This window comes from Nomascus leucogenys, chromosome 11, assembly GCF_006542625.1.
Source record: "Nomascus leucogenys isolate Asia chromosome 11, Asia_NLE_v1, whole genome shotgun sequence".
Taxonomy (NCBI): Eukaryota; Metazoa; Chordata; class Mammalia; order Primates; family Hylobatidae; genus Nomascus; species Nomascus leucogenys.
Genome location: NC_044391.1, coordinates 107,130,735 through 107,274,913, shown reverse-complemented (window position 1 = coordinate 107,274,913; position 144,179 = coordinate 107,130,735). Strand labels below are relative to the sequence as shown.

The following is a 144,179-nucleotide window of genomic DNA, read 5'->3' as shown; positions in this document are numbered from 1 at the left end:
AGAAGCCACTTGCTAAGGGGTTCCTGATGGATGATTTTCTCTCTCTGTAGAAAACAAGTAAGAACCTTCTATCTTGGGGAAGTCTGGCAAATGCTCCATAGAGGCTGCTGTGGAAGGGAATCATTCCACATCCCATGATAGGATAAGGCATGAAATCCTGCCTGGGAAAACAAGAGCGGCACAGGGAATGGGCTTCAGTCCTGTCTCATTCACATGGTCTTGGACACATCCTATATGCTTCTGGGACATGCTTTTCTCTATCTGTCAAACAACGGGGTGCTCTAAAGACCTTGCTGCTGTAGCGATCTTGCTTCACCTTGGGTAAATGCGGCCGTCATAGGAGAGGAAGTAGGGTCTTTGTCCTCATGGGTCTCCCACCAGGCCCAAGGTTTCTCCAAGCCCTGCTGACCCAGGAGGGCCACTCCTAGCCCCTCTGCCAAGAATCTACTTTCCTTCCCTCATTGACTGATCATGCTCAGAAATCAGCTAATTTGGGGATGGGGGGAGTCCAACATGAAAGAAACACTACAAAGAAACTCTTAGGTAAGCTCTCCACCTCTACACACACCCATACACATACACTGACACAGACACATACAGGAGCCCTGAAATATAAGTATATTCCCTTCCGTGTATCAAACCTCTTTTGCCCTCCTGAATTGCCAGTGTGCTGGGAGAGACTTCAGTCCCACAGCAGAAAAGCACTGCTTCCACTTACGGAACTCAGCTAAACCTCAGTGTTTGGGGATGACCCTGGGCACAGGTTGAAGCTAAAGGTCCTAACACACCTCAATTGCAGTGCAGAAATGCAGACTTTACCAGCCATGATTGGGGCAGTAGCTAACTAAAAGCACAGGACCAGGATCCAGATCCTTCCTTCCTTGCTCTTCCACTTCCACTGCCTCCCCCACCCTAAATGTGTTATTCTGTAACAGTGGTCGCCTGCTTGAGCCTGCTTATCTGCCTGCATAGAGTGCTGTCGACTTGCTCTGTAATGCACTGTATATGTGTATGTCCTGACTCTGTGGTTTACTGCAAATAAAAATGACAGCAGGTGGCTGACCTCTGACATCCTGGTCATTTCTTTTCATGCCATTGCTTGTGAAATCAGGATTGGCTGTCCAGGCACAGAGCACTGGGGATATGCATGCTCCTCCAGTCACTTCTGTGACCATTCCACAGGTGCACACTGCTAGAAAGGTACCACTGATGGGTTAGGTTTAGGAGGGGCTGAAATTCTCTGTTGCCAATTTCCTGGTGTTGAAGGAGGGGGAGAGAGAGAGCCAAAAGCCCTATTTAATAAGCCCCAGCGAGTTGAACAGTGAGAACACGTGGACACAGGGAGGGGAATATCACACAGTGGGGCCTGTTGAGTGGTGGGGGGCAAGGAGAGGGAGAGCATTAGGACAAATACCTATGCCTGTGGGGCTTAAAACCTACATGACGGGTTGATAGGTGCAGCCAACCATCACGGCACATATATACCTGTGTAACAAACCTGCACATTCTGCACATGTATCCCAGAACTTAAAGTAAAATAAAATGTTTTAAAAGCCCCAGCTAAACACTTTATATACATCTTCACACCAACATCTCCCCTGAGACATGGTCAGCATTTTATAGATGATGAAACAAGAGGCTCAATTAAAATGGTGATTAACTTGCTCAACACATAACACAATAAGTAACCCAGTTCTGTGTCTCTCAGACCCCAAAATTCATGTTCTTTCCTCTAATGTTTCTCTAACCATGGCCCAGGGACTGCTTGCATCAGAAACACCTGGGCTGCAGATTTCCGGGGGCCCACCCGGATCTCCCTCATCATGATCTCTAAGAATGGGCCTCTGACATCTGCTATTGTAAAAGCTGGGGCTGTCTCATGCCCACAGAAGTTTGAGAACCATTGCATCACTCCATGCAGGGACAGCAGGACTACTTTGGAAGAACAGAGACAAGTCAGGGTTTTCAAACGACTCGATAAGAAGTCCCTTCCATTCCCAGACTCCATTTTCCAGACTTCTATACACTCAGAAACCAGAGCTTATAGAAGAGAACCCCTAGACATAAAAGACTGGTGAGGAAGCGGGTCTGGAATAAAAGAATGAGTGGGGGCTGGGCGTGGTGGCTCGCGCCTATAATCCCAGCATTTTGGGAGGCCGAGGCGGGTGGATCGACTGAGGTCAGGAGTTTGACACCAGCCTGGCAAACATGACGAAACTCCATCTCTACTCAAAATACAAAAAATAGCCAGGCGTGATGGTGGGCGCCTGTAATCCCAGCTACTCAGGAGGCTGAGGCAAGAGAATCGCTTGAACCCTGGAGGCGGAGGTTGCAGTGAGCCAAGATCGTGCCACTGCACTCCAGCGTGGGCGACAGAGCAAGACTCTGTCTCAAAAAAAAAAGAATGAGTGGGGAGTAAGGCTGTGGGCTGGGCTTCAATCAGAGTTGGCTGGTCCCTCTCTCCAGGATGTAGGTCCAAGAGCAAATCCACCTGCTGGTCTCCAGGCTGAGGCTGTCCTGAGCCCAGGGTTCAAGGGCACACCGAGGTGGAGCTGAGGCAACAGGATATGGGTTCAACACAGCAGCCTCAGAGACTGGGTCTGCAATAGGGCAGCAGTCTCGGAGGATGACCATGGACGCTGCAGCTCCTACAGATTGCTGCTGCCCCTTCAGCACCCCACCACCCTGCCCAGCCTGGCCCAACTGGCCAGTCCCCCGGATTTGAAGAACCATTACTGTTGTCTCTCCAGGCTCTTCCTGCCACAGTGGACCAACAAGGCTCCCAAAGCATTGGAACTCACGCCCCGATCCACAGTTTTCTCCACGTCTCTGCTGTCATTCTCGGAGCTGGGCGAGGACTCTGACCTCAGGGAACCTGACCAAAATGTTACTCATTCCTACCCATTCCCTCCTCCTTCCACCTGGATCTGCTGAGTTCTATTTTGTGCCTTTGAGTCTAGGTGGAGGTTTCTGAAATAATGGTTGGGATGCCTGAGGTGGAGCACTGTGAGACAGATGCATAATTGCTACTTGGGGGCAGAACAAAATCCTGGAAATAGCTCAGCTGCCCACTCAACTGCAGAGATTCAGCTAGCCTCTTACTCTCCCAGCTGCAACACTAACTATGCGTGAAAAATATTTTCCTCAAGAAAATGGCTTTTCTGAAGTCGAGAAATCATGAAAACACCTCCTGTACAGAATTTGATATAACCAAATCAGCAAAGCGCTTAAATTATGAGTCTGGAAGGCAGTTTATGATCTAGAATTCTTATAGTGAGAATTTTCTTGAATCTCTGTAGCTAACAAAAGAACTGTATAAACAAGGAAAATGCTGGTCCATTCAACAACAAAGGCCTTTAGCAGTTGTGTTTGCATTTTAAACAATAGCTAAGAATAAGAGATGCCTATTCGTTTGCTCTAGTATTTACAAGACTCCCTAACACACACCACCATGTTTCTGCTTCTACCCCCACTTAACAGGTTACTGTGTGTCCATCAAAGTAACAACACTGCCTTTGTTCTTAAATGTTCCTCCTTCCTACTTTCCGTTACACTGGACTATCAATGATTACAGAAATATTTCTGAATCTAAAACCCTAAAGCATTCTCAGAAGGAGCAGACAGTCAACAAAGGCATCAAAAACAGTGAGGGAAGCAGATCAGCAAGAAAGATCAGAGAGAGCAGAAGGAGATAATCGTGGTCTCAGAATTGGAGGGATCACAGAGAACACTTGGTTCAACCTCTCAGCCAGAGCAGGACTTCTCTTCACAGCACCCTGTCCCCATAAACAGCCCCCTTTGCTTGAAGACTTCCACTTATGGACAGCTCACTACTTTCCCAGGAAGTCCATCTGGGAACAACTTTCTGAGTTTTAGATAGGCTCCGATGGCACTCAAATCTGCCTCCTATTAACTCCCATCATTGGGCCCTGGCTTGGCCACTAGCAACACAGAATGAATCTTTCCTCTCTTCCGCAGGACAACTTTCAGATATTTGGAAAGAGCTACCTCATTCTAGCTAAGTCTTTATTTTTTTTTCCTCCAGACTAAACATCCTCCAAATCCTTAAATCATCCCTTATATGTCATAACTCTCAAACCCTAAGCTATTCTTGTGATTTTCTCTGGAACAACAACAGTTTGCCAAAGTTCCTTTTAAAAGGCAATTCCCGGAACTGAACACAGCATAGTGCCCCAGAAACGGATGGTCAAGTGGAGAGTCGCATCCCTTGCTGTCGATACCACATTAGCTTTCTTTGGCAACCATATCACTCTGCTATTTCATCCTGCTCTCATAGCCAACAAAATCTCCTAGCCTCGTATGAATGATAATAACCACCACTGGGATGGTGTCTCAGAGATGACAAAACCGTTTCAGAAACATGCTCCTATTTGCCCCTCACAACAACCCAGTGAAGTTGACTAAAGAGGAGGAAACTATGGTTTTCCAAGGCCTCATGGCCAGCCCTCAAGCCCTGAGCCTGTGATTCCAAATCCATGCTCCTCCAAACACACCCAGGCTGCCTTTTCACCTGAACCATGGTCATTTATTTATTTATTGAGACTTTTGTTCTTGTTGTCCAGGCTGGAGTGCAATGACATGCTCTCAGCTCACTGAAACGTCCACCTTGCGGGTTCAAGTGATTCTCCTGCTTCAGCCTCCCTAGTAGCTTGTATTACAGGCACCAGCCTCCATGCCCGGCTAATTTTTTGTATTTTTAGTAGAGAGGGGGTTTCTCCATGTTGGCCAGGCTGGTCTCGAACTCCTGACTCCAGGTTATCCACCCATCTCAGCCTCCCAAAGTGCTGGGATTACAGGTATGAGCCACCACACCCAGCCCTGAACCATTATTAAGGCCCACGAAAATCTCCCTGGCTTCATTTGTTTGTATCTATTCAAAATCAGAGTTTTTTTTTCTTTTCCATTTTGTCTTGTTAACTTCTGCCTATCCTTTAACTTGCCTATGTCTTTTTTTCTTTTTTTTTTTTTGTGAGATGGAGTCTTGCTCTGTTGCCAGGCTGGAGTGCAGTGGTGTGATTTTGGCTCACTGCAACCTCCAACTCCCTGGTTCAAGCTATTCTCTTGCCTTAGCCTCCCAAGTAGCTGGGACTACAGGCATGTGCCACCATGCCCAGCTAATTTTTGTATTTTTAGTAGAGACAGGTTTCACCATGGCCAGGATGGTCTTGATCTCCTGACCTCATGATTCACCTGCCTCGGCCTCCCAAAGTGCTGGGATTACAGGCGTAAGCCACCGTGCCCGGTGCCTATCTCTTTTTGACACCTGTTTCTGTTGTCTGTTGTATGAAAGAAAAGACACTGGGTCAGAGAGAGAGAAGGCAGCGGAAGAGGATGGGGCACAAAACAGGAGGAGACTTTGGGAGGGAGGAGCAGAAAAGGGAGCATCTCAGAAAAGAACGGGCAGTGAGGAATGATGGCTGCATGTGAAAGCGGGGTATGGAAAGACTGGGTTCCAGTCGCTGAGCACCTTGGTTGGCTCTGTTACCCTAGGCAAGCCCCTTAGCCTCTCTGAGCTTCACTTTCTGAGGAGGACGGTCAGAAGTGGGACTAGTCAATTCCCAAGACCCTTCGCAGTTCTATGAATCCAATGGGCAGATAAGGCCTTATCATTAACCCAATGTGCCTTGTCTTTTTCAATCCAATGAAGATATTGAAAATCAGACTCTCCTGAAATATTTAACATGACTTCCTTTTGCTAAAATAAATAAAAGCAAAGATACCTAGGGGCCATGGCAACAAGCAACATTTATTTCATCTGGCAGCCATGGGTTTTTCGGGGGGCATGGGGAGATGGGTTACGACAGCTACTTCTCAAGATATAGACCCAAAGGAATCCTCGAGGGGGTTGAACGAGCTCTGCAGCCATGTCACCTGATACCTTCTCCACAGTACCAGAGGACTGAGGGTTCCACAGTAAACAACAGCCTCTTAAACCACGTGTGGAGGGAGAGAGGCTCCTACTTGTTAAGCATCTCTTGTGTGCCTTCCTGGGGAGGTCATAGGATAAATGTTCTTTGATTGTTGCATTAAGATAGGAAATATCTGCATGCTTTTATTCTTCCACAGCAGCGCTGTCCCTTAGAAATACAATGTGAGCCACATATGTAAGTTTAAATTTTGTTTTTTCTTTTTTTTTTTTTTTTTTTTGAGATGGTGTCTCGCTCTGTCACTCAGGCTGGAGGGCAGTGGCGTCATCTCGGCTTATTGCAACCTCCACCTCCCGTGTTCAAGCAATTCTCCTGCCTCAGCCTCCTCAGCATCTGGGACTACAGGCATGCGCTACCACGCCTGGCTGATGTGTTTGTATTTTTAGTAGAGACAGGGTTTCTCCACGTTGGTCAGGCTGGTCTCAAACTCCAGACCTCAAATGATCCACCCGCCTCAGCCTGCCAAAGTGCTGAGATTATAGGCATGAGCCACCGTGCCTGGCCTAAGTTTAAATTTTCTAATAACCACATAAAAGGAATAAAAAGGAACAGGTGAAATTAATTTGAATGAAGTAGTTTTAAACTCAACATACCCCATAAATAATCATTTCAACATGTAATCAATATAAGACATTATTAATGAAGAGCTTAACATTTTTCTACACTAGGTCTTCAAAATCCTGCAGGCATTTTACACTGATAGCACTGGGCTGTGGTTAGTAGCTATTTTATTGGACAGAGAGCACCTGAGGCTTCCCATCATCACACTTCTCAAACTACATTGTACTTGCCTATTTCGTAGTCTGAATTATTCATCCGGCTGGAGGCCCTGGATGGGCAAGGACTGTGAAGTTAGCTGGTATGTTCCCAGACCCCAGCAGAGTGCTTGACACGGATATAATAGGCCTCAATTAACACTTCACAAGGGAGCAAGGAAGGAAAGAATGCAAGGTCACGTACCTAACCAGCACGGAGGAGAACTTGGGTTTAAACCCATTCCTATGTAATGATAAAACCCACCATCGGCCGGGCATGGTGGCTCACACCTGTAATCCCAGAACTTTGGGAGGCCAAGGCGGGTGGACTGCCTGAGGTCGAGAGTTTGAGACCAGCCTGACCAACAGGGAGAAACTCTGTGTCTACTAAAAATACACAATTAGCTGGGCGTGGTGGCCCATGCCTGTAATTACAGCTTTTCAGGAGGCTGAGGCACGAGAATCGCTTGCACCTGGGAGGCGGAGATTGCAGTGAGCTGAGATGGTGCCATTGCACTCCGGCCTGGGCAACAAGAGCAAAACTCCATCTCAAAAAAAAAAAGAAAAAAAAAAAAAAGAACCACCATCATTTAGCCAAAACACACTGCCTCATAAACTTCAGGAAGCATTATGAAAAAAACATGGTCTTTGGTGCCAAAAAGACTTAGGTTCAAATTTCAGTTAGACAGTCAGTGATGAGGAACTCACGGAAGAGCTTGAGTGGTTTTGTGCTAGTGACTTTACCTCTTTTAGCCCTAATTTCCCCGTTTGTAAAATGGGGATGATACCAGAAAACCTTTACCTCACAGTTAACCACGAAAATGACCTGAGACAATATGACCAGTATCTTGCAATCTTTAGCCTTTCTGTGTTTCCAGTCCCTGTCTAGTAAAATGGAAGTAAATCATTCTGATCTGGCCAACACTTAATCATGAGGTAGCTTTGACCCTATCCAGTAAGGGGAAAGTAACTAAAAGCAAACCAAAACTTGATGAAGAAAGCCAACTCCTGCCATCTGCCTCCTTATTCATTTGTTGTTGTTGTTTTCTTTTTTGAGACGGAGTCTCGCTGTTATCACCCAGGCTGGAGTGCAGTGGCATGATCTTGGCTCACTGTAACCTCCGCCTCCCGGGTTCAAGCAATTCCCCTGCCTCAGCCTCCCGAGTAGCTGGGATTACAGGCATGCGCCACCACGCCCAGCTAATTTCTGTATTTTTAGTAGAGACGGGGTTTTACCACATTGGCCAGATCGGTCTCCAAGTCCTGACCTCGGGTGATCCTTCCTGCCTTGGCCTCCCAAAGTGCTGGGATTACAGGCATGAGCCACCGTGCCTGGCCCCTTGTTCGTTTTTTAAACAGCTCCACACAGTGCAGATCTAGCCAGGGCAGCCATGCATTGTGAGAGAGCTGGAGATCCCCTGCCCGGCCGCACTGCCCTTTTTTCTAACATTTGCCTCAGGGATTCTCACATTTAAACCTCCTCTGCCCCAAGTCCAGTAGAACCCACCTTTGCCATTCTGCGAGCTCAGGAGGCTGGAAACTCTAAGAACTGTTCTGGGTGCAGCAGCCCAGGTAGAGAAGGAGCCCAGTAAATGCTCAGACATTCACCCACAGGGCCCTTCCGAGAGTGGAGGCCCCAGCGCTAGTGAGCTTCCACCTGCGGAGAAGAACACAGCGATTCTAACCCCAAATCCTCACGTGCGCTGAGGAAGAGGAACAGCTGCAAAACTGTCTGTCTTGATTAGAAAGTATGGGTCAACATTAAAAATGCCTTCCTAGCTCACCTCCCACCACTCACCTCCCCTTGCACATACCATCTGGAGTTATCTCATCTCCATGCCTTCGCTGGCTCAGCCCTCTGCCTGCGGTCCCTCCTCACGCCCTGTGACCACCCCTCCTCCCCGTCACCGCTGTCAGGAAGATCTAGAACCTCATTTCTGCCTCCGTCTGGACCAACGTATACGTGTACACACACACACCACCCTCCCCCATCACTACCACACATACATTCACCACCACCACTCACTACACACATACTCCCATATACACACTCTCCTCCACCACACACACACCCCACACACCATACAAACACCACCTCACCACTACACACACACACACACACACACACACCCTACACCACACAAACACCACCACCACTACACACACACATTCACCACCACCACTCACCACACACACACATTCACCACCACACAAACACCACCACTCACCACACACACACATTCACCACCACCACCACTCGCCACACACACACACCCCCACCACACAAACATACCATCATCACCACTACACACACACATTCACCACCACCACTCACCACTCACACACACCCCACACCACACATACCATCACCACTCACCACACACCACACATTCACCACCACTCACCACACACACCCCACACACACACACCACACAAACACCACCACCACTACAAACACACACTTCACCACCACCACTCACCACACACACACGCACACACACACACTCTCCCATACACATACTCTCCTCCACCAAACACACGCACACCCCACACCACACAAACACACCACCATCGCCACTACACACACATTCACCACCACCACTCACCACACACACACTCTCATACACACACTCTCCCCACCACACACACACCCCACACCACACAAACACCACCATCACCACTACATACACACACATCCCTATACCCACACACACTTCTCACACGATACACACTAAACACCACCTACGACCATCACTACCACACCCACACACATATTCACCACTGTCACCACATATACACACAAACTCCCCACACCACACACACGCCACATACACATAACCTACACACACAGAGGCCCACGCCCACCATATCCACACCACCCCACACACCTCACCCTTGTCCACACACCCCACAACACACAGACAGAATAATGACCCACCTCAAACACTTTGTCTCCTGGGTTCTGAAGCCTTATCTTTGTCACTTTGATTTGATTCCTTAATATACAGACATTGCTTCTCTCCCCTACTTGATTAGGAGCCCCTTGAGGACAGAATGTGTTTCTCTCTTTATTTCTGTAACCAGCATAGTGTTTGGTACATTGTTGAGGCTCGACAAATATTCCTGAATCAATAAATGACTCAACTAATCAGCCCATATGTGTCTATAGGGCCTAAATGAGGTGAGTGCGGAGAAGCAATTATGTGCAACCAATTGTGCAGGCGTTGAGCAGGCCCAGCGTGGGGCCTGGGGGCCGTCTTTGGTGGCTGGTCCTGCCTGGTCCTGCTCCACTGCCTCGGTCTCATTCCAAGGGAAATATTTGTTCTGTGAGCAAATAAAATGTGAATATGTTCTAATCTGTTGCAAAGATACACAGAGCTGCCTTCAGCCTGGTGCTTAGATCTCTGAGGGCACTTCAAAGAACTGCAAAAATCAAATGTCCTCTGTGGAGCGGGAAAAATGGAGCTCTTTCCTGCCCAGAAAGAAGGGCGAATGAAGACTGGATGACAAGTTTCCCGCTTGAAGATACGTAAATCAAACCTGCTCTGGGCCCGTCAGGACCCCAGACATGAGAGGTGATCACAGACTTCTCTTCCTATCGTGATATGTACTTAGAAGTGTTGAACCTGCCGTTTAAAAACACACAGACACACACACCAGAAATCTTTACTTCATGCCCATGTTTAACTAATGAGGGAGAAGTCCCAGCCCCCAGCAATGCGTGTGTTGAACCACATCTTGTCTGCCTTGCTGGCCAGCTGAACTAGCTTTTGCCCACCCAAATATCACACACCGTGGACCCTGCGTGCCTACATTTTAACAAACATGCAGAATGGATGGGAGAAGTGAGGAAGAAAAAAAACAAAAATTCCCAGTCGCCGAAAATTAGGAGGATATCTTTGTATTTTGTTTGTTTCCTACTAAGGAATTCTTAGAAGTTCAGAACCTTCCATAATAAGCTGTCATCGGATACACTTGTTTCCAAACAGGGCCTCGGGTTTGATTGCAGGGTTTTTAAGCTTCTGGAAGAGGAATGCAATGTTTCAACGTTGCCTTAGCCCAACCCCATCCCTTTTCACAGGCTGGGGCAAAAAAAAGAAAAAAAAAATAGTGTTGAACTGTCCAGTGTGCAAATTAAATCATTTATTAAAGGCTGAAGAGAGAAGGTTTAAGATTCCCACAATGGATTCTGAAACTATAACCCAGGACTCCATCTTTACATCCATGTTCTGTACGTGCGAGTCTCCTGTGTTGCGCTGACCTGAGGTCAGGCAGGTCTATTTTGAATTCTGGGTTAAGAACCCTCAGCCATCCCTTAGGGCACAGCCTTAGCTGCCATTTACTGATCCTTCCTTGGTGTTTAAATCCTCTCAACAACAAACTGCAGGTGAGAAATATTAGTGTCATTATCCACCTCATTTTGTTAGTGGGGAATCTGAGGCTCAGAGACATCAAGCAACTTGCCCAATATGGCCCAGCTAGTATCAGAATTCTGCTTTGCCAACTCCAACACTCGTTCTGTTACCCCAGTGAACTCACCAAGGAAGTCAGCCTGCCTGGAACTTCACGAATACTATTCCTACTAGTTTATCATTCAAAGTAACTTCTATTCTCTATTTCATTAGATCGCCCATTTTTAACATGTGTAATTTAATTTAAAAATCACACAATACTAGCCCAGTCCATTCAAAAGGCTTTTTGAAAACCTCTGTTTCCTTTGAAAATGGATTGTTATCTATGGCCATACCACCCTGAACAAACCCGACCTCATCTGAAAATGGATTGTAGTTTAGGTTCCTCCATTTCAAAGTGGAATTGCAAGACCTCCCTAATGTGTTTACAACATTCCTGTGCTGATTGTTATCCCTTCTCCCAGGAGCCAGATTGACAGTCTCTAGTGCAGCCCTCTCTTTGGCTGACAGCTGTCATTCATAATGGCAAGGCGGCAGTCCTATCCCCATCTAAAATAGGCAACAGAATGTAGCCAGATCGCCTACTGTCCTACCTATACTAAAACACACACACACACACACACACACACACACACACACACACACACACAAAGATATTCATGGTAGTGTTGTTTTTTAACCTAAAAAAATTGGAAACAGCCTAATACTCAAGATTAGGGAAACAAGCAAATCATATTATAGCTATAAGAAGACATATTAAGCAAACTTTAAAAATTGAGTGTTTGAAGAATGTTTAATAACCTAGAGCCACTCTTATGACATAATACTAGGAAAAAATACAAAGCGCGTTTTATCTTTTAAAATCTCCATTATGTAAAACAGCAAGGAAAAAAGACAGGGAGCAAATATGCTTAAATGTTAACCGTATTCATTTCTAGAATGATGGATGTTTAGTTTATTTTTAATTATTTTTTATATTTCCCTAGTTGTATACAATGGATATAGAATGATTTTACAATTTAAAGTGTCTTTATAACTCCCAATTTGGGTGAATTGAGAAGACTGATTTTAAAACTTAACAAATGCTTCTGGAGAAACTGTAACAAATGAGATTATTAAATATCTGAAACCTCTCTGATTGGAATTAGGCCATAAGTTTAATTTTTTTTAAGTATCATGACAGGCATGCCTGCCAGCTGAAAGAACTATTTTACTTCCCATCGCACTCCCTTACAAATAATGTACCAAGTCTTTTTAAAACAACAAAGGTAACAGCCTACAGGATTCTGTTACTTGTTTACCCTAGACCTGGGCTCAAAATGGCTTGAATCTATCTCCACCATTCAAGATCAGCCCTGATGAACAAATCCCTGTTGTGCCTAGGGGGAGGGAGTGTGGGGAAGAAGTCAGGGGAGGAGCAAATATGAGCCTCCCCACCCCCCCACTCACACCTGGTGTGGAGCTTAGTCAATTACTCACTGAAGGAATGTAAAACTCTCTTCTTCCTACCGGATCCAAGCTAGCAGAGGCAGAAAGCAGCAGCAGCAGGACGTGCTGGGTTGATTCCAAGACACTCAGAGTGTTGATGGCCCAGACAGCCTTCCCTGTTCTTCCTTGTGAACCCAGTCCTGTTCCTCTGAGATTTGGGGTGTTCTGAGCCGGGACAAGAAGGCATCTGAAGAATGCTTTTTCTGATCCCCCATCTCTTCAGCCAGGTCTGTGCTCTCTTTCTCTCACCTCTCTGCTATGATGCACTTCAACCTACCCTTCACCCTCATCAGGTTTGTCGTTCCCAAATTTCCCCCTTCCATTTGTCACTCCTTTACTCTACAACTTACCATGGCTTGAAGAATCAGACCCAAATTCCTCAGATCCCCAATACACAGCGCCTACCCAGCTTCCTCCAAACTCACTTCCCTCACCCCCACCCCATCCCACCTACTCCCACCCCACCTCCAGCACCCACCCCAGCTCTCCCTGCAGACTGAACTTCAGTGGCACTCCAAAGTTGGAAAGAAATGTTCCTTCACTAAAATAGAATAGTGGAAGCTTGTCCAAATTATGCTCAAAGATACAATTTTCTCAATGTTAAGTTTTTCCCATCAATTTTTGTTAAACCTTTGGCACTCACAGCTCTGCCTATCTCTAGTGAGAGCCCACAGATGGCAAGGCGAAGGAACAAGTCCTGTGTGAATAATCATGGAAAAGCCTCAGGAGCAGCCCATCACGTGTCCTTCAACAGCTTGTTTATTTCACAGACACGTGCTCATGGTTGTGATTTTATATGTACACATAAAATAAATTCCCATTTTCTACTAATAAAATTGTTTTGGTTCATACAATAGAATTATATACCACATGCTTTTCTGATAGTCTTTTTTTTTTTTTTTTTTTTTTTAAGAAAAAAAAAAGAAAGTCAGCCTGGGCGCAGTGGCTCACACCTGTAATCCCAGCACTTTGGGAGGCCGAGGCGGGTGGATCACGAGGTCAGGAGACCGAGACCATCCTGGCTAACACGGTGAAACCCCGTCTCTACTAAAAAAAATAAAATAAAATAAAACAACAACAACAAAAAAAAAATTAGCCAGGTGTGGTGGCGGACGCCTGTAGTCCCAGCTACTCGGGAGGCTGAGGCAGGAGAATGGCGTGAACCTGGGAGGCAGTGAGCTGAGATCGCAGCACTGCACTCCAGCCTGGGCAACAGTGCAAGACTCTGTCTCAAAAAAAAAAAAGTCATAATGTTCTACTAAGAAAATTGTGGTTGCTAAGAGCCAGGACATCTCAGTGACTTTACAAAGTATTGCCTCAGACACACTCTTCTTCTTCCAACATACCAGACTCATACACACTTATGCCTTCATCATACCATTCATCTTATGATCTCCATGGCCTCTTTTCTGCCAAAGAATACTTGGGCATTCTGCAAGTTCCCATCCTCCATGAAGGCTTTCTGAACTCTGTCCTAAGATCCAACAGAATCCCTTTCGTTTCTTCGGAAATCAGTGAGGAAGAGAGAAACACTAGACATCAGAGAAAAGTAGTAAAGAAGAAAACACGAAGTGAAATCTACAAAGGAGGCAATATCACATTGAGAAGGAAGATGTGGGAACTATTTAATTTACCCCAGAGAATAGCATTGTGGATCTTACTGAAAAGATCACTGGTGGTCATGAAAGGTGAGCTCCCAGCAACAAGATTCATACAGAAAAGTCGGGAGAGAGCACAATGTATTACATTTCTACTCTACTCCAGATACTCTGCTAGATGCTTTTCAAATATTCTATTTATTCCTTTTGGAAACTTTAAGGTTTGCATTATTATCCCTGTTTTACAAATGATAAAACTGAGGCTCAGAGAGATGAAATTATTTGCTCAAATTCATCCACTTTGCAAGATGGAAACCCATTTCCACTGCCCACATCTACCTAGCACTGGACGTCCTCACATACATTATCTCATTGAACAAACAGCCCTATAAGACAGGAGTTATTATTCCCATTTTTCAGATAGAAGACTGATATGCAGAGAAATAAAACAGCCTGAACCAACAGTCCCCTAGTCAGTGATGACAGAGTTGAGATAGGATATGGGGGTTTGGCTCCAAGTTAAGGCTCTTTTCAACATACCCCAGCTGCCACGAGGAAGCACAGGTATAATTTAGTAGCTTTGAGAGAAAATATTACATCTGGGAAGCAGGGGGAGGTGGTTTAAGCCACTGAAGATCTTTGGATAAATAAAGAGCTTCTTTCAGACAAGAGTCTATAGAGCTATTACCATATGGATTACCTAGTTACCATTTACATTTACAAGGTGTACACATAGTTGTAAATGAATGCTACTCACATTCCAGTCAGGAATGTGTGGGCTGGAGTGGGTAAAACATGGATCAAAATTGCATCTTGTCATCGAAAGCAGTTTAACTAATAGGGAGGAAGGGGAAGTCCATATTTAGCTGGTATATTCCCCTGTGACAGAGACAGACTCTGTTGGAGCAGGCCCTAAGGTCAGCTCACAGGTTCAAGACGAACATTCCTAGGTGGGAAGATCTAGATGAAACCCAGATAAACACACAAAGCAATTAGGTTATGGAGCAAGGGGCAAGAAGAGTGAGGAAAGATTTCAAAGGTAGTTCAAGTCAAAGGTATACAAAATTCTCCCAACCAGGATGCTACTTGATGAAGAAAATTCCTTGATGGTCAGGCAGAAAGGAAAGCCTTGGAATGTTGATTTTTCTTGGCTGCCTAAAGACCCTCCAGATGAATGGGATTGTATCCCAGGGAAACTGGCAACAATGGTGAGGACCAGGAACACCAGGGGTAAGTGAGACACTCTTTTTTAGGGGGGACGCTGAAGCCTCCCGATCTTCCCAGACCAGAGGAGAAGTGGAAAGTTGTTCTTCCAACCTGATCACTATTGCCCAGCCCCAGGGGCACCTGTCAGGGAGGGAAAGGGACCTAGGTGGAATGAGTCAATGAGGAGGTAGAAGTCCTCCTTCTGAACAAGACTTAAATAAGGACATGCAAATGGGAGACTTGGGAATTTGGGTGCAATATGAACTCCTTCTGGGTTGCTAAATGCTAAGATGAGGCCCTAGGGTCCCACTGAGCTTCATGCCATTCCTGATCTGACCAAAATGAAATTCGGTGTCCCAGGGTCCAGGTACTGCTGCTAAGGAAATGCGGTGCTTCCCTCCGCACACACTCTGAGCTATTATAGAGGCCAGGTTACCAGTTCCTCATTCCTCTCCCACCATGTGAGCAAGGCAGAAGCTGCGCACTTGTAAAACTTAAGTCCACAAAGAGAAGGTAACCCAGCCGCCCCCTTTCTCAGGCACAGTGTTTTGCTGTGCGGTAGAAATCACTTGTTCATTCACATTTTCATTCATCCTTTGGTGACCACCTCCTAAGTGCCAGGTGCTGTGTTTGGGACTGAAGGATTCAGACAAGAGTCTGAGAGGTTCCATGTAAGAGGAATTTGTGTCACAGGAAATACAGATGCACAAATAATGTGATCTGTGCTTTAATTGAAGACATCACAAATGCTATGATGTTTGAAGAGGTTTTTATCTTTTGGTTGATTGAGTTTTTGTTTTGTTTTGGTTTTTGTTTGGTTGGTTGGTTGGGTATTTGTTTGTTTGTTTTTTGAGTCAGGGTCTTGCTCTGTTGTCCAGGGTGGAGTGCAGTGGTGCACAATCTCAGCTCACTGTAGCCACCACTTCCTTAGATCAAGTGATCCCCCCACCTCAGCCCCCCTAAGTAGCTGGGACTACAGGCGCGCACCACCATACCTGGCTAAGTTTTGCATTTTTTTGTAGAGATGAGGTGTCGCCATGTTGCTCAGGCTGGTCTTGAACTCCTGGGCTCAAGGTCTTCCAGAGTGCTGGGATTACAGGTGTAAGACACCATGCTCAGCCTGGTTGATTGTTTTTAAGTACCTAAGAGATGTATTCGATGATTCCAAAATGTGAATTGTCACCCCTCTAATGATTATCTAAGACCCTTGATGTCCTGTCCCTAAAATATCCATTCTAGCCCTTTCTCAGTCATATCTCCCCCCTGACCTAACATTCTACAGTTTAGACACACATGAGGAATCGACAGTCCCTAGATGTGCCAGCTATTGCCAAGCCCCCATATGTTTGTGTGTGCTGTTCCCTCTGCCTGGAAAGCTACTTGCTCTGCAAAGCAAAGTTGAGTAATTAATCATTCAAGGGCTGTCCCAAACCTCTCTAAAGCCTTCCTTGACCCTCACAGGAAGTACTCACTGCTCCTTCATTTGTACTCCCAGAACCCATTTACAGGGCTCTATTACGACACCTGTAAACATTGTACAATAGCTATTTGTTCCTGTGCCCTTCTTCCACCTCCCACTAGACTGTGACCTTTTCTCAGACAAGTCCTAAGCTGAGGACACCAGCAACTCAACAAATACCTCTAGAAGTGAAAATGAAATTTACTGCTGTGCAAACTCCTATGTGTCTTACCTTAATAAGAACCCATTAAAGGTGATTGCCCAGGCCAGGCGCAGTGGCTCATGCCTGTAATCCCAGCACTTTGGGATGCCAAGGCAGGTGGATCACCTGAGATCAGTAGTTCAAGACCAGCCTGGCCAACATGGTGAAACCCTGTCTCCACTAAAGATACAAAAATGAGCACAGTGTGGTGGCAGGCACCTGTAATCCCAGCTACTTGGGAGGCTGAGGCAGGAGAATTGCTTGAATCCGGGAGACAGAGGTTGCAGTGAGCCATGATTGTGCCATTGCACCCCAGCCCGGATGACAATGTGAGACTCCATCTCAAAAAAAAAAAAAAAGTGATTGCCCAGCCTTATCTGGTAGAAGGAAGGACCAGTCACTTTCTGTGGTCAGATATGCTCACCCACTTATTGCTGGGACTCTATAGTGTTACGCGGTGGGGTGGAGGGGACCTAAGGGCAGAAATACAGTATAATAAAATTTAATTTATATTTTTAAAAGGCTGTAACACATAGATATAGTTGTTTAGGCAATAGAAAACAGAATGATACACAAGAAACTGTTAATCACGCATGAAAATGGATACAGGCTAGGCGGTTATGTACAGACTTTGATTTTTCATTCTACACGTTTCTGTGATGTTGGAATTTTTGTCATAGATCTCTGTCACTTTTCGAAGAAATAAGAGATTAAAACAATTCCTGTGACTGCATCTTAAGTGAACGAACTAAAATTAGGTTGATGTTTACCAAAAGATGTGCTAGAGTCTCACTACAATGTTCATAGCAGCATCATTAAAAATAGCTAAAACTGGAAACTGCCCAAATATTCAGTAAGATGGGTAAATGAGTTGTAATATACTCATACAATGGAATACTATACAGCAATGAGAACGAATGAAATGTAACTACATACTACAAAATGAACGAATATCCCAAACATAATGTTGAAGAAAAGAAGCCAGATACCACATTATACAGGGTATGATTCCATGTATATAAAGTACAAAAACAGGCAAAACTGAGCAGTGATGTCAGAAGCCAAGATGGTGGCTACCCTCGTGGGGAAGGGGATTTAACAATTGGTAAGGGCTATGAAGGCGGCTTTTGGTGGGATGAGGAAGGGAGCTGGGAGTGTTCTGTTTCTTAATATTGGTATTGAATGCACAGAGGTGCTTACTTTGTGAAAACTCATAGTTATATATTTATGATTTGTGTATTTTCCTGTATGTATGTTATACTTCAATTAAAAAGTAAACAAACACTCAAAACAGGCCCAAATTGAGACACCTGAACATTCCCTTACATCAAGCTGATAATCCCTCTTGAGAGTTGGATGCCGATCTTCCAGACTCCTAGAAATAAATACAGGTCAGCATGGAGATGGGAGTAAAACTGTGCCCCCGATCATTTCATGAGCACTAGTGTCTTGTACCCAAGTAGAGCCTTAGGGCAGGAAGGAACAGACAGAGAACCTGGGTGCCTTCAGGGCTCTCCTGGGATGGGATGCCGTTCTCATATTTTACATCTTTAGGCATATAGCTTGGCCTCTTGATAGGAGAGAAGGCAGAGAAGGGAGAGGAGTGGGGATGAGAAGAGGTTTTCAGATGGGTCTGGTTTAAATTGAGGCTGCCTCCTGCCCCAGAGCCAAGAGGCAGGCAAGATAGACTATTAGCAAGAAACATGATGGGGAGAGGAGGGAAGAGGATGTATACTTCTTTTTAAACACTCACAGTGGTTATTTGGTTTGACATGGCCATGAGTGGGAAGATGCCTCAGGCTGAAAGGGCAGACTGGACCCCCCATTTGAAGCCAAGCGAGCAAATCCACTGAAAGGACATTTGTTCTGGGGGCTCAATTGTCAGTTGGCCATGGTTGATCTTCCCTTTGTCCAACTCAAAATAAATACAGCCCACTCCACGGGCCCAGCAGAGCCTCAGCGGAGGTGGGCGTCTACAGACCAAGCCAAGAGCTGAAAGAACCGCCCGCCTTACCACCCGCTCTCCAGCTGCCACGTTGAAGCAGGCCTATAAAGAAGCCCCGCTCCAGCCCTGCCAGCCCCTTAGTCTCTTCCAGTGGAGCTGCGGGAGAGGCTGAAGCAAGGCCTTTTGTAGCTTGAGGCGGGCAAGTTCTGAGTCAGCCTGCTCCTGCTGTAGGAGCTGAAGTCCAAGGAGGGCACAGAAGGGGTTAACCCCTGGTCACATAAAACTCACCACCAAGGGCATAAAAGGAAGCAAAAAGAGGACTCTGAGCGGTCAAAATAGATTTTGCCAAGTCTACGCATCCAAGTTGGTCCACTTCCTCATTAGAGGGGATGCTTTTGCTGCCACTCAGAACCTCTGGGCTCTTTCTCTATGACCATTGCAAACACACTTGGTTTGCTGGTTTCCATGCCTATGGCAGATCAGAGGCAGAAAATTACAACAGATGTGAGGGGCTAGAGAAGCATGTGCTGAATGCATTGTGATGTTCTGATTAACAACCTGACATTGAAAAGGGGGCAGGAAAACTCGGAAGATCCAACACAGGATCCACCAAAAGTCCAGTAGCCCGAGGCTCTTTCATGGGGGACAGGCAGTCCCCCAGATTTCTCGGGGGTAGGGAAGGATGCAGGTGTGTGACTGGCTCTAGGAGCTCTTCCCTTCATGGTGAGACCAAAGGACTCAGGAGGCTTGGGAGAGATTGCAGGGTCGCATGGCTGCTGTGCAGATTCTGCTGCAGAGCTAGACTCAGTTATGAAGTCAAGGAGAAGCCATGGGAAGTTTCCTAAGATTTCCACCCACTTCTTTCTTTCTTTTTTTCTTTTTTTTTTTTTTTTTTTGAGATGGAGTCTCTCTCTGTCTCCCAGGCTGAAGTGCAGTGGCGTGATATTGGCTCACTGCAACCTCCACCTCCCAGGTTCAAGTGATTCTCCTGCCTCAGCCTCCTGAGTAGCTGGGATTACAGGCACACGCCATCACGCCTGGCCAATTTTTGTATTTTTAGTAGAGACGGGGTTTCACCATGTTGGCCAGGCTGGTCTCAAACTCCTGACCTCAAGTGATCGGCCTGCCTCAGCCTTCCAAAGTGCTGGGATTACAGGCATGAGCCAACACGCCAGGCTAGTTGTTTCTTTTTAAAGTTGTGGGCTTGAGAAATAAACCTGTCAGCCATCAGAAATCTAAATAGGACATGCTCTTCCAGGTTTTCTTGATAGTGGCTGTTTCATAAGAATTGAAAGTCAGAAGGAGACAGGAGAAAGGATGTCTTCGAGCTCAGTCAGGAACCAGGAGAGGAATAAGGTCCCCCAGACTGGCTGGATCAGAGGGTCAAGAACATGCATTCTGTGTTCTGTCAGAGACCTGACTTGCTCCTTTCTAACTGAGAAAACTCAGACATGGTTTTAAACCTCTCACTTTGAAACTCAGTTTTCATATTAGCAAATTGGGTATTATTACCACCTCTAAGAGAGACTGGGCATATTAAATGAAACACTGTAGTAAGTAAAGTGTCTAGCACAGAGCCTGGCATATTGGAGATGCTCAGTAAACATCGTTTCCATTCTCTTTCTAAAGTGGCTTTCATGAAGACAAATCCTTACCAGCCCAGGACAATAATTCAGAAGTCTGGCTGGAGTTGCTGAAGCAGGTTCCTAAGGAAGCACAGCAGCTCTCATTGGCATGGCAAGCAAGCAGCCAAAGCCCTGAGGACAAGGTGAGGGGCAAGACGACAAAGTGAGAGATTGCAGGAACTAAGGCAACAGAGCAGAGTGAATAAGAGCAACAACTCTGTTCAAGATCTACATTCGGTGCCTGACTCCAACTCTTACTGGCTGTGTGACCTTGGGCAAGTTACCTAACCTCTCTGTGCCTCACTTTCCTCATCTATAAAATGGGGAGAATAATGACATCTGTATCACAGGGTTATTAGGATGATCAAGTGGGTTAATATAAGCAAGGCCCCTAAACAGAGTCTGGCACAGGGAAGTGTTCTTGCAGTGCTGGCTGCTGTCATTAAGCACACACAGCTTCCACAGGGCAGCAGAGTGGCTCCTGGGCAGGCCCTAGGGGAGCAGGCTCTGTTGCTTGGGCACACTCCCTTTTTTACTATGTGCTAGCTATGTGGCCTGGAACAATTGATTGAACCTTTCTGTACCTAAGCTTTCTCATCTATGAAAAGTGGAGGTAATGATAATAGTACCTCCCTCAGAGGGCTGTTGTTGGGACTAACTGTGCCAAGTCATGTGGAGTGTTTAGCAAAGTGTCTGGCTCATATTAAGTACTCAGTAAATGTCAGCTATTACTATTCCCCGGCTAGAAGGAACCCTAAACACATTATGCCCCATATTTTTTAAAGAGACATTGAAGCTAACAGATGTCCTTTTCTCCCTTAAGTTTTTAGGGCCTTTATTTCTGAATTTTAGAAAGGAAGATAGGATTCTTTATCTCTCCCTTAAATAAAAACACATTTCAGTACCTTTTTTTTTTTTTTTTTTTTTCAAATGAAATCTCACTCTGTCTTCCAGGCTGGAGTGCAGTGGCACGATCTCAGCTCACTGCAACCTCCATCTCCCAAGTTCAAGCGATTCTTCTGCCTCAGTCTTCCAAGTAGCTGGGATTACAGACAGGCACCACCACACCTGGCCAATTTTTGTATTTTTAGTAGAGACAGGGTTTCACCATGTTGGCCAGGCTGGTCTCGAAATCCTGACCTCAGGTGATCCACCTACCTGGGCCTCCCAAAGTGCTGGGATTACAGGTGTGAGCCACCACGCGTGGCCAACATTTCAGTGCCTTTTTGACCCTTTCCTCAAATCCCTTCCTTCCCCCCATACAAGAATAGGAAAGGACTCCAGGAGCATTGTAGCCCACACCCCAACCTCTAGGCAGGCCTACACCCACCCTGGCATTTCTAACAGAGAAAGAGGAGGCATTTTCCCAGTATGAGAGACCAGGATCATGATGCGTCCATATTTCCCACCATCATTTTGGTGATCAGCTCAAGACAGGGTTGCCTGCCTTATACGGTAACTTGCTTTTGGCATTTTAGGGGAAAAATCTAAAAGCAGTTCTCCAAAGGGTAACAGTTCTCAGGCTTGGGGCAAGGTACTTTCTTTTCTATTCTGCACTGTTTTCCTCTAGACACACTGCAAATTGAGTTTAAAGAACAAGGGCCTAGTTATCATGCTGTGATTGAGTTTTGCTACTGCCAGAGGACAAAGGCTAGATTGACATTAGATGAATGTGCCAGAGGACTGGTCTCTCTTTTTGTTTTCTTTTCCAATCCTGTTTCTCTCCTGGAGGAGAGGGAATGATAATTAGAACACATGCTTGTTCGACAAAACCTCCCATGTAAGTAATGTTCCTAGGAGGGAAGACTCAATGTAATAGACAAAGAACTTCTAAATACTACTCTTAACTCTTATAAAGGCAAAGATAACAAAAGAAGAAGAGGAGCCAGGGAGGTAAATCATAAAGAGAAGAAGGAAGAAGAGTGGAGAGAAGATATCAGTAAATATTTAACAATGAGGAGCCCACCCTGGACCCAGGAGCTGGCTCAGGTCATCGCAGGCTGTACTCTGACTTTTAATGCTGCAGCCAAGATGGCTGTGCCAAGAGCTGTACCCCTTGTCCAGCACAAACCTCCAAATTCCCAGAATCAGAGACTCTGAGAGATGGGACAACCCTCAGAGTTCTTCTATCCTGGAAAATGCATTAGTCCCTCTACCCTATCCCTAAATCTTTCTGCATAAATGCCTCCTGTGGTGGGAGACTCATGGCCAGATACAATCTTCCTTTGTTGGACCACTCCAAACATCCCAGAGTCCTTCCTAACCCTATTCGGAGCTAAAATCTGCCTCCTTTGACTTTGGCTAGCTCTGTCCTTTACCACTCTGGGTTGAAATGATGTTTCCTGGTGGTTGCTGAACAAGAGAGGCACATGCTAGGTCTCCCACATATGGGCTCTGGGATGTGACCACCTTGGTTCCTATCCAAGTTCAGCAACTGACTTGCAAGCTCTGTGACCACTGGCAAACTACTTAATCTCTGTGCCTCAGTTTCTCAACTATATATTATAGAATGGAGATATTAATAGTCTGACCACTTTGGTACTATTATTATGAGGATTAAATAAGATAATCTGTGAAGAACTATATATGGCATGAACAAGTCATATATAAAGCGCTGAGTAAACTTCAGATACTGAAGTCACACAGTAGACTGTGGGCTCCTCCAGCGCAAAGACTGGGTCTTATTCATCTCTGCAACTTTTTTCCCTAGCATGAAGTCTGGCTGAATATTTGGTACAAAATACATTTTACTGGATAACTAAATAATCTCAATAATTAATTGGCAATTATTCTGGTGTAAATCCCTGCACATGATCACGTGTTCAAGACAAGATTTTTTTGAAAAAAAATGTATCACCCAATCCTCCCCTGCCCCGAACTGAGCCACTATTTGTTACTCCTCAACCCAGAACTATCCCACTTCTGTTTCCAAAGTGGAATGGAGAGACTTGGCTTGAGGCAAAGGTCACAAGAGCCAAACTCCAGGCATCAGGTCCAACCCTGTGAGGAAGTTGCTGTGAAGCGTGCTGCACTGTTTTCCTGCGGCCAAAGTTATAAAGTGTGATTGATGTGCTACGGTTTAGATGGTGAGGATATGTGGCTCTGTGGGCTGTAAGCCTTCCGGACGGCTGGGGCCTGAGAGACTTAAGGGAAGAGGAGTAAGAAAGCCCCTTTGGAAAAATGAGTTTAGAGAGCAGGATGTCATGGGATGGGATAGGGGAGGAGCGGGAGTGGGGGTAGACAAAATTGGGGAGGAGGAGGATCTGGGAGCTTACCTGGGCCCTTCATCTAGCTAGAGAGATAGAGTTCTCAGGAATGTCAGCAATAAGCTGGGAGCACAACTGTACTAGTGTAAAATCTCCAGCCACCAAAGAGAAACGGTACTACCTGGAGAAAGAAAAAGGGCACTAAGGGAAAACTGGAGTCGGAAGCAAAATGTTCTACCAGGAAACTAGATCTCAAGGAACTGCTTGTTACGTGTTCAGAGCACTTTCCATCCATCAACTCATGCCCATTTCAGTCTTTCAAAGTCAACAGCTCCAGCGCGCCTGGTCAGTGCTGAGCCCAGGACTCAACACGGTGCTGCAGGTTGCTTAGGTGCACGCCAACATTTCAAGGGCTATAAACGACAGACCAAGTAAGTGTCCGCTCTGTTTAAGAGACACAAGTGGAGTTAGGAAAGAAGGTAGGCAACCTTTGACTTAAGTGTGGGGGTGGCAGGGGCAGGAACTGCTCCAGAGTTGGCCACCCTGGGACCCCCATTGCTAGGGGCTCTCTCCTATCACTTAGCATCTTTCCTCCCCACCGCTGGCACGCGGCGTGAATGGCAGGGCACTCCAGCAGGACGAGAACAGAGCTCCGTCACAGGCCCCCAGCATCCCCAGGGAGAAGATAGAGCCGCCCCACGGCCTTCACAGGAGGGGTAAGGGGGCGGAGAGGGGAGAGGATTGTTTGTTTATTTGTTTCCTGGAACACCCTGTTAAGAATCTCAGCAATTGCAGTTAGTGCCCTATCGTTTGGCAAGCAGAGCCGCTTCTCGTCGTTCCCAGCTGCACGGGATCTAATTCGCAAATACACCATCTTGCATTCAATACTTAAATGGAAAACAAGCAGCCCGGGGAGGGAGGCAAAAAGTCTGAGTCTGCATGCCCGTTTCGGAGGGATTTAGGTTTCCAGGTCGGTGGACTGGCTGCTGCTGTCCCCGGAGAGGATTTCTTTGAGCCCGAACCCTGTCTCACCTCAACTGCAGAACCCACTCTGGCAGAGGTTACGAGCCGCAGTTAAAGAGAAAACGGGATTTGGTTGGGCCTTAGGCCTTGCCAGTACAAAATAGTAACTAAAATCTGTCTGAGAGCTGAGATTTTAAAAGGAGATGCTGCTTATTCTTCCCACTGGAAACCTGGTTAAAAGAAATTAAGGCCTCTCTTAAAGGTAACTAAGATTAGAGGGCTCGGTTTCCGTTTTCTGCGTTTCTGTGGGCTAAACGCCCAGGTCGGTCAGCGAGTTTGTGTGGAATGACGAATTCCTCTCCCCTGAATTCTAAAATGATAACTTTGCTTGGTGCTGCAGCTGCGAACGTCTGGCGCCAAGCGACCCAATTCTGGTCGGGGCTTTGCTGGATGGAGAAGTGGGGGTGAGTGGGTAAGGGGGAAGAGTCGTGCCTCGGTGAAAAGTCGGGAGAGCGGCGAGAAGGGAAGTAACGGCGGCTCCTCCTGGCCTCGGCCCCTTTAAGTGCTTCACTGACTCAGCTAAGCTTCCCCCTCAGGTCGCGTTTTTTATGAATGAAAAACGTCCTTACATTCATTATATAAACAAGCCTGTGCTGATTGGCCAATGGCCCCCGGTGCATAAATTATGTAAAACAGACCCCTGAGGGGGTGGAGAGAGATGTACCGCTGGCCAATGGGGGCCGGAGTTGATGGGGCGGCTTGGTTGGATTTGCCCGCAGACAGGGTAAACAAGAGGTGATGGACAGCCGCGGGAACGGCCTCTGGCCAATGGGAACAAGGCTGGGCTGAGGCCGCGGGCCAATGGTGGCGGGCGGAGCAGCGAACCGCGGGGGGCCGGGCCAGCGCTCCAGCCTGGTTGGCAGCTGCGGCGCAGAGTCCAGCCGCTGGTGCGCGGAGCGGTTCACCGTCTTCGGAGCGGTTCGGCCCAGCCTTTCGCCCAGGCGCCCAGGCCCGGTGCGCGCGTGCGTGAGCGCGCCTGCGCCGCCGGGGCCGCTGCAAGGGGAGGAGAGCGGCCGCCTCAGGTGAGGGGGCTTTGCGGGGGCAGGGGGGAGATCGGAAGGGGCGTCCGGCCACTGGTCCGAGAGGCCCAGCCGGCTAGAGTTCACGGGCTGATTCAGAATCTTCAAAGTCGGGGTGCAGTACCTGGGGTGACCCCCCCCGGGTTGACCACCCCCTTCCCCCGCGGCCCGGTCCGGTTTGGTTCCTGGGAGGCGTCGGGCGGGTGCGGCTAACGGTTCCGGAGCGCGGGGAGAGCGGCTTTCCACACGTCGTGGGGGAGGCGCGCCGGAGCGCGTGTGCGGGGGCTCCCGAGTGGATGGGGCATCGCGGAGTTGCGAGGCTTTCACAGTCTCTGGAGATTCGAGAGCCCCGAGGGGACTTGGAGGCTCGCGAGAAGAGACGCTTGGCGGAGCTCCGCAGTTGGGAGGAGGGGGCGGGAAGCAGTTTGAGGGGAATGTCTGAGAGGCGCTCCCCCTCAGAGCACCGGGAGGGGGTAAATGACACAGGCAAGTGCAGCCTGCGGGGGCGGGGGTCGACCAGGAACTTACGCAGGCCTTGCAAGTTTCAGGTGGTGGAAAGTGGACATCCAGTCGCCCTGCTCCCACCCAGCAGGCTGAGGGCGTCGGGCTGTGCGGCGACTCGAGAAAAATCGGGGCGCACCGCAACAGCGGCCTGGGGATGGTGGGGATAACACGGGTGTGGAGGGGACAGCACCGAAAGATGCTGGAGCCTCGCGGCGGATTAGGATTCCGGCCGCATTTTCAGAGGGTGGAGAAAACTCGGGGGGGAACCGAACTCCTGGTCGAGGAGGGGGTGCCAGGGAGAGATGTTGGGGGTGGGGGGATTGGAAGCGGTTGGTAGCGCCGGGCGCCGCACCTCGTTTTTATGAATGTGGGTGACTTTATGAATGAAGCGGGTTTCTTTCGTTGGCTCGCTGCTCCCTGCGCCTTTTTTTTTTTCTTCCCTTTTTGTGAATGAAGCATTGAGCTTTCTTCCTAAAACGCTGGGGTGAGGGGCCTGCGTCGGAGGCTGGGCGTGCGTTGGAAATGGGGGCGGGGGCGCAGCTGAAGGAGTTTTCATGAATGGGGAAGGCTGGGAATTGGGTGGAAGTGTGTCTTGTTTTGTGAATGGGGCCCAGCGCTAGAGATCCAGTTACAGCCTCTACCTGATGTGGCGGCCGCGGCTCGCTCTCCCATTCATAAAACCGGGCCCGCTGCGCGCCACAGGGGAGGGGCCTGGATCGCGCCGTTGCGCTGTGCTAAAGTTTTCCTGGGGGCGCCCGGGGCGCGGGTGTTGGGGGGGCAAAGGAAGTGGTTTAAACTCCTGGATGAACTCGAGCCTTTCCTTCAGGCTTTTAAAAAAATTATACTTGGAATACAATTTTTCTAACCCTGGAATGCCTCTTTTCGGTTCGTTTATGGCAGTTTATTTCTTTTAATTTTTTAGAATTTTTTTGCTCTTCCGGGTGAAGTATTTCATCATGAGACTGAAAAATATCTCCCCCTCCTGTCTCCTACTGGTTGTCCCCTTCCTCCTAACACATTCACAAAATGTCTAAGGCCACGATTTAATCTGACAGATTTTCCTAAGCGACAGAGCACTCTCTTTCATGCCCCTCAACTCACTGCTGAGGTTTCTCAGATTTTGTATACGGTTTGGTGGCATTTGAGAGAGGCATTATTCTGAACGTTTCTTGTGGTGTTTGGACGGGGCACGCAGGCAGGTTGGCGCGAGTGTTTTTCTAGGAAGTTATGAACTGTATGCTATTTTGCTCCTCTCTTTCCTTTGACTTTGGAAAATATCTGATTCCTTGGGCCAAAGTGCTGAGGAGGATGCTGGCTGTGAAGGGTTTCCTTGTATCCTGCTCACTTATGAAAAATTTGATATGCTACACACAGTGTGAAAAACAAATTGGATGGAATTGCTCACCGAGGGAAAAGTTTCCTGTTTAAAATTGGGTATATGTTAAACAAAAGAAGTTGACCTTTAAGCATTTTGAATTGCTTAGAGCTGGAGTGAGTGAAATTAATGTTTTTCCACCTTTTGTTGACTTCGAACGGTGTTTTTATTTGGAGAATAAAAATGTTTAGGAAGATGGTACCTCCCTAAAATTGTTACTTTATTCCACTCACATTAGGAGACGTTTTCTCCCTTCTAACCCCACCCTTTTCCCCAGACTCAACACTTACCAGTCCTGAAATGAGTTTCATTTGGGGGTGGGGGATATGTCTAGAAAAAAATGACTCCGCTCCAAGAAACAGCCTAAGTTTTAAAAGACCTTTGGTAGAGATGCATTGTACCACATGCAGTGGAATTAGTTTTTTTAATCTATTACTTTTCATAGACATTTTATTCTTTTAGAAGTTGGAGATGTCACAAATATCTTTGTAAGTAACCAGGGAGATATTTGTGACATTACAGATGCTACATCTATTTAGACCTCTTTTAAATAAAGAGTTGTGTGTGAAGATAAGTATACCTCTGATCAATGTATTCCAGGAACTATATATAGTGTTTTAACAGTGACCTACAAAATGCTTTTAGAAACACCATGTATGTCAGATCTTTAATTGCCAATAATTTGGAATACTTAAACCCAGTTTCTCTGCTTCCTGACACTGTAGTGTCAAAAATCAAATTATCTCTTTTTAAAAAACCCTACTACAAATGCCCTGGAGTATATGAGAGAATCTTGAAATCACCCTTTTATTTATTTTTTTATTTTTTTGGTAGAGGACAGACAGTAGCAAATCTGTAATTTTAATGATTTAAAAAAGAAAGAAAAAATGATGACTGGGTAAATGGATTTGGCACGGAGTACATCGTGTACCTCTGATACCATTAATCAAGCCCGGCATTGGTCTGTAAAGCTTGCACCTTGAGTAGGTTTTAAGTACTTCACAGAAGGGTAATAATTTTGCACAGGCCCTAAAAAAAAGGCAGTCTAAAATTGTTTCATTTCTTTTTTTCCCCCCTTAGTTAAAATCTCCCAAATTCATATTACAGGAGGATCCCTTTTCCCCCAGAAATTACTCAATGCTGAAACCTCTCAAAGTGGTATTAGAGACGCTGAAAGCACCATGGATGGGTTTTATGATCAGCAAGTCCCTTTTATGGTCCCAGGGGTAAGTTTATGTGGCTTTTGGTTTGTTTTGTCCTCCCTCTCCAATATGAATCTTTCCCCTGTTGGTTTAGTGAGTCGACCCCCTTTGGACCTCTTTACTACACTTGAGCCTTCACTTTCTGTTGGCCTCTTTCAGAAATCTCGATCTGAGGAATGTAGAGGGCGGCCTGTGATTGACAGAAAGAGGAAGTTTTTGGACACAGATCTGGCTCACGATTCTGAAGGTAGTAAAGCTTTCCCTGCCTATGTTGTGGCTTCCCTGCTCCCAGTGACAGTAGCGTGTAGATTCTTCCCTGTCTTCTCCCTAGCAAAAGAAACATCCTCATTCTGGGGTCTTCTGTTTTCAATTTCAGAGCTGTTTCAGGATCTCAGTCAACTTCAAGAGGCTTGGTTAGCTGAAGGCAAGTTTCATGGATGTCCTATTTTCCATATAAAACATTTTACTGTGCTTTTTAATAAAACTTAAAGGTCTAAAATAAAAATCTATTTTCCAGCACAAGTTCCTGATGATGAACAGTTTGTCCCAGATTTTCAGTCTGATAACTGTAAGTACCTTTCTGGTGATGGCACATTTGTTCTGAAATTGTTTGGTCTTGGATCATCCATGTCTAGAATATGCTTTTTTCAGCTATGGCCAGATTTAGACAGTAGTATGCATTTAGTTTCTTCTAATAATTCAGAATTAACCCTGAAAACTTTTATTTCTTAATAAAATTATTTCTAAAGTATTTCTACTGTATTGCAGGTAAGACTTACTGAACATAATTTTATCCTAAATTTCTTTTTACCTTAAGAATATTGTAAAGCTGACTGGGCGCCGTGGCTCATGCCTATAATCCCAGGACTTTGGGAGGCTGAGGCGGGCAGATCACTTGAGGTCAGGCATTCAAGACCAGCCTGGCCAACATGGTGAAACCCCGTCTCCACTAAAAATATAAAAATTAGCCAGGCGTGGTGGTGGGTGCCTGTAATCCAAGCTACTCAGGAGGCTGAGGCAAGAGAATCACTTAAATCCAGAAGGTGGAGGTTGCAGTGAGCTGAGATGGCGTCACTGCACTCCAGCCTGGGCAACAGAGAAAGGTTGCATCTCAAAAAAAAAAAAAAAAAAAAAAAAAAAAAAGAATATTGCAAAGCTTTAAGCTCAAAATTATAAATTAACTGACATAGTATATTTGGTGTTGGGCCAAGCACCTATTAATCACACATTATTTTATGGCTTTTTGGGGGTTTGTTTTATATATTAAGTCCTTGATGTGAATCATGAACCTGATATTTCTCTTTTTCTTAAAGGTGCAGACAATAGTTAATGGAAAACTCCAGTTAACTTTGGCTTCATCCAACATGTTGTCAATTTTGTCTCTACTCCCAAGCTGACAAGGGATGGTCACAGAGTGGCCTGATTTACTCTTACTTTTCGTGTAGTTGCTGTGGCTTTTCTCTTCAGAGAAGAGAAACTTTTTCTTAAAATGGCCACTAAGTGCTCGTTACTAGAGAGAAAATGCAGTGGGAAGCTCGAAAGATGGCTTTCAACACTGGCGGGGGCATGGTTACTCTGCACTGATCTTTTGGGGCTGTCCTCAACAGGTTTGGGAGCTTTTATGGTCTAGGCGGAGTTATCAAGGACAAAGCTGGCTGATGAAATTTGAGCAGCACAGGGCTGCTCTAGAGAGCATTAGTCACTGGCGAATGAGCAGGTTTAAGAGAGGCCTGGAGAAAATGCTGCCTCTCTTGAGAGTTGCATCATAGAGAAATTCATGTCTCTTAGTCATAGTTTATAATAGCAAGCACCTGAGCCATGCAAGGACTCCATTTCTCATTTTGGACCCACAGATTCTTCCCAGCTTTGTTTTATCTCTGGGTAGGTGGGTGTATGTGTGTAAAAATGCCACCGGAGAGAGAGTATCTCAGGTCTCTAAGTAAAAAGTTGGGTATTCCAAATCTTTTAAATGTAAGAACAGAGGTAGCAGCTAAACATTCCTTAATGATAGGCCTCATGTCCAAGGCACAATGCCACGAAACTGTAAAAGGGAATAAACTGTAACACACACATGCATGGTTACCTTAGCTTTGTCACAGCTTGCTGTGGATGTGTTCTATGGGAGAGTAAATGCATGTTAATTATTGCCCTTTGATTGCTTTCAAGTGATTGGGAAGCTTGCCACTGAAAGACTAAATAAAGATAACCCAAATTTGTGTGTGTGTGTGTGTGTGTCTGTGTGTGTTTGCAAGATGAAAGACAGGGTTTGTAATCCAACTTTGTTCTGTGTTGACAATTTGGCCCAGCCTTTCCAGTTCTTGCTCAGAGCAGCATAAACTGCAGTCTGTTTGGGAGGTGGCTTTCTTGGCAGAGGTTCTTTGAAATGCTTTTATGACACTTTTGTTTGTTTCTGTGTAACCCAAAAGAGTTAAAAGGGAGGTGAGATGGCTGCATTCAAATTGATTGCATGTGCTGAAGCAAGGGTATGTTCTTTGTCAGCAAGCAGGATTTATATTTGGAGAGATATTTATCTGTGGGAATAGGCTAAAGTGAAGAAATCAATAAATGTGTTTTGGCTCTTTAGAAATAATTTCTGCTCAGCAAATAGAATGTGCTAAGTTCTTTAATTAAAATTCCATACCTCAAGTGGAGGTAATTTGGGAGATGTTTCTGCTTACCAAGTATGATTTTTTTTTTACTTTGCTTACTTTTTGTTTTAACTGCTAAGGTTGAGCCTTTCTGTCTTTTAAGGATAAAAGAGATGGTTGACTAGCCTAGAAAAGGTCTTCTAATGATTCTTTCCCTCTGACTTTATTTCTTGAGGTAGAGCTTCAAGAAGGGATAGATTCAAATAGAATAACTTGCCTAAGAAGCGAGGCAAGAACACAAATGTGGGTGGTGCATCTTTGAGCCATTCATTCTTGCTTTTATGTTTGCCTGCAGTTCAGACTGACAGCCAGAAGCATGAGGAGGAGCTGGCAGAGCCCACAGCCGGCTGCATGCACTTACTTTTCCATGAGCACTTTCCACAGCCTCAAGTTCAGGACCAGCTTCACCCCAGTCATTTTCTGGAAGAGCCTGTCATTTTTTTCAGGGGAGGGAAAAAAACTCATTCAAATTTAATGAAACCTTATGAGTTGGTTTGACTCACTTAACCAATGAATATAAGCCAAACTTAGATTTGCCAGGGGAAAGCAAACCTTTTTTTTTTTTTTTTTTTTTGAGAGAGAGAGTTTTGCTCTTGTCGCCCAGGCTAGAGTGCAATGGCGCAATCTTGGCTCACTCACTGGGATGCCCGCCTCCTGGGTTCGAGCAATTCTCCTGCCTCAGCCTCCCGAGTAGCTGGGATTACAGGCACCTGCCACCACGCCTGGCTAATTTTTGTATTTTCAGTAGAGACGGGGCTTCACCATGTTTGTCAGGCTGGTCTTGAACTCCTGACCTCAGGTGATCCGCCCACCTCAGCCTCCCAGAGTGCTGGAATTACAGGCGTGAGCCACTGTGCCCGGCCTGTAACAAATATTCTTACCAGTGGCCACTGGTAATACACTTTCCTATTAATAATGATTTGATAATTTTCCATTGTATATGTGTAAACTTATTGTATACATGAAAGAAAGAGAAATACTAAGAAATGTAGGTAATATTTTTATTTTGGAATGTCAGTTTTAAAGATTATGGCTTTTTTTTTTCTCTAAACACTAAAAGTTCAACTTCTAAAGAGATTATATTTTGTAAGTTTCTTAGAATTGGGTTTCCTGCCCATAGGGATACATCCTTAAGTCTGATTTGAGTGAATGAAACCATTGCTTTTCTATCTTATAGAAATGCCGCGCTTACTTCTAGCTGTACAGATTTCACCTCTACCTCACGCATACAGATAACAGTAAAGCATGGAGACTTTGAAAGGTCAGATTCAAGGGAATAGAAATCTATAGATCATAAGGATTCTACCAGTGGGCCTCATTGTCCCTTGGTCCTAAGAAGTAACCCTGAAGATCTCAGATTGCTTGAGTTGGATGTCCCTTGTAGAGACAGGCTTGCCCAGCCCCCTCCTTTCACAGCTATTCCCAAATAACTGGAGAGACTGACCAGTAGTGGGGGCAAATGGGAAGGGTTAGGTGAAGTAAGAGGAAGATGTATAAAATAATATTCTTAAAGAAGCTCTCACAAAGCTGCAGAGCCAGGGAGTAATGGCATATTCAGGTGTATTCAGGGCTCTCCGTTATTTCAGATACCTAGAGATGGCGTTCAGGAAAGCATCGGGCAGACCTCTGGCTGTCCAATTCAGCACTCACTTCTCTTCCTTCTATGATCCTGAGAAAGTTACTCAATACCTTGATGCTTTGAGTTTTTCCATCTAGGATTTGGAAGAGAGAGAGTAATTATAAAAGAAAAAAATTATAAAAAACTGACATATTTAGGCTCACACCTGTAACCTCAGTGCTTTAGGAGGCCAAGTCCGGAGGATCACTTGAGCCTAGGAGTTCGAGGTTACAGTTGCAGCGAGTAGTGATCACACCACTGTACCGCAGCCTAGGAACCAGAGCAAGACCCTATCTCTAAAAAACAAAAACAAAAAAAACTGCCATGTTTCCTAGAAGACACCTTTCGTGTGTATACAGATAAAACTGTGTACATATGTCGTATATATGAAGAAGTTTTTGTGCATGTGTATATATCTATATAAGTGTGTATGTAGCTAAATGTGTACCTTAACACATAGAGCTACTAAACCAGGGAATCTGGGTCAGTGCATAGATGTATGTACATCTTTACTACACATTTTCATAGAACTAACTATGCCATGGCTAAGATTGGAACTCGAGTGTTTCAAAGTCGGGGTAAGGTGATTTTTTCTGAACTGACTGTTTGGGTACTTAAAGAGTATGTTACTAGATTTTAGCATATATAAATAGTTTTTTAAATATACATTTTGGGTCTGATTTTTAATTTCACTTATTAATTTCAGTTATGATATTGTAAATATATACCTGTTAGCATCTTGAATAACTAAGATATTTTATGCTGAGTAGAGAGCATGATAAAAATCTTATTTCAAAATCATGGCCTCCATACCAAATACAGCCTAGAGAATTGTTTTAAGATCCAAATGACCCCATTTTCCCCTTGAAGTGTTCTTTTTAGATCTGTGTTTCAAAAAGAATGGAACAACTGGAGGAAGTACAAGTAATTTCCTAAGGACCAGCTAATTAACTGATAAAATCGACTTTTCATAAATACATTGCAATAGACGGCTGGGGAAATAGGATTAACTGTTATGACAGCCCTTGAGCCTAAAACACATTGATTTTAATCCTGTTTCACGATGAGATTATTCAGCTGGATTTCTTTATTAATGTGTGAGGTTAGTACAGTAGAGGCAGTGCCTTTCCTTTGGAGAGGGTACGCCATTTTGGTCTTTGGTCCTAGGTGTAGCAAAACACCACGTTTTCTTGCTTGGGCCCCCTCTATTCGAAAGGATCATCCTAAAGTCTTTTTGTTTGGCAAGGTAAGAAAGAAAACAGCGGGCACTTTAAAAATAAGAGGTTTGAGGGAAAACAAGGCCATTGGTTTATGCTTTTCAGGAGTCAGTAGTTCTGAAGGTAGAAAAGAATGCTGACGAAAGCGTGAGGAAAACATGGAGGAGAGATTCTTTGACTCCAGGTTTTACAGTGTTACTTTCTAAGTGTTGGTTAGTTAGCCCAGTACTTACTGCTGGGAGGGTGCTAAATGATTTGAAATCCTTCCTGTTTTGATAGCCTCAAAGATTCTTAGACTCAGTATTCTCAAGTACCCAAGACCTACAGTACCCATTTACTTAAAGGAGCCATCTGTTTTACAAAATCTGCTTTCGTTTACCTTTAATTCAGTTAGGCTTATTTAAAACTGAATTTTTCTCTTACCCTTCTGTGTCTCTGTGCTGTTAGTCGTCTAACAAAACGCAGTAGGCTTACCAGTCCTTTGTATTTGGTGAGAAAGACTTGGGATGGGGAGTTACATCTGTGTCAAGATCACTTGTGTAGGTGCCAGAAGTAACAAAATCCTGGCATCCATGAAGAAATTACCATTTATCCCCTCCTCTTTCAGCAGTCTTCAGTTTTACAAGAGTAAGACATGGGTAGCAGAATGAAGCCGAAAATTTGTACTGTCTCCCATTTCTACCATCTAGTAGTATCATTGTTTTAATTTCAGCCCTACAAAAAAAATGTTTCTTGGTGGTGGGGTGGGGTGTGTGATTCTCTGCCGAGAAACTGTTCCCTCCACACATTTCTTGGGTTTTAGTAGTGGTAAAGTACATCCAGCCTCAGAGGCTGACAGCCCCCTCTCGGGCATACGGCTGCCCTTGAGACAGCTTGGGCCCCATCTGTGCCCTGGCACACAGTGCTTCTCCACTTGGAATCCAAGGAGCTCAGAGGCTTGTCATGTTGCAGCTCCCAGCTCTTGGACAAGTGCCAGGCATGCTGATGCCATTACCGGATTAGGTTGCTTTTTTAAAAATTCATTTTGTGAACTCATCAAGCTCATTTAACAGAGGCTTTGGTCGTCAGTTTCTATCATTGTCCTATCCCTCTAGGCTTGGCTTAAAGGAGTGGCAAGATACCAGGCCCCTAGTATGTGCCCACAGTAGTTAGAGTGTGTATGTATAAATTGTAACCATAATGTAAGTACACCTTTGGGCCTGGCAGGCAAATGACAGTGGGTTAGCAACTCAGATGTTAAAGGGAAAAGAATTCCCCGTAAGAGGACTCTGCATAGAAAATAAAGAGGGCTACCTTGTTTAAAAAGAAAGAAGCATCTAGGGGAAAATTGAAGCAGAGAGTGCAAGATTCCAGGGAGCAGGATAAGATCTAGTTATTAAAAGGCCAGGAGTTTGAGGCTGATCTGAACAGCCGAGGCATGGAATGGGGATTCTGCGGTCAGAAGGACTTCAGAGAAATGCTTCCAGTGGCACTGAGTTCACTGGAGGGGACATGAGGGCAGGCAGTGAGAAGAAGTATACATAAGACATTTGAAAAAAGCCAAATATGTGATAAAAAAAGGAAACCATGAGCTAAAATTTATCTCCTGGATTTGCCTTTCATAAAGAAGTATGCTTTTCCTTGAAATAAAGTCTGGTTGTCAGACCGGCTCCATCCGCTTTCCCTCAGGGTGACTATTGAAGGTTTGGAAAAAATGTCTAAGAAACGAAACCAGTCCCTCAGGGTGATTATTGAAGGTTTGGAAAAAATATCTAAGAAACGAAACCAGTTTTTTTGCCTTGTACTTTGCAAAGTCTCGGCGTAGATTTCACCCTCCAACCTTAGATCTCCACATTCTTCCCTTTTGATGTCTCATGAGCATTCAGGAGGGTATTCCGAACTCTTGAGGCTGGACCCAAAGCCAAAAAAGGAACTGTGAAATTGTCTTAATAGGTAGCTTGTCCCCTCCTCTGCAGCCAGAAAATCTGGTAGTGTCTCCAGAGCCCTCCTCCCCTGGGGAGGAAGCCGGGTGGCTCCCGGTGTAGCTACCAGCAGTGAATGGGAAGGAAAGTCTGGAGAGGCAGGCTTCCAGAGAGAGCTGCCCCCTAATGCAAACCAGCTCACCCTGGGGCAGGAGAAATACCACTCAAGTCTGTTTCTCGCAGCTGGTAGCTACAGCCAGATTCTGAACCGAGGGGCACATGATAATTTTTCTTTTGCCTTTCCCCTTTTGCCAGAGGGCACTTTCTGACCTTACTTCTAGCGGACTTTTGCACACCCTGGCAGATTTCCACAAGGGTCTTGGCCATTTTAATCCTAGGAAGGGTGCACAGCAGGCAAGATCCCCTGCTGTGTCTGAATTTCTTACATAAACACAGCGTACTGGGCGAGCAAGCGTCCCTGCGGCGACAGCTGGGCGCTGAACACTATTAGGTCTGCCCCAGCTAGCAGAGCTGCAGATTCCCCCTCTTGCCTGAATGGAGCATTCCAAATTGGTTGTGAATGGAGGGCGGGGCTCACTTGCAGACTTTTTCAATGAATAACCAGACCCCATTGTGCAGCCCGTGGAAAAACAACCAACTCAAACAACACTGGGACTGTTAGAAATATGCTTGTGATTGGCAGCTTGGAGAGCCTCCAAAATTAGTTTCCTTTGGCTTCCCTGCTGCTCCCTGTTCTCCAAGCCTGGGCTTAATGGGGTTTGAGTTTTCTTTTAAGTGCTCACTTTTAACCCTTAAACTGCCAGGCTGATGGCCTGGGATTCTGGGGAAGAGCTGCTGCTGACCCACAAAGCCAGTGAAGCCCACTCCCCTTTCTTTGTCTCTCATTTTAGACTGTAGCTGTCTAAAGGGAGTGATAATAGAGGAGAGGGTGGTTTAGCTTCCTCTGGAGGGGGAGGTGTTGAGACTTGATCTGAGACTGTTACCCTTTTATCTCCTTCCCGTGAGGTTGTAGCTTTAGCTCCCCATTGAGGATTCCTGCCTGCTCTTCTCTGACCTCCCCTCTACTCCAGGCCTGAATAGCCCAGGTGTTTGCCTGCCACGACACAGACACTTCTTGCTTAGGCTTACAATTTTAACACGGGGGGAGACAAAGTTATAGTTTCTCTACTCCTTTGCCTTCACTCCTGTTTAATTTTCCACTGTGGTCAGATAAGTATTTTTTAAACGACCGTACTCAAACTCTGGTACTGAGCAATGGGGGAACCTCACTATGGCTGTAAACCCTTCCACTGGACACTAATCAAATGCGTTGCCTCCCAAAATGAACATCCTTGGAAGTACCAGAAAAACCCAGCCTCTGAGCAACCCCCAAACCAAAGTAGCCTCATCATGCCAAAACTAGGCCAGGTTTTAAGGGTGCACGTGCCTCAAAATAGCATCCACCCTCGATTGATTGATTGATTGATTGGCCAAGGGGGTGGGATGGGGGTGGTCTTGCTGTGTTGCCCAGGCTGGTCTAGAACTCCTGTGGTCTGGAACTCCTGGCCTCAAGCAGTCCTCCCACATAGCTGGGATTACAGGTTTGAGCCACCACACCCAGCTGCTTCCACACTTAAACATCCTCCAACATCTTACCCAGTAGCTCACCGGCAGCTCACAGACACACATCCAATGTGCTCTGTGGGATAGCCCAGGGATGTATGATGAGCATAAAAAGGACAATCAGTTAAAAGGCAAAACAAAACTTAATAGTAATGATCCAGAGCAACTTCCTCAGGATTTTAAAGAGCTCTTCTTAGTTCCTACTCTTCATCCTCACAACCTTAACAAGGCAGTTTGCACTTGTGTTTTGCCTCAGGGATTTTTTTCCCTTGCTGTAAATTGGCCTTGCAAGCATGCCTTCCCTTCCCTATTAAAAAAAGAACAGGCCTGGGCAGATTGTCCTTTTGTGAGAGAGTTTGAAACCTCTCAGTAGGTAACCCTAGATATCAGCTGTGTAGGAGGTTGCTGATATGTGTGTTTCTCCAGAGGGGCTGAGAAGGACTTCGCTTACATAAACACTTTCAGCTGAGTGCCTGGAAATGCTTTGTAATGGCCTGCAAGAGCACTTAATGAGGGTCTTTTATACTTTTCCCATAGAAAAGGTAGAATAGAAGAGGGAGGGATGTCTCTTTCACATGGTCACCCACAGTAAAGGCCAGATCCTGGAGCCTACCCCTAGTTTCCTCATCTGAATTTTAATAGAGAATAATTGAGGGGGGATAACTTTGCTGTGCTGAGGGGTATCTTGACTCAGAAAATTTCTGCTTCTCCTCAACTCCCTCTTCATTTTTTTTCTTCCCCAGCAGCCATGGAATTTTATTTCTTGCGAAAGAAGGTGGAAACAGCATAGGGTTTTGGGAGGTATTTAGTATTTTGACAACTAATAATCATAGTCCCTGCTTCCCCATTTTTATTCCTATTGAAACAGGAAACAAATCACGTTTCTTAGGTTCCAAGTGTCTGCAGAAGCAGAGGAGCCCTGTCACGTGTTTATGTCCCGCCTCGGCCACAGCGCCTGCTCTGCACACTGTGGACACCTGGCGCATACAGCCGCACACCACCGCATTCCCTACCACATGCCCTTCCCATCCCAGCTGCCCCAGCCTCCAGCTGGTGGGGAAGTAACACCGTAAAGGGTCTCAAACCCAGAGTTCTGAGTCCTTGGGATGACCTTCTAGATAAACAGAACAAAAGCTAGTTAGGGCTATTTCTCATTTTCTGTTTCCTCTTTTAAACACATACACTAGCCAAGTGTTGCTAGGCTGCATTTAGACTTTGAGCAGCTAATGCTATGTTTCCCAGTAAGACTGCATGTGCTAGAGAGCAAGTCACAGTTTAGGCACCCTTGACGTACTTGCTGAGTTTCTGCTTTTAGGAGAAGTGGGGCTATAGATAGAAGGGAATGGTTCTGGGGGAAGAAACTCATTTCCCTAGGGTTTGGATTTTCTCCTGTCAGATTTTAAGGATGAATTTTCAATTTGAAATTAAAGATAAGATTTTCCACAGTGCTTAAATCCTATTTCAAGTACTGTTAACATTTCACTTTAGTGCCAGTGTAGATGAGAATTATGTAAGTTGGGAGTAAATTATAGAAGGGATGTTAAAGCTTAAGGTTTAGTTTTGCAATTTTTTTTCCTTTCAGGAAAAATGTCCTGTTTCCCCTTATCCTGATTGCGTGATCCACTGTGAGCAGCCCTTCATGATAAAATCCACTGTGGTTGATGTAAGGTCACAGTAGAGGAAGCCTCCCTGTCATCTCTAATGAGTTGGGAGAACAAGGGTTTCCTTAGACCTCTTTCTCAATCTTGAAAATAAAACTAATAGTTGTCTATCATATTTCTACAGGTTGAGTATTAAAATTCTTTGAACAGCTAAGCTGCCCAAGGAAAGTAGTAAAACACTGGTTCAGATAATGCTCAATCCTCCTTTGGTGTAATCCGGCCAGTCCCTCACATTTGTGTGCTGCTGGTCTCTTAAGCATGATAGTAACCAACATGCCAGCTCTGTGGCTCTAGGTCTAAAAGAACCCAGCCTATGGTAGTCGAAAGGGGGCAGTGCATTAGAAGTCAGAAGAACCTCTTGTTTTTATCTTGACTCTCCTGGAGTCAATTCTGTACTCACAAGCATGTTACTTGACTGTTAAATGCTTTGGTTTCTCCACATCCCACAAGTTCTGAGATGCGACACTCTTACGCAATTAGAAATATTCATCCTGTACAAAATGTTTTTAATGGAAGAGCCCTGTATATGCTAACACTTGAGCCCTGCCTCAATCAAAGTTGGTCTAATTCTTTTCTCGTCTCCTAACCTTTAATTTCTAACACTTAAATTCAAGGCATCTAGGTTTCCATTTTTGGAGTTCTAAAGTAACAATCTTAAATTGTTAGGCTAAATGAGTCCTTTGAAGAAAGGGAACTGTACAAATCCAAGCTGTTTCAAGAAAAATGCTGAAGTGTAGAAAGAATATGAACTTGAAGTAAATCTGAAACTAGTTCATCTGGGTCAAAAAAAAAATCACTCTATTACCATTGGCATTCAGTTTTCTTCCTTATTTGATAACAGAGGTTTTCTGTTTGGAAATGACTGTCTGAAAGAGGCAATTTTGTCCCGAGAATAAGATGCAGCTATTCAGTGATAGATAATCATTCTTACCCACAGGTCACCATCTATGAATCAGGACATTGCTGATTTAGTACTCTACACCCATGGATGGAAGGCTCTCCTCCCATCCATGACCACTTCTTTTGGGAGGAGGAGCAGTGACGAAGCATTAATACAAAGAATTTCTTTCCTTGTATTTTAGCCAGAGTTAGAATAGAAACCTTTACAAATCACCCATGTCATTCACTGATAGAAGTGAAGAAAGGACAAGACCAGTATCCCAAAAGCCAGCCCTCCTAGTTGATGACCAAAGGCATGCCTTGCCAACTTCTCTACCCTTGCAAACTTGCGTCACCTTTGATGACTCTTTGACTCCAGAGGCCTGCAACAGGTCCATTGCCTTGAGCTCTTCCCTGGGCCTTCTCAGACTTTGGAGAGTGGGAGCAGCTTTCAGCCTCATGCAGCAGAAAAGGTAGACAGTGTTCAGGACCACATTTGCTCTTCCTAGCCAAAGCTATTGCCCCACCCCATCTTTCCCCCTGTCTGTCCTTGAGGACCTGGGTGTCATCTTAGACTCGATCACATTTCTTCTCTCTGGAAGGAGTAAAGAGGTAGGGCAAGTCTTGAGCTCCCCCTGGAGTTTGGAGTGCCCCCCACACTTTGGCCGGTCAGCCTGAGTTGTACCGTCCAACCTGTGGGTTACAATTATATGTTAGACAGTAACCTCCCAAGCTGACTTCCATGGGCAGAATTTAGTTTTTGTCTTCTAACCAATTGTATTTCAGTTGGGGATTTGATTGCCAGATACCCTGTGCTGGTTCTGCTCTCTAGCTGCTACCATTGCTGTAAGCGGCCATGGAAAACGGGGGGATGGGAGGGAGGCAATTGTTTGCTGAATGTTGCAATCATTGAGCCAGGCTTAGCAGAAGCAAACCTTTAAACCACCTCCCCTTCCCCCAGGTTATATGAAGCCACTAGATAATACAAACCTTACAGTTCAAATAATGAGATTTTTAACAGTGTGAGAATGCTCGCAACTAAAGCCCTTTTCTGTAAAGTGTAACCTCCTTGTCAAGTCATTCCCCCTTCCCACAAAGAAATTAAAGTTCCTTTGTAAGTATAAAATCACCATTTTCATCTTTCTCTGCTTTTACCCCTAGCCAGACGGGCTTTGTTCTGGGGGGTCTACTAGAAGCTGCAACCTGGGGGTCCCCTAAGCTGGAATTGCTGATATGCTGGATTTCTCCATGGTTGAATCTATCCTGTATCTCATATAGCCCACATTCCCGGGAGCAGTAAGGGCATAAAATATCATAACACTGGTCTTATACAAACACTTGACTCTCCAGAACTCTGCAAGATCTTGTCTTCAAAGCACCAATTCTATATACAGCCAGCATTTCCCCCAGAGAAAGCAATGTTCTATAAGCCCAGTACATGATACGTGTCACAACCTAGACCCATGTTGCTATCGTCAGCTCAAGTGCATAGCAGAGACTTAGGGTTATCTGAGGTAAACAAGCAATGGAGGAGAGACTTACAGAGAATGGCCTCATGGTCTTAACTGCTTCTCAGTACCAGTTCTCTCATCTATTTTAAAACCCAGGTTTGAGGCTGGGTGCAGCGGCTCAAGTCTATAATCCCAACACTTTGAGGGGCTGAGACTGGAGGATCACATGAGGCCAGGAGATTGAGACCAGCCTGGGCAACATACTGAGACCCCGTCTCTTAAAAAAAAAAAAAAAATTTAGCTGGATGTGGTGGCAGGCGCCTGTGGTCCCACCTACTCAGGAGGCTGAGGCAAAAAGCTTGCTTGAGCCCGGAAGTTGAGACTACAGTGAGCTATGATTGCGCCATTGCTCTCTAGCCTGGGTCACAGAGCAAGACCCTATCTCTAAAACAAACAAACAAACAAAAAGGGGTAAAATGAAACCCAGGTGGGGAAAATTTTATCAATAACTCTTAATTCCTGTATTCTGGGAGAAATTCCACTGTCTTTGCAGGCAACCTCTTAGAGATATTTCAGATACTATTGTCTACTAATGCTATTTATACATTTTCAAAGTTGGTTCAGTTCTTTTCTAAGCTCCTTTTCTTCCCTTTAGTTTCTAATTGTTATACTCAAGGCCTTTGGATTTCCATTTTCAGAATTCTAGAGTAATCTTCCAGTGTCCTTAATATTTGTGTTTCTGCCACCACACTTAGTTCCTAAGTGAGAGTGGGCTTTCTGGAGATAGTCTCTATGCTGTCTTTCAAGCAAGGTGCCTAGCATTTTTCAACATGGCACTCACCAACAAAATTCCTCGGCTTGCATTTCAAAAATCTTCCCCAAAAGGTCTTGGCTCTTGAATTTCCAGACTTGATACAACCTCATCTACTCTCATGAGCAAGAAAGGTGTCTCCTTCCCTCACTTCCTTTCCCACTGTGGCAAGACTTGGCTCTAATTTCATTGGCTACTATTACATCCTGGTATTTCTAGCCATTTTCATGCAAGGCCATCAAAACTTCAAAAACTTGAATCTGGATCTTAGGTTGGTCTTATTCCTATACCAATGTAACCTTAACCCTATTTTTTGGATATGTCTTTCCCATAGTCCATGTCATGATAATACATTCAAAGCCTTTTATTTTGAGCTGATTGTATTACCCCAAGTTTCTAGGTCTAAATCAGGAAGAATTGAGTGTTTTTTGTTTTGTTTTGTTTTTTGTCCACACACCAGTTCCTGAAGCGTCTCTTCTGCTGACTGTAGTTTTTTTTCCCACTGCATGGGAGAAATCTGATTCCTGAAGCCAAGTGTTCCAGGAACTAGCTTTACCACTCCCTAATTTGGCTCTTGCGTTATTTATTGTACAGAAGATGATAATTGGCCTTATAGGAAGGGATTCTATTCTATAACTGTTCATTGATTAATTCTGCTGTCTCATGGTTGATCTGAGACCCTGGAGCCCTGAAATATACCACCAGGGTGACAGTCAGTCCTTTGATTCTTGCTGAGAAATAGGACAAATAGCAAAAATACCCCAGAGTCATCAACATCATAACTCCCTTCCACCACCATGATTAATTGCTGATCTAAAGTCCTGAATACTATACAGCTGTGCCAGTTCTGAAGCTTCTTTCCCCGTACCTGCTAATAGCAAACCCTATCCCAAAGCACAAGCACAAAGCACAAGCCTTACTTTCTTCATGTGGGACTTTGCCCAGGACAAATGCAGCCGTTCTTGCAGAATGAGCCTGCCCTGAAATCTCAGCCCTGGCATGTGGTATGGCCAGCCAGTTGTTGGCTTACCAGGTGTTTGTCACGTCCCCCATGAGTCGTTTGGAGGGCCTTGATTCCACACTAAGGTCCAGCTGCCATTCTTGGTTCCTAAGACATAAATGCACAGGGGATTTTCCAAGCCAGCGTACTGACTTTAACACAGTTTAGGTCTTCAGCCCCGTGTTCCTTTTTATCTAGCCTGGTAAACTAGGATGAACAGTTGGAGCCCCCAGGCTCAGAGCAGCGAAAGCCTAGGCCACCTATTTCCCGCTTCCTCTCGTCCTGATCCCAGCCCTGCTCAGCGTTTAGGGGTAAAAAGGCTAACCCAAGCTGCTTATGAGGGAAGAAAATGAAGGAGAACCATAAGAAAGAGAACTTTAATTCTGCCAACCTTCCCAGGTTGGTGATAGCTGCCTTGCGCTCTCTGGAGGACCCTGGGGATGAAATCGAATGAGTTGTCCAGCTGTTCTGGACAACCTATTGTCCTAAACCTGTTTTACATATAAATTCACAAGGAGTGGAAATTCTCCATTTTTTCTCAAGAATGGTTTGTGGTTGACTTGGGCATATATTTTAGTTCCTGTTATATATGCATTAATATGAATATAGAGTTACTGATAGGTGTTATTTTTGTTGATTTTTTTTTTTTTTTTTTTGAGACAGAGTCTCACTCTGTCACCCAGGCTGGAGTGCAGTGGTGCCATCTCGGCTCACTGCAAGCTCCGCCTCCCAGGTTCACGCCATTCTCCTGCCTCAGCCTCTCCGAGTAGCTGGGACTACAGGCGCCCGCCACCACGCCCGGCTAATTTTTTGTGTTTTTAGTAGAGACGGGGTTTCACCGTGGTCTCGATCTCCTGACCTCATGATCCGCCCGCCTCGGCCTCCCAAAGTGCTGGGATTACAAGCGTGAGCCACCAGGCCCGGCCTTTTGTTGATCATTTTGCATTTGTGTAACTGCTGTCTTTTTACCCAGGCAGTTTGGTGGAAGTATTAGCAGCAGGCAGTAATCACAGTGACAGCAGTGGCTGTTTTTATTTTGCCATCTCTGGAGTGTTCCCTTGTCCTTTCTAAGTGGGCCAAAGCCAACAAAATGTGTTTGAGAACCACTAGTGTAGACATTAGGTGTGACCAGCATTTATCCTTGTGTAAGGCTAGATTCCCAGGGCTGTATTATCCTTCCAATTCAGTAACAGGCCAAGGGTGGCTTTCTTCATTTGTCGATGTATGGTTTTGAAGTTCCTAGCATGTCTACTTTTGACATGTTAGTCAACCATAAGATAAAGGATTTTTTTCCTCCAAATATCTCAGAGGAAATGGGACATAATAGCTGTTTTATTGATTTATTTTTAAAACATATTGCTACATTTGCTTCATCTCTGTGTATATATAGTTTTTTCTTAACCATTTGAAAGCAAGTTTCAGGCATTATAACATGTCACCCCAAATACTCTGGTGTGCATGTCTACAGATTGACATTCTCCTACATAGCCTAAGAAAATTAACTTTTATTCGGTAATATTTAGAATTCCCCAGTTGTCTCCAGATATCTTTCTAGCAATGTTGATAATGGTTTTGATCTAGGAATTCAATTTAAAATCACACATTGCATTTATGTTTATGCTTCATTTATCTTCTTTAATATGCAACAGTCTCCCTAGCTTTTTTATTTTCCCTGTAACAGTGACTTTTTTGAAGTCTTGGCCAGTCATTGACTTTTTTAGGGTCCATTTTTGAAGAATATATAGAAATGCAAACAGTATCCAGAAATGCTGCCCTTAGGCTTAGAAATCTCTAATATTGTTGATTCTCTCACTTCTCACATTCATGTATTTGTGTTGACCTTAAAACAGTGGTGAAAGAACAGAGTGACACAGATGGAGATAATTGGGTCAGAGATCGTTTGTACATGTTTGAGGAGAGGGCTTTTGGGGGGCTCATTAAACAGTTTTTAGCACAGCTTGCTCGATAGTTGATTTTACTATTTGTGGATGATTTTTCACCTATTAAATTCGACAACTTATCCTTACACAGGTTAGCTGTGTGAGATATTAAAGAAAAACAGCACATTCTTCCATACCTACACCAATTCTGCTTTTAGAACTTGTGTCCCCTAACTAAATTTGATAACATTGTCGATTTTTATTTTTGGAAACTGTTGCCAGGCAGGATCAATGTTAAACAAGTTTGAGCATGCCTCTTATTTGGTTTGGAAATCCAGACATCTCCTTTTCCAGATATTCTTTTTTAAGTGCCAGAACCTGTCCACTTAACCTTATCTCCTTGTGAACCTTCTTGTTTCCTAGAACAGAGTATTATCTACTATTAGAGTCATTCACTAGTGCTGTTAGAGCATTTACAAAGAATATTGAGGTATAATAGCTTTTATGTGTGAAATGAGTTTTTAATCTGCTCAGTCCTAAAATAAATATTTCTGACCCTCTCTGGTAATATAGTAGAACTTAAAAAATAAGTCTTACCCTATCTACATCTTTTTTCCTGCTAACTAGGTATTTGAGCTTTGTCTCAAAATCCATCAAAAAAGGCAAGAGCTAAGAGCAGGCAGCACTATGTTGGAAGCGCAAGGTACACTCCCTTCCGTGACTTAAAGCCCTCTGGTCTTTGCCAGTGGAGTACTCAGATAAGTTAAGGGTAAATCAGGGAAAAAGAGGTCACACTTGCTCTTCCCTGGTGGATTTTTCGGTTCTGTTTTGCCAGTGTCTTTGTTACATTTCCAGGTCCCTCTTCTTGATCATCTTTTCCTCTGCCTTCTTTCCCTGTGTTCTATTCACTCCCACAACCATAGAATATTAATAGTATGGGCAGGTGTCTCAGACTTCTCTCCCCTCCCACCCCCATTCTTGGACTATGCAGTATGTAATTCTTCCTCTGGAAGGAAAGGAAGTGAGATGGCAGTGGTCACAGAGGGGAGCAGTGACCCAAAGCTGGTGGCCAGGAGACTTAGGAGAAGGCCTTCATTTCAGGATGATGGCTCTGGAACCCTGAGCAGTATATAGCCATTACTATTTGTGTACATTCCACATCATATTTGTTCAAGTGTAATGGGAGGCTCTGGAGACCTAGGCCAGCCCCCTGAGCTGCAGCCTCATGGACACGCCATTCGGAAGCACGTGTCGGTGCTCTGGTCAGCTTCTGTCGTGAGACGCAACTTTCCATGTGAAGTAAGAGGATAATGACTATTGAGTGTGACCAAATAAGGTCTTCCCTGGAGGTCAGGCCTGCACAGCTGATTTGGGAAGGATGAGTCTGGCCCAGATGAAGGTAAACGAAACTAAACAAGGGAGAAGGAAAACCCCAAAACAGAACCTGAAGGGTGGCAACTGGTGGAAGGCGGTCAAAGCCTGTGTGTGAAGTAGGAGAAATCCAGATGGGCTTAGTCCTTCTCCCCTCAGACCGCAGGGTAACTAATTGGCAATTTCTTTAACACTCAGCAGCTACATAAATGTTTTATGTATTCACAACAAAGTCTGTGGCAAATTGAAACTTTGATGATTATGAAACACCAAAGAAAGCCTTATTAGACAAGATGGGTTTTGTCTTTCTAAAAAAAAAAAAAAAATCTTTTTGAATGGAACTGTCGCTAATCATAACATTCAACAAAAGTGTTTTCCTATGTCTTGATCCTTGGGGCTGTAATAGTGAAGTTTACCATTAGCACGGGCATGGGGTGGCCGCCTTGAACAGTCCACAGGCCTGTACTTGTGGGCAGGAAACAGATTTTGTCAGCAGAGGGAATTATTATTTCTCTTGAATGGACCAGCTTATTTTTTCTATTTTAAAACAACTGAGTTGTTTCTTTGGAAGACTGTTTCAAGACCATCACAGAAGAAAGATTTTCTAAAATTTGATAAATCTTAGTATTAACTCTGTGGTGCTATTTGATGAGGACCAGGCTGCTTTTTAAAAAAGTAGAAATTTAATTGAAGTAACATACAGAAATCACAAGAGTACAGCTGCGTGATGAATTCTCACAAACAGTATAAGCATTTAGATCAGAAAACGGAACTTATCAGACTATAAGAAGACTCCTATGCCCCCTTAACAGGCACCACCCCCTCAAGAGTAACCTCCCTCCTGACTTTCAAACCCCATAGATTAGTTTTGTCTTTTTTTGAACTTTATATAAATGGACTTACATAGCATGTACCCTTTTGTGTCTGGCTTCTTTTAGCTCAGCATATTTGTGAGATTCATCCATGTTGTTAAGCATAATTGCAATTTCTTCATTCTCCCTTCTGTGTAATGCTAAGATTTTGTTGGGGGTTACATTGAACCTATAGATAAATTTGGGAAGAACTGATATCTTTATAATGTTAAGCTTTCCAATCCACGAGCATGATCTATCCTTCCATTTATTGAGAGTTCTTTAATTTTTCTTAGTGTTTTGTGGTTTTCAGTGTAGGCGTCTTTTTTCTTTGTTTTTTCTTGAGACAGGGTCTCACTCTGTTGCCCAGTCTGGAGTGCAGTGGGATGATCACGGCTCACAGTAGCCTCAGCCTCCTGGACTCAGGTGACCCTCCCAACTCACCCTACCGCATAGCTGGGACCACAGGTGCATATCACAGTCCTGGCTAATTTTTTTTTTTTTTTTTTTTTTTTTGTATTTTTTTTGTAGACACCGGATTTTGTTATGTTGCCCAGGCTGGGCTCAAACTCCTGGGCTCACGCGATCTGCCCTGCCTTAGCCTCCCAAAGGGCTGGGATTACAGGCATAAGCCACCATGCCTGGCCCAGTATAGACACCTTATATGTCTTTCATTAGACGTTTTCCTAGGTATTTGATGATTTTGTTGATATTGTATATGCTTTTAATTTCACATTGTTTTAGTTACTGTATATTGAAAGTTTTTTTACGTGTTGACCTCATAGCCAATGACCTTGCCTACTGATTCTTATACTTTGTGGATATTTTTATATTTTCTATGTAGCCAACCAGGCCATCTGCTAATAATGACAGCTTTCTTTCCTTCTTTCTAATTTGCCTTGTGTTTATTCTTCTTGCCTTATTGCATTGGCTAGGACCAGGCTTGGAGTTTGATCTCTGTGTCAGATAGAAAAATCTAAGGAGTTCCCTAGTCTAATAAGAAAAGCAACTATGAAATTGGTTGACTTGTGAGCATCACATCTAAATTTAAAATGGTGTTATGGTTGTCTGCAAGGCAATACATGTACTTGATTGTGCATACCCACAGATGCAGACCTAATTACATCTTATCAGCTAGCTGCCCTTCTTTTTCCTACCCCTGACGAGCTAAGACTGTCATATATATTTGTGCATAAATCCTTAGCAGAGTTCTTATAGTCAAATAGGAGTCCAGGCAGCTCACACAAGGTCTTCTTGCCTCAGTGGTGGTAGTAAGACAATTGTCCAAAAGCAATTTCAGGGGTACAGGGCTTCTGGGGAGAGAGATGGCATCCATGGCTGCAGTGCAGAGTCTGGGTAGTAGTGACTGGCTATAGAAGATACCAGGTCTTCTGAAGTGCTGGCAGCTGTCTGAATGAGCAGAAGGTTTTGATCAGCTCAACTATAGAAGGGAAAGTGAGATCTTTTAGATGGAATGCTAGAATGGGAGGCAAGAATTACAAAAAGTGAAGGTTGCCAGGCACAGTGGCTCACACCTGTAATCCCAGCACTTTGGGAGGCCAAGGTCAGGAGTTCGAGACCAGCCTGACCAACATGGTGAAACTCCATCTCTACTAAAAATACAAAAAATTAGCCGGGTGTGGTGGTGCATGCCTGTAATCCCAGCTACTTGGGAGGCTGAGACAGGAGAATCGCTTGAACCCGGGAGGCGGAGGTTGCAGTGAGCCGAGATTGTGCCATTGCACTCCAGCCTGGGCAACAAGGGCAAAACTCTGTCTCAAAAAAAAAAAAAAAAAAAAGAAGACTACTGGCGTCAGAGATGGCATTGCTTGTGACAGTGGAGGTGAAATAGAGATCCTAGTTAATTTTGATATCCTAGAGCCAGACAAAGGCGTTAAGTCCTTGAGTGGATTTAGGGGTATGAGGTGTGGCTCGCTCTGGGGAGTATAGGGTAAACATGAGGATACAGCCCTGAGAGCTGGAAAAAAGTATCCTTCTGTTGTCTTCTCCTGTATTGTCTTCCTTTTCTCTTTCTCTTTCTCTTTTATTCCCTCTTTGATTGGTCTTTTTTCTCTCAGATTCCTTCTGGGAGCCAATATAATGAAAAGACTAAGAACTGCATAGGTAGGAATCCTGGCCATTGACCAGCTGTGAGACCGTGGCGAGTGACTTTGAGCCTTGTTTTCATGTTTGTAAAATGAAGACAATGGAAGCATTAATAGCTTTCTGATTGAATTGGGAAGACTGAATGAAATGAGGTATGTAAGAGCAACCAGGCATAAAGGAATGGCAAGGGGTCTGGCTGGCTGCCTCTTTCTTGGTCGGCCTTCTTTGTTCTTTTCCAGAGATATTAGTTCTTCTCATCCATTTTTCCTTTGTTCTAGAGCATTTTCTCTTAAACAGGTGTAAGTGGTATTTTTGTTTAGTTGAAAAAAAGGTTTATGCCTTCTATTTTTAATGTACAAAGTGAGCGAGTGGAGTATCTCCCATTTCTGTTAATGTGGTAGAAGATGACTAAAATGACAGTGCGGGGGCCCTTGCCTCTTCTCCCCTCGAATAGCAGCAGCCCTAAGACCTTTAGTTCCTTTGGGCCTCAGGATCCTTATCTATAAATGTAAGGGCTTGAATTCAGCATACTGAGGCCCTAATCTCTCTAATTGCATCGTTGAGAAGATGCTAAAAGTCAGATGCCTCACTAAATTATGCAGGCCAACCATGTCTGTTTTGCTTAGCATCATACACCCCCAACATCCAGAATACCTGGCCCATCAAAGATACTCTGTGAATGAATGAATGAATGAATGAAGGAAAGAAAGATCTTTATGACAAAGAAGGTAGTCCACATTCAGCAGGAATTATTGTCAGGGCACCATTGACTTTGTGGGCCCCTCTTCTACAATTCTGAGTTTAAACTCAAAGTTTCTAATTGCAGAAGATGTTTATTAGCTCAAATGTCAACTTTTTTTTTTTTTTTAGCATTTCTTTTCAAACTTCCTCAAGAGTTCATGATCCCTTTTCAATTCCAATTTGTTGCCATCCTTTATAGTCCTGGGTCTCTGTCATCATTTAGCAAGTCAGCTGTGCAAAGGTAAATACTATTTTTGAAAGCACAGGGTATAATTACACAACATCATAGCACCATCTGCAAGGTGCTGTGCCTTTTTCTTTATTTCTCAAGGCTGTATCACATACCTCATTTTACAAATGAAGAAACAGACTGAAAGCAAAGAGCATTCCTTGGGCTTCTGAGTTCCTGCTTTAAATACACCACTATCTCTGACTAACATGCCAGAATTAGGCTCCTTCACACATCCTCTAGTCCCACAGACCTTTGAGGAGCTGAGCCTTGTTCCTCACCACTCACAGGGCCCCTCGTGGCTTTCCTGTCAGTGTAGATCTGTGAAACTTTCCATTCTCGTTCCTGCCATGTTTTATCCTGAGGGTAAAGTATATGTAACTAACATTGTACCCAGCCTTGTAGGGTAGATGTGGTCCCTGCCTTCAAGGTTAAGAACAAATTGGAAATATAATCCATTTGTTCATGCAAATACTTTTTGAACTCCCCCTTTGTATAAAGAATATACTGTTCCACATATAAGACGTTTGGGGTAGAAGGTACTATATGATTTAGAGCCAAAGTGATGTGGTACACACTAAGTACTGTCTGGATTTGAAGAAATCAAGGCATCAGAATTCGCTGGCAGTTTAGATCCTTTTAGATACGTGCAGTTCCTGAAACAAATACAAAGTGTTTCTTTGTGGGCAACTTTGGCTTACCCTCTGGTGTTAGACTTGTCAGCAGAATTGGTAACTGTTATAATAATATTGTGACAATGTCAAGACACTTCTAAAACCTGAAATCAGACCATTGAATAATACCCTAATTGCTTTCTTTCCAAACTTAGGTAAAGTGGTGATTGCAAATGATTATCTTTAGATAAAGCAAGAAAAGTAGATGTTTCAAGGACATGTAGCTTTTGTTTAAATTGGGTCATCATTACCTTTCCTCATTATTTTGCCAAAACTTTTATAGCAGAAGACTGGTGGGAGGAAGGGCGGTGACCACAGGGCAGTGCTGAGAACTGCCAGACTATCTATTGTGTTGGAGGAAGGGATTTCTGTGTCAAATTCTCATTTACTAGCAACATTCAAACAAGCTTCGCTATTTTCTGTGTCTGAATATCTGAAACAGTTGATAACAATTGAGTGTTGGCTGCCATGATGTCACCATCAAAAAATCACGAGAGAAACTCTAATGACTTCTAAATATAATCTGCTAGTTCTCAACTTATTTTATGTATTCAGGAAAAGCAGTTGGCATTATATAAGAAAGAAATTATGAAAACCTGTCCTTTCCAGTCAGTCACTGGCAAGACTTTGCGGCAACATTGCTTTATAACCTTGTCATCTGTGATAGAGTCATCTGTCTCGTATTTACTCCTGAGTTCAGAATTTGGGATTAGAGAGGCACCTGAGAGGCCAGTTGGCTGGAAGATTGTTCGGTCTTATCAGATATTAATAGAAAAGAGATGATTGTTTAGGCTGGGCGCAGTGGCTCATGCCTGTAATCCCAGCACTTTGGGAGGCCGAGGTGGGCGGATCACAAGGTCAGTAGTTCGAGACCAGCCTGGCCAACATGGTGAAACCCTGTCTCTACTAAAAATACAAAAATTAGCTGGGCGTGGTGGCAGGCGCCTGTAATCCTAGCTACTCAGGAGGCTGAGGCAGGAGAATCACTTGAACCTGGGAGGCGGAGGTTGCAGTGATTGCACCATTGCGCTCCAGCCTGGGTGACAGAGTGAGACTCTGTCTCAAAAAAAAAAAAAAAAAGAGAAAGAGAGAAAAGTGATGATTTGTTTAGCTAGTTCTACCTAGTATAATTGCTAAGAATTAACTCCTAAAGATGTTTTAGGAGTAAACATTGAGTCAAACTGAAAATGTTGGGTCACCAGACCACTAACTGTAGTTAGCTATTTAATGAGACCTTTGATACAGTGGCCAGTGGCCAGCACAGAAGCTTAACTTGCTCTCCTTCCCCACCTTCCAAGGTAGCTAGACAAGGAAGGAGTAACCATTCTAACTCAACTAGAAGGCAGCCCTTATAACGCAAAATGCATCTTTCCACTTTGGGTAAAATGCCGTCTCTGCAACAATGTAGCTCCTAGAGAAGACAGAAAAGGCAAACTCGGTTTTTTGTTCTTTGGGTTTATTTTGGCCACTACATGTAAATCACCTTGATTTGAAAAATTCTTGTTACTCTGCCCTCTCAGAATCCTATGTGGTATATGTAGTTGGCTTCCAAGCCAAAAGCAGTAGCTCCATGTATTTATTCCATGAATTCAGCAAAATTCACTGCACCATCTATGACAGGACTGGTTACGCAAACCCACCCTTGCTGGTCAGTCACTGAGACAGGCCTGGAGCAGATGTTGTAAGCACAAAGGTAGCCAGGCTTTCTGCTTTCTGTGTTCATTAGTCTTTCCTAGGTAGTGGATTGGTCTGTTGTTTTATTCCTTTGCTTTTAAAATTTTTGGAATGCCTCTAAAGTTGAATATTTCTTGCTGAGAGCTGATATTTAAAGTTACTTGAGAAAGGACTTTTTAAAAATTCTATATTTAATTTGTAAATATGCATCTGAATAAGAAATATATTTGCCACAGCGATTTTAAGCCTTTGATAAGCTTAAATGTGTTGGTAATGTCTACCAACACATTTTTGGTCGTTTTGTCCTTCTTGGAAAGAAAATTCTTCATCTCTGCAGCCACTTGCATTTTTGGTGGAGACCCGTTACCTGCAAGGTTTTTAAGGATTTTGCAGCTTCTGGAAAGCAAGACCCATGACCAAAGAAATTTGGGAAAAAAGACTTGGCTAATTAAAAGTATCAGATGATGATACTTAGTTTCTGACTTTGAAGAATTTAATTGGCTTTAGATGGGAGGTTGTGTGTTTAAGCGTTTTGCTTTTTCTGACATGTGACTTGACATGAGTTCCAAGAACAATCAGCTAGTTAGAAGGTTTGCAGAAGGCAGCATTGTGCTTCCTGTTAATCAGCTGTTCACTCTCTATTCCCCCCTCATCCCTCTTCTGATTTCAGTGGTGCTTCATGCCCCACCGCCAACCAAGATCAAACGGGAGCTGCACAGCCCTGCCTCTGAGCTGTCGTCTTGTAGCCATGAGCAGGCTCTTGGTGCTAACTATGGAGAAAAGTGCCTCTACAACTATTGGTAAGTGGGCAAGAGGAGTCGAAGAAAGGCTGCCCAGAAAGGCTCTGGAAGTAGCCATCAAGCTGAATGTTCCTTCCCAGTGTTACTTACCCAGCAGACCCTGGGGTAGAACACGTCCTTCTTTCATGGCAGTGTCATCCTCTGGGTGTAGCCTAGTCCCCTTGGGATCATTGTACTGCACACGAAAAAACCATTAAAGCCTTGTGGCTCCACAGAGCACTAAGTTCATAGGGTACCCAGCCCTTCTAGGGAAAGAGTCTCAATCCTGGGATATTTGGTCTGTGGCTTTGAGGCAGGTAATATATACTTCTTCATGTCTATCATATGTTAATGTGAACTTTAAGCACCAAAGAGGTAATCTCCAAATCAGAATATATGAAAAAGTCTTGAAGCTTGTGCCCTTTACTTAAGAATATCCAGGCCCCAGGAATGAAGCTTTAATTTTAAATCATTCTTTGCTCTAGAAGATAAACATAGATTTGCCTGAAAGGGGGAGGAGAAGAGTTGTTAATTCAAATGATGTCACAGCACAAACGGACCTTCAACACATATTCTGACTAATTCCTGGGAACCCTGGAAATAGTTGGGAGAGGGGACCAGAGAACACCTGGCAAAGCGTAAATTCTCCCCTCACCCACCCACCCTACACAGGCATACACGGAGAATTCTTTTAGAAGGAGGGAAAAAGGAAACCGGAAGCAGAGGCTAAAATTATCCTTGAGAAAAATCACTAGAAGTGTTAAACAAGTCCCTGTGACGCAGTGTGTTTGTCACTTTTCAGAGGTACAAATATCCCCTCGGGGCTACGAGCGATTTAACTATGTTAATGCTGTTATTTCCTGGCAACAATGGGCTGCAAACGAGCTTTCTGCTGGACCTGGTAACCATGCTAATGGCTTCATTTCAGCTTAATGGTTCCTTCTCTTTTTCTGTTTACAGTGCCTATGATAGGAAGCCTCCCTCTGGGTTCAAGCCATTAACCCCTCCTACAACCCCCCTCTCACCCACCCATCAGAATCCCCTATTTCCCCCACCTCAGGCAACTCTGCCCACCTCAGCGCACGCCCCTGCAGCTGGCCCCGTTCAAGGTGTGGGCCCCGCCCCCGCCCCCCATTCGCTTCCAGAGCCTGGACCACAGCAGCAAACATTTGCGGTCCCCCGACCACCACATCAGCCCCTGCAGATGCCAAAGATGATGCCTGAAAACCAGTATCCATCAGAACAGAGGTGGGTGTTGATCTGGGCTTCTTCCTTGATTGCCTCCCTCGCCCCTATCCTTTCTCACTGGGAGAGGGGAAGCAGTTTGTCTTATTTACCAGGTTCCTAAAAAGTTATCATTACACTGAAGCAGCTTGTGAGGCAAGACTAATAATAATACGAATATGACTGTTTATATACCACCCTGTTCCCAAGGTACTCCAGATGGTTGATGAACTACGACATCCTTATGAAGTAGGTAAGGGAGAGGTAACTGGTATTCTCCTCTCTCACAGAACTAGAGGAAGAATGACTTGCCAGGATAGTCTTGTCCCTCACTGAGGGCAGGTTCCTGACTCCTCATTGGATGCTGCCTACTATTAATAGAATTGAACTTTGGTTATTACCATTTCACTTACATATAAGGGACAATTGCTGATTTATACAAGGTAATATTACTTATCTGATTTTCATGTGTTTTAACAGTAGGAGATTAGCTAAGGACCTTATTTACACATCTGCTTTTGAGATCGAAATCTCCTGGTTACACTGCAGGTGGTTTTTACTTTCTACAGACATTGAGGCATCAGGAGTAACTTGTCCAGAGTCAGTCACTTATCAAAAAAGTGTTTGAAGGGAACCTTCTCTGCACACTCCAAACCTGACCTTTTTATTTGTGGTATTCTAGAATCTCAGATGCTTGTGGCCTTCTTTTTTAGAAGATGTGCTGGGGGCCTGTCTTTTTTATTTCAAGTTTCTCTGGGATAAGGAGATAACCACAGGGGCTGGTTGTCAACAGTATTACCAAAGGATGCAAGATGGTGGCCATGGTATTTCTTATCTGTCTATCTTGCGTTAGGTGGATCGGTGTCGGGGCCGCAATGGGGCAGGAGTAGGAAGAATACATGAGTATACCTTTCCCAGGCCTGGTCCATTCCAGATGCCTACCAGTATTTACTTGGAGGTCACTTTATTTCTAGATGAAATACAGGGGTAAAAATAAGGTCCCTTTGTCTGGTTCTGATCCCCTTCCCGTTTTGCTCTGAAAGTCACCATTAAGAACGGCAAAATATGGCTGGTTGCTGTTTATTCCTTGGTTAGGCCAAGGGACATGAACGCCTGTGTTATGCGGGGCTCAAGGGCTGAGCACTGATGGGGTTGGCGGGGGCTGGCTCGGGAGTGGGCCTCTATTGCCACCAGGGGCTTATCTGGAGGACACAGCTGCCACTGAGCTTTTGGTAATTGTTACCTTGTACTAACAACCTGTACGTGTGCAGAAGAATTTGGTTACTTGGTTTTTTATGTAAAAATTGTAGATTTTTTTTTTAAGTTGGCAACTGATTCAAATTAAAAACAACACCACTCTGCAGACTAAACAAAACTTCTCTGGGCAAAATCACCCTGCAGGCCTGCCAATTTGTGAACTCTGGCCTAGATATCATTTTTATTTCAATGATTTTTTTGGTGTTTTTAAACAGCATCTTGCTGATTTTCTGCAAGGGTTATGGGGAAACTGGGGAGGAAGGGTGGGGTCGAGTATATATTCAGTATTTGAAATTCTTAGCAAACTTCTATTTGTTATACCATGATGTGTAAAAGAAAATTCCTTTATCTAATATTTCCCCCTCAATCCTTGTTTTTTATCCAAGGGGCTTATGTAACATACTGTATTAAGAGTTAACTGAGTTGGGAGACAAATATCCTAGTTCTCCTGGAGAATTGGGAGACGGTAGCCCCAGTCTCAGCTGTGAAATAAGCCTGTCTCCGGTCCACCCAGCCTCCTGAGAAGGAAGGAGGTTTGGATTCCTGGGATTGATGAGTTATTTGCCCTTGGGTGTTGAAGAGAGGAGGGAACCAGAATGCAGGTATTTCTTTTCTTGGGTGATTCCTCTTTGAAGTCTGCCTGTGCATTTTGGACTGACTTCTTATACTCTGCCTTTAGGACTGATGGGTCTAAAATTCAAAGCTGTCACACACACACTGGGGTGATACAGAGATCCTTGAGGTAATTGCGGTGAAGGGGGAGGTATTCTGTAGGCGACCAAATCGATTACAAACAACACTGGGCACGTGGGTTTCCACTCAAGAGTGCTGTCCTCTCAAAGTTGAAAGTGCACAGGAGTCCCCACGGGAGTGTGGAGGGGGGATTTTCAGTGCAGAGTCCTTGTTAACATTCAGAGATAGAGTCTGTGGGCCTGGGGTGGGTCCTGGATATAGTGTCACACTTTAAGAAATTGTGATCCACCTCTCTCTACCCTCATCCTTATTCCACCCCACCTTTATTTAAAGCATATATTACCAAATTCTGTTCCTACTGCCTTTGTCTATTAATATGGTCATTCACGTGGTATCTGTGTGACATAAAACGCATCAAAAACATGACAGTGATTTTGCGTCTAGATACTGGATAGTACACAGAAAATGAGACAGACCAAAATCCCTGGTTTGATTTTTGTAAAAGTAATAGAAATTACAGATGTGGATAATATCAAGCTTAATAATCATACATTTAATAACTTTTTTGCCTGCCCAAAAGTGGGGCAGATTACTTTTATGGTGACTATAGGTTGTCTCTCGGCTTAGAACTTTTTATTAAAATTAGAGGGAAAATTACTTCAAAACGAAATCCCTAATATAAATATATGGTATTTTGCATGATAGAAGTAAATAGAGTCTCATTTGAAACTTTTAACAGCCCCGTGACATAGAGTAAAAAAAACCCATTTTACAGGTTAGAAATCAAGCCTCAGCACAGTTAAAGGACTTTCTAAAGCTCACATAGCCAAATACAGGGTCCTACATTCAGCAACCAAAAACTTTCATGACGTGTAATTACGCCATTTGTTTCAGTTATGATTTTATTTGGGCTGCTAACATCCACTAATGTCTACTATAAAAACTGCGTAATTGACCTTGATAAATAATGTTTTGACCTTGAACATTATCTGTTTTTTTATTATGCTTTTAAGTTCTATCTATCTCTTCAACTACAAAATCTTAATAAATTCCTACATCATTTAATCCAAACCCACGTGCTTAACATGTGTCTTTTTTGTTTTGCTGGGTGTGCCGTATCTGTTCAGTTGAACAGAGTAAGCTCTTTGAGGATAAAAACCTGTGATTTAGACTCCTTTCTTTAGGCCACATTTAGCCCTGTATCTTATTTGTCCTCGGTATATGTTTATTGATAGTGATAAGAGTTTGCTAAAATTATACTGTAAATAACTAAAATGTAATCTAGTCAAAAGCACACCCTTGCCACACATGGCGGCACACACCTGTAGTCCCAGTTACTTGAGAGGCTGAGGCGGGAGGATCACTTGACCTCGGGAGTCCTGGGCTCTGTAGTAAACTATGCCGATCTATCAGGTGTCCGCAGTAAGTTTGGCATCAATATGGTGACCTCCTGGGAGTGGGGACCACCAAATTGCCTAAGCAGTGGTGAACTGGCCCAGGGGTCAGAAACAGAGCAGGTCAAAACTCCCATGATCTCATTGTGTGCCACTGCTCTCCAGCCTGGGCAACATAGTGAGACCCCCATCTCTAAGAAAATAATGAAGAAAGAAAAAAGTTCATTCTTAATGTTTTACATAGTCTTAGCATGTAATTCTTCACAACTCAATTTATTTTTAGAAGATAAATACTGTGTTTGAAAGCCATGATTTATACCGCTGATTTCCTCCCCACAAGGAGAGGGGAAAAGACATGTAATTTGACATGTTCAGACATGTGCCACTTATCCTGAAAGACCAGCTGCTCCTGGAAGAGGAGAAACGTTTTTTCCTTCAGCCTTCTCAATCTTGTGAGTTTTCTCATTGTGTTATTTATGATGTTTACATGTGCTGGGTGGAGGAACTTAGAAAAATATTCCTATGTTACGCCTATAGTACTGGCCGTATATATTTTTGGCTTTTATTAAACCATATCTCATTATATCTTGAGTTGAGGAAAGCCCTACAATTCAGCTGAAGAAGCTCCACTAAGAAAAATGTATCCCTAAGAATTTTGGAATACACTGCTTTCTCACTTGACATCAACCAAAGAGGTTAAAACCCAAGCAGCAGCAACATTTAAGAAAATGCTCCTGTACTAGAAGAATCCTCTGCTTCTGGATAGCCCCTAAGGGCATCAGTATTGTGGTAGGCTAGCATGCTGTAATTGACAGAACATAATGTGTCGTGCTGGACTCATCAGGAAAAGGTCAACTGGGTAGTGTCTTCTGAAGGAGGAAACAGCCTAAGCTGTTTGAGAATGTCAAGAACGTCTCCTTCAGTGCTTATTGTTGAGGATTCAAAGCTTAAAGGGATGGGCTAAGTTTTCTGGAATTTCGATTTAACAAAAACTACCAATTCCTTAAGGATGCTAGATAAATTAAGAGATTTAATACACTCGTTTTTCCTCTTGTTTTTCTTCCTCTCTTAAAGTTCATTTCCCTTAAAGTAAATTGCTATTCATTTTTTGTCCTTCAGATTTTGTAGTACAATAATTTTTAGAGAGGAATGAATTTGACTGTAAGTCACATTTGTAGCCTGGCCTGGAATAAAGTGAATGTGTCAGATGCATATCTTCTCCAAGCGCCTGTTAATAACATGTTGTGTATGGCAGCACAGATTCACTTTGGGATCCAAAACTGAGTTTCATGGATGCTTAATGGAACCTTCTTTGACAGACTGACTGATGTTTTTGTAGTGGTTAGAGTGCAGAGGTTTTTTTAGTTCTGAGTCTTAAGAGGGTTTGTTTTTAACATTTCATCCTGTTTACCTTAGGCTTCTTGTTACCTTTTAACAAGCTAAAGGACATTTCCTTTTATCCTCAGTTTACTGAAAGTTTTTAACATGAATAGAGGTTGAAATTAATTAAACATTTGTACTGCCTCTATTGGGATGATCAAATAATTTTCTCCTTTAATTTCTTAATATGGTGAGTTACACTGATTTCTGTGAAACCAGCCTTGCATTCTTGTGACAAACCTAACTTGTTTATTAGTTTTTTTGTTTGTTTTTTTTGTTTGTTTGTTTGTTTGTTTGAGACAGTCTAACTGTCGCCCAGGCTGGAGTGCAGTGGCGCCATCTGGGCTCATAGCTGGGATTATAGGCGGGCGCCACCACGCCCAGCTAATTTTTGTATTTTTAGTAGAGACAGGGTTTCGCCATATTGACCAGGCTGCTCTCAAACTCCTGACCTCAGTGATCCACCCATCTTGTCCTCCCAAAGTGCTGGGAATACAGGCATGAGCCACTACACCTGGCCCTAACTTGTTTATTCTGTATGATATTTTGTACATTGCTGAATTTGGGTTTTCTAATATAAATATGTAAGACTTCCACACCTGTCTTCATGATTGAGAAAGTACATAATTTTTCTTTCTTATATTGTCCTTGCTAGGTTTTAGCATTAAGGCTATACTCATCAAATGAGTAGAGGGTGTCTTCCCTTTTCTATATTTTAGAATATCTCATGTGAAATTGGAAGTCTTTATTCCTTGAACTTTTTGAAGAATTTACTGGTAACACCATTTGGGCCTGGCATTTTCTTTGTAGGAAGATTTTTAATTACTGGCTCAGTGTCTTCACATTTTACAGTTTTGCCCTGGATTTCTGTTTAGTTGAATAAATTTAATAAATTTTTCTAAGAAGTTGTCCATTTTGTGTGAGTTTTAAAATTAATTGACATAAAGTTATTCATGGTGCCCTTTCTAAAATCTCTATAGCATCTGTAGTTGTCTTTTTCATTTTTGATATTATTTATATAGACCTTTTTTTTTCCTTAGTCTTGGCAGACAATATTGTCTTTTCAACAAATCTACTTTTGGCCTTACTTATTCTCTCTTGGGTGTTTTCTGTTTCATTGATTTCTGCTCTCACTAAAATACTTTATTCTTTGTTTTCTTTGGGTTTATTCTGTTTTTCCAACTTCTTTGGTTGTATGATTAGCTCACTAATTTTTAGCCCTTTTTCTTTATAATATGTAAGCACAAAACCATATAAAATTTCTCTTAAGGCTGGGGTGACCGTACATGGAAGTTTGCCAGGTCACTTATGGTCTGTCTATGCCTTGTTTAGAAGTGATTGCTAATAGCTTCTTATCGCACTCTCCAAAGGATCCTGGTTTGGAGCATCAGTTATTTGATCTCCCTATCCAAGTTCTGCTTTAGATATATCATACAAGTTCTAATTTGCAGTATTTTAAAAATTCAGCTCCAAGTATTTTCTATTATTTCTTTCAACCTTGGAGTTCTTTATAGATATGTTTCTTAATTTCTAAACGTACGGGATTTTTCTGGTTGCCTGGACTACATGATTTTTATTTAACTCTCATCCAGAGAGTATTTTAAAACGATTGTAGAAACAGTATAGGCCAGTGGCTCTGGACTTGGACAGACTGACAGATCTGGGGTTGAATCGCTGCTCTGCTGCTATGTGACCTCAGGCAGGCACTCAACTTCTCCAAACTTTGGTTTCTTCATCTCAAAATAGGATAATAGATACCACGTAGAAGCATTGGGTAGATTAAATAAAATCACACTTGGACAGAGAAGGTGTTCAGTAAATGTTAACTTCTATGACAATTTTACTTTTTAAAAATCACTTTTATTTTACACAAACTACTTACTAAAGGACACTTCCTTAAATGATGTAGGTACTGCAAACTGAGAAACTTCATTGTTTAATGTTGTTTTTAAAATATAACGCTGCCTTTATCCCTAATCTTTTCATCATCACACTAATATTTTTTGTTTTGTTTTGTTTTGAGACAGAGTCTCACTCCATAGCACAGGCTGGAGTGCAGTGGTGCAGTCTCAGCTTACTAAACCCCCCCCCGCCCAGGTTCAAATGATTCTCCTGCCTTAGCCTCCCTAGTAGCTGAGATTACAGGAGCACACCACCACGCCCAGCTAATTTTTGTGTTTTCAGTAGAGGTGGGGTATCACCATGTTGGCCAGGCTGGTCTTGAACTCCTGACAGGTGATCTGCCTGCCTCGGCCTCCCAAAGTGCTGGGATTACAGGTGTGCGCCACCACACCCAGCCAAAGTTATTAATGTTATATCTACAACTAATACTTTCACCATCTGATATCCTGGGGACATGTCTTAGTTTCATCACCATCCCTCTCCCATATTTGATCTTGAGAAGTCAGACAAACAGGTAGGCCTAGAAAGGACATGCTTTTTGTTCCTTATTTCTCAGTGTCTTCTCAACAGTTTAAATGGGCCCATTTGAGTCTCAGCAATGTTGGCAGGTCTTATGGACTTGTTTCAGAGTTCTTTGGTGTACGTTTAGGGACAGGGTCTGGCTCTTCGTTATATCGCAGGAAAATAAACATCATTGTGAAGTTGGCACATTGCCACCTCCAATAGAAATCAGCATTCTCTTTCTGAAAAAGGAGAATGGATATTGAAAAGGCAACCAGTGGGCTCCTTTGATTTGTGCGTGGCTTGTGTGTGTCATAGTCTCCCACTTCCTTAAGATCTTCTCTTTTATTTGCGTATCTTTTTTTTTTTTTGAGATGGAGTCTGGCTCTGTCACCCAGGCTGGAGTGCAGTGGCGTGATCTCGGCTTCCGCCTCTTGGGTTCAAGCAGTTCTCCTGTCTCAGCCTCCCGAGTTCCTGGGTTTACAGGCATTCGACACTGCACCTGGCTAATTTTTTTGTGTTTTTAGTAGAGACAGGGTTTCACCATGTTGGCCAGGCTGGTCTCAAACTCGTGACCTCATGTAGGGAACTCACATGGTGATCTGCCCGCCTCAGCCTCCCAAAGTGCTGGGATTACACGCCTGAGCCACTGCTACAGGCTCACGCCTGTAATCCTAGCACTTTGGGAGGCCGAGGTGTGTGGATCACTTGAGGTCAGGAGTTCGAAACCAGCCTGGCCAACGTGGTGAAACCCTGTCTCTACTAAAAATACAAAAAAATTAGCCATGTGTGATGGCAGGCGCCTGTAATCCCAGCTACTTGGGAGGCTGAGTCAGTAGAATTGCTTGAACCTGAGAGGCGGAGGTTGCAGTGAGCCGAGATCATGCCACTGAACTCCAGCCTGGATGACAGAGCGAGACTCCATGTCAACGGTGAAACGGTTACAGGTTTCACCGTGTTGGTCAGGCTGGTCTCAAACTCCCGACCTCATGTAAGGAACTCACAAGGTGATCTGCATGCCTCGACCTCCCAAAATGCTGGGATTACAGGCCTGAGCCACCGTGCTCGGCCATATTTGCATATCTTCTGATTTTAGCTTGGGAGTTGTGGGGAGAATGTGGGGCAGTTGAAGATAATGTTTATTGAGAACTTACCAGTGTTATAACAGGGCTGGGCCTTATAACGTACATTATCTTACATCATCTTTACAAGGTATCCTGGCTGTCCTTATTTTTTTTGGAGAGGAAACTGAGGCTTCAGAGCAGTTAGATAACTCATCCAAGGTCACACAGCTACTAAGTGGTAAAGGTTGGATTTCAGCCCAGGATGTTCTGACTTCACAGCCACAGCCTCTTACCCAGCTATGCTGCTTCTCGATTTTCCATCTTCTTCCCTGAGCTTTAACAGAAGTATTAAGTGCATGATGTTGATTTCTTGGCAGATTTTATGTATCATCTCTCAGCTGGCCTTTAAACGGTCCCTGCTTCACCTGGCACCCATAATCACCATATAGCCTCCGTCAGACCCTTTTCTCCTTTTATTTTTCCTGTAAGCGTTGTGTTTACTCTGTGTGCTGGCAGCAGAAACCAGAAAGGAAATGCAGAAAAAGCATCTAACGGTTTTCATAACGTAAACCAAATGTTGGGAGTGTGGGTGAGCTCGTGGGAGGAAAGGCGCTATATAAATCTGACAAATAAATAAATAACTAGTTCTTTAAATAAACTGGCACCGAAAAAGCCTTAAATTGTGACCTATTGAATTTAGGCTTGTTCAGAGTCAGAAGTCTCCCTTTGTTCACCAAATGTGAGTTCCTTACACGTGCGCTCTGTTGGGCTAATGGTGGGAGTGGAGGGAAGGGAGGAAGTTAAGGGGAGGAAGAAGAGGTTTGGTAGGAACCAGGCTGTGCCTTCACCGAAAGTGATCGCCTGCCTTGGTAAATTAGAGGCATCTTTGTTGTAGCTGTATTATATATACAACACATTCTTAGATACTTCAAAAGGACTGGAGAAGGGAGGGTGGTTCAAGTGAAGGTCAGTGAGTAAAGTTCACAGGATGTATTTTGAGGACAAGGACTGAATGACTTTACTAACCTCTGCACATAAAAGACATTATCAGCAGCAAGCTCTGAGAATCTTTCTTCCAGATATGTTGGCTTTGTGACCTACCCCTGAGATCCCCCTTGGCCACTCCCGCTCTCTCAAAACAAACCAGTACGGAACAATCCCAATTACAGAATCTGTTCTGCAGATCACAGGCCTGTAAGCTTTGCGCATCCTTAAAGTTATGCCGCGGGGAGGGGATGAGGTTGCTGGCTAGTGCCCATGTGGAAGTACCTTTTCCTGAGGAGGCCATACCAGGCCAACTCTAGAGTTTCATTCTGGAAGGTGAGAAGATGAGCACTAAGCGGAAGTGAGGCCACCGGCCTGCCAGCTGCAGAGGCTCTGGTTACAGAACTGAGCAGCCCATGCCATCTCAGAGCTATCAAAGGAACTGATTTCTGGAGGTCACCTTCGAAGGTGCTGGGATGGTGGCAGAGGGGAAAGGGAGAGAAAATGGAAGGCGTTATTACCATTCCTTTCAAGTAGCACAAGACGTGGGCACTTTACAAAAATAAGGCCTTAAGAATATATTCGGCTGGGCGCCGTGGCTCACACCTGTAATCCTAGCACTTTGGGAGGCCAAGGCGAGCAGATCACTTGAGGTCAGGAGTTCGAAACCAGCCTGGCCAATGTGGTGAAACCCCATCTCTACTAAAAATACAAAAAAAAATTAGCCAGGCATGATGGCAGGCACCTGTAATCCTAGCTACTTGAGAGGCTGAGACAGGAGAATTGCTTGAACCCGAGAGCTGGAGGTTGCAGTGAGCTGAGATTGTGCCACTGCACTCCAGTCTGGACAAGAGTGAGACTCCATCTCAACAAAAAATAAAAAGAATATCTTCATCAGCCGGGTACTGTGGCTTTCGCCTGTAAGCCCAGCAAACTTTTGAGAGGCTGAAACAGGCAGAGCACTGAGTCCTGGAGTTCAAGACCAGCCTGGCCAAGATGGTGAAACCCCGTTTCTACTAAAAATCCCAGCTACTTGGGAGGCTGCGTCAGGAGAACCACTTGATCCCGGGAGGCGGAGGTTGCAGTGAGCTGAGATCGAGTCACTCAAGTCACTGCACTCCAGCCTGGGTGACAGAGCAAGACGGTTTTTGTTTTGTTTTGTGTTGTTTTTTTAAAAAACAACTTCATCTCTCTTTTCTGAAAGAATTCCCTTTAGGTTTGCGGCATGCTGCTGGTGCCTATGTTCTAAATGTCAAGTGTAAACCTGAGATGGGAATTTACACTTCTTCAAAGACCATTGAAAGGTTTCTTGAAGAAGTTCTGCCGTAAGGCATTCAGTGCCCCGTGAAAGGCTATCAGCCCACTGAACCTTCAATAGTTGGTACAACTTGTTTAAGACATTGGCCAGGTAGATTCTGAGGCTTTTGATGTCTGGGATAAATTGCCCAGTAGTTTTCATATTATAAAATGATCTTACCGTGCTGCTTTAGTTAGGGTAGTAAAGACAGTATGTTGTGCTGTGCTATACCCTGATGTAAACAGTGTTCTATCTGCACACCGATCTCTTCAGTTTAAGATTGTAAATCTTGATGTTCTAGAAATCTGCTGGCCACCTGTTCCCACAGATTGATTCAAATCAAATTCAAACTATTTTATTAAAGCTATTCAAGAATTCTTTGAATTAATAGAATTCGAGCTAAACGTAGAGAATAAGGCCTTAATATTACAGGATTGTATTGTTTTTCCTTGAACCTTGGCTCCTACTTTCTACCTGAGGGTATATATTCACAAATGCTTTTCTTTATACACATAGATTAGTGCTTCCTGTCTGTTTCATGGACTGAGGGTCACACATCTCCAACCTTCCACAACCACCCTCCTAAACTCTATAGTCTGTCAATTATGGCTGTGGCAGAAACCATACTTTACAGACATGATTGTATTTCATCATTTCAGAAGCATTTGGAGGATAATATATCCCCATGTCACAGATAAGCAAACAAAGCCAAGAAACTTTGCCTTTGGTCACTTCCCTACTAAGGGATGGCAGGCTTTCCCTTCTACACTGCACACCCAACAGGGAAAGGGCAGCTGGCACACAGCTGGATTTAGCTGACAGCTGAAAAGTGTTAAGGAAACTCGACTAATAGCAACAGGTTTTTATTCTATCTTGTTATAAAAACAGTGCATATTTATTATCAAACTATAGATGAGCAAAAAAAAAGAAAATCACCTAAAATTATAACCACCCCACAGATAGGCAGTGTTAATATCTAAATGTCAATCTTTCTGTGGTTTTATATGACACCATACTACTACTTTTATTTTTGCTAAGCTTTGATACTCTACGTACTGTTTAGCAACCTTCCTTAATATGTCAAAAATACCTTTCCAAGCCCTTATATATTTACATATTATGTAATTTCTAATGGTTGCTTTCAACCAAATGACTGTTATCACAATATATATAGCCAGTTTCCTTGTTACACAGCTGCATTGGTGACCATCTTTGTAGTTATACCTGATCATCTGTGACTGAAGTGTTGTTCAGGTACCTGGCACAGAATTATTAACTGCCTGCTCATCTTCCAAGCTAAAAGGAAAAATACTTCTCTTTTGACTTTGTTACTTTTTTAATTACTAATGAGTTAAACTTTTTGTTTATGACCATTCCTATTCTGTAAGGATATTCCTGTTTATGTCCTTTGCCCATTTTTTTCTCTTGAGATATTCATCTTTTGTTAATTTCTAAAAGCTCTTTATGCCAACAATGAGATTGCTGTATCTGTGGAGACTTTTCCTCAGTTTTACTTTTGGTTTTGTTTCTGATGTTTTCTGACTACTACAGATTCTTTCCCCCTGGTTTGATGTGTTTTGGTTTTGTTTCTGATGTCTTTTTAAGTTATAGAAATTTATACAGCGAGGTATATCCAGGTTTATCTTGATGATTTCTGCTGTTGGTATGATACTTAGGTTTTCCCTCACTCCTAAGTTTTGTAAGTTTTCATATATATTTACTTTCATATTATGGTTTCACTTTTTTTTTTTTTTTTTTTGAGACAGTCTTGCTCTGTCGCCCAGGCTAGAGTACAGTGGCGCAATCTCGGCTCACTGCAACCTTCACCTCCCGGGTTCAAGTGATTCTGATGCCGCAGCCTCCTGAGTAGCTGGGATTACAGGTGCACAAAACCATGCCTGGCTAATTTTTTTAGGTTTTTTTGTTGTTGTTTATTTTGAGACAGAGTCTCGCTCTGTCACAAGGCTGGTGTGCAGTGGCGCTATCTCAGCTCACAGCAAACCACCTCCCGGGTTCAAGTGATTCTCTTGCCTCAGCCTCCAGAGTAGCTGGGACTACAGGTGCACACAACCACACCCAGCTAATTTTTGTATTTTTAGTAGAGACGGGTTTCACCATGTTGGCCAGGATGGTCTCAATCTCTTGACCTCGTGATCCCCCCGCCTTGGCCTCCCAAAGTGCTGGGATTACAGGCATGAGCCACTACCGTGCCGGGCCAATTTTTTTGTATTTTTAGTAGAGATGGGGTTTTGGCATGTTGGCCAGGTTGGTCTTGAACTCCTGACCTCAAGCGATCTACCCGCCTCAGCCTCCCAAAGTGCTGGGATTACTGGCATGAGCCACAATGCCTGGCCTGGTTTCACTTTTTATATTGGAACCTTTAATCCATATGAAATTTATTTTGGTATCTGTATAAAATGGGTTCTAACTTTTTTCCCCAACTAATTTGAAATGCTAACCTTAACAAGTAGTAAATTTTGGAATATACTTGACAGTTTTTGGCTTGCCATTAAATTCCTTTGATCTGCCAGTCTCTCAATTTGTTGTATTACTGTTTGAATTATTGTAGTTTTATGACATACGTCAATAGCTAGTGGGTCCTTATGTCTTTTCAAAAGAAAGTTTAGAATCATTTTGTCAAGTTAGTTGGGAAGGCATTTGCTTTTATAGATTAATTTTCAGTGGATCAATAGCTTCAAAGTCCTAAATATATTCTCTTAAATCTTTTTTCTTTCTTTTCCTCAGAAAAGAATTTTAAGATTTTATTCTTATATGGCCTATAGGTTTCCTGATTATTCCTAGGAATGTTATGTTTTTTATTGCTACTATGAATGGGCTTCACTCTCTTTTTTCTTTTTAACTACATTTTCTAACTGGTTAGTTTGTATTCAGTCTTTAAAGATTCCTCCTATCTATAGGTGAGAGAATGGATGAACTAGTGAACAAACATGTATATGTTAGTGCTATTTGCAAATAATTGGTCTCATATATTCAGATACATAATCTGGCCCATCTATACAGATAGACTGTGCATAAAATATACACATGGAAGATAAGAGGCTACCACATCATTGCTTTGATTTTTTTTTTTTTTTTTTTTTTTTGCCACTTCCTGACTCAAGAGCTTCGAAATACACAATGTAATTTTGGGAAGAGGGTAAAATGTCCAGAAATAAGCATTATTAAGTACTTTGCAAATAATTTCATTAATTGGAACTTCTAGTCCCCAGTGCTCGATCATAGTAGGTATTCATCAAGTCTTTGTTCAACATGAAAACCTCTTTCTTCTTACAGATTTCAGAGACAACTGTCTGAACCCTGCCACCCCTTCCCTCCTCAGCCAGGAGTTCCCGGAGATAATCGCCCCAGTTACCATCGGCAAATGTCAGAACCTATTGTCCCTGCAGCCCCCCCGCCCCCTCAGGGATTCAAACAAGAATACCATGACCCACTCTATGAACATGGGGTCCCGGGCATGCCAGGGCCCCCAGCACACGGGTTCCAGTCACCAATGGGAATCAAGCAGGAGCCTCGGGATTACTGCGTCGATTCAGGTCAGCATCAAATTGTGCTATTCATTGCTTCATTCTTGCACTCTTCTGTCTCGTTATTCAGTGTCTTATACTTGCAGGGCCTTGGGGACAGGAATTTTTATAAGAATTTTTTTATAATTTTTATAAGAATTGCCCTCAGATAACTTAGGAGCTAGTAGAGCTGACATGTTTATGCACAATGGAATACAAAACAAAACAGAAAAGCTATGTAAGTGGTAGGAAGTGCAGTAGGCATTCAGAAGTGGTATGAAGTACATCTCTGAGTCCAAGCCTGGAGAGTGTTGGGGTTCAGTTTTGGATGGAATTTGCTCTTGACCTTCTCTGAGATAATACATAGATTGATCTATTCAGGCACCAATTGGTTATGGGAAATGCTGAGGAAATAGGCAGAAGGGAGAGACCTGTTGCTTTATGACAGAAAAATTACCAAGTGTGAGGTAGTGATTGTGTGTAAACATTTCCATCAGCATTCCTCTGGAAAGCTTTGATGTATTTTTCTCAGGAGTAGCATGAACAGCAACATTTTTTCCTTTAAGACTGACATTTTGATCTGTCCTGATGGGTTTTGCACCCCACTCCACTCCCTTAAAGCAAGACACTCAACAGATGTTACCATATCTGTAATTCTTTGATCTGAGTTGTATTGCCAGGGTGATGGCTCATCCCACATGGACACAACACAAATTACTCTTTCCTCCCGATGGACACTAATAACATGATGGCTGAAGAAGAGATCACTTGAGTGTGGTTTGGTTTCAGTGTGACAGCCCCAGCATGGCAAAAATGGACCAAACTGCAATCCTCTACCCCTTCCAATGCTGGTCCTGGCGTCCTAACTTCAGGTCCCCTAATCCCTTTGGCCTAAAAATACTCCCACCTCTTGGAGCAGAATTGGATGTGACCACCAGCAGTAAAGGGGAGCAAATTAGAAAAGATCTAAAGCAGTCCTCTTCCCCTTCCCACCCTAACACCCAGGAGTCAGCATGGGCAAGAGGCCAGGCTTGGCCTTTTGAAAGCCAATATTTTTTCCCCTGCCATTGGCTCTTTCACCAGATTTAATGTTAACTCGTTTCTAAAATGAGTGAACAATGAGAGTGAAACATCTTTTTTTTTCCTCCCGTGACTTGATTAGGAGAGCCTGCCTTTCAGATGGTGGGTTATGGTGTTTGCCATCTTGCTTATTGGTGTGGCACCTCTTTCCCAGGACAAAGGCAAAAAGACATGACCCCAGAGCAGAAGGTTTAGGGGCTTTACCACAGAGCTGCAGCTGACCGATGTGCTGCTTCTGCTGCAGAAACTATTGACGGGATTGTGTCCACCTGTTTTCCTTTCAGAAGTGCCTAACTGCCAGTCATCCTACATGAGAGGGGGTTATTTCTCTAGCAGCCATGAAGGTAAGGAGCCTGCTTTTCTTTCCTCTCCTCTCCTCTCTCCTCTCCTTTCTTCCTTTCTTTCTCTCTCTCTTTCTTTCTCCTACCTTCTTTCCTTCCTCTTTCTTTTCTTGAATAATACCCAAGCTTAAAATTGCTCAATTTCCAGGCTAAGATTTGAGATCATAGATTAAATCTTGCTTAGCTCATGAATATGAGAGCTAATTGATTGTAATTTTCAATTATTTTGCACGCAGGGTTTAAGGCATGCCCCTAAGCCCGGTGAGGGCTGCCATTTTCATTAGCAATGACCCCAACTTTTTAAGAGTATAGGACAATTTGGAGAAAAAACAAACCCACCTTATTTCCACATTTCCAGAAATGGAGGTTATGTTTATATAACACTGTCAGCTGGAACTGGAATATAGGAGTTATGTCAGTGAGGGTGGTTTTTATATGTTTTATAGTTATGTCAGTGAGGGTCCAAGGATATCTTAGAGTTTTAAAAATATGTCTCTAGGTTTTTTACTTAGTTTGAGTGCTTGGGTGGGTAACTCTTCATTGTAGTTATTGTTATATGATAAATGGTTGCCACTTTGAACATGGGAGGGAAATTTAAGGTATTCACCAACCTTGAGGGGGCTGGTGGGGAAGTGAGCTAGCAGTGGGTAGGGAGTATTGGGGATGGGAGTGGAGAGGTATATTATGTACAAAATGCATTATTGAAGGACATAAAAGGAATATTTTCTAATTGGATTTTTAAAAAATACCTCAAAGGAGAAATATGGGCGCAGATATAAAGCAGTTTATCCACAGCCAGGGTTATCACATATCCTAACATTTATTTTTATGTGAAGAAGATCATTTTATATCAATATATCAAGGGTGTATGCTGTCTGCTCAAGTTCTTTTTTTTTTTTTTTTTTTTTTTTGAGACGGAGTCTCGCTCTGTCGCCCAGGCTGGAGTGCAGTGGCGCAATCTCGGCTCACTGCAAGCTCCACCTCCCGGGTTCACGCCATTCTCCTGCCTCAGCCTCTCCGAGTAGCTGGGACTACAGGTGCCCGCCACCACGCCCGGCTAATTTTTTGTATTTTTTAGTAGAGTCGGGGTTTCACTGTGGTCTCGATCTCCTGACCTCGTGATCCGCCCGCCTCGGCCTCCCAAAGTGCTGGGATTACAGGCGTGAGCCACCGCGCCCAGCCTGCTCAAGTTCTTGTGCCCAATTCCTTTGGGACCAACTCAATTCAGTAAGTCTCTGAGATCATCTCACTCTAATTAGGAGCAGGAGCAATAGGCAAGGTTGAGCCTGTGACTTTGCCTTTATTAGTACTGACCTACTAATTAGGGTGAAAGTAATTGGGAACAAATAAGATGCATAAGTGTTCCATAGCATATGGCTTCAAGGAAGTGGTCAGAATGGAGCTAGAATGTCAGTTTCTTGGAGGAGCTTGCATTTGAACTAGTTTTCTTTTTTTTTTTTTTTTTGAGATGGAGTCTCACTCTGTTGCCCAGGCTGGAGTGCAGTGGCGTGATCTCCACTCACTGCAAGCTCCGCCTCCCGGGTTCATGCCATTCTCCTGCCTCAGCCTCCCAAGTAGCTGGGACTACAGGTGCCCACCACCATGCCTGGCTAATTTTTTGTGTTTTTAGTAGAGACGGGGTTTCACTGTGTTAGCCAGGATGGTCTCGATCTCCTGACCTCGTGATCCACCTGCCTCGGCCTCCCAAAGTGCTGGGATTACAGGTGTGTGCCACCACGCCCAGCCTAGTTTTCTTTAAAATATAAACTTGTAGCTTATTCTTAGCACAAGCAATAAATACTGATTACACAAAATTCAGAAAATATAAACAGGCAAAAAGATGAAAATTAAATCTCACTGCCCAGAGATAACCATCAACTTGCTACATAGTCTTTCAATCTTTGCTGTGCATATGTAAATATAGGATTATACAGATCATACAGGACTCATTGTTTTATAGTCTTTTTTTTAACCATAGTCACTAACTCAAATTGAACACTTACTGTGTTTCAGACACTGCTTTGTGTTCTTCAGATGCATAAATTCAATTGTTTAATTCTCATAGCAGCCCTATAGGATAGATATTTCTTTTTTGTTTTGTTTTGTTTTTTTGAGATGGATTCTTGCTCTGTCACCAGGCTGGAGTGCAGTGGCGCGATCTCAACTCATTGTAACCTCTGCCTCCCAGGTTCAAGCGATTCTCCTGCCTCAGCCTCCTCAGTAGCTGGAATTACAGGCGCGCGCCACCACGCCCAGCTAATTTTTTGTATTTTTAGTAGAGACGGGGTTTCACCATGTTGGCCAGGTTGGTCTCAATCTCTCGACCTCGTGATCCACCCGCCTCGGCCTCCCAAGGGATAGATATTTCTATTTGCCCCATAGGGTAATGCAACCGAGGCTCAGAGAGGAGAAAAGATGTGCCCAAGGGCACGTGGCTGTAAGAGTAGAGCCAGAACTCTAAGCCAAGCCCTGTGGCTCCAGAGCCCATACTCTTCATCTCCTTCCATACTCCACAGCCAATGTCATCTCTATAGCACCCAACATTACACTGGGATTTCCTCATTAATAGCTGCACAGTACTCATTTCATGGGTATGCATTTAGCTAGTCACCTGTTGCTGAAAAGTGGGTACTTCCAGATTATTCTCAAATTCCGTGAACATTCATCTAGCTGTAAATGTTTTCTTGTTCTCTTGATTCTTGAAGCTAAGTTTCTGAAATTTCTGGGTAAAGGGGATTATGACATTTTTTAAGGCATCTGCTGCCAGTTTTTATGAGGGTCTGTTTTGTTGTTGTTTTTAGTGCATTGTCACAGATTTTTAAATTTTACGATTTATCTAAAGAAGTAATTAGATGTGAATCAAAAGGAAGAAGGGAGCCTTTTGTTGGGGGAGGATAATTGGGCTTTTAAGCTCCTGCATAAATGAATGACAGTAGCAAATCAATGGGCTCATTTGATGGAAAGGAGCCCTGGTAGGGACTGAGATCATGCTTGGGGGGCATGAAAGGCCTGGAGAGGTGGCCTCAGAGCTTAAAGTTACCCTTCTGGGCAAAGGCTAACTTGGGATGGTGGATTGAGGAGTTCCCTTCTTTTTTTTTTTGAGATGGAGTCTCGCTCTGTCGCCGAGGCTGGAGTGCAGTGGCGCAATCTCGGCTCACTGCAAGCTCCGCCTCCCAGGTTCACGCCATTCTCCTGCCTCAGCCTCTCCGAGTAGCTGGGACTACAGGCGCCCGCCACCATGCCCGGCTAATATTTTTTTGGTATTTTTAGTAGAGACGGGGTTTCACTGTGGTCTCGAACTCCTGACCTCGTGATCCGCCCTCCTCGGCCTCCCAAAGTGCTGGGATTACAAGCATGAGCCACCGCGCCCGGCCGAGGAGTTCCCTTCTAAACATTGAAATGGGGAAGTTTTTTTAGAACACCTTCCCCAGATGTATGTCTTCTTTTTCTTAAATGTATTTTTCCCTAAAGATTTAAAGCAGTGTGATTCCCAAAATCTGTGGCAACAGCTTCACCTGGGACTTTTTAGAAATGTACATTCTCAGGACCCATCCCAGGCCTACTGAATCAGAACCCCCAGCGGTGGGGCCTAGCAGTCTGTGTTTTAACAAGTCCTGCAGGAGATTCTGATGCACCTTCAAGTTTGAAAACTACTGAGTAGTAACGGTTCTCAAGTTTGGTCAAGCATTGGAATTACCTGAGGAGCTTCTAAAAATGTTGATTTCCAGGTTTCCTCCAGAGCAATTAAATCAGAAATTCTGGGGTGGGACCCAGGCTTTAGTAATGTGTAAAGCTCCCCAGGTGATTCCAGTGTGCATCCAAGGTTGTGAACCACCGGTCTCTGTCATTTTAAATGAAAGTCAAAAGAGCTGATACTCATGAAGCATTGGGTGGCTTTTATAAGTGATTAGTGCATACGAGCGGTTTTTATGGGTAGCTGCTTAGCACTCACTTGGTTAGATGGGAGACCAAGTGTTGTTTCACTGGGTACCCTGTGATGTTCTGAGTGAGTGTCCAGCCCTGGAAAGGAAGGGCTGCCTCCCGGACACTGGCTGTGATGGGCACAGCTGCATGGGGCTCTTTGAGGTTCCTGAATGTTTCTACAGAAGCAGTTGATGTCTGCAGCAGGCAAACTAGGAGGGAGTGGGGGAAGAGAGGGAGGAAAACATTTTGCATAATTACAACATTTAGGAAAGAGCATGCTCTTAAGGGAAATATTTTTAGCAAGGCATTGGGTTGCTTACTACACACAGACTATCTGGTGCATTTGTGTGTGTTTTCCCTCCACCCTTTCCCATTCCTTTCCCTGACTTCACACACATAAAGAAGTTAGTTTCAAAGAATCCAGCATTTTTAACTGTTCTAAATTACCCTGACATGCTTTTCCTATCCTTATACAGGCTTGACCACAGATGCCTGTGAAACAGTTAAGGAAACAAGTGTTTCTGATTGGCATCTGTGATTGCTAAGATAGCCATCCTGCCTTAAGTGTTCACCTGGAGTCCTTGCATAATGTTTTGAGTCTTTCATTTCTAGTTTGCCCCTCAAATGGGTCTTCCTTCCTGCCACCTTTATTTGAGTGATTAGATGATTGTGGCCACAACTGATATAACTGCTGGCTCAAATTCAACTGACTTAAATTTCACTTAAACCAATAGTATCTTCCAGATGGTGTAGAGGACCACATGTGGTGATGACTAGAAACCACAAGATCCAACAAAGTGATACTTCTTCTAGGCAGACCTTCATCTGATTAGTTTTGAAAACCAAACTGAAAATTTCTTCTAGATGTAGGTGGTTGTGTTTTTTTCTATGTACTGTGAATATATTTTTCTTACCTTAGAGGAGAAGAACTCTAAAAATAACATGGCAAGTTTGACAGATACGTACGTAAACTTTGAAGTAGTTCACTTGTAATGACTTTATAATAAGACCATTAAAACATCACCAGAATATCAAAGTACCTATGGAAGGTTGGGAAATATGTAGCTTCCTGGCAGGCAAGGCAAAATGTTTGAAGCATAGTGGATTATGAAAGTCTTGTTGGTAATACAGAGTATACCAGTTTGTCATAAAAGTCAGTTTAGTGCCAAATTGGAAAATAAATTTATCAGGAGTCATTGCATCCCTGACTTAAAAGTTAGCATTATATTCTTAAATATTTTTTAATGAAGACTATAAAACATCTCATTTATTCAAATATTTATTTAGTACTTATGTGTAAGGTGCCATGAGGGCACCAAGATACCAAGATACGATCCTTATCCTCAAGGAATTTAGAATCTTTGGTGGAGGATATAAGATCAAGCTCTGACATTATTCAGTTAATTTCTTAATAGCACTTACCACAATGTACAATGACTGTTTATTTTTTTAACTACCATTTATTACACATTTACGTACCAGGAGCTACTCTTGGCACAATGGTATAAAGATAGAGAAATAGATCAGTTGAATGATACTAAATTAAACTCTCATAACAACACCATAAGGTAGGAATTATTATCTGCTGCAGTGAGGACACTGGAGCACAGAGATTAATTTATTCAAGATCGCACAGCTGACTGGAGTCCATCAGTACTATGCCACCTCTCGTTTCTTTCTCTCCCTTATTGTCTGTCTCCCCCAGTCGAGATGCAGGCTCCATGAGAACAAGGACCAAGTCTACATTCACCTGGCTACCTATTCCCTTCTAGCACGATGCCTGGCATAAATACTTAGTGGATTAAATAATATATAAATGTCAATAAAATAGACTTCCTTTGATGTCATTAAGCAACAGAGAACTAATGCTTAGGGCTGAGAAAACAAAAATGAATAATACAAACCTCAAAACAGTCTCAGTTGTGCAGAGTTTCTTCAGTCCCAGGCCTGGTGCTGGTCCTGCCAAGAAGCTACTTGATCTGGGTTGACTGAAGAAACAAAGAATGGCAAAATTATATCTTGGCACCTTTCCTCATGGATTTTTCCTTCCTTTTTTTTTTGAGACAGAGCCTCTCTCTGTTGCCCAGGTGGGAGTACAATAGTGTGATCTCCACCCACTGTAACCTCCGCCTCCCATATTCAAGCAATTCTCCTGCCTCAGCCTCCCAGGTAGCTGAGATTATAGGCGCCCACCACTATGCCTGGCTAATTTTTTGTATTTTTAGTAGAGACGGGGGTTTCACCATGTTGGCCAGGCTGGTCTCGAACTCCTGACGTCAGGTGATTCACCCACCTTGGCCTCCCAAAGTACTGGGATTACAGGCTATTTGTCTTCAACAAACCGATCTAAAATCACTTATTGCCTGCTCCTTCATAAGCCACATAGCACTTGTTATTATGGTTATCCTCATTCAGAACCCTTGAAGCTTTACAGGTGCAGTCACCCGTATAATTGCTCATGGAATTATAAATTGCTCACCACCGTGCCCGGCCTCGTGGATTTTTCAAGTCGCAGTGAATCCTTCTCAGACTCTTAACGAAAGTCCTTCGTTGCAGAGCCTTTTCACCTGCCTGCCCCCACTGCATATCCAACACACATAGACCTGTGCTATGCGCCAGGTGAACTAACAGGAAAACGGAGCACAGGGAAGCACCACTTATCAGACAGGAGCCCTGGGGCATTCTCCTAAGACGTGTGCTGGTAAAGGAATATGCACTGGAGACCTTACACCTTGAGACAGGCTGAACTACAAGGAGGGATGTGACCCCCATCAAAGTTATCTGTTACCTGGCTTTGATTTGAACCACCAATCTTGACAAGGTGCCTAGTGACATGGTAGTTAGCACTGAACGTATATTAGGGGTTTGTGGATGAAGACTGTCAGGCCATCCTTCCTTCTTGAGCCCTTTAATTTTTTGCCTTGCCTTCTTTTATTTCCTTTGCATGTGTTGTTGGGCCAGTTCCTCCTTGACCTCGGTTTTGTCATCTATACAATGAATTTGTTTGATTGCTAGAAAGTCTTTTCAGATCCTCTCCACTGTTTGGTAATAATACCACCAATACTGCTTTCAAAATCCTCTACAGGCCTAAGTCTTCATTCATTCTGGCAACATTCTTTACCCTTCAAGCTCTTTCGTAATTGAAGAGGTATGTGAGTAGCTTGGATGAGTTTATAGGAAAGGTTGAAATTAATTTTAGCTAAAAGGAAAATGGCAGGTCTATGTACAGATCAACCAAATCCATCCAGCTAGGCCAACTGAAATAGAGATGTGTTTTCAGATGTAAAGGCTTAGTCAGAGCAACATTGATCCATGCAGACCTCAGAAGCAAAATACGAAGGAACGTACTGGTGACTCAGCACTTCCCTGCAGTCTTAGCTGTAAAAGCAGGAATTGATGCTGCTCTGACTGAGGCGCAGGTGATTACATCAGAATTGGAATGCCTAAGCCCTCTTGAAGTCCCTGAAAATTCAGTCTGTCATAGATACAGCAGTAGGACTTAGGATCTGAAATGATAGGATCCCACTCTAGTCCTTAAATCCATAGTTTCAGTACAACACAGAATTTGTTAAGCAATGTAGTCTTTCTTTTTAAATTCTCTTTCAGGTTTTTCATATGAAAAAGATCCCCGATTATACTTTGACGACACTTGTGTTGTGCCTGAGAGACTGGAAGGTAAGTAGCCCCATCCAAGGTTTGTTGCCAGGTAGAGGTTTGGAGATGTCAGAACACCTCAGCCATGAGACTCTTTCCCAAGTCCAGTAATTAAATCAGCATGAACAACTCCTTTTTGTCCCAACCACCTGAGAAACTTAGGACTAAGCTATTGTGTGATGTGTCCTTGTCCCAAACAGGCAAAGTCAAACAGGAGCCTACCATGTATCGAGAGGGGCCCCCTTACCAGAGGCGAGGTTCCCTTCAGCTGTGGCAGTTCCTGGTCACCCTTCTTGATGACCCAGCCAATGCCCACTTCATTGCCTGGACAGGCCGAGGCATGGAGTTCAAGCTGATAGAACCGGAAGAGGTATGCACTGGATGCTGGACTCAGACGGGTTTTGATTTGTTGTTGTTGATGATGATGTTTTTTGTTTAGATTTCCGTTGAGGCTTTTTGTGTCAAGTCTTCTCTTCCTTCTCATTCATCTTCTGGCCTGGCCAGTGGGCTTGGCTGTATCCCTCCTATTAATGGGACAGTTTCTAATACATGGACAGGCAGAGTTCTCCACTGTAGAATACATTAAAAGTATTTGTAACACTTCTGCAAAATCTAGGGAGCAAGATCATGAAGACTTATATTCAAATAGGATATGCTCTCCCTCTTGGAAAGTCTTTTTCAGGTGTTGTTTCAATGATACAGACTTGTTTTGGTCTTAGCCCCTGTAGGCCATAGTCTATCTCTGAGGCTACATGAACATACTGTATGACATTTTGACAATATATTACAGGATACAACTACCCACTGTGTATTTCAAATGGCTGTAGCCTGGAGAAATAAAATTATCACAGGCGGCTCAATCTTAATGAGCTTAGATTTTTTTTTTTTAAAGGTGTGTTATGGCCGGGCACAGTGGCTCACACCTGTAATCCCAGCATTTTGGGAGGCTGAAGCAGGTGTATTGCTTGAGCCCAGGATTTTGAGACCAGCCTGGGTAACATGGCAAAACATTATCTCTACAAAAAAATAAAAATAAATAAAAATAATAAAAAATTAGCTAAGCATGGTGGTGTGTGCCTATAGTCCCAACTACTTGGGAGACTGAGGCCGGGAGGATCAATTGAGCCTGGGTGACAGAGCGAGACCCTGTGTCCAAAAAAATAAGTGTGTTATGTGACATCACAATAGAGTAGTTGAGAGATGATACAAACCTGTTATTTTAATAGGAAAAAAACATTGTTACTGTTTTTGTGCCCAGAACAGAAATACACTGTTGACAGAACCAGTACCGTTTCTTCAGTAGAGAAGACACACCCTAGAATCCCTTTCCTGAATATCACATAACAAAGCAAATTAAATCAGGCTCTCAGCATCGCATATTCTAAAGGGGTTGATTTTTAATTTCTGTTTGATGTAGAATCTAGAGAGATTATAAATGGAACAGAAATAACTGCCCAAAAAAACTGACATATGCTTCTTTTAGTAGCATGTTCTTAGGCATATAAATTAAACCAGCAGATCAAAAGGCATCTTTGGGTTGGGTATAATTAAATTGGGAACAACACTCTTAGACACTCTTAGAAAGCATTTGAACGAGAATTGCTGTTTTCAGTGTTCAGTTAACTCTAGGGCTCGCTTTAGCACACCAAAGAAATACGCTGGCATGGGGTTAATAGGAGGAGGTAGCAACCGGGGACTTGGTTTGGAAGAAGAAAGTGGTCTAAAGATTCAAGTGGGAAAAGGAGGAGAATGTATGGATTGGAAATTTATGAAGAATCCTGATTGATAGGAGAAGAAGGCAGACTTCATTAAAGGCAATTAGAAAACAAGATATGCATATGTGTTCCCAGTTTTATATTCACTCACGAGAATGGAAATGTGTCAGCTTCTCTAGATGGACTAATTAAACAGCTTCTATTCGGTTCAGTCTACCTTCAGAGTTGGAGTTGAGTGCCACTGTGTTAGTTTAGTGCCTACGTGGTTTTTTTCTGGCTATGTAGAAATAGAGCCATGTTTTAGGCTTCTAGCATCCCTACAGAGCCATCCACCCCACGCGGACTGATGCCTCTCCTCATTGCTTTCTGAATAACATGGCCTGGTTTATGTGAAGTTTGAGAAAAGCATGTCACCTAGGTTCACTGAGGCTCTCTGAAAGTAGTTCTGTCATGTGGGCAGCCCTTATTGATTTATCTCGTTTCACAAACAGGAGCTTTTATTATTTTATTGCCACTGCCTCGGGCCTAAGCACAGGCTGTCCAGCTGCAGGTAAACCTGGTTATGATCCTTCGTAAAGCTGTTATTGAATCTTCTGCACTCCTACCAGTGGCATAGAGAATGATGAACAGATGGCAAAGGGCCCCTGCTTTCTTACTTAATAAAGAAACTAATATTAATACAGAATGCTCATAAATGCCAGGCAGCCAAGTCATGTGAGAAGCCTGTGGTGTCCTTGAGCCTCCTCGGTTGACCGGGCAGCTTTTGTTTCTTCAGGAAATGGTGCTTTCCACCCCACCTTGAAGTCCCCAAGCTTTCCCTAAGCTCCAAATGTTCGTTTCTCTTCACCCAGGATCAGTTGGGTGCCACATGTGCACGTTAGCCTCAGGACAGGTGACATTTGCTGAGCTCCCCCCCACCCCTCCTTGTATACCTGTGAGGGCCCTGTTCTTGTTAATGTCAGGAAGATACCAGCTTCTGGAAGAAGCTGTAAGAAGTCGTCATGGGGGAGCTTGAAGGGTGAAGCGGAGGAGGAAGCTGTTGGGGACGTAATTGTAGGCAGCTGTGTGGCTGAGTAGTGCACTCTGGGTAATTATCCATAATATCCATTACACTGTGCATGGAAATTGTGGTTTTAGAACTGCGTTTTGGCAGGCCCCCTAATCAAATGTCTTTTGATAGTCATCCAGCTTAGCACCCTCTCAATTATGACTGACTCGGCTTTAATCTGGAGCCATTTTAACTGTGAATCTGCATTAATGAATATTTTGGGGGGTAGGGTTGTTTGTTGAACATGTGGCAGATAACTGCTGCTGGGAGGTTTGAAGGGATGGGCTGCTAGAAAGAGCCACTCCCTGGGCTGTGGCTGCTCTCTCTTTAAAGGGGAGGAGGAATAGGTAGATCCGTTAACTCCTTCAGCCTCAGTCCTCAAGATACGTGCTACCAAAGCATCTAATGAGAGAGAAGAAAGATCTGATGACAAGCTATTGCCTGCCTCCCCAGTCCCAGAAGAGGGGCAGCCCTAATTCCCAGCTGCTCTGGAGCTGAGCCGCCTCATGCATTACTGTAGAAGGAACAGCCGTGGTGAGGGCTACAGAATCACAGGGCTCTGGCCCGAGAGGATGAGTCAGTAACTATGGCTACGAGAGCTGCTTTGAAATCTGTGCATATACCAAACCTTTCTGCAGTAAGCAATTGCATATGCAAGTGACAGCTGAGAGGTGGCCGCTGAAGTTGAAGAATATTCAAGGATTGTTTTCTACCCCTTAACATAGTAAAATGATGAGGCTGGGCTTCTTTGAAATTTCCGTGTCACTTGTGGCAGACAGCAGTTAAAGATTAGTTTTACAAAGCATCATTTCTTTGAACAGGGTACAATGATGTATATTATTAGGTTAGCAGATTTCTCGTCTTACCATTATTTCCATTGGTTTTAAATGTTTATCTTCTCTAACCAGGAGGTAATTTTTGGTTAATTTTGCCTTTTGGGCTGTTTCAAAGGTAGAGTTGAGTGGGTACCATATGGAGAAAAGAGGAGACCCAGGACATCGTGTCTGCTGTGGGGACATGAAGCAATTGAATGGAAACTGGACTTCCACAGGGTTTCTTGCAAGGCAGAGTAGAATCATTGCTATTATATTGTAATTAAGAGAGATGCATTCTTATCAGATCATTTTTGGTTTTTATTAAAGGTCATTTTAGAATCCTGAATTTAGAAGATGTTGCTTTTTTTTTAAGGAAAAGGTTTATGTGAAATGCTGCTTTCTCTCTGCTTTCTACTCTGTGTTTAACATTTGGCTTTTAAAATATGGAAGGGCCGGGTGCAGTGGCTCGTGCCTATAATCCTATAGGAGGCTGAGGCAGGTGGGTCACTTGAGGTCAGGAGTTTGTGACCAGCCTGGCCAACATGGTGAAACCCCATCTCTACTAAAAATACAAAAATTAGCTGGGCATGACGATGGACACCTGTAATCTCAGCTGCTCGGGAGGCTGAGGCAGGAGAATCGCTTGAGCCTGGGAGGCATAGGTTACAGTGAGCCATGATCGTGCCACTGCACTCCAGCCTTGGGTGACAGAGTGAGACTCCATCTCAGAAAATAAAAATAAAATAATCGAAGGAATATAGTTTTTTTTTTTTTTAAGTTTCCAAAACTGACCTAAAATGCTCAAAACGTGACCCCTGACCCCTGGTTTGCATACATTTGAACCTCTGAGTAAAACTCACATTTCCAGGGTTATTCTACTACCTTGACAGTCATTCTCATAAGTAGGATTTTGGAAGCTGATATACTTGAGAACAGAAATTGTTTGGCTGCTGTGATAATTGGGTAAACTCTACCAGGAAGTTTTCCTGCTAGGAGGCTTCTTTGCCCAGAGCTCCAATTATATTGCCCTATCAGTGCACCTCAGGTGGACCGGGTTGGATATAATACATTTCAGAACTGTTCGGAAAGCCCTGTTAATTTTTCATTAAGTGGATAATGGTGCTACATGCTTTCATGTCCATTCTGCAAGTCTGCTGGGAGCGTGTGGGGTTGGACGGCAGCAGGCTGAAATGATCTGATTCCCCCTTAGTCCGTGAGCTGCAATAAGTAAACATCTCCCAGCCCCCCTCCAATCTTATTAGAATTGAACTTTTGCTCTGCTGGCCCATTAGCAACTCACTAGTGTGTTTCTAATGTTTCAGGAATGACCATTCTAATTATTCCTTATTGACTGCTACAGAAACCATAGCACTTAATGGCAACATGTTAATGGTCTATGGGTATTGGTCAATAATTCATACGTGGAGAAACAGTAGAGGGCCTGCATCCTCTGGGATGTTAGCCAAGCCCTCTGCAATCTTAAAGTGCTAGGATTCTTCCATCTCTAGGTCTCACCTCCTAGTAGTTGTCACTGAATCATCGCCTTTGTTGAATGTTTGGTCTTGAGGGAGTTAAATGCCTTCCCTTCCAGGTCAGAGTAGCAGATCATTGACCAAAGCAGTCAGGTTACAGAATTGGCTCTGCTGGGACTGGGAGAGAACATGGGGCCTAGGGAATGCGTTTCCATTGCTCTTCGCTTTCCTGTGTCTTCAGGTTGCTCGGCGCTGGGGCATCCAGAAGAACCGGCCAGCCATGAACTATGACAAGCTGAGCCGCTCTCTCCGCTATTACTATGAGAAGGGCATCATGCAGAAGGTGAGCCATTATACAAGACCCTTCGCCCACTCTGGTCTCTTTTAAGGAAAAAGTTCGCGGCTTCTGTAGTGAAACTGGTGATCGTCGCTACGAGAAAATGTTAGCCCCCTAAGTGATTCTGTGGTAGGAAACAATCTTGAGAAGACAAACTTGAGACAAGAATCAAATGAGATATAGAGTACATTTGATGCTGTTGGCTGTGTGGAAACTCGAAGTTGCATGTAGAACACAAAATAGAAAATTAGGCTCCTGTGCTTTCCCAAAACTGCCTCTATATATGGAAATTTCCAGAAACTTAGGCCAACTGTTGTATCCAAAAAGAACTACAGGGAATCAACTTGAAGGTCTCTACTTCAACAGCTTGATTGAAGTCTTTAGTTATTAAAACACCTAGACCTCCAAATCTGTTAGTTTGATATGCTCGGAAGTGTTAAAGGAATAAGAACATCTGATTTTTCTTTCAGACTTACAGAAACTGGAACTCAAGTTAAAAACCCAACGTTTGTAGAATGGCAGCAGAGTCACCTGGTAGCAGGTTGCTCTTTGTGGAATAGAGGATGAAGCATATTTTGAGGAAATCAGTACAAAATTCTTAGTGGGATAGGTAGCAAGGGGCCACAGTCTTAACATCCCACAGATAAGTAGAAGATGGGAATGGCAAGTCTTTCTTAGCTACCAAATTCGTAATGTACTGTTGCCCAGATCCTAGCATTTACACATTGAGCCAGTCTACCTGGCAGTAGCCAATAAGATGAACGTGGCAGAAGCATGTGGGCAAAACTGCTGAGAACTTGTCTACAAGAAGCCAGATTCATCCTTCTCATGGTGGTAATGTGACCCCATATTCTCCTCACCACCTTGAAAAATACTCAACAGCTCGTTGTGATTTTTTGGATAAACTCTAGACTTGTTAGTGCTTCATACAGGCTCTGAGGCTATTCCCAGTCTGGTCACCACCTAACTCTCGTTTCTTCACTCGAATTTGACAGCTTTCACTAGCATAGCCACCTTTTAATTTAATGTAGTATTTGTTTGCCAAAGAATACATGTTACATGCATGTACATTATCAAGCATACCATAAAATGGAAAACACCTATTAAACTGCCATCCTACTTAAGACCTAGAACATTCCTAATGCTCTCAGTACCTGGCCAGCCCCTCCTTGTTTTCTGTCACCTTTCCGTTTCAGATTGGGTTAGGTGGTCCCCTTTGCTTCTTCTGATGGCACCAGTACTTGTTCCTACCACTGCTCTTCTCACTGTGTCTTAACTCCTTTCTTGTTGCTACCCCCCACTGGAGTATAAGCTCCTTTGGGTTAGGAATCGAGGTTTAACTTCAGTGCTTGATACAGAGTTAAGTGCTGTAGGATAGGTGGTCCCCTACCCTACCTCTCCTTGTTTTAAAGTATACGGTCCAGTGGTTTCACAGAGCTGCACAACCATTACCACAATCAATTTTAGAACATTTTATCACCCCAAAAAGAAAGGCCATACGTATCATCAGTAGCCACTCCCCATTGTCCCCTGTCCTCCTTAGAGTTGATATCATCAGGCCGAATCCTAAGTTCGGGTGGGAGAGCCATTATTCCTTTGCTGTTCCCAACTCCACATCCAACATGGGGAGATGCAACCCAGGACACAGCAACTTGAACCAATGGAAATGAGCTGTCCTTATGACTAGCTTCTGTGTTTTCTAAGGGAGTAGAAGAGAACTTTATTTCTGAGAATAAGTAGGCAAAGAGTACAGGAAGGCCCAGGAATGAGGCTTCGTGGGCCCAGATTCTGACACTTCAATTTGTTAGTCATATGATTTGAAGAAAGTCACCTAGTCTCCCAAAGCCTCTATTTCTAATGAAAATGTAGATAATAATTCTTGCTTTAATCCCACAGGGTATATATTTGAAAATATTTCAGAAATAACAATGTGCCATCCAATGTAAGGAAGGGGTTATCATTTTATTTGTTACATGACTCACAAGTAAATGAGAGCTCATTAAAAGGTGAATGATAGTCCGCCAGTGTGTAGAGAGACTTAGAAAAGCTGTAGTCCCATACCCTCCATTTTTGAAGGGAAAATTGAGGTTCACAGAGGTTAAGACTCATTAGTGACTAAACCAGGACTGGAAGTCGTGCAGCTCCCAGCTTCTGATCTAGGATTATTTCCACTGTGCTCTCCTGCCTCACTCTTCCACACAAACTAATTTTTGGGGTTGGGCTTTAAGGTAAAACCGGCATACAACACTAACTAGAGATGGTTGATTGATAGAGATTTGGAAGCAGAGCCATACTTGTTCAATTAAAAAAAGATTTTAGAATCACAGCAGAATGACTGAAGGGCAGGATTAAACTCAATAGTTGGCATTTTAAAATCTAAAATGTTTATCTTATCAGTAATTTTGGCTGCCTTCCCTTGCCCCTCTGCGTCTCCAGACAGAAGCCAATTATTGGGTTTGATTTTCGGTATTAGGTGCCTCTTGTACTGTTGCTAAACAACCAGCAGAGAGAAGGTGATCCCATTAACGCAGATGGCTCATCAGCCACATACCATGAGGTCCTTGAATAACCAAGACCTTCTGGTTCTAATACTATAATGCAGAAAACCCATAGAAAGGTAGTCAGCGGTTCCCTCAGTGTAGCAGAGCCATGCGATGAGTCATTTCTAAAGCTGCAGGTAAGCCAAAAGCAATTCTTTTCACCTTTGGAACATACTTAAGGCTTCTGCGCAGGCTCGCTCTCATCAGATTTCTAACCTTTCTAAATAACAAGGCCATACTGTGAAGACTGTAAACTCTGGAGGTGACCAAAAATTTGGTCAGGCTTCTGCCTTGCACTGTCAGTCCTCACACCTTTTTGGAACACCAAACTCCAGGCTCAGCGTAATCATGCTTTCAGAGCTGTCACTGGAAGACAGAAAGTGAAGATTTTCTTTTAAGAGTCCATCTAGTGTGAATTCGAAATTCAGATATCTTCTTTTTTAACTGCTGTGGTGTCAGTAAAACACTTGGCAGATAACAGGTTCCCAGGATTTCTCAAAGTAAGTCTGAGTGATTGGGGTAATCGGCTGCTCCTTTGGCCCCTGGCTTTGTGACTTAGGAATACCTCGTTCTCTTCCCCTGATCCCATGCCCTGTTCCAACTGGGCCCTGTAAGGTGTGTGTTCTCCCGCAGGTGGCTGGAGAGCGATACGTCTACAAATTTGTCTGTGACCCAGATGCCCTCTTCTCCATGGCTTTTCCGGATAACCAGCGTCCGTTCCTGAAGGCAGAGTCCGAGTGCCACCTCAGCGAGGAGGACACCCTGCCGCTGACCCACTTTGAAGACAGCCCTGCTTACCTCCTGGACATGGACCGCTGCAGCAGCCTCCCCTATGCCGAAGGCTTTGCTTACTAAGTTTCTGAGTGGCGGAGTGGCCAAACCCTAGAGCTAGCAGTTCCCATTCAGGCAAACAAGGGCAGTGGTTTTGTTTGTGTTTTTGGCTGTTCCTAAAGCTTGCCCTTTGAGTATTATCTGGAGAACCTAAGCCGTCTCTGGATTGGCACCCTTAAAGACAGATACATTGGCTGGGGAGTGGGAACAGGGAGGGGCAGAAAACCACCAAAAGGCCGGTGCCTCAACTCTAGATTCTGATGAGGTTTCTGGGAAGAGATCAAAATGGAGTCTCCTTACCATGGACAATATATGCAAAGCAATATCTTGTTCAGGTTAGTACCTGCAAAACGGGACATAGTATGTGACAATCTGCATCAATCATGGACTACTAAATGCCTTTACATAGAAGGGCTCTGATTTGCACAATTTGTTGAAAAATCACAAACCCATAGAAAAGTAAGTAGGCTAAGTTGGGGAGGCTCAAACCATTAAGGGTTAAAAATATATCTTGAACATTGGAAAGCTCTTCTAGCTGAATCTGAAATACTACCCCTTGTCTAGAAAAAGGGGGGCAGTCAGAACAGCTGTTCCCCACTCCATGGTTCTCAAAATCATAAACCATGGCTACTCTTGGGAACCACCCGGCCATGTGGTCGCCAAGTAGAGCAAGCACCCTTTCTCTTCCCAATCACATGGCTGAGTGTGGATGACTTTTATTTTAGGAGAAGGGCGATTAACACTTTTGACAGTATTTTGTTTTGCCCTGATTTGGGGGATTGTTTTGTTTTGGTGGTTGTTTTGGAAAAACAGTTTATAAACTGATTTTTGTAGTTTTGGTATTTAAAGCAAAAAAACAAAAAACAAAAACAAACCTTTTGGTAACTGTGCACTGTGTCCTTTAGCCAGGGCCGTGCCAACTTATGAAGACACTGCAGCTTGAGAGGGGCTTTGCTGAGGCTTCCCCTTGGCCATGTGAAAGCCCGCCTTGTTGCCTGCTTTGTGCTTTCTGCACCAGACAACCTGATGGAACATTTGCACCTGAGTTGTACATTTTTGAAGTGTGCAGGGCAGCCTGGACACAAGCTTAGATTCTCTGTGTATAGTTCCCCATGTTCACTAACATGCCCTCTCTGGAAAGCATATGTATATAACATGTGTCATGTCCTTTGGAAACCTGGTCACCTGGTGAGAACCCTTGGGATTCTTCCCTGGGCATGACTGATGACAATTTCCATTTCATCAGTTTGTTTTGTTTTCCTTTTTCTTTAAATCTTGGACTTTAAACCCTACCTGTATGATTCAGTAGGGTTTGAGACTTACGTATGATACTGACAGGTAAGCAACAGTGCTAGCATTCTAGATTCCTGCCTTTTTTAAAAAAGAAATCATTCTCATTGCTGTATTATATTGGAAAAGTTTTAAACAACCAAGCTAAAGCTATGTGAAAGTTGAGCTCAAAGTAGAGGAAAAGTTACTGGTGGTACCTTGCTGCCTGCTCTGCTGGTAGAATTCTGTGCTCCCCACGACACTTAGCACATTAAGAATGACTACACTGTTCCTCGTATGTGAAGGAGGCAGTGCTGACTCCGTGAGTATGAGACACATGCTTTGAACTGCTTTTCTATTCATGGAGCACTCCATAGTCTCAAACTGTCCCCCTTATGACCGACAGCACATTTGTGAAGAGGTTCACAGGCATAAGGGGTGCACTTTATAGCTATGGAAACATGAGATTCTCCTCTATTGGAAGCTGATTAGCCCACAGAGGTGGTAAACCTGTAGATTGGGCCTTAATTAGCATTGTACTCTAATCAAAGGACTCTTTCTAAACCATATTTATAGCTTTCTTAACCTACACATAGTCTATACATAGATGCATATTTTACCCCCAGCTGGCTAGAGATTTATTTGTTGTAAATGCTGTATAGATTTGGGTTTCCTTTCTTTACTTACCCTGGTTTGGATTTTTTTTTGAATGGATTTATGCTGTCTTAGCAATATGACAATAATCCTCTGTAGCTTGAGCTACCCCTCCCCTGCTGTAACTTACGTGGCCTGTGCTGTCACCGGGCATAGGACAGCGGCATCACCGTTGCATTCCCATTGGACTCATGCACCTCCCGGATGGTTTTTGTTTTTTTCGGGGGTTCTTTGTGGTTTGTTTGTTTGCTTCTTTTCCAGAGTGTGGAAAGTCTACAGTGCAGAAAGGCTTTAACCTGCCAGTTGATTTGAAATACTTTCCCCTGCGCAGGGCCGTATGCATCCTGCCAAGCTGCGTTATATTCTGTACTGTGTACAATAAAGAAGTTTGCTTTTCGTTTACCAAGCACCCGAACCTGCCTCTTTCTTGCCCTCATTGGTCTAATTTTAAAGCAGGCAAAAGCCCCCTGGCTTTCTCTCCGCCCCCACCCTAGCCCTCTCAACAATTTAGCCTTACCAATGGACAGTGGCATTGAGGGTAGTTTAGGGAACTCTGTTACCTGGAAATAGACATACACAGCTCCTCTTAAACTCCAGCTAAAAATTTAATCCAAAGAGGTAGAAAGTCGAGAGATCCTCTTCCCAGCCAATGGTGATCTGAGATCACCTCATCCCCTTGAGCCCACCGAGCCACCAATTCTTAGTAACACTTTTTTTATTTTAAAGTGTAGCCCATGTTTGGCTTTGGGTTGTGTGACAAGATTACAAAGCAGTCTAGGACTTTCGAGTCCCAGAATTATTCTCAGCCCCTTGTGTGAATACTTTGAAAACCAATAAGAACTTAAGGCCATTCATTTTCTGATTTTTCCCCAATAAGTTTTGCTCTTGACAAGTGAAAAATCAAGTAATGGTTGATAAATAATGAAAAAAGCTCAGGAAGGTTTTGCCCACTATGTTTTTTTCTGGCCATGCAGCAGTAAAAACCTTTCCTCCAAGTTTGTCTCTTTTTCGTGAATATATATCACTCGGGAAATATGTGGAAGAAAATAAAGTTCGCCGGGTTGTGTTGCAGTATTATGGCTTTTAGTGTTCTTATTTCACCCTTTTTCTGCACCTCTAATTTGGCCTTTTCAAGACTCCTATTACAGTGGAGAAATAAAGTAGAGCCTTTTTTCAAGCCTAGAACAGAAGGCTTTCTGTCGGTTTATCTGCTGTCTTTCTTTACTGTTTTACAAGCCTCTAAATGTAGAAACATCGAGACCGAATCGGTGCACCGCCGCTTGAATTGGAGCTTGTGAGGAATGAATGTCTGCCACATAAACCCCATTAGCTTCGACAGATTAAGAAAAGATGCTTGGGGAGAAGGGGCAGGGGTGCGCAGGAAAAAGCCGTCTCTGCCTCTCAGCTTCACCATGATAAGGCTTTTAACAATCCGCTCCCCATTATTCACGGGCTCGTTATCCAGCCTGGGCCCAGACCCAGATCGTTAACCTAACGCAGGAGGTCACCAAACACTGCCGCCCTTCTAGTGTTGGGCGCTAGGATAAGGAAGCCCAGAAAATGGGAAGTTTACTCTTCATCAGGGTCCCCTTTCATGAGCCAAGCCAGGGGAACAATGCGTATTCAGTTGTTAGATGACAAAGAGGTAGTGTGAGCGCAGAAGAATGTGGTTTTGAGAGCCAGAGTATGTGCAGAATCTAAATTCTAACGCAGCTGGGACAAATGTAAACTAATGTGGAAGAAAAACACTAATGTACGCAGACCGTTGGAAACTTTGGAGAGACAATTCATTGCCCAGCGGTGCAGGTGGCTGCTGCTCAATGTGTGGCCTCTGAAATACAAGCGAAAGGAAAAAAGTCCAGAAGATCATCGGTTTAATACAAATGCATAGTGTAAGTATTGTTTAGTACAAATACATAGTGTAAGTATTCTATTCACCATAAGTGTATTGTACTTAAAATAGGGGGAGGGTGTGAGGGTGGTACCAGGCGAGCGGCTATGTCCTTTTGATCCCAGCAAGTACACTGGTGTCTCATTTAGAAGGGGCCCTTTGAATGACCAGCCTTAGCTCCTCCAACTTTAAGAGCTGGCTCTACACCCAAGCCTGGGTTTGTTGACCTTGGCAGTGAACCTCAGATAACCTTTGGGTAGCACTTTACAGAGCACTTTTTCATCTCCATTATCTTTTTGGCAGGCTTTCTTAAACAGTAATACTGTTGAAATTGAGTCTGAAAATACCATGGCTGTTAGCCTCCAAAAGTAATTTCTTTTTTGGAATTTTCACAGTGGCTACTGTGGAAAGAGGACTAGTCCCTTGGAGGCTAGACATTTGGGTTCTGGCCCCGGGTCAGTGGTTGACTGGGTTTAACTAGATGGTCTCAGGGGGCCATCTGGCCTAACCTCGTAGGTTCATTGAGGGCACTGATGAAGTACTACTCCCCGATCTCATAGGCAGTAAGGGAGAAAGAAAGGAGTTTCCTAGGGAACTCAAGGGGTGTGTGTGCGTGTGTAGGAGAGTTAACAGTTAAGAACATCATTCTCAAGTGACCATTTTTAAGCAAGCTCTGAAGATGGCTCAGTCCCACCATTAAGGGCACGTTTCTTCTTTTTCAGTCATCCACTGGGCACCTGCTAGGTGCCAGGCACTGCTGGATGCTAAAAATAAATGATTTAGATGGCATTTTCAAGCTAAAGCCCTGTTTGTGGTATAGTAATTGTGTGACAACCTCTTACATGTTTAAATGCTAGACTTTCCAGGTCATACTTAAACACTACTGACACCATCTCATCCAGACTATGTTGACCAGAAGCTAGGGAGGCCGGGGCATTTATCCTCCAACTCCTGCCCCTTTTGGTTGAAGGTTATCCCCAGAGATTTTAACTCTTCAATATATATCCTATCAGGAAGAGAAGAGAGTAGACGCAGATAATCAGTGTGCTAGGAACTGTTTTCAGATGCAGTTAGCTCAGGGGGTTGAGGGTACATGGAGCTGGCATCAGTGATGTCTGAGACCTACCTTTAACAATTAGCCAGACTCTCCTGGATGACCTGTTTCCTAGAGTGAAACAAGGGTGAGTCTGTGCTTTCATCATTGAGTTATCATGTACCAGTCATCGATGATGTGTAAGACACTGTAATAGACACTTTGCAGGTGGAGATAAGGGAGTCACAATGAAGCCCACCCTCTCCTTCAGCACCCAACAATCCAGTGGGGAAAACATTTCTCCAGGTGAAACTAGAATGCAAGGTATAACATACTGAGTATTACTCAACCAATAAATAGTGCCTAGTCTATGCCAGGTACTGCTCTAGGATTAGTGGAGGGAAATAAATCTGCTCTCAAGGATCTTACATCTGGGCAAGGGAGGAAAAAAAACATGATAGAATTTGTTAGGTATTAAGTACTGTGGGGTCAGGGAAGGGAAATGGTGAGTAGTGGGAGTGGAGGGTTGCAATTTTAAGTAGGGAGGTCAGGGAAGGTCTCAGTTGAGCAAAGACCCAGAAAAGTAGCTGCCAGATGGCTATCGGAAGGAAAAGCCTTCCCTGCAGGGGGAAGAGCGAGTGCAAGACCCTGAAGCTTTGAACATGCTTGGAATATTTATGGAATAACAAGGACTGTGAAACTGGATCCAAGAGTCAGACGGAATATGGTTAAAAGAAAAGTAACAGGTTGTATCATCTGGGGCCGTGTAGGCTTTTTAAGGACTCTGGCGTTTACTCTGTTTATGTTTAGCTGTTAGAGTTTTTTGAGCTAAGAGGTGACATCATCTGATGTGTATTTTGAAAGATCACTCTGACTGCTAAGTTGAATATAGACTGTAGGGAACAAGGAAGGAAGGAAGAACACCAAGTTGTAGGAGGCTGCGGTAATCCAGGTAGGGTGAGATGGTGGCATGGGCCAGGGCATAAGGAAAACATATATTAATATATTTGTAAGATAGAGCCAATAGGCTTTGGACTTGTAAGGTGAGAAACGAAAGAGAGGTCAATTATGGCTCCAAGGTTTGTGGCCTGAGCCCAAGGAAGGTTGATGTTGCCATTTACCAAGAGGGAGAAGACTGAGGAGGAACAATCTGGGGACAGGTGGGGGAAGAACAGGCATTCTTTAGGGGGCATATTAACTTTCAGATGACTTTGAGAAATCCAGATGGGAACACATTGGGTTATACAAGTCTGGAGTTCAGGGGAGAGATCCAGGCTGGAGATAGCAATTAGGAGTTGTCAGTGTGCAAGAGAGTATCTAAAGCTAAAACTGGATGAAATCACTAAGGGAGTAAGTATAAACAGAAGAAAAGTTCCAAGGACTGAGCCCTTGGACACTCCAAGATTAAGAGGCTGGAGAGATAAAGAAGAACCTGCAAAGGAGGCTGAAAAAGAGTGGCCAGTGAAATAGGGGAAAACCGGGAGGGTGTCTCCAGGAGGAAGGAGAGAGCGACAATGGCCGATGCTTCTGATATGTCCAGTACGGTGAGGACTGTGGCTGGATTAGCAATGTGGAGGCCATGTATGACTTGCAGACGCCATTTCCAGAGTGGCAGAGGCAATAGAACTGATCAATACTACTAGAATCCAAAGGAGGTTTGAATGTACCCTCAGTTGGGGACAGGGATCAGAGAAGTTTCCATGGATTTCAAAATCCTGGATTTGAGTTCAGCTCAGCCTCTCTCACTAGCCCTTCTACTCCCAGACCTTCAAAGGCTGAAAAAGGTCTAGGAACCCTGCCAGGTAGCCAGACTGGAAGATACACGGTGGGAAAGAGTATCTGAGGATAAAGGAAGAAGGATCAAGATCCTGTTATCACTACCTTTCCCATCCCCTTGGGGCTGTATTTATTCTCATTTTGTGCTCTTAAAATAAATTTCTATTTTTGAAATCTTAAGTGTTTTTAAATAACTTTTTTCATATTACACAATTAGCATATGTTCTTTGTAGAAAACCAGAAAAAAATCATAGCCCAAATTAAAAACTATTCTGAAAACTCAACCTAGAGATCACAGCTAACACTTTACATCTTCCCAGATGGCTTTTCTCTATACTGTATTTTAAATATTAAAAATGGTCATGCTATACACTTTACAAAGTCTTTAAACTTGTTTTAAGCATTGTATTTTGAACATCTTTCCACATCAAGAAAAACTCTTTTACACCATTTTTAATGACAGCATGCCATTCCATAGTACATATGTAACATCATATATTTAAGCAGTCCCCTTTGCTGGAGATAAAGGGACCACAAATATGATATGCCCATGCCCACCAAACCAAGTAATCTACACTCCCCCCAGCCCACAATCAAACAAATGACAAATAATAATTTGGGTCTTTTCTATTGTTGTAATTAGTAACCAGCTCCTATTAATTTTACCTTCTAAATATCTCTAAAATCCATCTCCATCATCAGTACCATAAATCTCCCAATATCTCTCACCTGGACTGTTGTAGTCACCACCTAATAGGTCTCACCACACCTACTCTTGCCCCACCCCCGCCCCTTCTGCATGATGTAGTCAGAGTGATTTGTTTTTAAGTGCAAGTTACTCCCCTGCATGAGACTTTCCAGTGATACTCACTGGAGTGGCTAAAATAAAAAAGACCAGCAACACCAAATGTTGGCAAGTATACAATGCAGGCAGGAGTGTTAAATGGTACAACCAACTTTGGAAAACTATTTGGCAGTTTATTACAAAGTTTATCTACTCTATGATCCAACAATTCCAATTCTAAGTATTTGCCAAAAAGATATATAAACATGTGTTACAAAAAGACGTATGCAAGAACATTTATAGAAGCTTTATTTACAACAGCCGCTCAAAACAACCCAAATGCCCATCAACCAGAGAACAAATAAACAAGTCATGATATCCATACAACAGAATACTACTCAGCAATAAAAGAAAATGAACTACAGATACACATAGCAGTATGGATGAATCTCAAAAACATTATGTTAAACTAAATAATAACACAAAAGAATACATACTGTGTGATTCTATAATATATGAAAGTCTAGAATAGCCAAAACTAACCTATGGTGATAGAAAGCAGTAGCAAGGGATGGGTGGACAGGTATTGGCTGGCAAGGGGTAGAGGTGAACATGCTGGGGTGATCGATAGAAATTGTCTATATCTTGGTTTGGGTGACTGTTATATGTATATGTTTGTTAACATTCATTGAACTGAACACCTGAAGTCTGTGCATTTTATTTTATGTTAATTATTCCTCTGAAAATATTTATAGTCATTGTTTGAGATAAAACCAAAATCCTGAACTTGGCCTTTCCAAGCCAATACCTCTTCAGCCTCACCATGCACCGTCCTCTCCCCTATAATATATGTTCCACCGCCCCTCGCCTTCTTCCAGTGTCTCAACCATGTCTTGATCCCTCCTGTTCCAGCCTTGACACGAACTATTCCCTGGAGCTGAAATGTTATACCGCCCCTGAATCCATCCCTGGCCTCCAAGCAGCTTACCCTCCACCCATTCTTTACTCTCATTTCTAAGAGCACCCCAGGGAAAACAATCAGTTTATCTTTCAAATAAATGAATCATTTCATTTTCCAAGGCTTCCTAGATTTGCTCTCATTCCCCTCCAACACCATTTTAATACTCGTTCAGTGCTTGCTATCTATTTTTTATAGAACTTCTCACAATTTTTAACCTTTCATTTGCAAGATTAGTTATTTGGCCTCCCCCAGTAGACGGTACATTTTACGAAGGCAGAACCATACCTAACTGCTTTATGTACGATAAAGAGTAGGTGATTAAGAAATATGTATTGACTGACTGACTGCAGTTATGAGCATCTTTGTTCACTTACGACTTCCAGGATAAATTCCTAGAAGATATATGATTTGGTCAAAAGGGAGGCAAATTTTAAAGCTATTTATATAGACTGCAAAAAAGCCTTCCAGAAAGATTGCGAGGATTTGAACCTTTACTAGTATCCTGCAACTTCTTTCGCCTAGGATCTTACAACCTTTGTCTACATTGGGCATTATTTGTTTGTACCCCTCTGTTTACCATTCATTCTTTCTTATCTTTATTCAAATAATATTTATTGAGCATTTATTATGTACCGCATTCTGAGCCAGATTTTGAAGATGAAATGATGAATGAGATCAGTAGTTTTCACATTTTTTCTTTACATTCTCTCTAAAAGAATTTTGAAAATCTAGGTATCCTTTAGCACTATTTTAAGTTGACCCTTAATAATTTCCACTGTATTGTAAAAATAATTTCCCATTTATTATAAATTCTGACATTTAAAAATATTATCACAATTTAGTTACTAAAAATGCAAAATTAGCTGGGCATGGTGGCAAGCACCTGTAATCCCAGCTACTCAGGAGGCAAGGCTGGAGAATTGCTTGAACCCGGGATGTGTAGGTTGCAGTGAGCTGAGATTGTGCCACTGCATTCCAGCCTGGGCGACAAGAGAGAAACTCCATCCCAGAAAAAAACCTTTTTTTTTACTCTATCATACTCGTATACAACAAATTATTTTAGATAATTTCCTTTGACAATAAAGCTATATATGTTAAAAATTATTCTGTATTTAAGTGATCACAAGTATTAGTTCACAATTGATCAAAAAACATAAATATATCACCAAATCTGATATATTCCTATTAAACATAAAAAGTAAAACTCTGTCTGAATTGAATCTCTGAATGAGCTAGACAGGAGTGTTACTGTTTTTTTCCACTAGTTCACTGCAAGAATGAGATGGGTTTAGCATCAATTCTATTCCTATTTTTCCATTTTAAGTCTAATAAATATCATGTGGCAGAGAGTGCTACCTGTCCACCAAAATCATTTTTCTTCTCTTTCAGTAATGAGATTGTTAGGTAAATACGTGGGTGGGCTATATTTCCCAGCATTCCTTGCAGTGTGGCTGTGCCCATTATCTATATATTGCCTCTCAGCTCAAATTCACCCTTGTCTGCTTCCTCTGTAAAGTTGATCTGGGCCCTTTAAACATTTTTCCTTTGGTGGCTGGCACTGAAGCTTTGGGGTGCTAGAGTGATACTGAAAGAGAAAAGCATTTTACTTCCTAGTTCCTGTGCGCAGCCTCCTCCAAGGATCAAAGCTTCTCCAGTGCCCAGCTACTGCGGTGAACAGTAGTCAGCAGCACCTAGCAGCCTGCAGCTTCCCTTGGCCCCCACCCTTCCAGTCAGTTTTGTAGCAGAGTGCGTTGAGCAGCTTTCCCTGGCACCCAATAGGGTAGATTTCCAGCAAGTGCAACCAGCAAGGCACTTCTCTACCCTTCAGTGAACAACAGCCATGCCCTTCTGTGCAGTAAAGGATTAACTCAGTTCACATTGTCCAAGCCCTATACCTTCAAAAAAACGGAAAAAAGAAAAGTATTGGAATATCCTGCCTGATAAGAGTGTCTTTGTTTATCTAGGACCTTAGGCCACGCCAGGTAGTCTATGCTAATGGTGTGATTTATGGTGGGGGTCTTGGTATCAACTGGCCTCTGGGGGAGCTGAAGACTTGAATTTCTAAGGTCAGCTGTGAGCACAATCAGCCATGCCTATGTGATCAACCCCCAGTACAAATCCTGGACACCAAGGCTTGGGTGAGCTTCCCTAGCTGGCAATACTTTATGAGTGTTTTCACACATCATTGCTGAAAGAATTAAGCACCATCCATATGACTCCACTGAGAAAAGACAACTGGAAGCTTGCATCTGGTCTGTCCCAGCCTCTGCCCTATGTGCCTTTTCTTTTTGCTGATTTTAACTCTCTTTTCATTATGACAAACCATAACCCTGAGTATAAAAGCTTTTTTGAATTCTGAGTCCTCACATATCACTGAACCTAAGGATAATATTGGGGCCCTCAAATACACCTCTTCAATGAAATATGAATCTCAGCCCTGATGAAAGAGAAGGAGGTGGAAGTGCTCTTTCTCAGCTTTAGAGACAGTATCCACTTTTTATAAATGTTATCCCTTTACTTCCGAACTGCCAATCCCTTGTGACTCCAATCGCCTCTTACAGTTAATAATTCTTCCTATTAAACTTCCCCTATTCAAATTACTATATGGTTTCTCTCTGCTGATTGGACCCAGATGGATACAATCTAATTAAAGGTAAGCAGAAATAAAACATGCTCTTTCTGGGCTAGGACTATTAAGAGAGCAGGTGCTCCTCTGTGCATTCTTCTAGTTGGGTGTAGATGATGGCAAGACCCTTGGGGGATGGTGGAGCCACAGATGGAAGAAACCTGGGTGTCCGATTCACCACATGCAGGAGAACACTTGCCAGTTAGGAAATAAACTTTATGTTTGAACCATGTTTGGGTCTATTTGTAACAGCAGTTTAACCTACTCTAATACTCCTTGTTCACTTAAATAAGCACTTAGGAATAGAAGGATTTGTGTGTGAGAGTTTTGAATGGAAATGCCACTCCATTCTTGAAAGTCTTTCCAACTTTCAACAAGTTTACTTGTTAAAATTCACATATTCTTTCATCAAAAATTATTTGTAATGATTTATCAATTGACAACTCTATTAGGTCCCCCTTTAATTTTATTGAAAATAAAAGATTGAAAACAATTTAACTTGTAAAAGGATTTGTTACCAGTTATTACAATCTAATCATTTTCTCAGTGACTTAGTACGCCAGAAAGCCTTTACTGAAACTTAGCTACCAGATGACTCCACACAGTGGCTCTCAAAGTGTGAATTCCAGACAAGCAGCATCGGCATCCCCTGGCAGATTGTTAGAAATGCAAATTCTTGGCTTGGCGTGGTGGCTCATGCATGTAATCCCAGCACTTTGGGAGGCCAAGGCAGGTGGATCACAAGGTCAGGAGATCAAGACCCCGTGACCTCTTTTAGTGGAGACGGGGTTTCACCCCTCTCTACTAAAAATACAAAAATTAGCTGGGTGTGGTTGTGTGTGCCTGTAATCCCAGCTACTCAGAAGGCTGACGCAGGAAAATCCCTTGAGCCCGGGAGGAAGAGGTTGTAGTAAGCCAAGATCGCGCCATTGCACTCCAGCCTGGACAACAGAGCAAGACTCCATCTCAAAAAAAAAAAAAAGAAAAAATAATGCAGATTCTCAGAACCCACCCCAGACCTACTGAATCAGAAACTCTGGGGGTGGGACCCGGCACTCGGTGTTTTGCCAACATGCCTTTTAGGTGATTCTGGTGCCTGCTTGTCTGTGAAACACTGCTGTGTGTTACACCGGCTATTCTTTCACCTGGACTCCCGTTTAATAGGGCTAGGTTCCAAAGAGGTTCAAATATTGAAATATTAATTTCAGCTTACCTTTGCCATTTTGTATTAGTCATCCATTAGTTCACAATATTACTAATTAGTATCCTTTAGTGCTAATATTACTAGTGGCTTAAAACAACATACATTTCGGTAGGTCAGGAGTCCAGACATGACTTGGCTGAGTCCTCTCCTTCAGGGTCTCACGAGGCTGCAGTCAAGGTGTTGGCTGGGACAGCAGTCTCCTCTGAGGCATGGCTGGGAGTGGATTCATCTAAGTTCACATGGCTGTTGGCAGTATTCAGTTCTTTGCTGGCTGTCAGCTGGAGGGCATCCTCAGCTCCTTGCCACATGGGTCTTCACAGCATGGCCACGATTTTTCAAAGCCAGCAAGGGAGTCTCTCCTAACAAAACTGGCATCACAATCCTATATCACATTATCACATTCATTCCAGCATTCTTGCTGTGTTCCCTTGGTTAGAAGCAAGTCCAAGGTCCCATCCACACTCAAAGGGAGGGGATTACACAAAGGCAAGAATACCAGGAAGCAAGGATTATGGGAGCCAGTTTAGAATCCTTCTGCCATATCACCCAATATTTTTTATTTAAATGCTTTTGTTTTATTGCATCCTTTATTTTATCAAAACTTCAGAGATTCCATTTAGATCGTTCAGTAATAAGCATTCTGAAAAATGTTTACTAGAACATTTTTGGCAAAGTTGGGCCTCATTATCAAACCAATCAGCCAGATCGCTCTCTGACTTAATTTCTGCCAGAAAGAGTCTGATGTCATTTTTCAATTCAAATAAATGTGTTGGCTGGGTGCGGGGGCTCATGCCTGTAATTCTAACACTTTGGGAGGCCAAGGCAGAGGGATCGCTTGAGCCCAGGAGTTCAAGACCAGCCTGGGCAATATGGCAAAACCCTCTTCTACAAAAAATACAAATTATCTGGGTGTGGTGGCATGCGCCCATAGTCCCAGCTACTTTGAAGGCTGAGGTGGGAGGATCGCTTGAGCCTAGGAGGTGTAGGCTGCAGTGAGTCATGATTGCGCCACTGCACTCCAGCCTGGGTGACAGAGTAAGACGTGTCTCAAAAAAAAAAAATGTGTTAAACACAAATTTTAAGGAATAATACTTTTAAAACTTGAAAAGAGGCATTTTGGAGCGTATATTGTAAGAAACATTACTAGAGCAGCCAGGTCAAGATTAAATGGATGCAGATCTAATGTAAGTAGTCATATCCAAGTTACCTAAACAAGAAGATAAGTTCTGATTATTTTATAATTATCTAGTGTGATGTGTGGCTAAAATTATTAATTATTATTAATGTGATGAGTATTACAGAAGGCAAGGTACTCATTTAGTAAATGTGTATTCATGTAGGTATTGAATTCTGGTAGACAGCTTTTGGGGATAATGTAATTAGGTAATGCATTAAAAAGACCAAAACAGCTCCATTAATTTCATTAGACCTTAAAATTAAATTTCCCATGTATTTAATGAAAAAGAAACCAATTGGTCTGGCAGCTAGCATATAATTTTATTTTTTGTTAACAGGAGGTATGAAACCTTATTATAAGCTGAAATAAGACGAGTATTGACTATAATTGTAATGCACATTTCATAATATGATTTGATAAAATAGGTTTTAACTGAATGACACACACCAAATTTGAAAGCACATGAGAGTTTTATATAGTATATATTTTGTGTGCCTTTATAAAGAATGTTTTTTTGCAAATTTGTTTTTGAAAAATTTCAAAATTATGAAAAGTACAAATAGTATGATGAACACATGTAAACACTTTACTTAAACTCATCTATCCTGTCTATCTATGCACTTTTTTTTTTTTTTTTTTTGAGACAGAGTCTCACTCTGTCACCCGGGCTGGAGTGCAGTGGCACCATCTTGGCTCACTGCAACCTCCACCTCCCAGGTTCAAGCAGTTCTCTGCCTCAGCCTCCTGAGTAGCTGGGATTACAGGCACCTGCCACCATGCGCGGCTAATTTTTTTTTTTTTTTGTATTTTTAGTAGAGACGGTGTTTCACCATCTTGGCCAGACTGGTCTTGAGCTCCTGACCTTGTGATCCACTCACCTCGGCCTCCCAAAGTGCTGGGATTACAGGCGTGAGCCACCACACCCAGCCCTATTTATACACTTTTTAATGAACTTCAGCTCCCAAACACAAGGACATTCTCTAGGCCCATTGTCTAGCAGAATGTCTCACAGGCTGAATTTGTTTGATATTTTCTCATGATTGGATTCAGGTTAAATATTTCTGGCAGGAATCCTACTTAAGTGTTATTGTGTATTTCCTCTCATCCCTCTGAGAGGCATATAATGTTGGCTTGCTCCAATATTACTGATGCTGAGTTTGATCACTTTGTTAAGGTAGTAATGCCAATTCTTCTAATTATAAAAGTGTATTTTTCCCTGTGTGATTAATAATAACCCATTTCCCAACTAAATTTCACCCAATGGTCTTAGCACCCACTGATGATCTTCGTACCCAAAGAAAACTACACATTGATGGTTGCCCAGTGTTGATTATCTGATATATCTTGGATCCAGGAAACTAAGTAGATACATTCGAAAGAATCAACATCCTTAATCTACATTGCTTCTGTTGTTAGAGGGGCTACGTCTTCCAGTTAGTGACAGTTCTTAGGGATGAGTGTTATGACCACCTGAAAAGAATTCCTTTCTCGTTTAGGTTCCTTAGAAGCAGAACCTGAGGCTGGGATTCTTACTCAAATGGCTTATTGGGAGGTGCTCTTAGGAGACAGGGAGTAAAGGCGGTACTCCAGCAAGGAGGAAAAGCGAAGCAAGAATGCTCTGGAACACAGTTAGTCTCCCTTGAAGACAAGAGGATTGGCCTTTTTGGACCTCATGGAATTCAGTCCCTAGCAGAGTTTGGGGGTGGCTGGAGAGCACAGCCTCCCCGGTGGGAGGGCTCCTGTTTCACCAAGAGCAATTCCCTGAAGAAGGGGGATAACTGGGAACCCTTACCAACCATTACTCACAGCAACATTCAAATTCAGAATGTTTTTAAGTGAGCTAACCAAACAAAAGACATCTGAAAAACAAATTCCTCTAGTATATGACCCTTGTAATGGATAAATGGATCAATGGGACAGATTAGAGGGACAAATTCATATCAGAATTTTATAAATGATAAAAGCATTATTTCACATCAATGAATTATTTTAAGTCAAGGGTCTTTTGCTTGCAAGTAAAAAACTCTATCAACAGTTCCCATCCTTTTTGGCATCAGGGGCTGGTATTGTGGAAGACAATTTTTCCACAGAAATGTGAAATTGTGGGGGCATAGATGGTTTCAGGATGAAACTGTTCCACCTCAGATCATCAGGCATTAGATTCTTATAAGGAGTGTATAACCTAGATCCCTCACATGCACAGTTCACAATAGGGTTAGAGCTTCTATGAGAATCGAATGCCATCGCTGATCTGACAGGAGGCAGAGCTCAGGTAGGAATTAGCTCACTTGCCTAAGGCTCGCCTCCTGCTGTGCAGCCCAGTTCCTAACAGGCCAGTGACCAGTACCAGTCTGCAGCCCGAGGGCTGGGGACCCCTGACATTACATAGATAGATGATTGATAGATAAATTGGCACACATTACCAATACATCCAGGGGCAGGACATAGTTGGATCCAGAGGCTCAAATAATTTTACCAGCACCTACTCTCGTTTTATCACACAAGGCTCTGCTTTTCACTGTGTTGGCTTTATTCTTGGGATACACACGGTAGTGGCCTCTGGAAGCCCACACTTATACTTTTACAGCTTCAAGTCCAACAGGAAAAGACTATCTCTTCTGAAATAATCCCAATAAAGGTCTTAGAACTTAGTCTCCTTGACTCTGATTGGTTTAGCTTGGGTCATGCCCTATCCCTGTGGCCAGGGAGATGATACCAAGGTTGATTTACATACCCAAGCCTGGAGCAGGAACTATTGTTAGTTCCAAACAAACCACATATAATGAGAGGTGGTTCCCCAAGGGAAATAGAGGAGCTACTATTAAAAAAAGAGGCAAGGGATGCTGGGCAGGAGGCAAAAACAACAGATGTCTCCTGTAACTAATTACTCGGTAAAGATATTTAGATACCTGATAAGCCATTTGAAAAGACTGAGGTTGGGGAATGGGTAATGAAGGTGGGCACCTACTCATTCTTTACATCAAAATTAATTCCAGATGATTTAAAAGTTTTTAATGTAAAAAACAAAACCACGAAAGTACTGGAAGGAAGCATGACTGAATAATTTTAAAAAGCTGAGAGTAGAGAAAGCCTCTTTAAGCAAAACGCAGAAACCGTAAAGGATAATATTGATAAAATTTTACCACATAAAATTTTAAAAGTATTTTTTTTTTTTTGAGACGGAGTCTAGCACTGTTGCCCAGGCTGGAGTGCAATGGCACCATCTTGGCTCACTGCAACCTCTGCCGCCCAGGTTCAAACGATTCTCCTGCCTCAGCCTCCCGAGTAGCTAGGATTACAGGTGCCTGCCACCACGCTCAGCTAATTTTTGTAGCCTTAGTAGAGATAGAGTTTCGCCATGTTGGTCAGTCTGGTCTTGAACTCCTGACCTCAGGTGACCTGCCCACCTCAGAGTACTAGGATTACAAGCGTGAGCCACCATTCCTGGCCTAAAAGCTTTTGTACATTAAAAAATACCATACCAACTTTGGGAGGCTGAGGCGGGTGGATCACAAGGTCAGGAGATTGAGACCACGGTGAAACCCCATCTCTACTAAAAAAAAAAAAAAAATACAAAAAAATTAGCCAGGCGTGGTGGCGGGTGCCTGTAGTCCCAGCTACTTGAGAGGCTGAGGCAGGAGAATGGCGTGAACCCAGGAGGCAGAGCTCGCAGTGAGCCGAGATCGTGCCACTGCACTCCAACCTGGGTGACAGAGCAAGACTCCGTTCTAAAAAAAAAAAAAACATACCAAATGAGATAAGATCTACAATAAAGATACAATAATTATGGAAATCTATACACCAATTAATATAATAATAACCATTATATACTATAAGTTATACAAAATACAACAAGAAATAGAAACACATTAGTAAGAGACTAATTCACCTCCTTCAGTCCGTGACAGGTGAAGTGGACAAACAAATAAGCAAGGCTAGGTAGGTTATTAGTAAGGAAGTTCTGATAGATGAAATTTCAATCCTGTACTGTGAAAATATAGACTACATTCCCCACACTCCAAGGGCTCATAAAACATTCATGAAACTTAACCAAATATTAGGTCACAGAAAAGCATTCTCAGACCAACATACAATTAAACCAGAAATAATAAGAAAATTAGAAAATAAAGAGACGCTTCTACCTTCAGAAAATAAAAAGAATATTAAAATTCTGTCTTAAACTCTTCTTGGGTTTAGGAAATAAAACAAATTGTAGTCTGTCTTGAAACAATCATAATAAAGAACAACAACAAGGAACTAAAGCAGTGTACAGAGAAAATTTTATCTCTATACTAATAAAGAAGAAGGAAGAAAAACAAATTGTCTAACTCCAAACTCAGAAAAAGAACAACAAAATTAAAGTAGAAAGAAAAGCATGATTAATGCATTAGAAAGCAGAAAAATAGTAGAAATAAGAATAAACCAAGACAATGAATAAAGGAAAAAAAATGAAATTTTTTTATTTCAGATAAAAATTTAGCTAACCTTAAGGCCAGGTACAGTGGTTCATGCCTGTAATCCCAGCACTTTGGGAGGCCGAGGCGGGTGGATCACCTGAGGTCAGGAGTTCGAGACCAGCCTGGCCAAAATGGTGAAACCCCATCTCTACCAAAAATACAAAAATTGGCTGGGCATGGTGGCACGTGCCTGTAATCTAAGCTACTTAGGAGGCTGAGACAGGAGAATCGCTTGAACCCGGGAGGCAGAGGTTGCAGTGAGCTGAGACCAAACCATTGCACTCCAGCCTGGGCAGGAAGAGTGAAACTCCATCTCAAAAAAAAAAAAAAGAAAGAAAAAGAAAATTAGCTAACTTTATCAAGAAAAACAGGGCAGAACAGTGGCCCCTGCAAAGATGTCCCCACTCTCATCCCTGGAATCTGTGAGTACACTACCTTATGTGGCCAAAGGACTCTGCAGATGTGATTAAGATACCAGATCTTGAGACGGAGAGAGTATCCTGGATTATCCACGTGGGCTCAATCTAATCACGTGAGCCCTTAAAATTAGGGGATCTTTCCTGGCTGAGGTTAGAGAGATGTGATGTGAGAATTTGACTTGCCATGGCTGGCTTGAAGATGAAAAACAGAAGGCCATAAGCCAGGGAACACAGACGGCCTTTAGAAACTAGAAAATGCAAGGAAAGATACTGTCCTAGAGCCTCCAGAGAGGAACACAGCACCGCCAACGCTTTGACTTTACCCTGGGGACACCTGGTTAGACTTCTGACCTAAGGAAATGTGAGATAATAAATGCGTATTGTTTAAGCTACTAAGAATAAGCCACAGCAATAGAAAATTAATACAAGGATTAACCTTACAAAATAAGAAATGACAAGGAAGAAGCAAACCTAGAATTAGAGAAAATAAAAAGTCATTATGTTACTTTACTAACTCTATGCAAGTAACTTTGAAAACCTGAATGCTAGCTGCATACCAGTTACCAGAATACAAACAAACAAAAAAGAAAACCTGAATGAAATGGTTGAGTTTCTAGGAAAACACAATTCCCCCAAACCAATCCCAAAATAGGTAGAAAATAAAAATAGAGCAATTTCTATTTTAAAAAGAAAGTTAAAAAATTTATCAGAGGCCCCCCAAAAGCAGCAAGCTCAGACAATGTCACAGAGATTTTTTTTAAACCATAATTTCGAGATTTGATAATGCCAATGCCATTTAAATTGTTCCACAGCTTAGAAAAAAAGGTAACCCCGCAAATATATTTTTATAAAGAGAATATTGCATTGATACTGATAAATAACAAAGATTTCACATATAAAAACTATAAATCAATCTAATTTATAAACATGGATGCAAACAATTCTAATAAATCCTATTTTTTAATCCTAATAAAAATAGACCTCAGCTGCATTAAAATACAGTAATAATAATAATAAACCAGGCATGGCAGTACATGACTGTAGTCTCAGCTACTCAGGATACTAAGGCTGAAGTATTGCTTGAGGTCAGGAGTTCAAGGCTGCAGTGCACTATAATTCTGCCTGTGAATAGCCACTGTACTCCAACATAGAGAGACTTCATCTTAAAAAAAAAAAAGAGGCCAGGCATGGTGGTTCACACCTGTAATCCTAGCACTTTGGGAGGCTGAGGCAAGAGGATTGCTTGAGCCCAGGAATTCAAGAGCAACCTGGACCACATAGCCAGACCCCATCCCTACATAAAGTAAAAATTTTGAAAAAAGAAACAAGAAAAAAAAAGTAATGACTTTGAAATTTAAGAATGCAGGGATGGTCCATATTAGCAATTCTCTCAGTATAATCCATATTAATAGATCTAAAAGAAAAAAATGACCATTTTTATAACACTGAAAAGGCAGTTGACAAAATAAAAAGGGCATGTATGTAAGTCATCAATAAGTGTAGAAGGAATTAGTAAGTCATAATAAAATAAAATATAATTCATTTATAATATAATATAATTCATTTATAATTCAACCATCACAATAATATAATTCATTCAAGCTAAGCATTATTAATCGAAATTAGTAGGTGAAAAATTTGAGGACTAACAGGATATTTGCATAATCTCAGAGTACCTCCTTACAGATACTTATTAACTGCAATGGAAGCAATAGTAACCACAGTGGAAAAACCTGGCTAGCACCGCAAAGTGATCACAATTAACATGACTGGTTGTCTTAGTTCAGGCTGCTACAAAAAAAATGCCATTGACTGGGTAGCGTACAAACAACAGAAATTGATGTCTTACAGTTCTGGAGGCAGGAAGTCTGAGATCAGAATGCCAGCATGATCAGATTCTGCTGGGTCGAGATGGCCATCTCCTCCTTGTATTCTCATGTGATGGAAAGAAGATGAGAGAGCTCCCTGGGGTCTCTTTAATAAGGGCACTAATCCCATCCGTGAAGGCTCTACTCTCGTGACCTAATCACCTCCTGAAGGCCCCACACACTGGGGGTTAGGGTTTCAACATATGAATTGGGGGGGAACAAAAACATTCAGTCTATAACACCAGTGGCAGGACAGATCAACATTACATGCTCCTGATATGACATTGACAGAAACAGCATCGCTTCTGTGGTGTTCCTGCCGAAGAAGCATAACTTTATTCTAATCATGAGGAAACATAAGACAAATTAAAATTAAGGAATTTTCTACAAAAAGAAAAAAAGAAAAAACAGCCACTACTCGAAAAAAAAGTGTCAATGTCGGCCAGGTGCGGTGGCTCACGCCTATAATCCCAGCACTTTGGGAGGCCAGGGCAGGCAGATCACGAGGTCAGGAGATCGAGACCATCCTGGTTAACACGGTGAAACCCATCTCTACTAAAAGTACAAAAAATTAGCTGGGTGCGATGGCGGGCGCCTGTAGTCCCAGCTACTCGGGAGGCTGAGGCAGGAGAATGGCGTGAACCCGGGAGGCGGAGCTTGCAGTGAGCCGAGATTGCACCACTGCACTCCAGCCTGGGTGACAGAGTGAGACTCCATCTTAAAAAAAAAAAAAAAAGTCAATGTCATGAAACACAAATTAAAAAACTGAGGAACTGCTCCAGATCAAAAACAGCTAAGGAAATGTGACAATTGAAAGTAAAGCATGATCCCGAATGCTTCTTTGCTATAAAGAACATTACTGGAAAAAATGACAAGTCAGAAAGAAGGTCTGTAGACCGGATAATATTATATTAATGTTAGCTTCCTGATTTTAATCATTTTACTTATGTTTATAGGAAACACCGAAGTATTTAGGGATAAAGGTGAAACCTTTTTGCAACAGTCCAGGAAAAAATATACATATTTTTATATATTTATATTAAATATAATTTAATTATATTATATTAATTTATATTATAATTTATATTATAATTAATTAATTATATTAAATAGAATATAAATATGTTTATATTAAACTATGTAGCTATAGATAGGGGCCAGGCACAGTGGCTTATGCCTGTAATCCCAGCACTTTGGGCGGCCAAGGCGGGCAGATCACCTGATGTCAGGAGTTCGAGACCAGCCTGGCCAACATGGTGAAACCCTGTCTCTACTAAAAATATAAAAATTAGCTGGGCAATGGTGGCAGGTGCCTGTAATCCCAGCTACTCGGGAGGCTATAGCAAGAGAATCGCTTGAATCCAGGAGGTGGAGGTTGCAGTGAGCCAACACTGTGCCACTGCACTCCAGACTGGGTGACAGAGAGAGACTCTGTCTCCAAAAAAAAAAAAATGGGGAGACAGATAGGTAGATAGTTAAAGCAAATATGGTAAAATGTAAATGTTGGGGAAATCTGGGTGAAAGTTATGTGGGAATTCTTTGTACTAGTCTTGCAAATTTCTGTAAGTATGAAATTATGGAAAAATAAAAAATTAAAAGAAAAAATAGCACATAATTTTTGAAACAGCTGCAATTGTAATGAGGAAAAGAGAGATATGTTGGTCAAAGGTTTTTGGTTTTGTTTCTTTAGTGAAAGAAGCTTGAATACCAATGGAACAATCCCCACTGGTAGAGGGGAGAGGGTGAGGAATGACAGGGGGCTGGGGGGAGGCTAGTCCACAAGAGTGAGAATGAGAACTAGAGTGAGAGAATAGACAGATGAGGAAGTATTTGTGTATCGGTCCATTTTCACACTGCTAATAAGACATACCAGAGACTGAATAATTCATAAAGGAAAGAGGTTTAATGGACTCACAGTTTCACATGGCTGGGGAGGCCTCACAATCATGGCAAGAGGCAGAGGAGGAGCAAAGGCATGTCTTACATGGCAGCAGGCAAAGAGAGCATGTGCAGGGGAACTGCCCTTTATAAAACCATCAGATCTCATGAGACTGATTCACCATCATGAAAACAGCACAATAAAAACCTGCCCCCATGATTCAATTACCTCCCACCAGGTCCCTCCCACAACACATGGGAATTATGGGAGCTACAGTTCAAGATTAAATTTCGGTGGGGACACCATCAAACCATATCAATTTGTGACTATGAAAAACAATATGTGTTCAATGTATAACATTTAGAAAATATAGAAAGGTGTACATAAAAGAACCCAAATCACCTATCATAACAAGACCTAACATGAAAGCTCACTGATAGAGGCATTTTGGGTGCAGGCAGGCCAGAGAGGGAGGCCTGGGGCACAGAGGCATGGAAGAGACCTCAGAGAGCCTCTGGGTCCATAGACGGGGAAGCTAATGATTAGAGACATGAAATCATTTTCTTTAGATCACAGAGCTGGTTAAGGGCAGACATTATTTTCTAACTCCTGATCCAATATTCTTTCCACTTTACAGGATGTATCACTGAAGTTCCCCGTGGTTGTCAACCAGGGGAAGTACTGTCCCCAAAAGCAATGACAGATGTGTAGGGGCCTTTTTAATAGCCTTAAGACAAGGGGCTGCAACTGTCATTTAGTAGATGAGAACCAGAGATGTTAAACTTGCAACAGTGATCCAGGAAGTCCTGCACAATGAAGATTATACTATCCGACATAACAACTGCACCTGTGTCAGAAACCTCACAGCAGCTGTGCCTAGAAATCAGGCTTCTAGGGTCACAGTCCAGCCCACCATAGTGAGCCACGGGACTGGGCAAGTCGCCAACCCAGCTTATTCATCCTGAAAATGAGCGTTTTATTCCAGATGAGAACTCACATCCTCAGCCTCCGACTTGCCCAGATTCTGTCATCACATTGCAGTTTTCCCCTCAGAGGAGGCCACGGTGGCCACAAGCTGACTCTGCCAATGACACATAGGTACAGGCAGAGTAAATCCACAAACTCTCCACTTTGTAACCTCCTGGGCTAAGCTAGTTCACAGATTTACCAAGCTAAGCATCTAGCATCTTAGATGATAACTATGCTCTTGTTTGTAAGACTCTTTCTAGTTACAGAGCATTTCCACCTGCATTATTTCATTCAACACTCCCATTGGTCCTATGAAGTAATTACACCTCCAATTTTATAAATAAGAGAAGCTAGACTCAGTACAAATGACCCAGATTACTGGGTCAGTAAGTGAAAGATGGAGCCGGGACGAGGTCCTGTCTTCTGAGGCCAAATGCAGAGCTCTTTCTAGGCTACCTCATTGCCTTTGGGGGAAATGCCAGTCTCAGACCTGCTTCCTTTAGCCCAGACTGGGCAATGATCTCTTCTCGTTTCCATCCTCCTTCCCTTGGGCCATTCTTTTCACTCAGATGAAAACTAACTAAAGAGCAAACAAGGGGACCTCCAGCTTACTCTCGGCTTCCTTAGGAAACACCAACAACGGTTTGAAAGAGAGCGAGCTCTCTGTCATTAGGGGCGTTCATGAAGACACTGGATGACCATCTGGCCAAGATGTGGTAGAGGAGATTCCTGATTATTTTGCAAAACTAAAAAGATTTCCGAGGACCTTTCCAAATTTGAGAGCAGAGGACTGTGTGCTTAGGGAGACAGCATGTTTCGGAAGCTGACTGGGCAGAGGCCCAAGCTGAGGGAATAGAGACAAGTCTGGAGAAGGAAATAAAGAAAGAGAGAAGAAAAAATCTGAAAGTGATTGTGAAGACGAAAGCAGATTCTTCGCTTCCAAGAAAGAGACTTGGAGCACCAACAGGGATGAGGAGACAAACTGGGTTGATGCCTGGAGAGGAAGTTAGGGGAAATGTCAATGTTTCTCAAATAGCCTTGCCCAGAAAATGTGTCAACAAACACCCAGCCAAACTTCACCGAATACAACTCAGGCAACACAGCCGAGGAGCAGAGGAGGAGCAGTCTCTGGAGAGAGAAGCACTTGAATTGAGTTAAAAATACTTTAAATTCACAATCAATCAAAAATGCTAAAGGCCCAGAGAATATATTTGGACTGGACGTCTTCCATTTCCCTGAAAGTAGGTGGTGTGGGATTCTTTTTTGAGCATTATCTGAATCAACATTGGGGTTGGGGAGGACTAGCCTTGTAGTGAGAAATCACCTTTTAGCCAAGCAGTATCCTGAATGCAATTCCAGAGGGAACTCTAGGGACTATTCCTAAAATGGAAACCAGGTCCAGAATGCATCTTTGCAGCCTGGCAGGCTGAAGAGATAAACAGATTCAGGTGAAAAAAAAAGGATTCCTTTTTACAGTATCCTACGGGATGCCTTTTTTTTCCTGAAATCCTTTTGAAATCTCCTTCAACTCCTCTTTTCAACCATGGGTACAAAGACTTTAATAAGTTTCGAAAAAAATATTTCAAAATAACTCCTTTCTTACACATGTAAAACATTGAGAAAATATAGATGCACCAAGAGAAGGGAATACATATTCTCTGTTTCTCTACTACCCAAAAATAAGCATTTTGCTATGTCTACCACATTTAAAATTGTTTTAATTTTTGGTTTTGGCATGGTTCAAAATCAAAGTGGCATTAAAAAGATATTTCTTGAGAAGTATTGCCCCAACCCTTCCCCCTCCATCGTGTTTCCCACCCACTCCCACCTTCTCAGGTAAACTCTGATTGTTTTTACATCCTTCTAATGTTGTCTAATGCAAATACAAGTACAAACATAAATTCTTATTTTACCCGTCTTACTACAAAAGGTAGCATATCACATACATTGCATTCAGCTTTTTGATTTGACAATATATTCTATTGCTTTTTATTTTCCATGTTTATGCAAACATTAGTTTTAACTGAAATGGGATCATACTTCTGTAACTTGCTTTTTTTTTTTTACTTAAAAATTGTTTGTGGACCTCTTTGCGTATTTTCAAATATTCTTCCACAGTATCATCTTCAAAAGCTGCAATGTCTGGAAAAAGCCCTGGAATATTGCTGTGGGTGTTTTCTGCCTCCCCCAGGATAATCTCTGAAATAGAAAAGAAGAATGTGCTGGCCCTTGGAGTTGAGAGGTCTGTGGATGACTTCCAGCTCAGCCAGTTACCAGATGTGAGAATTTAGGCAAGGCCGAATTTAGGCTCTGAGCCTCAGTTCCCAGTACTAACACTTCTCACTCATAGTAATGCCAGCTTCGCCTCTAACCCAGGGCTGTAGTGAGAACTAAATGAGACAATGGTTAGGAAACCATCATTTAGGAACCAAACACTTTCAGTAAACACTTTTTCTCAAAATTTTTAGTTTTCTAAAAGCATTTTTCTTATTACACATTTAATGTATATGCGTTATAGAAAAATTAGGAAAAGTAATAAACCAAAAATAGAAAATCAAAATAATCCATAAATTTGCAAAAAATCCTTTCAGATAGTTCATATATATATGTATACGTGTGTGTGTATATATATATATATATATACTTCTATGTGTGTGTATATATCTACATACACAATATATAATTTACAAAACTTGTTCATATTGTACCTTTTGGTTTTGTAACCTTTTACTCCCACTCAACAATATATTTAAATACTCTTCCATATTCATAAATATAATATTTATTGTTATAGGCTACATCAAATTCTGTTGTATTCATGAACATACCATACTTTTTCTAACCAACCTGAAAATGTAAGTTCTTTCGAGGTTTTTATTGTTGTATGTAATGTTAGGCTGCACGTCTTTATAGTCAAATATTCGCATACATTGAAGAAGTCAATTTAGAATGCGTGTGCATGTTTTCTTTTATTCACTCAGCAAATGCTGTGGAGCACCTATTATTCTCCGTGAGCTCTCTGGGTGCTAGAGTTACGAAGATGAATCTGGCACAGGAACTGTTAATCTAGGAAAGAATACTAAATCGTTACTGTATTTTGGGTTCGCTGACCTCTCTAGGGTTCCTGATGTGCCTGGCGGGACTTTTCACAACCCTAAGCTGTATTCATAGAGCCTGACTTCATTTCCCAACTTGAAGTCAAGTCTTTCTCTGCCTGGCAAACTTCTACTCATTTGTCAAGACCCAATGCAAATATCTCCTGCTCTATGGCGCTTTCCCTGATACCCCAAAAGAGAGTAAGACTCTCCTAGAGAATTATATGGCCCCAGAGTACCTGTTACATTCCATTTGTAATTATCCATGTACTTTCCTATCTTATCTCTTCCTCTGCACTTTAAGTTTCTAGGAGTTGGTTCCTAGCTTCCTGGTTTCCTGTCTTGCTTATTGTCTCCAGCCGTGCCCAGCGAGATGCCTAACAATAGCAGATGTTCTCGCTGAACACTTATTGAGTGAATCACCAGTACCACATGGTTAGTAAAATAATAAATACAACAACTGAAGTTACATTATTGGCAAAGAAGGGCTGTTAACAAAGGCCCGTGGTCAGCAGCCAGCTTAAGGGATGGCTCAGCTGTCCTGGCCCATGGGCTGGGTCAGCTTTTTTTCCATATCCCAATTTTGTCACTCTCTCTCTTGACCATGACTGTTGAAGGCCTAGACTTCATTCCTTGGTGCCTCGGCTCACTTTAGGCAGCCAAGGGGCAGCAGAGGCCCAGCAGGGAAATATCTACGGCCTAAAACTTTTATACAGTTATAAAAGTTATACAGTTTAGGCCGGGCGCGGTGGCTCACGCCTGTAATCCCAGCACTTTGGGAGGCCGAGGCGGGCGGATCACGAGGTCAGGAGATTGAGACCATCCTGGCTAACACGGTGAAACCCCGTCTCTACTAAAAATACAAAAAATTAGCCGGGCGCTGTGGCGGGCGCCTGTAGTCCCAGCTACTCCGGAGGCTGAGGCAGGAGAATGGCGTGAACCCGGGAGGCGGAGCTTTCAGTGAGCCGGGATAGCGCCACTGCACTCCAGCCTGGGCGAAAGAGCAAGACTCCGCCTCAAAAAAAAAAAAAAGTTATACAGTTTATACAGTTATATAGTTATAACTGTATAAAAGTTTTAGGCCTCTTGCAACAAACATCCAAGTCATAAGTACAAAGGAAAGGTCTCTTTTATTTATTTATTTATTATTTTTGTGTGTGTATGTGACGGAGTCACTCTATTGCCCAGGCAGTGCAGTGGTGCGATCTCGGCTCACCGCAACCTCCGCCTCCCGAGTTCAAGCGATTCTCCTGCCTCAGCCTCCTGAGTAGCTGGGATTACAGGTGCTCGCCACAATATCTGACTAAGTTTTTGTATTTTTAGTAGAGACAGGGTTTCACCATATTGGCCAGGCTGATCTCGAACTCCTGACCTCAGGTGAGCCACCTGCCTTGACCTCCCAAAGTGCTGGGATTACAGGCATGAGCCACCGAGCCTGGCCAGAAAGGTCTCTTTTAAAGGAACATATATATGGCCGGGTGCAGTGTCTCATGCCTGTAATCCCAGCACTTTGAGAGGCCAAGGCAAGCAGATCACCTGATGTCAGGAGTTCAAGACCAGCCTGGCCAACATGGTGAAACCCCGTCTCTACTAAAAATACAAAAAATTAGCCAGGTGTGGTGGCGGGCAACTGTAATCCCACCTACTCAAGAGGCTGAGGCAGGAGAATCACTTGAACCCGGGAGACGGAGGTTGCAGTAAGCAGAGATTGTGCCACTGCACTCCAGCCTGGGCAACGAGAGCGAGACTCTGTCTCAAAAATAAACAAATGAAAATATATACAAAATAATGAATACCAAATTTGGTATTAAAATGTTTATTTCCACTGGGTGCAGTGGCTCACGCCTGTAATCCCAACACTTTGGGAGGCTGAGGCAGGCAGATCACGAGGGCATGAATTCGAGACCAGCCTGGCCAGGATGGTGAAATCCAGTATCTACTAAAAATACAGAAATTAGCTGGGCATGGTGGCATGTGCGTGTAATCCTAGCTACTCAGGAGGCTGAGGCAGGAGAATCGCTTGAACCAGAAGGCGGAGGTTGCAGTGAGCCGAGATCATGCCACTGCACTCCATCCTGGCAACAGAGAGAGACTCCATCTCAAAAAAAAAAAAAAAAGTTTACTTCAACCAAGAAATCAAAACAACTTACAAATCTTTAAAGCTGGCCCATATCACAAGACCCTATCTGACACACCATTCTAATATTTTTTTAACTTTTCAGCTATTCTGAGAGAAAAAATACAACATTAATCTGAAATTAAGGAGTACAAAAGAACAACACAAATAAATGGCTGCAATCTGGGGTAGGAAATAAACACGAGACTGTAGCATCCTGTAGTGCCAGAAAGTAAGGAAATGCTAAAAAATAAGTAAATTTTTAAAAATTGGTGGTCATATTTCAAAGGAACAAGAACTAAGTGAAAGAACTCCCAACGGCCAAAGCTGGAACAACTTAAGAAACAAAATTAACAAGTACAGGAATATCTCATCATATTGTACCTCACTTTTTTTTTTTAACTTTTAAGTTCAGGAGTACATGTGCAGGATGTGCAGGTTTGTTATACAGGTAAATGTGTGTCATGGGGGTTTGTAGTACCTATTATTTCATCATCCAGGCAATAAGCCTAGTACCCATTAGTTATTTTTCCTGATCCTCTCCCTCCTCCCACCTTTTGCACTCCAGTGGGCCCAGTGTGTGTTGTTCCCCTCTATGTGTCCATGTGTTTTATCATTTAGCTCCCACCTATAAATGAGAACATGCAGTATTTGCTTTTCTGTTCCACGTTAGTTTGCTAAGGATAATGGCCTCCAGCTCCGTCCATGTGCCCACAAAGGACATGATCTCATTCTTTTTATGGATGCATAGTATTCCAGGGTGTATATGTACCACATTTTCTTTATCCAGTCTATCATTGATGGGCATTTTGATTGATTCTGTGTCTTTGCTATTGTGAATAGTGCTGCAATGAAAATATGTGTGCATGTGTCTTTATGGTAGAACGATTTATATTCCTTTGGGTGTTTACCCAGTAATGAAATTGCGGGGTGGAATGTATTTCTGTCTCTAGTCTTTGAGGAATTGCCACACTGTCTTCCACAATGGTTTAATTTACACTCCTACCAACAGTGTAAAACTGTTCCTTTTTCTCCACAACCTCACCAGCATCTTTTTTTTCTTTTTTTTTTTTTACTTTTTCATAATAGCCATTCTGGCTGGTGTGAGACAGTATCTCATTGTGGTTTTAATTTGCATTTCTCTAATGATCAGTGATGTTGAGTTCTTTCTCAGATGTTTGTTGGGCACACGTATGTCTTCTTCTGAGAAGTGTCTGTTCATGTTCTCTGCCCACTTTTTAATGGGGTTGTTTTTTTCTTACAAATTTGTTTAACTTCCTTATAGATGGTGGATTTTAGACCTTTGTCAGATGCATAGTTTGCAAAAATTTTCTTCTATTCTGTAGGTTGTCTGTTTACTCTGTTGCTAGTTTCTTACGCTGCCCAGAAGCTCTTTAGTTTAATTAGATCCCATTTGTCAATTTTTGCTTTTGTTGCAGTTGCTTTTGGCACCTTTCTCATGAAATCTTTGCCCGTGCCTAGCTCCTAAATGGTATGGTGTTGCCTAGGTTTTCTTCTAGGGTTTTATAGTTTTGGGTTTTACATGTAAGTCTTTAAATCATCTTGAATTCTTTTTTTTTTTTTTTGGATGGTTTTGCCATTTATTGAGTTTCGGAAGAAAAGAAAAGCAATACGTTTGGAGGAAAGTAAACCCAGCTTTGAACACAGCAAGCTTAAATTATCTGTAAATCATCCAAGTAGAAATAAGCATTCTGATTTTATCTAATCTGGAGCTCAGAGATGAGGCCTGAGCTAGAGATATAAATTGGAGGGACAAAAGCATATAAACGGCCTTTAAAGACGAGACTAGAGAGATTACCTAGAGAGAGAGTATGTGTAAAAAGGGAAGAAAAAGGGGCCAGGACCCTTACTAAGGCTCTTTCTACTCTACCACACTGCATTTTTTTTATTAATTTTTTTTGCACACAAAACAATAAACATTTTCTAAAAGTACATACAAACAAAAAGATGCATATCAAACATATTAGGAAGGTTGCACATGGGAAGACAGGGAATAGAAATGGGGGGTGGGAATTAAAGAAAATAAATGAGAGAGGGACTTTGTATGGATCAATGATAATAACTCAATCCTCTATTTGACAAAGAAGAAGGAGAAGGAAGAGGAAGAAAAAGAAAGTGGGATAAAGGATCAGAAAGGGAGGAAAATAGAAAAAATTAGAGTATGACTCCAGGGTAGACCTGTTTTGTTGTTGCTGGGTTGGTTGGTTGGTTTGTTTGTTGTATTTTTCATATGTTTCGCCATGTTGGCCAGGCTGTCTCGAACTCCTAGCCTCAAGTGATCAACCCGCCTCGGCCTCCCAGAGTACTGGGACTACAGGCGTGAGCCACCACATCCAGCCCCCACATTGCTTCTGGCCTCTGTGGTAGACCTCCCAGACGGGGCGGCCGGGCAGAGACGCTCCTCACTTCCTAGACGGGGTGGTGGCCGGGCAGAGGGGCTCCTCACTTCCCAGATGGGGTGGCCGGGCAGAGGCGCTCCTCACTTCCCAGACGGAGCAGCCGGGCAGAGGCGCTCCTCACTTCCCAGAAGGGGTGGCCGGGCAGAGGCGCTCCTCGCTTCCCAGATGGGGCGGCCGGGCAGAGGCGCTCCTCACGTCCCAGACGATGGGTGGCCGGGCAGAGGCGCTCCTCACATCCCCAGACGGGGTGGCCGGGCAGAGGCGCTCCTCACATCCTCCCAGACGGGCGGCCGGCAGAGGCCCTCCTCACTTATTCTGAGATGGGGTGGCCGGGCAGAGGCGCTCCTCACATCCCAGACGATGGGCGGCCGGGCAGAGGCGCTCCTCACATCCCAGACGGGGCGGCCGGGCAGAGACGTTCCTCACTTCCTAGACGGGGTGGCCGGGCAGAGACGCTCCTCACTTCCCAGACGGGGCGGCCGGGAAGAGACGCTCCTCACTTCTTCCCAGACCGGGCGGCCGGGCAGAGGCGCTCCTCTCTTCCCAGACGATGGGCGGCCAGGCAGAGACGTTCCTCACTTCCTAGACGGGGTGGCGGCTGGGCAGAGGCGCTCCTCACCTCCCAGACGGGGCGGCCGGGCAGAGGAGCTCCTCACAACCCAGACGATGGGCGGCCAGGCAGAGACGCTCCCCACCTCCCAGACGGGGCGGCGGCCCGGCAGAGGCTGCAATCCCAGCACCCTGGGAGGCCAAGGCAGGCGGCTGGGAGGCGGAGGCTGCAGCGAGCCAAGACCACGCCACCGCACTCCAGCCCGGACTACACCGAGCACCGAATGAGCGAGCCTCCTTCTGCAGTCCCAGCACCTCGGGAGGCCGAGGCGGGCAGACCGCTCGAGGTCAGGAGCTGGAGACCAGCCTGGCCGACACGGCGAAACCGCGCCTCCAGCCAAAGGAGAAAAACCAGGGAGGCGTGGTGGCGCGCACCGGTAATCCCAGGCAGCCCGCAGGCCAGGGCAGGAGAATCACGGGAGCCAGAGGCAGCGAGTCTGCAGCGAGCCGAGTGTACTCCAGCCTGGGCCACAGAGAGAAGAAAAGAAAGAAGAAAGCAAGGAAGAAGGAAGGAAGGAAGGAAGGAAGGAAGGAAGGAAGGAAGGAAGGAAGGAGGGAGGGAGGGAGGGAGGGAGGGGGAGGGAGGGAGGGAGGTAAGTAAGTTTGGTTGAATTGATTTTTGTATATGGTGTAAGGAATGGATCCAGTTTCAATCTTATGCATATGGGTCGCTAGTTATCCCATGCACTTCACTTTATGGTGCTTCACAGACATTGTGTATGTGTGTGTGTGTTTTGTTTTTTGTTTTGTTTTGTTTTGTTTTTTACAAATTGAAGGGTTGTGACAAACCTGCATCAAACAAGTCTTTTGGTGCCATTTTTCTAACAGCATTTGCTCACTTTGTGTCTCTGTGTTGCATTTTGGTGATTCTCACAATATTTTAATACTCAATTCTTTTTCATTATTTTTATATCTATTACAGTGTTGTGTGATCAGTGATTTTTTTTTAGATGGAGTCTCACTCTGTTGCCCAGGCTGGAGTGCAATGGTGCAGTCTCGGCTCACTGCAACATCTGCCTCCTAGGTTCAAGTGATTCTCCTGCTTCAGCCTCCCCAGTAGCTGAGACTACAGGTGCCCACCACTATGCCTGGCTATTTATGTATTTTTAGTAGAGACAGGGTTTCACCATGTTGATCACGCAGGTCTCGAGCTCCTGACCTCAGGTGATCCACCCGCCTCAGCCTCCCAAAGTGCCAGGATTACAGGCTTGAGCCACCGTGCCCGGCCATGTGATCAGTGATTTTTGATGCTACTATTGTAATTGTTTTGGGGCATCATAGGGCAAACTTAATCAATAAACGTTGTGTGCGTTCTTACTGCTCCACCAGCTTGTTGTTCCCTATCTCTCTCTCTCTCTCTCTCTCTCTCTCTCCTCCTTATTCCCTAAGACACAACAATATTGAAATTAAGCCGATTAAAAACCCTACGATGGCCTCTGAGTGTTGAAGTGAAAGGAAGAGTCGCACATGTCTCACTTTAAATCGAAGGCTAGAAATAAGCAAATTTATTGAGGAAGGCATATTGAAAGGCAAGATAGGCCAAAAGCTCTTGCACCAAACAGTTAGCTAAGTCATAAACGCAAATGAAAAGTTCTTGAAGGAAATTAAAAGTGCTCCTCCAGAGAACACGTGAATAGTAAGAAAGCAAAACAGCCTTTTTGCTGATATGGACAAAGTTTGAATGGTCTGGTTAGAAAATCAAAACCAGTCACAACATTCTCTTAAGCCAAAGTCTAATCCAGAGCAACTGGGTTAACTTTCTTCAGTTCTATGAAGGCTAAGAGAGGTGAGGAAGCTACAAAAGAAAATTTGGACGCCGGCAGAGGTTGGTTCATGAGGTTTAAGGAAAGAAGCCATCTGTATAACATACAAGTGCAAGGCAAAGCAGTAAGTGCTGATGGAGAAGCTGCAGCAAGTTATCCAGAAGATCTAGCTAAGATTGTTGGTGAAGGTGGCTACACTAAACAACAGAATTTATTTTTTTTTCGAAATGGAGTCTCGCTCTATCGCCCAGGCTGGAGTGCAGTGGCATGATCTCTGCTCACTACAACCTCCCCATCCCAGGCTCAAGAGATTCTCCTGCCTTAGCCTCCCAAGTAGCTGGGACTACAGGTGCCTGCCACCATGCTCGGCTAATTTTTGTATTTTTAGTAGAGATGGGGGTTTCACCATGTTGGCTAGGCTGGTCTTGAACTCCTGACCTCAAGTGATTCACCTGCCTTAGCCTCCCAAGCCTCCTATTGGAAGAAGATGCCATCTTTTCTTTTCTTTTCTTTTCTTTTCTTTTCTTTTCTTTTCTTTTTTTTAAACAGTCTTGCTCTGTCACCTAGGCTGTAGTGCAGTGGTGCGATTTTGGCTCTCAGCAACTTCCACCTCCCAGGCTCAAGTCATCCTCTCACCTAGTAGCTCCCTAGTAGCTGGGTCTACTGTCACAAGCGATCCTGTCACCTAGGAGCCTCCCTAGCAGCAGGGACTCCTGGCGCAAGCCACCACCTGGCTAATTCTTTTTTTTTTTTTAGAGATGAAGTCTCACTATGTTGCTCAGGCTGGTCTCTGACTTCTGGGCTCAAGCAGTCCTCCTGCCTCAGACTCTCCAAGTGCTGGGATTACAGACATGAGCCACCAAGCCTGGCCTAGAACTTTAACCACTGAGAGAAGTCAATGCCTGGCTTCAAAGCTTCAAAGGAAAGACAGACTCTCTTGTTAGGGACTAATGCAGCTGGTGACTTTAAATTGAAGCCAATACTCATTTACAATTCCAAAAATCCTAGAAGCCTTTAAAATGATGCTAAATCTACTCTGCCTGTGCTCTAGAAATGGAACAACAAAGGCTGGATGACAGCATATCTGTTTACAGCACATCTGTTTATAGCACATCTGTTTACAGCATGGTTTATGGAATATTTTAAGCCCACTGTTGAGACCTACTGCTCATAAAAAAGGATTTCTTTTCAAAATATTACTGCTCATTGACAATGCACCTGGTAACCCAAGAGCTCTGATGGAGATGTACAAGGAGATTAATGTTGTATCCATGCCTGCTAACACAATATCCATTCTGCATCCATGGATCAAAGAGTAATTTCAACTTTTAAGTCTTATTATCTAAAAAAATAAATCTTGTGATGGCTATAGCTGCCATAGATAATGATTCCTCTGATGGATCTGGGCAAAGTAAATTGAAAACCTTCTGGAAAGGATTTACCATTTTAGATGCCATTAATAACATTCATGATTCATGGAAGGATTTCAAAATATCTACATTAACAGGTATTTGGAAGAAGTTCATTCCAACCCTCATGGATGACTTTGAGGAGTTCAAGACTTCAGTGGAGAACGTAATCTACGGTTACTGGTAGAAATAGCAAGAGAACTGGAATTAGAAGTGGAGCCTGAAGATGTGACTGAATTGCTGCAATCTCATGATCAAACTTGAACAGATGAGGAGTTGCTTCTTATGGATGAGCAAAGAAAGTGGTTTCTTGAGACGGAAACTACTCCCGATGAAGATGTTATGAACGTTGTTGAAATGACAACAAAGGCCTTAGAATATTACATAAACATAGTTGGTGAAGCAGCAGCAGGGTTTGAGAGGATTTGTCTCCAGTTTTGAAGGCATTTGACATTTTACTCTGGGTGAAATGTTATCAAACAGCATTGGGTGCTATAGAGAAATCTTCCATGGAAGGAAGAGTCCATCGATGCAGCAAACTTCACTGTTGTTTTATTTTAAGAAATTGTCAGCCGGGAGCGGTGGTTCATGCCTGTAATCCGAGCACTTTGAGAGGCTGAAGTGGATGGGTTGCTTAATTCCAGGAGTTCAAGACCAGCCTGGGCAACATGATGAAACCCTATCTCTATTAAAAATACAAAAAATCAGCCAGGCATGGTGGCACATGCCTGTAGTCTCAGCTACTTGGGAGGCTGAGGTGGGAGGATCACCTGAGCCCAGAAGGTTGAAGCTGCAGTGACCCAAGATCGCCACAGCTTCCTCAACCTGCAGCAACCACCACCTTGACTAATCACAGCCATCAATATCAAGGTAAGACTCTCACCAGCACAAATATTATGACTTACTGAAGACTTGGGTGATCATTGACATTTTTAGCAACAAAGTCATTTTAATTAAAGGATGTACATTTTTTAGACCTAATGGTATTGCACACCTAATAGACTATAAACATGTATAGTGTAAACATAACTTTATATACTCCAGGAAACAAAAAAAATTATGTGACTTGCTTTATTGTGATATTTATTTTATTGCAGTGGTCTGGAACTGAACTCACAATATCTTTGAGGTATTCCTGTATTGGATTGTAAACCAAAATATAAAATAAATATCCAGAATTCACATTGACATAAATGATGGAAGAAAGCAAGGAAGGAAGAAGGAAGGAAGGAAGACAAAGGAAGGAAGGAAGGAAAACTAAGGAAGAAAGGAAGGAAAACTAAGGAAGGAAGGTTGGAAAGAGGGAGGGAGGGAGTAAGGAAGGAAGGAAGGAAGGAAAGGAGGATCTTCCATGGAGAAGAATTTCAAATAATGTACATGGAGGCTGCCCACTCGAGGAGGATTATGTAACTCCCCACTCCTTAAGTGTGGGCTGTGCACAGTAACTTCATTCCAAAGAGCACAGTTAGGTCAAGGGGAGATGGGAAAAGTAGCTTTACAGTGGAGAAACCTGACAAACGTTACCTCAACCAGCAGATCAAGGTCAACATTAACAGTGACAAACTATATTAATAGATTGACATGATGTTAAGAAAATGGCACTTTACCTCTGCAGACTTCCTCCCAAAAACCCATGACCCCAGTTAAACCATGAGAAAAACAAATTCCAATACAGGGGCATTCTTCAAAACTTGATCAGTACTCCTCAAAACTGGTCATCATTTAAAAAGAAAATGAAAGTCTGAGAGATTGCCATAACCAAGAAGAGCTTAAGGATACATGGCAACTACAAATATAATGTGATATTTTGGATGAGAGCCTGAAACAGAAAAAGAACATTAGGCAAAAAGTAAGGAAATCTGAACAGAGTATGAACTTTAGTTAATGACAATGTATCCATCTTGGTTCATTAACTGTAACAAATGTACCTTACTAATATAAGGTGTTGGTAGTAGGGAAAAACTGGGTGCAGGGTATATGGAAACTGTACTGTCATCTCAACTATTCTGTAAATCTAAAACCGTTCTAAAAAATAAAGGCTATTATGAAAAATGGCTGTGACATATTGAACTCTATAATTGTATAATGAAATTATGCTTAAACTACATAACTTTACTCGTGAATGATCATGTGTTGAAATTTTATCACAGGAATGCATGTTCTTCAGGCCATTCTGCTCCATCAGGAGACAAGGCCCCTGTTCTCTTGTGTAGAACCACCACACTCTATCAGTAGTGAGGGGTTTCTCTATCTTACCTGGAAGCATTCTTGAAAATGAACAGATAAAACCGAGGTGCTCCTGTAAAAATAGGAATGGGGACCTAGAGACCAGAAAATTGGCCCTCTTCTCCCCAGCCCTGCACGAGAGGCAGGGACTCCCCAGGGCTTTAAGGAGTGAGTCTGATCATTCATTCAGCAAATATTTGCATTGCTAGGGGAAACAGTGGTGAACAAGAGAGACATCCCTGCTTTCTGTAAGAGGTGGTCTGCAAAATCCTAGACTGAGGCAATGGTTCTCAATCGTGGCGGAACTTTAGGATCTCTTTAGGCGAGCTTTAAAAACATACCAATGCCTGGGCCTCTTCCCAGGCCAATTACGTGAAAATCTCCGAGGGTGGAACCCAGAAATCTGTATGTGTTAAAAGCTCCCGCAAGAGATTCCAGAATGTAGCCAGGACTGAGACACATTAACAAAATGATCTAAGAACAGCTGACTCTATAACGGGTGTTCTGTGATCTTTGTCATCATGCAATAAGAGGAGAAAAGGGCTGAGGACCAGACCCTGGGGCGTGTCCCCTCCCCCCCAGGGAGTCTGGAGAGAAAGGAGCCGTGGTAGCAGAGGTTCCTGAGCTGAAGGCAAGGCTGGTGCTGGCAGAAGTGGGGGCGAGGGGAGTGTGCTGAGGAGCAGTGCGTAGCAACCCACACACTTGCTCGTTTTAGAACAAATCAGCGCTTCTCAGACATATGTACTGAAGAAGCCTCCTCCTGGAATTTTCCAGAGGACTACGGAGCTGAAGACAACTTCCAGCATAAAAAGCATCCAGCCTAGATTCTGCTTATCTTGATACAAAGAATCTCAAGACTGGAAGGTCTCTAAGGGGTCACTCTCTCTCTCTCTCTCACACACACACACAGAGACAAGGTCACACAAATACACACGTTGTGAGCTGTGTATTTAGAGCAAGTTTTCATGGTGCATCTGAACATACCATGTGGATATTTGATCTGTCTTTTGGCATTTTTACAGCCACAAACAAGAACAGAGCTAAGGAGAAACCTGGAAAACATGGGTGAGGGATAAAGAAAGGGAAGAGCAGATGATCAGTGGCCTAGAGCTGAACAACTACCCCTCTTCTTACACCCTTTTGAGGAAGGTATGACTCTCTCCACCTCACAGAGGAAGAAACTGTACCTTAAACAGTCAAATGTCTTCTTCAGGGTCATTTAGTTAGCATAGGACAGAGCAGGATCTATTCATCGTCACAATTTCATCCCTGTTTCCAGATGAGGAAACTGAGGCAGGAAGATGGTGGAAGCAAAGCTGGGCTTTGATGTTGAGAGTAGGTCAGTACTTTCTCCTGGGTATCACAGATGCTATCGATCTGGGAGGCACCATCTGCTTCCCGCACCCCCTCCATGCACACGCCACAAGGAAAGGCGCAGGAGAACTCTCTGCACTATCTTTACAGCTTTTCTAGAAATAGAAAATTATTCCAAAATTATAAGTTTATTTTAAAATAGCACATATTCAAGATTATTGCACTCAAAACTCTTTCATATACTATGGATAAACAAGGTAAAAAATTTTCAAGTATTGGTTTATTTATCTTTATGCATTTTTCAATATCAATTTCGGTGTATGCTTTATAATATACATATCAATATAAAAGCACAAATACAAGTTGTATTCATCTCTTAAGTCTGCAAAACAAGGCATCACAAACTGCATGGCTTGAAACAACAGAAATTTATTGTCTCACAGTTTGAAGTCCAAAGTCATGGTGTCAGCAGGGCCGTGCTCTCTTTGAGGGCTCTAGGGGAGGATCTGTTTCATGCTTTTCTCCTGGCTCCTGGTGTTGCCAGCAATTCTTGGTGTTCCTTGGCTTGTGGACACATCACTCCAGTCTCTGCTTTGTTGTCACATAGCCTTCTCCCTGGGTATCCCTCTCTGTTTGCCTTCTCCTCTTCTTTTTTTTTTTTTTTTTTTTGAGGTGGAGTCTCACTCTGTTGCCCAGGCTGGAGTGCAGCGGCTTGATCCCGGCTCACTGCAACCTCCACCTCCCAGGTTCAAGCAATTCTCCTGCCTCGGCCTCCTGAGTAGCTGGAATTACAGGCATGCGTCACCATGCCTAGCTAATTTGTTTGTATTTTTAGTAGAGGTGTGGTTTTGCCATGTTGGCCAGGCTGGCCTCAAACTCCTGACCTCAGATGATCCACCCACCTCAGCCTCCCAAAGTGCTGGGATTACAGGGATGAGCCACTGCACCCAGTCATTCTCCTCTTCTTATAAGGAAACTGATCATGTTGGATTAAGGCTCACACTACTCCAATATGACCTCATCTTAACTTACATCTTAGCCGTATCTACAACTACCCTATTTCCAAGTAAATCATATTCTAAGGTTCCAGAAAGGACACAAATTTGAGGTGGGGAACACTCACTAACCCGGTATAGTCGGCCCCAGGGCACCACAAAACTCGTGTTCATCTCATGCAAAAATACATTCGCCCGATCCCAAAATTTTAAGCCATTCCACTATCAACTCCAAGTTCAAAATCTCATCTAAATATCCACTTTTAGGCCAGGCGAGGTGGCTCATGCCTGTAATCCCAGCACTTTGGGAAGCCAAGGCAAGAGGATCACTTGAGGTCAGGAGTTCGAGACCAACCTGGCCAACATGGTGAAACTCTGTCTCTACTAAAAAATACAAAAATTATCCAGTCGTGGTGGCAGGCGTCTGTAACCCTAGGTACTCAGGAGGCTGAGGCACGAGAATCGCTTGAACTTGGGAGGTGGAGGTTGCAGTGAGCCGAGATCGTGCCACTGCACTCCAGCCTGGGCAATAGAGAGTGAGATTCAGTCTCAAAAAAAAAAAAAAGTCAACTTTAAAAGTCCCAAATTTCATCATCTAAATCAGTTATGAGTGAGAGTTGGGGTATGGTACATCCTGGGAAAAATTCTATCTGTGGACCTGTGAAATCAAAAACAAATTATCTGCTTCCAAAATACAATGATGGACAGGCATAGAATAGACACTTCCATTCCAAAAGAAAGAAGAAGGAAACAAAGGGGTCATGGATCCCAAGCAAATCTGAAACCCAGTACACAAGTCTGTACTAATGTGTGATAAAAGGGACTACTATTTACATATATATTTATTTATTTATCTTATATATAAATATATATATATATTTATTTATCTTATACATAAATATATATATTTATTTATCTTATACATAAATATATATATTTATTTATCTTATATATAAATATATATATTTATTTATCTTATATATAAATATTTATTTATTTATCTTATATATAAATATATATATTTATCTTATATATAAATATATATATTTATTTATCATATATAAATATATATATATTTATTTATTTATCTTATATATAAATATATATACATATTTTTGAGACCAAGTCTGGCTCTGTCACCTAGGCTGGAGTGCAAGTGGCATGATCTCAACTCACTGCAACCTCTGCCTCCCAGGTTCAAGTGATTCTCTTGCCTCAGTCTCCCAGGTAGCTGGGATTACAGGCACGCGCCACCACACCTAGCTAATTTTTTGTATTTTTAGTAGAGACGGGGTTTCACTATGTTAGTCAAGCTGGTCTCAAACTCCTGACCTCAAGATCCACCTGCCTCGGCCTCCCAAAGTGCTGGGATTACAGGTGTGAGCCACTGCGACCAGCCTATATATACTAAATATATATAGGGTGCTACCTACTTTGTCCAAGCAGGTTGTGTCCTGTGCCACATATTTCCTAGCCATTGTTACAAATAGCCCTGTTGGAAGAGGCGGTTGCAATTTCAAGCAATATCCAGCCACCAGCCACGGATCCCCACTAAACAGATCTATTGGGATTGGGAAGATTTCTAAGAATGAAATGAAAAGTTACCTTTTTCAGATGAAAGTTCCGGGTCTGTCAGGCTTTCAGGACAGTGATTTGCATTCTTTCTTTTCTTCTTTGGATGAATATAATGGCAGCTCTAAAGAAAGCAAATTCTGGCCGGGCGCGGTGGCTCACGCTTGTAATCCCAGCACTTTGGAAGGCCGAGGCAGGCAGATCACAAGGTCAAGAGATCAAGACCATTCTGACCAACATGGTGAAACCTCCATCTCTACTAAAAATACAAAAATTAGCTGGGCTTGGTAGGACGCACCTGTAATCTCAGCTACTGGGGAGGCCGAAAGAGGAGAATCGCTCAAACCCAGGAGACAGAGGTTGCAGTGAGCCGAGATTGCACCACTGCACTCCGGCCTGGCAACAGAGCGAGACTCCGTTTCAAAAAAAAAAAAAAAAAAAGAAGGCAAACTCTGGAATGTGTTATCACAATAGATTGGGATCACAGAACTAATTCTTTTAGCTAAGGTAGTATCCTCAGCTATCAGAATCTGTAGAGTTGTTTTGCTTTAAGTATTGAGTTAAAATTCTAAAACTGTACATCAATCTGGGAGGGACATTACTCCAACAAATAAATTAAATGTGATTTAAAATGAAACATCCCTATTTACGACTTGGGGCAAACTAGGATTGGATTAAGCTGGTTGATAATACAATGTTGAAAATTATCCAAGATAACTCATAAAGTTCCATCTACATGTTTGTATCTCCAAACACTTGCTCAATAAATATACTTTTTAAAGTTAGGATTTGGTAATAATGTTTAAGTTCAACTATTTAATAGAATGTTTACTTTTTAAAAATAAAATCGGCTGGGCATGGTGGCTCACGCCTGTAATCCCAGCACTTTGGGAGGCTGAGGCGGGCGTATCATGAGGTCGAGAGATCGAGACCATCCTGGCCAACATGGTGAAACCCTGTCTCTACTAAAAATACAAAAATGAGCTGGGCATAGTGGCTTGCACCTGTAGTCCCAGCTACTGGGGAGGCTGAGGCCGGAGAATTGCTTGAACCCGGGAGGCAGAGGTTGTAGTGAGCCAAGATCGTGCCATTTGCATTCCAGTCTGGTGACAGAGTGAGACTCCATCTCAAAAAATAAATAAATAAAATAAATTAAAATCACAGCTAAATGCAAAAATTCCAGCAACCTAGCATCAATCAGTGCCCCTTCTGTTGGACCATGCATCCTTCACCCACAACTGTTTTTATTAACTGGGATACTATCCATCTCTGTGTAACTTTATGAAATGTGTTTTGGCTTAGAGCACAGAAAATCCATTTAGACATTAATAGTGTAGTTGCCAGTTATGTTATTCATTCACAAGAGTAACAACAGTGTGCTGTGATTTTTTTTCCAGCATTTTCCCCCTAATTTTATTGGCTAATAAAATCCAAACACTGGAATCCTTTGCCCAGAAAGTGGCGCCAAAGGAAAGCAGCTACCCACCCAGACCCCCAGGGGCTCTCTAAGTAGGGCCTCGGAGTCCTGGGTGAGGCCCCAGGGGAGAGAGGAAGTCCTGCTCTCCAACTTCCCTACAGGGTCAGCCAGAGGTTTTTCCTATGGCTTCCTGGTTGAAGGAAGAAAATTCGGGTCTCCCTCTAGTTCTTGAAATCGAAAATGGTGGTATCACTGCAGCACACTCCTTCATTTCATTCTTTCGCTCAAATGTGTTTTTTTTTTTTCTCTAAAACCTCAACAAGCAATTTTGAGCAAATATTATGTAGCAGACCCTATGGAAGATGCTGGGTATATAGAAAGGAGCTCATAGCTCAATAGGAGAGGAGAAGTAAACCAGTAATTACAGCACAACCTTATGAGTAGCATAGTGAGATATGAACAAAGTACACAGCAGCCCGATTCAGATTAGCACAAACCTAACTAAACCAAGATTTAAAAGGAGAAACACCTGACCAGTATGACTATTTTTTTAATTGTCAAAAAGTTACTACTTATACCATATAAAAGTAAGTAAATATATATACGAGAGCATCACCTCAGTCCCATGAGACGAAATGGTGAAATACATAAGTAGGCAATTAACACAAGAAAAAATGAAAATAATAAACAAAGCTGGGTGTGATGGCTCACGTCTGTAATCCCAGCATTTTGGGAGGCCAAGGCAGGAGGATTGCTTGAGCCTAGGAGTTTGAGACCTACCAGCCTGGGCAAGATGACAAGATCCTGTCTCTACAAAAATAAAAAATAATAATAAAAAAATTAGTTTGATATATTTCTATATATACATCAAATTTATCTTTTATTTGTGGTGGCATTCACTTGTGGTCACAGCTACTCGGGAGGCTGAGTCAGGAGGATTGCTTGAGCCTGGGAGGTTGAGACTGCAAGTGAGTCAATGATGGCACAAGTGCACTGCAAGCTGGGCAAGTGAGACTCTGTCTCTCTTAAAAAATCATCATAATCAGGCCGGGCACGGTGGCTCATGCCTGTAATCCCAGCACTTTGGGAGGCCAAGGCAGGTGGATCACCTGAGGTCAGGAGTTCAAGACCAGCCTGGACAACGTGGTGAAAGCTTGTCTCTACAAAAATACAAAAATTAGCCAGGCATGGCGGTGGGCACCTGTAATCCCAGCTATTCAGAAGGCTGAGGCAGGAGAATTACTTGAACCCAGGAGACAGAGATTGCAGTGAGCCAAGATCACGCCACTGAATTCCAGCCTGGGTGACAGAGCAAGACTCTGTCTCAAAAAAAAAAAAAAAAAAAAAAAAAAAAAAAGCAGTAATAATAATAATCCACAAGCAGTTTTTAAAGATCTTCTGCTCTATTAACCTTCCAAGGTTAAAACAAAAATTAAAACAATGAAAACAAAAATCTATAAAATCCAGTTCTCAGAAGTCTGCAGGAAAACTGAAACTCCACTTAATCTGATAGCAATATAAATTTGTACAACCTGTAGGAAGACAATTGGTCAATATGACAGGAGTCACAATAATAATCTCTTTAAACTCAACATTCCCAAATTCACAGAATTTATCCTAAAGAAATAACTGTAGTGAAGAAAACAAATTGTATGTATAAAGATATTGGTCACAGTGTTATTTATATTTGTGATAAATTGGATCTAACATACATACCTAATACAAGGAAAACATTTCAGTAGATTACGAAAAATAATTATGAGGGTTCTCTGTAGCAACACAATAAATGGTCTACTTCTTAATATAAAATTTCATCAAAGGAAAACAGGAATGTATATACATATAACTCAAGCCCTCAGATCTAATAGGGTCTCCAGCATTAGAAGCCCTTAGCAAATTATTTAAAAGTCAGAAAATAACAGATGCTGGCAAGATTGTGAAGAAAAGGGAACACTTATATACTGTTCGTAGGAGTGTAAATTAGTTCAACTATTGTGGAAAGCAGTGTGACAATTCTTCAAAGAGCTAAAAACAGAACTACTATTTGACCCAGCAGTCTCATTATTGGGTACTTACCCAAAGGAATATAAATCATTCGGCCATAAAGACATGCACGTGAATATTCGCAGCACTATTCACAATAGCAAAGACATAGAATCAGCCTAAATGCCCATCAATGACAGATTAGGCAAAGGAAATGTGGTACATATACACCATGGAATACTATGCAGCCATAAAAAGTACGAGATCATGCCCTTTGCAGGAACATGTATGGAGCTGGAGGCCATTATCCTTAGCAAACTAACACGGGAACAGAAAACCAAACAGCACATGTTATCACTTATAAGTGGGAGATAAATATATTATAAATAATGAGAACACATGGACACACAGAGGGGAATAACAGACACTAGGGCATCCTTGAGGGTGAAAGTTGGGAGGAGGGAGAGGAACAGAAAAAAATAACTATTGGGTGCTAAACTTGGTTCCTGGGTGGTGAAATAATCTGTACAACAAACCCCCGTGGCATAAATTTACCTACATAACACGCCTGCACATGTACCCTTGAACCTAAAATAAAAGTTAAAAGAAGAGAAGGAAAGAAAATCTGCTTTAAAAAAGAAACCCACAGTGAGAACAGGTTTCAAAGGGGTTTTGGAACCTCGAGGCTGGAGAATTCCACAGTCGGTATTAATCAGGCCTTCCCCTTCATGCTTCCTTCTTCCTAGACACCCCCACTTGTCATCCTGTGCTTCTCTTTATTCCATTTTAAGATTCTCCTTTACCTCTCAGTGTCTCCCTACCCCCCAGAGAGTAGAAACTATGAGAACTATGAAACTATGAGAAAATAAGAAAACTCATTTTTGTAACCACCCACCCCTTAACCAGCCTCTAACAAGTTCAATAAAGTCGGGATTTATTTAGTTTATTTAATGTAAAAGCATGTATGAGAGAGAATGCAGAGAAATGATCACGCCTTTGTTGGGCTGGTGGAACTGAGAGAGCATTTTTAAAATTTCCTTTTATGTTTTGTTTTACAGCCTTTTTTTAAGGTAGAGTCAATTCTCAGACAGGATTTCACAGTGGTATCTGAAATCAGTCTCTGGGCATTTACATTGCATATAAGTAAGCAAGTTTATCTGGCATTAAGACAAGATAACACATTTTTAGAAAAAAGTGAGAAAAGAGACCTTATTCTGTAGATATTCTAACTTAAAGTTGCAATAATCATGTGAGTGAGAAAGAAGCCAAACATTCAGACACCTTCACATTCAGTGTGACTGTTGTTTTATTATCACTGGAGTAGGTCTGGCTGTCAGACACAGAGCAAGCACGCCGAAGTGTGCAATAGTGCTGGACACCCACACGTTTTTCACTGTGAGCCACAATGAGTCTGAAGGGTCACACTTGGCAGAGTAGCAGAGGACCTACCTTGGCTAGGACTCAAGTTCACAGTGAGGCTTCATTTATTTCTTTTCTCCTGTTGTCAGTAATTCTCCAAAATGTTCCAGTTTTATGATATGGCTTTTAAGGGAATTAAATTTGAATAGCACAAAATTGTATAATTACCTTACAATTCCATTGCAATTATTAGCAGATCCAAGTCTGCTACATCATTATTAGGTAATAATGATGATGATGATAATAATGACAGCTAACATCCATAGTCTGTTTACCATGCACCAAATACCATGCTAAGCAATTGAGAAGATGATTAGGTCTACCAGCCTGCTATCATGTGTGTTAGTTACTTACCATAAAAAAAAAATAGAAAAAAATCTAAGAATTTCAGGTCAACCACAGTTTGGGGGCAGATGAGTCACATTTAGCTCCCAGAATACATACTGGATGCATGGCCCCTAAGGCGGTGCTCACGCCCCCTCATGGCAACAATGGGCAGGAGCTGAATTTTGAGGTTCCCTTTAGACAGGGCATGTGCTTCCTAATTCACCACATCCCCACTGCTCCCTGTCAGGCTTATATCCAGCCCTCTTCATTCACTTACATAGTTTGCCTATCTTCTATATGTTTGAGTTTTCAACCCCCAAACCTAAACAATATACCTGCAGTTCAGGTATCTGCCACTAAATGGTACAATGCCAATAGGCAGGCATAAGGCTAGCAGGGACATTGGCAATCATGTGGCCTAACAGTTTTCCCAGCCTTTTTATGGGAGTCGAGTATTTTTTCTAATAAAATGTTACTCAAAGGTCCATTGTATTAGTCCCCTTTCACACTGCTGTAAAGAAATACCTGAGACAGGGTAATTTATAAAGGGAAGAGGTTTAATTGACTCACAGTTCCACATAGCTGGGGAGACCTCAGGAAACTTACAATCATGGCAGAAAGTGAAGGGAAAGCAAAGACCTTTTTCACATGGTGGCAGGAGAGAGAATGAAGGAGGAACTTGCACACTTATTAAATCATCAGATATCATGAGAACTCACTCACTATCACGAGAACAGCATGGGGGAAACCATCCCCATGATCCAATCGCCTTCCTCCCTCAACACATGGGGATTACAGCTTCCTCCCGCAACACATGGAGATTGCAACTTGAGATGAGATTTGGGTGGGGACACAGAGCCAAACCATATCACCCATCTCTAAACACAAAAAAGAAGCTCTTTTGGCTGAGGATGGGGTAACTCCCAAGAAGTACCCAACCTGCTTGGCCCTCCATCCTTCTCCCCAGCACCGCTTGACATTTTAGGGATGCTGGCAACAGAATTTAATCCCCTCGTCCAAAGTAGAGAGCACAAACAAGTGAAGCCATCTATCCTCAGTCACACAGCTAGTTAACGGTAAAGAAACGTAGTCTCTGATAAATAACTCAGTATTTGGCAATTCCATCCACTAAAAATTTGTTGCATTTGTAGAAAGTAAAAAATAATAACAATGACTAATTATAATGACTATCCATCTACTTTTTTCAAAGACCTGTTGTTATTCCTTGTCATATACCAGCAGATATCTTTATTAGAAAAGTTTAAACTTAATAGTCAATTATAGAATTATAAAAGTATGCAGTTTTATACTGATCTGAAAGGAACACTGAAAGTGGTTTTTTTTTGTCTCATCTCTTCATTTTACAGACCAAGAAAATGAGGAAGCGCTTGAAACCAATTCCCCCTCTTAAATGTTCCAAGTTACCGTCCTGTTCAGTATATCAAGTACATACTGTTACATCTGGACTTGGTGGTCAGAAGCCAGAAATTTCTATTTTAACCAGTTACTCCATGAAAATCATGAACCGTTAAGATATAAATTAAAGTTGTGATTTCTTTTTATGATTCTCTTCCATTTTTGAAGCACACACTCTCAGCTGGGGATTCAAACATCTTTTTACTCCAGAAAGTGCATTTATAAACTTATGGGAAGATATTCCAGACTGAATTTTTTCAAGAGAACTCAAGTCAAACTTCTGTGGTCAAAGAGCTTTTATGTTAAAATTTCCAATTCATTGCATTGTATACCAATACTTTGATAAAATGCAATAGAATCAAATTATTAAACACAAATACAGAAAGACAAACATGGCATGTTCTCACAAATGTGTGGGATCTAAAAATCAAAACGATTGAACTCATGGAGATAGAGAATAGAACAAAGGTTGCCAGAGGCTGGGAATGGTGATGGGGATTGGGGTGGATGGTTAATGGGCACCAAATAATTGAAAGAATCAATAAGCCCTAGTATTTCATAGCACATCAGGGTGACTATAATCAATACTCATTTAACTGTACATTTTTAAATAACTAGAAGAGCATAACTGGATTGCTTGTAATACAAGGATAAATATTTGAGGGGATTAATACCCCATTTTCCATGATGTGATTATTATGTATTGTACACTTATATCAAAATATCTCACATACCCATAAATATATATACCTGCTATGTACCCACAAAATTAAATATTAGAAAATTTTTTTAATTATTAGACAAATAAAATTTTATTTTTATTTTTTAATTAATTAATTTTGTTTTGAGATGGAGTCTCACTCTGTCGGCCAGGCTGGAGTGTAGTGGCACAATCTCAACTCACTGCAACCTCCACCTCCCAGGTTCAAGCTATTCTCCTGCGTCAGCCTCCCGAGTAGCTGGAATTACAGGCGCCTGCCACCACACCTGGCTAATTTTTGTATTTTTAGTAGAGATGAGGTTTCACCGTGTTGGCCAGGCTGGTCTCGAACTCCTGACCTCAGGTTATCTGCCTGCCTTGGCCTCCCAAAGTGCTGGGATTACAGGCATGAGCCACCGCACCCAGCCAATAAATGAAATTTTAAAAGATAGAAAATGCAAATTCATTTTATTATCAGATATTAATCACAAAATTACTTTATCAAGTTGCTATAACCATTTCTAAATGCCTGCTTCCTATTCCTGTATTCACCCCATCTTGTACCAGTAACAAGCATTTCACAGACTAACCAGCTACCAAAGCACCACCCAGATGGTTGGTCTGGATACAGGGAAGTTTAGTACCGCCATTCATATAACCGGGTAATGTTTCCCATCATTTAACCCCAGCCCTAGACGGCCATTTTGAAAATGTGGTTGTAGTCCCCAAAGGTGTGGGTCACGGTTACCGTATGGTTCATAGGAAAACAGAAATGCACAACCTTCCGATTGCACTACTCAGAAAAGAGTAGGGAAGGGTTCAGATCACAGAGGGCTTGCAAAATGGATTAAGGAATTTGGGGACTTCATCTTAAAAGCTGTTGAAAGTTGTTTAAGAAAAAAAAAAAACTTGAGTCATGTTTGGGTTTTTTAAAGATAGGTCTGCCTGCAATGTGGAGCATGATTTGGAGGAAAACAAGACCCAGCAGGAGGCACGTGCAATTGTTTAGGAAAAAGCTGATATGGTCTGAACTAAGGTAGTAGCAGTAAAGATGGAGATACAGCTTCAAGAGCAGCTTAGGAGGCTTGATTATTGGTTGGCTATAGGTGATGAAGAGCAGGGAGGGGTCCACAGTGACACCCAGGTTTGGGGGTGAACTATTAGATGGCTAGTGGTGCTATTCCCTAAGATGGGAGGCCCAGGAGGAGGAGGCTGCTGGAAACAATGAGTTCAGCTCCTCATAGGCTGTGTTTGGACTTTCCTGACCGTGTGCTGCTGCTCATGGTGGTCTCTTTTTTTTTTTTTTTTTTTTTTTTGAGACGGAGTCTTGCTCTGTCGCCCAGGCTGGAGTGCAGTGGCGCGATCTCAGCTCACTGCAACCTCCTTCTCCTGGGTTCAAACGATTCTCCTACCTCAGCCTCCTGAGTATCTGGGACTACAGGCACGTGCCACCATGCTCGGCTAATTTTTCTTTTTCTTTTTTTTTTTGGGTGGGGGGAGACGGAGATTTACTCTTGTTGCCCAGGCTGGAGTGCAATGGCGCGACCTCAGCTCACCGCATCCTCCGCCTCCCAGGTTCAAGAGATACTCCTGCCTTAGCTTCCCGAGTAGCTGGGATTACAGGCATGTGTCACCACGCCAGGCTAATTTTGTATTTTTAGTAGAGAGAGGGTTTCACCGTGTTGCCCAGACTGATCTGGAACTCCTGACATCAGGTAATCCTCCCGCCTCGGCCTCCCAAAGTGCTGGGATTACAAGCGTGAACCACTGCCTCCGGCCACGCTCGGCTAATTTTTTGTATTTTTAGTAGAGACAGGGTTTCACCATGTTAGCCAGGATGGTCTTGAGCTCCTCCTGACCTCGTGATCTGCCCGCCTCAGCCTCCCAAAGTGCTAGGATTACATGCATGAGCCACCATGCCCGGCCTGGTGATCTCTTACTGGACTGCCCTTGCTTTAATGTTCACTCATCAAATCTCAACCATAAAAAGGCTTGGCAATCATAAAAGGGTTTATTAAGAACTTTGAAGAAATGCGGGGAAAAAATTTATTAAGTAATATTAGGTAAAGTAATAAGAATGCAAATTATAAGAAAGTTCTTCTCCTGTTAAATTGGCCAAAAAAAATTTTTTTTATTAAAAGACCCAAAACTGCCAAGGGTGTGGGAAAGCTGGCACTCTCACACATTGCGGGTGGCGATGTAAATTGGTACAAACCTTTTGGAAGAAATCTGGCAAAATGTATCAAGAATTATAAAAAAGTGTGTATCCTGTGACCCTGTAATTCCTCTTCTGGAAATCTATTCTACAGAAATCACTCAAAATGTGGGAGAAAACACTTCATACACAAAGATGTTTATCACAGCAGAAACTGGAAACAACCAAAATGATTAATAATAAGAGATTGGTGAAATAAATCATGATGTTTATTTGCTGATTTCTTATACACAATGAAATTTATGGCAATGAAAACTGTTCAGTAATGAAGAGGATTGCTTGTACTATAATGTTAGGTATATATATATGTATAATACATGTCTGCTATTATCCTAATTATATAAATAATCTCCATAAGAAAAAGACAAGAAGGAAATGATAATAATTATTGGGCTAGGGTGGTGGGTCCACAGATAACTTCTAAAATCTTCTTTAATTAGTTTCCTTAAATTTATTATAAATAGTTAAAATGCATATGTAATGGAAACCATGGAGTATTATGCAGAAAAATATTAAGTAAAAAAAGTAAAATAGAAAATGTTAGCTGTGTTAGTTACAAATAAATATATATATTTGACCAAGAATGAAAAAGACCATAGGTAAAAGGAAACAGTTGATTTGTCTGCGTGAAGAATTTTTGAAAATTCTTCATTGCAATTACAATATTGTTTGTGAAATAATATTCGTTTCAGGTCATCTACCCAATCTTGAAAACCTGTCTCAAAGAATTCCTTTTTTTTTAAGACTTTCCTCATCTTCTGACCAGACATTATTGCTTCTTCGAACCACCGTGGTATTTGGTTTTAGTTGTTGTATGATAATGATGCAATGGTTCTCAAACTTTAGTGTGCATTGAAACGTGGAAGTGTTTGCTGAGCCTCACCTCCAGAGTCTCTGATTCAGGAGATCCAGGGTAGGGTCCAATAATTTGCATTTCTAACAATTTCCCTAGTAATGCAGACATTGCTAGTCTGGGGAGCATACTATGCAGTAGGATACTCACCCCAGGACTGATGTCTGTTATCTTCCTCCTTTAACCCTTGCCCATGGTCAATTAGTCCAAGAGTAGAGAGAATTAACCTAAAATGTACCATTCCAAATATATCATGCCCTTGGGCACACAGTTGGTCCAAAGGTCCAAAGCTCCCAGACCAATCAGAGCCCTTTCCCATGATTTTTCAGAGCCATTAAGATGTATGCATGGGGCTGGGCGCAGTTACTCACGCCTATAATCACAGCACTTTGGGAGGCCGAGATAGGTGGATCACTTGAGGCCAGGAGTTCGAGACCAGCCTGGCCAACATGGCAAAACCCCATCTCTACTAAAAATACAAAAATTACCCTGTAATCCCAGCTACTTGGGAGGCTGAGACACAAGAATCACTTGAACCCGGGAAGCAGAGGTTGCAGTGAACCAAGATCGGGCCACTGCCCTCCAGCCTGGGTGACAGTGCAAGATTCTGTCTCAAAAAAAAAAAAAAAAAAGATATACGCATGAAGCTGGCCACTTACGAGCCTTTCTGTAGTGGAATGAAACCAGCAGGTAGAAAGAAACTCAGATAAAATACAGAGCCCAAAGGGGTTTGTTTGAGCCTGTGCCAATTTGGATTCTTTGAGATGAAAGTAGCAGATATTGAACTCAAACCATGAATAAAATGAAAATAAAACTCTAAGAAAATTAAATGCCTCACACAACCTGAGATAAGCTGGGCTCCAGGGCTGTCCAATACAGCCACTGAAGGATGTCACCAAAAACCTGGGTTTTTTCCCATCACTCTGCCCTTATATTTGGACATTATGATTGGTTTAGTCTAATCAGTGGGGTAGAACATTAATGGACATGCGAGAGTTAGACAGGTAAAGACAGTGAGTATAACCAACACAGCCCCAAGCTGTGTTACAGAATCATTCACAAAGATCTCCATAGAATCCAGGGACTGTCCTGGAAAATCTGTCATTTACGTCTTCACTTGATCCTAGGACTCCTCTAGTATCTTTCCTTTTATTCTGTCTGTCTCTCCACTTGCTTTGGGTTGCTGTTCATTGTCATCAGAGTCCCAATATCATAGTATACCTTGGAGTATCTCATTTTTTGCCACCAGTTTCCATTCACCCTTTAGTTAACCACAACCCTATTCTCCTTCCCAATCTTCAGCCCATGGCTTCAGCTGGGGTCCTATCCTTGGTTCAGAGATGGAGCATGTAACCTAGACCTAAGCTCATCAGCACATCATCTTCTCTCCTCAATCACTGCAACGTTTGGCTGAGAAATGAGCATATGGCCTGGTTACAGCTAGTGATGCATTATTAAGCTTTTGCCAGTAATCCCAGGAAAGAAACTGGGAAAGCTATTCTGCCAGACCAATCAGAGCCAGTCAGAAATTCTCTATTTCCCATTAGATATGAGCCAGAGAGGTAGCGCAGTAGCTGCTATGACTCATCTTGCAACCACAAGGGTAAAGCCTGTCTGAGGACGGCATCAACCCAGAAAGAGAAGACCTAGGTCCTGAGCCCCTAGCCCCTGGCCACTGGCCCCTGTTGTGCCTATTGATGCCTCTTTCTTTGCTTAAGTCATATGGAGGCAGAATTTTCAGCATGTACAAAGACAAGAGTTGCAACTGAGAAGTCCTTTTCCCCATCTCTCTTGTGGCAATTAGATAGTATGCTTTTTGAAAGCAGAGACTAGATCTTGTCTGCTGTTGCATTTCTCCCCAGTCGTATTGGTGCTCAGCACACAGTAGGTACTGAAGCAGAATTTCTTGGATGAGCTTGAGGCGGCCTCCAGAAGGCATTTCTAATCAGGCCCCAGAGCTGGGGTAGCTAGGAGAACCTTTGTCCCTTCCCTGGGCAGTTACCAATGCAAGGTCGGGACCCTTGCTCTGGGTCATCATCAGAGATGCACAGGTTTTGGTAATGAGGGAAGCTCAGTGTGAGTTATCAATGAGTGTTACACTTGAAGATTCCAGTTGGACCTATAGAGTCCAGGTTCACCCATCTAAATTCCCACACTCACCGAAAATAGGCCTTGAAATGCAGCAGTTTTCACAAGAGCTATTTATTTTGCAGCTAAGCAGAAGGGCTTTCTTATATGTTTTGCATAGGAGCTCAATATTAAATCCAAAGTCAAGGACCCCACGACTGCCATGCACCTTGTTTGCCAGACTCTGTCAGGATTCCCACATTCCAATAGATCTTCATTTCTGGCAGAGCCTGGGGCTTAGAGCAGAGAGAGTATTCCTGGAACAACTTGAGTTCCCTCCAAGACCAATGGACAATATCACATCCCTCTCCTTTGGGCTCTGGCCTAAGACTCCTGTAGCCCAATTTTAGGAGGCTAGGGGCCCTCTCGATTCCCAACATGTCTCTGACCCATCAGAAATGCTTGACATAGGGAACTTTACTTTCTAAGAACAAACTAGCCTGGAAGGGAGTGCTGGGGCTGTTCTTTCAGGGGAGAGATGTTTAACTGATTGTTTTTTGAGAGAGAGGTTCATGCTTTGTCCTTGGACAGCATTGCAGCATTGCAGAGCCCTGGGTCGCTTTAATTTTGACTCTGCTACCAACAGGTGAGTCAGCTTAATGATATCAACCTAAGAACAGAGATGATGAAAGAAGAAGTGATTAACCTGCAGCAGTCTTGCTGGTTAATATTAGAGCTGACCAATTCCTCAGGCCCTCTGTCCCCCAGTTCTGCAGATGCCGCTGTTAATAGATCATCAGAATCTAGCTAAAAAGGATGCTCATCACATCACCCTAAGTTACTCTGGAGACATTTAGACCCTTCATAACCTAGACCCTTCCTCTCTCCAGCCCCATCTCTCATCACGATTCATCTCTCAAATCATATTCCAGTGATAACCTTTTCGGAGCTGATTTTTTTTTTTTTTTTTTTTTTTTTTTTTTTTTTTTTTTTTTGAGACGGAGTCTCGCTCTTTCACCCAGGCTGGAGTGCAGTGGCGCGATCTCGGCTCACTGCAGGCTCCGCCCCCTGGGGTTCACGCCATTCTCCTGCCTCAGCCTCCCACATAGCTGGGACTACAGGCGCCCACCACCTCACCCGGCTAATGTTTTGTATTTTTAGTGGAGACGGGGTTTCACCGTGTTAGCCAGGATGGTCTCGATCTCCTGACCTTGTGATCCGCCCGCCTCGGCCTCCCAAAGTGCTGGGATTACAGGCGTGAGCCACCGCGCCCGGCCTGGAGCTGATCATTTAAAGCAAACTACATCCCTCCTCTATGCCTTTGTTTACACTGTTCCTTTGCCCAGATTGTCTTTCAACCTGTATCCTATTCCTATCTCTATTTATCCAAAACTCTCTCATCTTCCAAAGCCCAGCTCATATATCATCTTCTCTATCAATATCTCTATCTTTCTTCAACTGATCCCCTTCCCTACACCACCATAATCTGTCAGTTCTGAATGCTAATGGTAGCTTGAGGCTATATTGGTTATACTCACTGCCTTTGTCCATCCTATACAACCTTTAATATTCAGTTCAGTTTTCACCTCCTCCAAGAAACCTACCCTGTTGCTCCCAGGCTTAGCTGAGAACCCCATCAAGCTTCATGCCGTGTGTGTGTGTGTGTGTGTGTGTGTGTGTGTGTGTGTGTGTGTGTGTCTTCCTCACTAAGCTGTAAGGGCCTCCATGGCAGGGACAGAGTCACTATTACGCGTATCTCTCCAGTACCTAACATAATGGGGATAACTCTTGGGAGCTTAATTGAGCCAAAAATCCTTGCCAGTTGAGACATCTTCTCAGAGATGACATATTTGCAGGGAGAAGTTACCTGTGGCCAACAAGGAGATGTTTACCCAGTACCCATTACCCAGTGCACTGCATTATTCTGGAGTTTAAACAAAGCAAGCCTGAGGCCGGGCACGGTGGCTCACGCTTGTAATCCCAGCACTTTGGGAGGCCGAGGCGGGTGGATCACCTGAGGTCAGGAGTTCGAGACGAGCCTGACCAATATGGTGAAACCCCGCCTCTACTAAAAATACAAAAATTAGCCAGGCGTGATGGTGCATGCCTGTAATCCCAGCTACTCAGGAGGCTGAGGCAGAAGAATTGCTTGAATCCGGGAGGCAGAGGTTACAGTGAGCCAAGATTTCGCCACTGCACTCCAGCCTAGGTGACAGAACCATACTTTGTCTCAAAAAAAAAAAAAAAAAAAGAAAAGAAAAGAAAGCAAGCCTGGGCGACATGGTGAAACCCCTTCTTTACTAAAAGTAAATAAAATTAGCCAACCAAGTGTGGTGGTGCATGCCTGCAGTCCCAGCTACTCCAGAGGCTGAGGAGGGAGGATCTCTTGAGCCTGGGAGGTGGAGGTTGCAGTAAGCCGAGATTGCACCAATGTACTCCAGCCTGGGCAACAGACAGAGACCCTGTCTCAAAAAGAAATAAAAAATAAAAATAAAGAAAGCAGAACCAGTCAGCCTAACACAGCCAAAGACTGAGTTTACCGCTGTGGTTTCTCCCTGGTATCAAGGAGATTGTCCCATCTGCTTTCAAAAATTCAAATAAAGTAACAGACACTGAACAAGGCACTCGATGTGGTGTAGAAGACACATAATTATAAGTAAGGCATTGTTCTGTCCCCAAGGTCCCCTCGTGGCAGATACAAAAGAGTGCAGTACACAAGTCCCATGGATGAGCTTGAGGCATCAGCTTTGCTTGGAAAACTTAAGAGAGGCCTCGCAGAAGAAGTGATATCTGACCTGGGTCCTCGAGGATGAGGAGGAATCTACTAGGCAAAGATGGGAACTAGGGGAGGACAATCTAGGCTGAGGGACCAGTCCGTGCAAAAGCTGACAGGCTGGCATGGACATGGCATATATGGAGGATGGCACATATCTAGCTCATAGGTGCCAGAGTCTTTGCGGAAGGTGAAGGAAGAAACAAGGGCAGAAGTGGAGCTTGGGACCTGCTTGTGGGGAGCCTTGAGCATTGTGCTAAAAGATGAGGCTCTTATTTGACAAGCACTGGAGAGCCTTGAATGTTTCTAAGCATAAGAATAAAAACTGGCAGCAGTGCTCAGGACAGATAAGAGGGGCAAGGAGGCGTATCAGAGAGTATTGCTATAGTTGGTGAGGATGATAAGGATTAGGACAGGGTGCTGTGCTAGAGGAGAGGACGGCGCATGGCTTGAGAGATGGTGTGGGGGTGGAACCGCAAGGAGCCAAGCCTGTTCGGCATCCCGAATCCTTCCAGCACTACCCACATGGCCCCTATTCCCCCGCTCCCCAGCACATCCTTCTTCCCTCCTTGGCTGTTAAACCCTAAGGCAAGGAGATTCCAAATGCTGACTACATCTTCCTTGGCCCATCTCAGCTTTTGGCAAATAAATTGGTGCCATTCCCCAGAAAGCTTTTCTTGAACTTCATAAAGTTAGCAAAGAGGAGAAGTGTTAACAGTATGATCTGTTGAGTACCAAATTCTAATCCCAGCCCTAACACTAACCCAGCTTTTTCACTCCCTGAAGTCCTGCCAAAATCAAAAGAGAAGGTCTGTGCCAGACACAAGTAATTTCAGCTGAACAAGCACTCCGAGGGTCACAGAGTGCTGTTATGCTCAAAAAATATTCTGCTGCTTCAGAACTGACTTTGGGCTGCTGGTGGTGGTGCATGTGGATGACACAGTCAGAGGAGCATGGAAAGTATTTTTCTTTGGTAAACAAATATTTCAGTGTTGATGCTGAATTAAATCAGAAGCTCCAAGAATACAGGTGTCATTCATTTATTAAAAGAATGGAAGAAGAGAGAAGGCATGATTCTGGACTGGCTCCTTCTAATGAGAATCAAAACTGATTCATCCCCAGCGGCTAGAGAAAAACCAAGGTTTGGGGGAGACAGGCAACACACATTCTTCAATGTCTATTATGCATCTAATTCTCTTAAAACACTATTGTTGGCGGAGCGCGGTGGCTTACGCCTGTAATCCCAGCACTTGGGAGGCTGAGGCGGGCGGATCTTTTGAGGCCAGGAGTTTGAGACCAGCCTGGCCAACATGGTGAAGCCTCGTGTCTACTAAAAATACAAAAATTAGTCAGGCATGGTGGCTCCTATCTGTAATCCCAGCTACTCAGGAGGCTGAGGCAAGGGAATCACTTGAACCCAGGAGGCAGAGGCTGCAGTGAGCCAAGATCATACCATTGCACTCCA

The 144,179-nt window shown here is 43.0% G+C and overlaps 1 protein-coding gene and 1 long non-coding RNA gene across 2 annotated transcripts in view; both read left to right on the top strand.

The window, feature by feature from the left end:
* Positions 1-1,069, top strand: part of LOC115837358 — a 1,570-nt gene extending 501 nt beyond the window's left edge. Inside the window, exon 2 of the long non-coding RNA XR_004032411.1 lies at positions 51-1,069. This is a non-coding gene — a long non-coding RNA (uncharacterized LOC115837358). The remainder of the gene's footprint in view (positions 1-50) is intronic.
* A 24,647-nt stretch (positions 1,070-25,716) lies between these two features.
* ETV5 (ETS variant transcription factor 5) lies at positions 25,717-89,387 on the top strand. Its single transcript, XM_003256599.4, has 13 exons — positions 25,717-25,889; positions 28,873-28,991; positions 29,127-29,214; positions 29,344-29,391; positions 29,485-29,535; positions 53,973-54,102; positions 55,042-55,329; positions 69,072-69,331; positions 70,666-70,725; positions 78,253-78,321; positions 78,501-78,670; positions 83,592-83,693; positions 86,861-89,387. The coding sequence occupies exons 2-13, from the start codon at positions 28,947-28,949 to the stop codon at positions 87,080-87,082; spliced, it is 1,533 nt and encodes a 510-aa protein (XP_003256647.1). The 5' UTR covers positions 25,717-25,889; positions 28,873-28,946; the 3' UTR covers positions 87,083-89,387.
* The last annotated feature ends 54,792 nt before the right edge of the window (positions 89,388-144,179 follow it).

Bases quoted from the DNA above. Each gene is read 5' to 3' on its own strand.
- ETV5 (XM_003256599.4), top strand. From the start codon at position 28,947: ATGGATGGGTTTTATGATCAGCAAGTCCCTTTTATGGTCCCAGGG. The intron at 28,992-29,126 runs GTAAGTTTATGT...GGCCTCTTTCAG, and splicing joins TCCCTTTTATGGTCCCAGGG to AAATCTCGATCTGAGGAATG. The intron at 83,694-86,860 runs GTGAGCCATTAT...GTTCTCCCGCAG, and splicing joins AGAAGGGCATCATGCAGAAG to GTGGCTGGAGAGCGATACGT.